At 42.2% G+C, this 144,179-nt stretch overlaps 1 protein-coding gene and 1 pseudogene across 3 annotated transcripts; one reads left to right on the top strand and one right to left on the bottom strand.

The window, feature by feature from the left end:
- Nucleotides 1-47,825: 47,825 nt before the first annotated feature.
- LOC134564504 (E3 ubiquitin-protein ligase BRE1A-like) lies at nt 47,826-58,839 on the top strand (annotated as a pseudogene).
- A 1,609-nt stretch (nt 58,840-60,448) lies between these two features.
- Nucleotides 60,449-140,214, bottom strand: GRIN3A (glutamate ionotropic receptor NMDA type subunit 3A). Of its 3 annotated transcripts, XM_063422722.1 has the most exons (10): nt 139,861-140,214; nt 139,609-139,761; nt 107,568-108,172; nt 100,720-101,767; nt 86,236-86,381; nt 84,570-84,685; nt 82,402-82,553; nt 66,696-66,860; nt 65,878-65,951; nt 60,449-63,020 (listed from the first exon to the last, which is right to left on the bottom strand). In XM_063422722.1, the coding sequence occupies exons 1-10, from the start codon at nt 140,212-140,214 to the stop codon at nt 62,687-62,689; spliced, it is 3,147 nt and encodes a 1,048-aa protein (XP_063278792.1). In that variant the 3' UTR covers nt 60,449-62,686. The 3 variants fall into 3 exon arrangements, with proteins under 3 accessions (XP_063278792.1, XP_063278791.1, XP_063278793.1); XM_063422721.1 differs by having other exon boundaries at nt 139,609-140,214; XM_063422723.1 differs by lacking the exon at nt 65,878-65,951 and having other exon boundaries at nt 62,792-63,020; nt 139,609-140,214.
- Nucleotides 140,215-144,179: the final 3,965 nt, after the last annotated feature.

Genomic DNA, 144,179 nt, shown 5'->3' with positions numbered 1-144,179 from the left:
TAGCGGATTATTCCCCTGAAGAATGAAGGTCTGCCTTGTGCCAGTTGAGTGCAGTTTGCCCTCAGGCTCCCCAGGCTGTGGGCCTCTTTGCTTTGCCTTGGTCTGAGGCCCTCAAGGAACCAGGAACAATGGCTGCAAGCTCACTCTGGAATATCTGGGGTTAAGGGGATAAAAATGCATCTTTCTGCAAAAGCAGAGGAGATTCATCTAAATAATGTGGATAAAAGGCACTTACATGGCTTTTTTGGTGATAAAACCCACATGCAATAGGAGATTAACATCTTGCTGAATTTTCAGCTGCACTCCTTGCCTTGTTTTCAAGGCACTCACCTTGAGACAAACTACTGGCACAGGAATTGTTTTATAGTTCTGCAGCATAGAAAAGTCCTTGCATACCACATATGGCTATCCCCTAGGGATAAAGTATGTTCATGTTTAGGAATATCTCTCTGGTGTCCTTGTTGAGTATTGTATTCATTTTTACAAAACTTGTTTATTACTAACTTAGTAACAAGGAAACCTTGTGTGGTAACTCTTACATCTGTGCCATAGCAGAGTTCAATGCAAAATAGGCAGCACTTATCTTTATTATTGTACTTGTATTTAACACCTTAATGTTTTTATTGTAAAAGACTTTTTGAAGCCTGTGCACATGTGCTCTATGTCTATATATTTATACATTTATTTATATATATTTTATACATACATATATACTATATATATATATACACATTTAATTCCTTAATTTCCTTTTCTAGTGGAAGAATTCAATTTTGTAGAGATGCACTGATGGCCTTCAAACTTGTACCTGAAGCAGCTTGCTGTTTACAGGAACTATATCCACTCTCAGAAATGCCACTGCACAGTAACGTAAAGAGACTGAATACACACAAAGAGCATCTCAACTGCAAAATTTTCAAATGGGGATTATATAGAATATAAAAACTGTGTCAAGAGTGAAGCCTGATGCTGACGTCCTCTGAAAATTACAGACATTCTTTGTTTTACTAACAATTCACTCTAAAAATAGCTTGAAGCATTACCTTGAAGCATTGAGAAATGTATGTTGAAGATTTATTTTAAGCACAAGGACTTCATATTTATGGAGATTAAATGTATTACAGGACAGTGCCATGACTGGCATCTGTTCCCCCTTCTAATTTCTCTTTTGTTTCTTTTATTGATTTTTTTGGTTATTTGTGGCTGCTAAGCTGAATCTATTGAAAATAGACTGGTTTTGTACATTTGTGTGTAATAGAAGCATAGGAGTACAGTAGCAGTGCAGGGAAGCTGAGAAGCCAGGTCATAAGTTCTTCATATACTTCAGGTTGCAAAAATTTTCTGCAGCATTTGTTAGTTCACAATATAAAGGGTAGGCTCAAGAAGCATTATAGTTACTATTAAATTACTTCAGAGAAAGCCTATGGTTCTGTTACAACCCTATGAGTAGACATTATAATTCCAGAGGAATGCCTATGCATCACTGTATTCTCTAGTGCTTCCTAAATATCTAAAAAAAGATATAATTTTTTCCTACCAGTAAGTAGGCAAAGAAAGGCTATTTTAACAATCTGCAGATCACCTTTGTTAGTGTGATCATACTGTATTTTCCCCATGAGTGTCGGAGTCTAGAGCATCCCTCTGGCCACCCTGGAGGGTTTGGAGACCGGACAGGGGGGTCTGGGATCTGTACAAGGGGGTCAACCAGCCTCACACAGAGCCCAGGAGGACACTGCCTCTGATCCCTGTCAATGGGAGTGAATGCCCACACTGTATGAAGAATCACAAGCTGAGAGAATTCAAAATAAGTAGTATTTCATTTATCATAGAATGTAAATGTAGAATCTAGGATTTTTAGTATATGGGGTTGAAGAGACAAGATGGAGGAATTGGGGAGTGGCCCCTGTGCTCCTTGTTCTTGCTCCCATCCCCCATCTTGTGCTGAGTTGGATTTTAGAGATTGGTTTAGAGTAGAACTGACATGTTAGTATAGGTAGTAAGTATTGGTAAAATTTTGTAAATAAAAAGTACGTTTTGGACGGTGGTTGGGTCAAGGGTACTGTACATAAGGTGTGGGGCTCTCTGATCCACCCAGTCCGCCACGTGTCCTGCTCTGCTGGGGATGCCTTGCAGAGCTGAGAAAGAACTAAGATAATGTACCCTGCCAGGGAGACCTGGCAGAGCTGAGAAAGAACTGAGATAATGAAGAATAAACAACCTTGGAAATATGCACTGGTGGGCTCAGCTTGTCTTCTCTGCCTCAGGTGTGAAACACTTAGGGCAAAGAGAAGACTGAAAACCTTATTACCTCGGGGAACAGCAACCCCGAGGAAATTCCCAAAGAACAGCAACCCTGGGGGAAACTTTATTACCTCAGGGAACAGCAACCCCGAGGAGAATCTCAGGGAATCATAACCCTGAGACATGAGGAATAAAGAGAAAGAAAACTACATATACTCATCATATCTGTATGGTGCTGATGGACAGGGAAGAAAGACAAAGGGATCAACAGTATTTCATGGGGTCTGAGCAAAAAACCCCTCACTATCAGAAGTGACTTTTTTTGGGAAAAATGTGTCTTGTAATCATAGCGCCCCACAATAGCTGGCAGCATAAATATTAGATGTACTGGTTATGGAGGAGATGATCCTCACAGAATTTCCAGTGCTTCCAGGGATATTGGCTTTTGTGGTGGGACTTTGAGCTCAAACCTCCCCAGCAGTGACTCAGTTCAAGTTTAGTTATCATAGCATGCTCATAAGCTACACCATGTGAGACAAAGCTAGCTGTGGATAATTTCTGAGATACAAGGGAATAACCCAGAAAATTACGACTAGCATGATCCTTGTAGATGCAGATGCTATTTAGCATTTTCTTACCAAAATAACTTGTCATGCTGCTGACTTGTGTGTACATGCCGAAATGAACCCAGCCTTTACCTGAGCATACGTGCTTTTCTAGAAGCAAAATCTAACCAAGGAACTAAATGTCTCATTATCATTCTTGTACTTTCAATTCTGCTTTTTCTTCTGTCTTTTTAATTTGGTACATACCTTGAGACTGTGGCATTTCTGCCATATCAAATGTACTTGGAAACTGCGCTTGTGAGAAGAAGGTAGAAAAACAAATTGCTAGAACTGAATTTTTTTTTTTTAAGGTATAATAATTGCCATATTTTTCAATACAGTTTTATAGGTAAATTGTCCTTTTCAAATTGCATTCTAGAGTCATAGAGATTTTTTTTTTTCCGGTGATACTTTGCAGAACTTCAAAGAGTGTTTCCTTCCTTATTTTTGTATACACACAAAATAAAAAATAGTTTATAACTCAGCTGGCTGCTGCAGACTCAAAATTCCAAGGTTAGTTTTATGCAAGAATAATTTATTTTTTAAAAAATCTCTACATCTGCAGATCCTAAAGATCTTTAAAAGATGAATATAGTTATCTATGCCTTGCATATAGGGACTCTAGAATATACAGCATTACATTGCTTTTTCAAGATAATTAAAGAAAACTAGTAAAAAATAGTAAGAAAGTAATATGTGTGGAACTTACCCATGAAAAAAGTAGTTTTTATTGTTATAAATTTATCAAAATTTTAAGCAAAAATTAAATTTCTGGATAGATATTAATAAAAGTATGAGTTTTTTGAAGTTTAAAATCATGGAAAATTTTTGCATACTACTAAACTTCAGCTTGTCTAGACATCTGATAGCATCCTTGGGTGCTTCTGTCAGAAGCCAGCTCAATTATCAAAAGTGGGGATTAAATGCTGACATCCTATGCAAAAGCAACACAAAAGCTTTGTGAATGTTAATCTAAGCTTCATGTAGTCTGCATTTTTAATATTTTAAAAGCTTGCCCAGTTTTTTTACTAGGAGTTAGTCTGTTGCCAGTGATTAGTGTGTACATAACAAATAAGAAATTACTGGTTTTAATTTTCTGTAAGTGTTATATAGGTATTTAAAAATAGACTTAATGGAAATATAATCATTTTATATCCAAACCAGAGAAATATCTTGTATTATGCATTTTAGTCAGTGATAGCCACAGGTTTTATACAGGGAAGTCAGGCAGTATAAAACTCTTTATTATTTATTCAGAGATTAATGCTTACTACTATTCAGACAATTAACCAAGTTTCCATTTTACTGCTTATCCCCATAACACTGCCTGTATCAGGTGCAGATGTGCTGTACTTGCAGACACAGACCATCTGATAAATTTTAATTTTTTGAAAAAATCTTACTAGAAATTTTTCTTTTTTATTCTCTTAAGATGGTTTTCTGTAGAAATGTATATATCTTAAAACTATATTTAAACCTGATATTTTTAGCATTTAGAAAAATGACTGAAAGTAGATAATGATGCTTTGTGAATTGCTATTCTTAGCCGGTTTTAGTGGAGGCTTTAGGACTGTATCCATCACAGATAGTTAGGAATTAGAGCATACTGAATTAGGTATTTATTTATAACTGCGTATGGCATAAAGTAAACTGCTGTGATATAAACCCTCCACCTCATACTACGGCATGACGTAAGAAACAGGAACAAATTGGAAAAATAAGAAGTTATTTAGGAAGTGGTTTTGAAAAAATAAAATGTTTCTGGAATGCTTCCACTGGTTCCAACATCTCCCAAACTGCCCTAGCACTGGCAGCATTGGTGTCCAAGAAGGAGGTCAGTGGTGAATTTGGATGCCCCCAGGCAGTATCTATAGCATTGGAAATTATATCTTTAGGCTTAAGTTTAAGTAGAGAAGCAAGTCCTGAGCCCTTAATTAGAATTAACTCTCAAAATGAAATTTTAGAAAATAATTTTTTTGAATAGTGGATTACACCCTTGATTTTTGCTGTCCTATGTGTGTGTGCTCTTGTCCCAAACAAGCACTAAGCTTTATAGAGACTGAAAAAAAAGATTTCTGCACTAGTAAAGTTTTCCACATGATAGTCAGAAAACCTTTGCTATTGTCCTTTGGCCATTGTGTGTTTGATTTGAAAAAAAAAAAAAAAACCTGCTAAAAGAAGAATAACTATTCTGTTAAAAAATAATAAGTATTTTATTAGGCATGTCATGAAACTCTTGTATGCTTTTCTTATGAAGAAAAAGACTGACTAAATTATGCACTTTGAGATTGAATATGTAAAATTTTGATACAGAATTTAAAAAAAAAATCTCTAATCAGTCTCATGTGATTACTTATGAATATGTATCAGCATACTTGAGTGTTATAATGGAGTGTGGGTTTTTTGTGGGTTTTTTTGTGGGGTTTTTGTTGGGTTTTTTGGTAGGGTTTTTTTTGTTGTTTGGTTTTTTTTTGTTTGTTTGTTTGGTTGGTTGGTTGGTTTTGTTTTTGTTTTTGTTTTGTAGCTTATTGAAGTCATAGAACCATACTAGGTTGGGTAGAGCTATTGGTTTGGGTTGCAGGGTACTTAAAGATCATCTTGTCCCAACACCCCTGCCATGCATAGGGACAGTTTCCACTAGACCAGGTTGGTCAGAGCCCCAGCATCACCTTGGACCCTCAACTCCTCAACCGAGTACCCACGGACCCACAACACCAGCACTGAACAGTGCTGGAAGCTGCAGGCAGTGTGCCAAAAGCCAGAGTCTGTTCAGGCAGCACTGAGAGAATTTGGGAGGAATGGATGAAAGGTTTGATTTATGAAGCACTGAAGAAAGAGGGAGGAAAGAGAAAAAGGAAGAGGAAAGCAAATAGGAGAGGATCACCAGTCTTGGGTTCAGCACTGATCCAGCCAAGGATGTCCAGGGTATTGTGAGTTCCCCACCCAGGCTCTGTGGGGGGTACCTTTTTATAGGTAAGTATATGTAGCCTCCCTGCAGTATTTTCTTACCTGTCAGACTTTTACAGTGGTTCTGAAAACAAGAGGCAACAAAGACACCACTAAGACTAATCCCTAAGATCACTACCACTAAGACTACTGTAAATGTGTGGGAAAATGCTCATCTTTTTCCTAAAAGCTTATCTGGTGAAACTTTTGCCATCTTGTGGCAAGTGCAGAACTGCAAGAAATTTATTGTGGGAAGGGGTGGATGGGTAGATAATAATCATGCAGAAGATTGGCACTAACTTTGCTGTAGATGGCATCTTGTTTCCAGGATTGTGATATGGTATTCAGCCATCAAGGGTTACCAGGGAATGTGCCCAGTTCACTGCAGTGGTATTAGGGAAAGCTCTGCTGGAGAGCAAGTAACAGAGTATTTGCTGTCCTTGTAAGTCCACAGTGTCTGACAGAAAACACGGCAAAAATGGTGTCAGTACGAAGACAGACATATCAGCCAGTCCAGGTCTGCTCCAGAAGCTTCACGTTGAAGACAGAGAAGGCAAACACCTAAGGCAGCGACGCTTCACCTAAGTACAGAGGGTGGTTTGGGGTGGAAGGCTGAATTCTGGTCAAAGCTTTATTTTAAAAAGGTTTGCAGTTACTTTTCGTCTCCAGGTCAGTACTTCTGACTTTCCAGTAAAGTGATGTCATCACAGAATGGTTTTACTGCAAATGTTTTGCATTCAATGTTATTATTATGAAAATGGCTATTTTGAAAGCATGTATCTCATTAAGTCTTGAAGCCGTTCTTAGCCTGTATATGTGGCTGTCACATTTGGAAAGGAGGAGGAGGTTCAGGTCAAGTGGTGGGGAAAACCCTCTAACCCTCCAGTACTAAGATCCATCCCTTTTCTCAGTTCTGCTCCACTTCCAGCCTCTCATTCAAGGACAGGTGAAAACAATGGCTGAGCCCAAAAAGAATACCACTCCATCTGTCTTCATCTTGTGCAGACTGCAGGCCAAGTCCTTTCTGTATCAGGGAGGCAAGACTTGGTCAGAGGAAAATCAGCCCTGATTCTGATTTTTGTGGTTGTGAGGGGGAAGACTGTGTTTTAGCATTTTTAACCCGAAAGATTTTCCACAAGATCTGGAGATTCACCGGGAACTCCAAGCTGAAGATGTTAAATTCTCATTTTTCTCTGCTCAAAATGATAAAGATTTGGAAGGTGGCTTTAGCCTGTAAATGCACAATCAACAACTACCTAGGTTCAGCCATGCTCAGTTAACAGGAGAAATCAGCTGGACAAGCCTGGGCCATGACAGGCCCATTCTTTTGAAGGCCAAGGATACTCCAGTTCATATAGAAAGACTTTCTAAAGACTGGGGCATCTTTTTATTCACTAACCTGATGAGTTTTGCTTATTCCTACAGCAAAACCTTCTTGCTTGCATCAGTAGGTGGGGACCATCCCATGCGCATGTGCACCCACATCAGCAGCACTCCAAGCTGGAATACTCAGATCTGTTTTGCACCATGGTGCGGTGGCCCCTGGGCCAGCCACAGAGGTGATCACCTACCCTTGGAGGGTTGACAGTATGTAAGCTGTTTCAAAGCTTCAAGCTCTCCCTCAGGGAGTCTTTCTAAGAGAGTTCCCTGTTGCTCACAGCGAACAAGAAATTGCAGAACCCCGTCAGCATTTGCAGGCATGACAATCCTTTGTTTGTGATTGGTCATTACCCTAGTTCCTGGGTTTTGCCTTCCTGATTGGATGATTTTGGATCCCTTCCCCGATTGGTTGTTTCCTCAATCATTGGTCCTCATTGGTCCAAGCTGCTGACCCTGCCCACTCCAAACCCTATAAAACTCAGTGTTTCTGAGCATTCAAGCTTCTGTTGCTGGTTCCTGTCCTAATAAAGAAGTGCCTGATACTGGAAGATCGTCTCCTGTTCCTTCTGTCCTGAGTCACCTGAGAAAAGCTTTGCTGCTCGGCTGCTCCTGCAGCTCCCACAACTGAGCTGTATCACTGTGGTGTGCCTGTGCATCAGACACCGTGTCCTTTTAAAGACACTTCACTGGAAGGTCGTAGCACCCAGAAGAACCTGTGGTCTGCTACACCATGGGTTATTCCAACTGTTTGTATGCATGGGACAGGGGAGTGGTGACAGGCTTCCAGTGAAGCCAGCAGGGTGCCAACCACCCATCACATTCATCTGCTAAGGACACTGTGCCCTGCCCCACTCAAGGATCTCGAGCAGCCTTCTGGTCTTCATGGATGCTTTGTTTCCCAGCTATGAACTTGCAGAGTTAGATTGAAGCTAGGCAGTCTCCTGAGCTCATCCAATCATTTTTAACAGGCAGATAAAGCAGCTTTCCAGCAGCTTTACTAGATTGGTGACTTTTTTTTTGTAAAATTCCAAAGATCTCTTTCCACTTAAGGGGTGTTGTGTTGTTTTTTCCTGTTTGGAATAGATTTTTTTTTATTTCTCATTTGGTTTTTTAAGGGATCTGGACAGAAATGACAGCCAGAAATACACAGGCCTATTAAGTATGTGAACATTACACATCCTAAAGGTAGTTTACAGGCAGAGTCAAATGTGACCCAGAAAAAGGATGTGCTTGTAAAACGTCAGTCTTGGCCCACACTCTTGACGACAGCACTCTTGCGCACTCTGTCAACCAGCTGCCACCAGGCCAAGAGGAGGCACCCTCACAGAATTCACCCCATGCTCCCCACTGCAACGTTCCTTGTGAACTGCAGAGGTGTAGGAGCACCCCCTGCCCCAGTCAAAAAATGACCCAAGTCTCATGGTTTAAGAGATGGCATTTTCTTGAACTTCACTTGAAGGAGAACAGAAGGGCAACAACAGCAACAGTTCAATCACGAAACATCCCAAGATGTCTCAGGTACGGGGGCTTAACCTTGTTGGCATGGAGACAATTAGGGAAGTTCTAAAATACTCTCCAGGGAAAAAAAGGGGCATTCACAGCCCCGTTGGACTGTTCCCAAATATCGTCCTACCTCAGTCAATTTTATATCCTCCCCCAAAAGAAGGTTATGGCATTGCTGGCCATAACTCTACCCTGTCAGCTGAAAAAAACAAATGGTAGGAAACTTAAGAAAAGGACTAGACTTCAAAACCCCAATAAGTCTGTGTAGGGATCAACATCTGTGTCACTCTGTGTCCTGGTTTAGGACAAATTAGGGAAAAAAATCTCCAAAAGGAGCCCCTTAGAAAACAAACCCCCACAACTCCTCCCCCCCCCACAGGGCTCGGGAAGAATTTCCTCGGAGGAAAAGTGGAAAAAACTGGTTTATTAAGAAACAAAACAAAAACTGCTCCCCAACACAAGTCAAAAAAACAGCCCCAGATGACAACAAACGTTTTCACCAGTCCAAGAGAGGATGAACAACTTGGGCAGTCTCTGCTGGGGAGGGCACCAATCTTCTCTCACAGATGCAGACTCCGGGGGGTGTTCAGGTCTGGAGCCGGTTGCAATGGTCTTCAGGAAAGCAGAGGAAGGAAAGAAGGGGAAAACACAAAAGCAGAAAAAATGGCAAAAAAGCAGCAGCGACAAGCAAAAAAGCAAGGGAGGAAGCCAGCAGCGAGCGAGCAAGCGGCAAAAAGCAGAAGCAAGCCAGCCAGCAGCAGCAAGCCCGAGGGGGAGGGTCACGGCTATTAGACAAAACAAAACCTCTCTGAGAGCATGGGAACAGAAACACACGATTGGGATACAAAGCACTGTCACCCCAGGACACTCTGGAAAGACTGGTTGTGACAGACTAGTTTTGAGAAAACAGCAAAACTGCCAGAGTTTTCTTAGGGACACTTGAGCCAATTTCTCTTTAAAACACATTGAAATATCTTGCCTGCAACACTTCTCTCTGTGTTTTGTAAAACACTTTCAAATGATCTGGATATTCCTTAGCTCACTGACAAGGTTACGCTATGATCTCCAAGCAGTCCTGGGGAATTGGTTCATCTGACAGCTTAGAGCAACCCATATGCACTCCTCTGTAACCCTCTGAAACAAAGGGATTTGGGGACAGGGTTGTCTAAACTACTAAGACTTTGACTACTTATGCAAAGGGTTTAAATTAATAAGAAAGGTCCAGAACTGCCCCTATACTTACAAAGTATTTCCATTTGCTACAACATTTTCTTAAAATAGTTAAGTGGGCTTCCACCCTCTACTGATGCATTTATTTCAGTGTACAAACCTAAGTCTTAAAGAAAAGTATTGACCAGAAAATAGCCACTCTAACTATGATACAAGCAACAATGAGAGAAGGAATCACCAATAGTGAGATTTCTTTATTGTTAAAGTTCAATACTATCATCTGTCAACTCTTAAACTTACTAAACTTCTTTGAACTATTCCTACATTTTAAAGAGATAATCTACTGCTTAGTGCTAATGTAACCTACTGTTCAATACCAATGTAAATAATTCTAAAAATCTAAACTTCTATTTGAAATAAAAAATCCAGATTTCATAGATTTATCAGGCTGAAGCAGATGTCTGGTGCCAGGACTCCACTTACTGCTTGTCAAATTCAGATATGCGGCTCTGAATATGTGACAGCTTTTTCTGGAGGTACTGGCACCTGCTCTTCATTTCAGCATAGCTGGGGCTAGCCTGTGAAGGAGAAATCAAAAGAAAATTAGCACATGAAAATATTTCTGCAGGGCTTAGAATCTGATGTCTTTTGCTTTAAAAAAGTCTTGAGCCAGAATCAGCAGTAAATACATACTGCAGGTCTGCTGTCAAACATACCTGTTGTATCTGCTGATAATCTGCTAGGATTTGATGAAGTAGCATCTTCAAGAAAAAAACCCACTAAGAATGTTTCACTGCCATCATAAAATGAAAACATTGTTAAAACACTGAAAGTACACTCAGTTTGACTAGCGATTTTCTTCCCTGTGACCCACCACTCTTCTAGAAGGTTTGGAAAAACAAAACCTCAACTCTATTATCACCTAAGATCTTCAATTATGCCTTTTAACAAGCAACAGAAAGAGCATATGATCTAAGACTCTGCTTGGGATACCTCTGACCTTACTGTCTGCTCATAGTCAGCACAAAGACGGCGTTTTGGGCAGTCTTGCGAAACTCAGACCAAGCCCAAGCCATGTCTGAGCATATATGTCAGTTCTGCAATTTCCCTTTGTCTCACTGAGCAGTACCAGGGAATCCAAAATAATATTTTGTTGAAGAACAGTCTTCATGGCTTTACCTGATAGGCTTCCAAATCTGCAGTCAGAGACTTCCACTGTTCATGAAACTGCCTGAAGTTCTCTTTGATCTTGTCAATATCAGAATGTAAATTCTAGTATTCCTCATACTCTGCATTGAAGTCATCCTTGCATTATTCCAAGGAGACAAAGGCTACGTATTTTCTAATGGAAAAATTGGACCATTTTTCTATGAATGTGCTGTAAGAGAACATTCTGATATGTTTCTATTCTATAAAGCACACATGTAATTTTACACTAAGTACAGTGTAATGTCAAACACAGACATTCAAGCTTCGAATCAGTCGCTCTGTAACTGACAGTTTCTATGTTCAAGCTCACGTGCTTCAAGAGAATGTAGTCACGTAACTCTAGAAATCTGCCACATTTCTATGACACTTAGTTACTAGTATTTTACATTGTAGAGGCTTTCTTCCTTCGCAAGTGTAACAGATTTAGAAAATATATGCCCTCATTTCAAATGCCAAAGAACCAACAAACACAGCAGCACAGAAAGAGGAGATACACTGCTAAATTTTATTCTTTTCCTATGTAGGAAGAATTTAATTAAGTTACATTTACTTTAGAAAATTCATCTGGAAAACATTTTTGGCAGGTATTGCATTTATGGAGTTGAGTGTACAGAGCTGGACTTTTGCGCTACCTTTTTGGTCTGTCTAATGGCAAAGCAGAGTTAATAATAACATTTTATTCTTCTACTGGACTGTAGTTACGTAACTGACCATTGAACTCAGGCATTTGTAATACTACCAGAAAAACAATCTCTATACAAGTCTGAAATTACAGCTACAAAACCCCAAAACACATCAGCTCTTAAGGGAGAGCAACACTCAGTAATGCTTAAAGCCACTGATGGGTGTAAAACCTGCTTCATTCCTTTCTCCCTCAAATCAACAGGCGTGATGTTTATCAAATTCACAATACAAATCCAAGTAGATGAATGAGAATAATAGATGGCACTTCCCAACACTGGCACATCAATACTTCTGCTCCTCTGGGCCTAAAGACCCAGTTCTTTTTGGATGACAAAAACTCCCTCCATGGGAATGTATCCCTCAGAAATCCTGAGATTAATTGTTACAAGCTCTAAATATTTCACAAGTTGAAATTCAGTACCAAGACAGACAACAGCTTGTGCCAATGATGTATCCCAGGTCAGATCCACCTGCCTGGTGTGCTGCATTGTTTTGAAAAGAATACTACAGATGCATTTCAACATTTTGGGAGCTAACAGAGAAGCAATAGTCTGGACTACTGGCTTCTGCCCAGTCACTTTTCCTAGCAAGAGCCCTAGCACAAGACTCACTGCAGGGCCAGACTTGCCCTCAGCTTTCCCACAGAGCATCCCTGGCTGTATCCAATATGACTCAAGGCCTTGCCGTGCCTGCTCCAAAGGGCGCAGCTGTCCCAGAGACCAAGGGCTGCAGGAGGCCTGACTGCCCTTGCCAACATCACTGCCCTGACAGAAGCTGGGAGCAATTTCCAGTGTTTCACCACATATACACATACTTCTCCCTCCTCTCCTGTACTGCAAATACAAAAATGGGGGGGATACAGCCCCATTGCTGCAGCTGACCGTGTGCAACTGCACTGCAGGAAGAGAGCGCCTGTCCAGGCCTAACACACCTCAGTGTTCAATTCAGCTCTGAGCTTTGGAGGCCCAGCAAAACCTTCTCAAACTCATCCTTTCAGCACAGAAAAAGCTTGATACTGCATTCCACTCAGAGTGGTGAGAGTTAATTGCTATTTTGCTCACCTCAAGTAGTCTGGTTAGTTATTGCAGAGTATGTGGAGGCAGTAGAAGTATCTTTTTCCTGCAGAAAAGCAGAATTCTGACACTATTCATCAGGAGATTATTAAAAAGCCAAAAGATACCCATTGGACTCTCTTGAAAAATACTTCAGTGCTTTGTTATCACAGTAAATTACTCAGAAAATCTACAAAATTTAATAACAAGGCACACACAACCATCTCCACAATAGCCAGTCCCAGATTTTAGAAAGAGGCCACTTTATTCTACAGGTTTTGCATTACCACTGTTAACCACAGCTCAGCTTTTCTTATTTGAAGACATGAGGTGGCATCTGCACAACCATTCAAGTCATGCAGCAACAGATGCAGCTTCACATCTTGAAGAGAGCTTCAAGCTTCACATTGGATTGCTATGACTGCTATGATGCATCTTCACAAACCTGAGAGAGCCTTATGAAGAAAGAGAGATCAACATTGTGATTCTAACAAGAAATAAAGAAGAAAGCTGAAGTCCTTCTCATGCCATGCTTTTACCTCCACTTTGCTGCCAGTTCTAGAGGCCCAAACTTTGGATGAGTTTCTGCACTCTTGTCAGCAGGAAAGCCATTTCCGTTCTATAAGAGTTACTGGCACTGAGGCTCCAATAACCTGCAGCCAAAACCTCGTGCTCCTTAGTAACATGGCAAGACTGGCATTTGTGAATTGCTGTTTGGCTCTTTTTAAAGGCATTCAGGAAGCACTGCACACATAACCTCTTTCTAAAGAAATGTTGAAGAATTATGATAATAAAAAGAGCTGACATAAAGAGAAGTCAGCTGAAAAAGGAAGAAACTCTCAGGAGCTTGATAATCTCTCTCTGCTTTCCATTTGAGGTATTGTGGCAAGCTTAAATATCCTTTATATTCCTTATTAGTTTCCACTGCCATTGTATCCACATAGCAGACCTGCTAAAACTCAGCCATTCTTGCCAATCTTTAAGCTACCTGAGCTTTAAATTTTGAGGAAAGATCGGTCATATGATGTCCCAGTTGCTTTTCTTTTTTTTATTTTAGTGTTAAAAGTATTACATAGTCTAGCAGAAGTATAAAAAGAAGGGTAAAAGTGGTAATAAAACTGGACAGAAATACCAATAGTCACAGTGTGTTCAATACAACTTGCAAGAACAACTTTACAGTGAGCATTTCATTTTTGAAAGTGCATTTGTTGTCATGGCTCAGTCCACACAAAAGCTTCAGCATAAGCCCTAACTTGAAACACAGTACAGATTTTTCCTTCACCAGCTGGTTAGAATTTTGTAACTGACTCCTGAAGAAAGCTGGTCACATGTTTGTAGATTTAAGAAAGAATCCTTCCAAAGACACCCCAAAGTTTGCAGGTACTATGTGTATGTCCAGGAGAAATGTGGAAAGATCATCTTAAAGAACCTGTCTCTACACGCACACCACGACTTGCAAGAGGCATCCGGACACTCTAAGAATGCCTCCAGGCTAAACCCAACAAGTAATTTGCAAATTCAGCCTTAAAAAGAGACAACACACAGATTTAACAAAGCAGCTGAACTCTGCCTAACTGGGTGTGTCCCTGTGATCAGAAATCAAGCGTTTGTTGTGCATTTCTGTTTAGCTATTCAATGTTGTTTTCAGTTTGAACCATTTCTACAGCTTTTGAAAAAAGAAATTCTGCAGCTAGGATGGAGAGGAGCTCACAGTCTAGTTCAAACTAAAATTCCAGGAAACCTCAGCCCAGGTTTTGTAGCTTTTGGAGTTTCCATGAGAAGGCTGAGTTCAACGAACAACAATGAAATAATTGAGATTTGATATACATGTTTCAGCAAAATAGTCTGCAGTAAATGTGTGACAGGTTTCTATCCCCAGCATGCAGACTTGAAAATCTGCTGATAGAAAAAGTGGTGTTTCAGTCAACTGGCAGTTTACTAGAAACCAAATGGAAAGAAAAAATCCATTTCCTGTGACATTCAAGTGCCTGGCTCTTTGTTATAACAAGGTTTTCCCAACAGCAATCTATTTCACATTTCTTTGTTCTTGTTTGGTTTTGCTCTGCAGAGGGAGAATTTCTAAAAATTAATGTAGTTTTAGATAAGGTTCCAGCAGCAGATTCTGTAGTTGTCTGTAGTTGCCTTTTAAACCAAGAGTTACAATGTAAGGTAATGGCAGAAAAAAATCTTGATTTTTCATGACCATACAGCAGGGATAAGTAGAGCAGTGCCTTCATGTATCCAGTCCCTGGTTTCAAAGCTCCCTTGTCACAAGGTGCAAGAACACAATTAACTCTTTCAGAACACTGGCAAAGAAGGATGTTCGCATAAGATAAGCCTCAATAGGAAATTGAGAGAAGCAAAGATGGCATGAAGAAATGCACTAAGCCTTGGCCTAACAAAGGTAAAAGTTTTGAATTAGGACACCAGAGAAAAATTCCACTGTAGAGACTGGGGGTAAGGAAACAGCTGCTAACATTGCTTATAAGCCCAAGATGTGGGAACATCTGTGACCACCCTGTGGATCCCCAAATCTTGGACAGTATAAAGGTCGTACCTCCAGAGCAACTCGGGGACCCCTACCACAGAGAAGACCAAAGGTGAAGAAGGACCGGCTGGACAACAGAGAATCCATGTGGTGGATAGGATCTTCCTATTTAATGTCTCTCCCCTTCCTCCCACCCCACCTCTTTTCTCTTATTTCATTCTATCTCCCTAGTTTGCATTTACTATTAAATAATACTTTTATTATTGTCTGTGGATAAGGGTTGCTTTTGTACCTTTATGCAGGAAGAAGCTTGTCTTAATAGCCAAATATTTACCCCACAGTTATCCACACAGGAGTTCAGAATACCAGCACAATAATACCTCCATTGAAATGCAAGGGACACAACTGCTTCAACCTCCCCAATTAATTTTTCTTCCTGCTTGAATTTGGGACCTGCTTCTGCACTGGGATGCTAGAACTCTGAAATTTGTCTTTTTGTTGCACTTCCTGGGTGCACGAGGAAATGCAGCTGACACATGGAGACATGTTCAAAGTAAAAAGGGATGTAAGATGCAGCACTGAGGAAGAAAAGTGGCCACCATCTGCTTGCTGGACATGACTTGGCTGGTGAACCTTTTCTTGCTCATCCTGAGACTGTTAAAGTCAGAAGCCAGAGGACGTTTCTGCAACAATAACAAAATAATTCCTTAAGCTATGATCAGGATCAGGTTTTGCTCCCATTCTAAAAAAGCAGCATTTCTGAACTAGTAATGGTGAAAACACATCTTCCTTAACTAAAAAGAGCATTTAAACCAGGAAATTCTGCAGGTAAATATATACTCTGTCTCATTCCTACCTTCTCATCTTAAGACTTAGCAAGTCCTTCTCCAAGTCTGTAGCTGAAATGCCTTGGGAGAGAGACATTCCCTTCAGGAGCTCTATCAAAGGCTTCCCTAAAAGGAGAGGTCAGATTGATTTTGTCTAGGTCTCAATTTCTGCATGTAAACACCAGAAAAAGACTCAGCTTTTGCTGTCACACACCCACATGATTTAATAAAGAGGCACCTGGCTGTTTTCAGGTTTTATGTGTTAAAGATCAGTGCTTCACTGTCACAACCCAGCAGTACAGGCTGTGATGGCTGGTTGTGAATTCTGATCAGGCTGTACAAAGGCTTAAGGAACAGGTCAGGAAACCCTTGTGCATTTAAGAAGAGTTACCTTCACTCCAGTGTCACCCCACTCTGTATACTCAAAAGCTGCTAACTAGAAGCCCTTAAATTTTTACAAGAGAATTTCACAAGTGTTGACTAATGAGCCTTTACTGTTGCTCAGTGCACTTCAATCATCTCTCAGCTCCTCCCAAGGACTTTCTCAAAGGTGCTGGCTCAAAAGACAAAACACATGGCCACAAGATCCCCACTCCCACAGCAAACTTCAGGACCAAGGATGGAATAGAACAAGACAGACATGCTTTGCCCAGGCAGAGTGAGAGAGGAGAGAAATAAAGGCAGGAAACAGAGAATATCACTAGTTTGTAAATGCTGCTTTGTTCTTACCACATGGATTGTGCAGTGCTGGAGTCAGCAATGAGAGTGAAAGAGAAGAGAGTGAGGGAGCCCCATCTGCCTCACCCTTGTGCAGCCTCTTACAGACAGTAGATTTTTCATGCGGTTCTGTCACACATGCAGAGCCAGCCCCTTGAGCCCTTCTCCAGGGAATTCTCGGGGTTTGATGTTCCCTGAGATTCCCCTCGGGGCGGCCGCTCCCCGAGGAGGCGAAATCTTCTCCCAGGGTTGCTGTTCCCTGGGTATTTTCCTGGGGTTGCTGTTCCCCAAGATAATAAGGTTTTCTGTCTTCTCTGTGCCCTGAGTGTTTCACACCGAAGGCAGAGACGACACTGTGAGTCCAGCAGCTCAAGTTATCAAGGTTGTTTATTTCATATTATCTAACAGTTCTTGTTCGGCTTTGCAAGGCGTCCCCAGCAAAGCAAGACACGCCGTTGGACTGGCGCTGGGCTGCCCTGGACTGGGCTGCAGCTGGACTGGGGCGGATCAGAGAGCCCCGTACCTTATGTACCGTCCCCCCGACCCAACCACAGTCCAAGACATATTTATTGTTTACAGAACATTACCAATACTAACTTGCTACGCTAACATGTCAGTTCTATTCTAAACCAATCTCTAAAGTCCAAATCAGCAAAAGATGGGGGATGAGAACAAGAACAAGGAAACTAGGGGCCACTCCCCAATTCCTCCATCTTGTCCTCTCAGCCTCGTATACTATGAATCCTAATCTCTATATGTATACTCTCTAACAAACTACTATCTACTTCAAAATTCTCAGGATCTGTGATTCTTTCTTCATGTGAGCATTCACTTCCATGGATAGAAGCCCGAATCAGAGTCCTTCTGGGCTCCGTGGGAGGCTGGCTGACCCCTTGTACAGATCCCAGACCCCCCTGTACAGCCCCCTTGTTCTCCAGGGCTGTCAGAGGGATCCTCTGGACTCCAACAGGGAATGAGTTGACGGTGAGGACTGAGCTCAAGTCTCCAGGCAGAGCAGGAAGTTGGCTCAGGACAGTGCTGCTCCATCCCTGCAGGACCCTCTCTTCCTCATCACAACATTTATGACACACCTGTCAGAAGGTCTGAGGCAAAACATGCTTGGACTCCCTCCTGCACATTCACACCACACTTTTTAACACCAGCAAGTGTGCTAAAACTCAATACACAGTATACAAAGGTAAAGGTGCACAAAATACCTGAGCAGGTCTTGCTGCAGCTTCTCTCTCAGAAAGCCCCAGAGATGTTGTTTGGCTGTTGCCAGTGGTGTTCTGAGATGGAGCTGATTTTCTGTAAGGATGGTCCAACATTTCAGGTTACAAGGCCTGAATATCAACAGCCATAGTTCTTTCTTTACAGGGATAACAGACCTTCAGTGTCAGGACTCGAGCAAACAGCATGAAGCTGAGTTGAGTGTGCTTTAGTCTGGATATCAGGAAAACGTTCTTGCGCCAGTGGGTGCTTGAGCACAGGAACAGGCTCCCCAGGCCAGTGGTCACTGCAGCAAGGCTTCAAGAAGAGTTTCAAGTTCAACACTCTTGATCACCTGGTGTGATTCTTGTGACATCCTGTTTAGGGCCAGAAGTTGGGCTCCATGATCCTGATGGGCCCTTGCTACCTCAGCGTATTCTAGGAATCTAGGCTTCATTTCCCAGCGCTTTTTTCCTGAAAAGGCTCTTTTCCCCAAAGACTGAACTTACCTAGAAAGTATTAACTCCAAATTTTGTCTGTCTACTTCAGTGTAGCCAGGCCAATAGTTCTGAAGGGTTTGAAACAGATGTTCCTTCAGACTGAAGGAATTATCTTTTGGATTCAGGTCTGCTACCTACAGGCATGTTACATTCCCCTGGGGAATGGTTTCTCCCCGCTCAAAGACCTCTAGAGCTTGTAATCATGTAGTTTAACCCTTCCTCTCCTTTCTGACCCTATTGGCTGTGTCCCAAACTGCCCCTCCCTGGCCGGAGCTAAGAAAAGACCCTCTTCCTCTGCACATGTCCTCTTTCTCCTCTGGACACCACCTGGAATAAACGTCTTTAACTGCAGCTGGGGGTCAGACCCTTTTTTGGAATCTTTTGTTCTGTCCATGAAATATTCCTCCAAAGCCCCCTAAGGTTTGGGCTAGTCTAGGAACATTGGAGGGGCTACAGGGGGATTTATTTCACAGGCAGACATCTAAGAAAACAAATATTCATTATAGTTGCTATATGCAGACTACAGAAATACAATTGGTCCTAAACAACTGTTTGTGAGCACCCAACTCAAACTAAACAATGTGTTTTGGTAGAAAGAAGAGTTATTCTTCTATCACATGAGTTTTAAGCCAAATAAAAGTTTTACCAGTTGGAAAATACCAGGTAACTCTATTCATATCTAACAAGAGCACGTTTGGAAATATTGTTTAGTGGTACAGTTTAAGGTGAGGTGGTCAAGCCCAGAGTCCCTCTTCATGCGGTTCATTCCAGCCAAAGTCCTGCCATGAGATGGCCGTCCACACACCTTACTATATTCTGTGGGAATACACAAGACAGAGAGTCAAACAGACATGATTAAAATAGTTGGTTTGATAACCAAGATGCCATGGCAGGAACAAACAGAACTTTGAAGATTACAAAAGATGGGATTAAACCTGCTTATTGTTTAAGAGAGAAGATTCAGTCAACTTCTGCGAGCAAAGAGTTGTTGTAAAATGCATCAGCTATCTCTGATTTTTAACCTGATTATTGTAGTAGAAATTATTAGCCTCTCTGAAATAATATATAAGCTTTTGAGAAACCTGAGTAAAATCGAGATCTGATCATCAAATCAGTCTTCCTGTCTCTCTATAAATCGCCAATAGTATTCCTTTGAAAAGAAATGAAGTTAATATCTTCCTTAAGACAAATACAAAGTCTACTCAAAAAGGTAGGTAGTCTACTCAAAAAGGTAAAACGAGGTAGTAAAACCTCAAGACCACTGATATCAAAAGTGTTGGTTTAGACTTCATCACCTGACACCTGCTAAGAGTTCCATAGAAAAGCCCACATGAAAAGTCTCCATCAATTTGTCCCCTACGACACACTTATCAACACATCACCACCATCTGTCACAATTTTACCCTTTTATTCCTCCTTAAAAACATGATTTATATTGCTGATTTGGCTCTGTGTTGATGTCTGTCTCTCTCCATCTTAAAAAATTAAGCTTAAAATAGTTACAAAGATACCCAAAATCAGGAATTTGTGTCTTAAAAGCAGAATTAAGGTAGTGCTGCTCACACAGCCCTTTCAGCATGCAAACCAGTACCCTGAGGCAGTTCACACCTCATACAGGAAATTGCCTCCAAGGAAATCTCCTTAAACATTGCAATGGAACAGGAGAAAATGTTTTCACCCTTTAACTTCTAAGGAGCTGAGCTCGAAATTTTTCTAATCAACATGAAGTATAAATGGGCTACTTCAGTTGGGATAGCAATGCATGGCTCTCATTAAATTCTGAATGTCTTCAGGGTGATAAAACCCAGCCGCTGCCCTGGACAAACACAGCAACAAACTTCTCAGGTTCAGCCAATGAGTTCTTAAAAGTCAGTGTGGGATCAACTGAAACTATATCCATGTTGAATTTTCCTCCCTTGACTACATTCCAAACACTTTTTTCATAGTTAAAGAAGAAATGTTCCTACTCGATATATTAAGGCGTGCATAATTTAGCAATAGCTTAGGGAAACAAGGAATATTTAAAAAGGATAGAAAGAACCATTGCATCTATTAGTGGGAGCAATTGTGCATCTTATAACTGGCTGTAACAGGGCAATACCAGTGGAACATAGAGGAGCATTGGAGATGTTACTGAATTGTTCCAAGGAAGATGATAATTTAATCCACATGACATCAGAGAAACCCTGTGCTCAAATTTGGGCTTCCACCTTTATCATGGAGGATTTGCCTGGAACATCCTTCTCTGGAAGGCAATCCCCACAGATCCCAGCAGTAGCTACTCTGTTTAAATGAAATACTGCCCTACGCAGTCTCCTCTGAAATTTATCCCAGGAAATGTTAAGTACCACAACACACCATTTCACACAGTCAAGGAACACCTGTGAAGTTACTCCATGAAGCAGTTAAACAGCACACAGAAAATAAGAGAAGTAAGAGACTCAAACAAGGCATGAGGAGCAATAACATTACCAAGTATTCATCATTGCCAGCTATTCTAGCAAAACAACAATGTTCCAAAAGTTTTTAAGTTTTATTTTCCTCATGTGGACTTGCAGCTTGAGGCATCTGGATGAACTTTATGCAAAATCTTAATAGGGAGCATTTCCTAACTTACACATTAATGTTCAATTTATACAGTGGTGGAATAAGTAAAAATTAGGAACACAAGAATACCATGATGGAAAAATTGCTGGCCTAAGCTCCACAATCTCACCTGCTGAAGGATCTTTCCATGGGTGCTTTTTTCCTTTTGCATAATTCCATCTCTCTGCAACCAAGCAAGTAACTCGGGTTTCTTTAAGTCCTCAGAGCAAGTAAATGAATCACCCTGTATCTGTAGGGTGGGTGATAAACAGCAGTGCAAAGATTCCGTTCACGGTCTGCAGGTTTCGTGAGCTTCATTTTCTTTCTCTTAGGTGTAGGTTCAGCTCTTTTGACATCTGCTTGTTTTCCCAAAGGAAAGGAAAACAGAACAATAAGTGTCAAATGTGAAGCTGGGAGAAGGCAAGAAAGTTGATTTAAAATTATGATGGAAATCTTGGAGACAGTTGATCTGGAATATCTCTGTGGATCCCTTCCAGCTCAGCCTATCCTCTGATTCTGTGCCAAAACCCAGTCCCTAACTGGAACTGCATATTTGTAAAGGCACCCTGTACCCTACCGGCAATCAGACCTGTCTCACTGAGTTTCTCAGTGCCAGCCCAAAGCAAAAGTTTCACAATTGTCTTACTACTGCCAATACTCAGGACCCCAGTTACTGAATGTTAAATATTCCCTTAGGATCTATGTAAACCATCACCAAGAATCACATAAATCATCATTCAAATGTGAAACAGAACCTCCCCAATGAGAAATTTTAAGTTTATTTTTCCCTCTCCAAAAAGCCATGATGATGCTGCCTTAAAATGCTGTCGTGGTTGCGGGGGAGGTGAATTTTTTTCCAGGGGGATGTAGGCAGTCCAATCAGTAATCAGCTTTTCTGCTGGCACCTGGATTGGTTACTCGGAGGTTTGGACACGCCTCTGAGGACACAAAGAGTTAAAAGCAAGACCCCAAGGGGGTTCGGCCTCTTTTCAGATCCCGGTTTCAGCAGAGAGACGTGTCAGGCCTCCGTCCCCTGCCCAGCCACGAGGCTGGGTGGGGGAGGGGAAACACGTGGTCGGCTCAGAGAGAGGGAAGCGGCCTGAGACTGAGATGATAAAGCATGATTGGAAGGAACCCGATGAAAGAATGAGAGGAGTAGCCTTCTGAACTGGACTTCTCTTGCATAATGTCAGCCATGGACTGAACTTAAGTCTCTTTTGAACATAAACTGCATTTTGGGTGGATGCAGCTGCCCTGCTTTTGCTACAGTGACTGGCACTTGAAGAGTGGAGGGAGCAGAGAAAAGAGGGGGAGGATGAGGTGGCGCCCTCTGCCCTCAGGGGAGACCTGCTCCTAGAACCCCGGCCCCTGGGTAAAAAGGGGAGAGCTCAGCATGCAAGTATCCTTAAAAGAGCCCTGTATGTAGTTTTGGCCTATGAGACAGCGGTGAGAGCGCTGGACATAGGAAAAAGAGAGAGTCACCCTGGCAGACTTCTCCGGGCGGTGCCACGGGTGACATAGGAACACATAAAGAGTAGACCTGTGTGTTCTAGAGAACAGTCTGTGGTGCCAGAGAGACTCCTCTCTCCCTTGCTGAATTGAAGATTAGTTTGTTTTTGAGTGGTGATTGTTTGATCTAAAACCCAAAGGTTGGTCTGTGAAGAGTGATGGGTGGGGAGGTAGAAACTGGGAGAAGAAATGTTCTAAGAAGTTTTTATTTCTGTCTCTGTGTGTGTTTAAGAGTATTTCTGTCCCTGTTCTTATGTAATTAATAAAGTTTTGGTGGGTTTTTTTTTTTGTTTTCAAGATTTAAGCCTGCTCTGCTCTGTTCCTGATCACATCCCACAGGAGCTGTTAGAGAAAAAACATATATTCATGGGTGCATTAACATCTGGCCAGTGCCAACCCATGACAAATGCTTTGCACTAAGCTAAGGCAGGGCAAAAGCTGCAGTTTCAGTGACAGGGTTGTCTCTGCAGGCAGGTGACTGCATTAACAGCCAGGTGAGAGCCCATTTTTTTCAGGGGAGCTGACTGTACCTGTCTCAACTCACTGCCTCAGGCAGCACTACTGAGTGCCTGTAAGGGGAATGTCTACCTTGAGTCTGCCTGGAGACAGACTCCTTGGGGAAACAGTACTCAGAACAGATTAATAACAAATGGCACCATCTAAGCAAGTGTTGCTTTGTGGGAAATGATGGGATCCGTGGGGAAGATAACATCATCACTTTCCTTAAAAAGAACCAAGCATGGTCTTGCAGCAACAGTCACTTATTAATGACCAAGACAAAAAATTTAAACAAGCAAATTTTTCTGTATTTACCTTATGAAATTCTATATGCAACTTCCTCAAAGTAATTTTCTTTTAATCGCCAATTAAAGTGAATATTTAGCACAGTGCCTAGGCATTCCAAAACCAAAACATTCACCACCAAAATGGTGAATTTAAGTGTGTGTGGTGGTCCAAACCGGGACCTCAATGCTCAAAATTCCAAGCAGTCAAACAGTATGACAACAAGGCCTTCCCACAGGAAAACAGACAGATGGCTGAATGTAGTGACCAGAGACTGCAAAGCTGACTTGAGGGCAAACAACCTACAGCTGAGAGATCTCTGAACACACCCCATCTCAAGAATATGCTGCAAAAATTAATTACCAAGTTTAATATCTTATAAACATTGAGCAAAATATGAAAAGCAATAATACCTCCAAATGCGTTATAAAATTTGACAACCTGCGCAATTCCACTGTGCGACGCCTCGCTGGCATTTTGCTAAAAGATAAAAGAATTCTTCTGTAAAAAATTCATCCTACACTCCATTATTGCTGATTAACTAGGCCCTTAATTTTAAAGAGGTGTATTTGAAAAGTTTTGCTGTCACATCACTAAAAAGGGCTGCTTTGTTACAGTTTTCCCTTTGAAAGCAGCTGGCTACAAAACTGCCCTGAGAGAGCAACCTTCACTTACCTCTAATGCAGCCAAATCTTCAGGCAGCAAGTCATCCTTTCCCAATTGCTAGAATTTATAGGCACATGCTCCCCTTGAAATCAAATGCCTTAGTACAATTGAACCTGCCAGCACTCAGCTAACAATCCAAGAAAAAGTTGTTCACAAAAAATCACAAAGTCAGGGCAGCACCTGAGACTGGGATTTATTTGGTACTGAAGAGCACATCCTGAAGTCAGCTGCAAAAACTTCATCTATATAAGGTGAATTTCAACTCTAACAGGCATGAAAACCCTTTCTCTTTTCCTCGTCTCTAGATGGAATTATTTGCATAGATGTGATATGGAAACAGTTTTTCCTAAGTTAGTCAGATATATCAAAGTTTGTATTGCTTGGCTGAACTCATCATTTGCTATAGAATGTTTAGCATTCAGGTGGAGCTCAAAAATCACTTAAATATTTATTGGCATAAACATATTTTTCAACAAAACAACGTACTGCCATCCAACTGTTTTGTTCTGAAGGCAAAATGGCTGACAGTAAATCTAAAAAGCTATGATAAATAGACTTTAAAATATGGACTAATTAGCATGAGAAGGGAGATATCAGTACTGAATAGAAGATAGAATACTACTTCATGGAAGGAATTAGGTAATTTGGAATGAATGAAGAGTAATTTCTTTGTTTGCTAAAAATGTATCAATAAGTGGAAAAGCTTTGAAATTGGTGTGTATGTGCCTGGAGTTCTCATACTATGCACCAGAGACATGAATAAAATAATTCCTACTCCTAATATTAAAATAATTACTATTAAAGGGTTTTGTTTATCCTAACAGGTTCAGTGACTGCAGTAGAAATGTGGGACAGTGAAAAATCCATGCATTTTGACCAAGAGCCATCCCCAAAGCATGAATTTCTTGACTGTGACAGCATGGGGAACCTTTGACTCCCACTGGGCACCTCCTCTGTGTCATCTCTATGAGTTATTTCCACCAGGGCAGCTGCCTCAAAGGGGCCCTTGCAGCACCATTGGGGCCCCAGCCCTGCCCAATGGGTCCCCTGAGGTCAGCAGCACCTGACACCAAAACCATGGCCAATCCCCTACCCGGTATCAACCCATACAGCCTGACACCCACCCCTCACCTGTTGGTCCTGGGATCTCTGGGTCACCCTGATGGGCATCGCAGTGGGGTTGGGGGTCCAGTGGGATGCAGTGTGCACAGTGGATCGTTCACAGCTCTGCTATCCCACTCTACCTTGAGTGTTCCCGCTCCCACACAGACACTGTTGGAAAATTTGAAATAAGTAAAATATTTATTGGTCAAAATGCTCCTTGTTGTTTGGCCTTCATGGTTTTCAAGGGTCATACGCTGTTCATACATGACGGCCTTCAACTTGCACAGTAGCTCCATATTTAGCTCAAAGTTTGGGAATACAGGAATGAATCCAGGAAAAGAGCATATTTTCCTCAAAAAACAACTAAACAGTGTACTTGAGAGATGGCCAGTGGACCTCAGAGCAGAAGCCACCACGGTCCTGATTGATAGAATAAGCTTGAAAATTAATGGGGAAAAAAAGTCAGTTCCTGTCCCACACATGGTTATGTCTGGTTTTGAGCAAAAAGGAGATCACTAGTTATCCCTGAGTAGAATATTAAAGTAACAGGTGGTACTCCTGGAACAAAAGCCATGGTGCTAAAAATAGCTACTCCCCTGAACCCTGTTTCTTGGTTTGAAAGACAGGCATCTGCTTAGAAAGAAGGCAGGACCTCCCTAGAGATGGAGAGTTCGCATTATCTCTCCCCTCTGAGGGAAGCTCGGAGACCCAAAACAATAGGTAGCCTTGTGCTGCCATGTCCTTCAAATACTCCCTTTCTTCTGGTTAAACACTATCGTTAAAGTTTCTTAGCAACTTATGGGAAAAAATTTTATAAGTGAAAAAAAGGCAAATCTAATCCCCAACACCCTGCTATGTATCACCATGGGGCCTGACAGTAAGAGAGGGACTCGAGAAACATTTCTGAGTTGCGAGCAGATCAGGGCTGGAAGCAGGAAGCCCTGAGGTTTATTTACAAGACCACTTATATACATTTCCTATAATGTCCATGGATTGGAGGATGGAATTCCCACCTCCCAGTCCACACTGGCCAAGCTAACTGCCAATCACCTTTCTCCTCCCAACTAGAACTATGTAAACAATGAAAGACAGTTAGCAAAATATGGCCAGTGTTTACATTAACGAACGGGACAAACTACACGTCTCTCCTTCAACACGAATGCTCAGCGAACTAGGAAAAACCTCATGGCAACATCCGTTTAAGTATATTAAAAAAGAAAACAGAAAAAGAAAAATGAACAATAATGTTACAGGAAAAAAGAGAGAAAAAAAAACCTGTATAAAGTTCACTGACCTTCATTTCGGTAACTGTGTGAGGGTTACACATTGATCTGATTCTGCCTTTGCTACGCAGGGTTTCACCCTGAACCCCTTGCAATAACCTGCTCAAAATATCTCGAGCATGGTCTAACATAATTTAACCAACAACCCTCATTTTTTAAAAATTTTTATAACATGCAAAGGAATATACGGTGCAAAGGCAGGAGCATTCCAAGAAAAATTAACCACTCAATTCAAAATTCTGAACCTCAAAAGTTCTGTCCCAAAACCACAACCCCAAACAACATGTACTTTCCCCACAGAGGTCACAATGGCTACAGTACATAAAACTGAACCATAGCAAACAATTCCTCTGAGTCCATGATTAACAGTCCACTGGCTCTCACAGCATCACACTGCTCCAGTCAGTCCTGCAACGGCAGTTCCACGGGCTCCAAACCCACTATGGAAGCCATATAGGAAAGGAGAGGATTGCCAGTCTGTGTCCATGTTAATCAGATCTCGAAGAGGCTTCTCTGATGGGTGGCACCAGGGTGGCACAGAGTGCACAAGGTTTCAGGATCAAACAGGATCAGTCCAATGCACCTGAGGCAGCTCAGCAGACTTGCAGCGGCCACCTTCATGGCAAAGATCCCAGAACCTGAGGACAGAGAACTTAGAAAACACAAATTGAGCAATTGAATTTCTCTCAAAGAATGCATGCAACATAGGACGTGGACGTAGAAACCACTGCAAAGGTCCAAAGAAAATTCGACCATCGCTATGTGGCAACATCAACACTTCCTACACTTGAGATCATGGCTGTAGATCAGCCAGAGAATTTTGCTCTTGTTCTAGAGCTTTGGAAACTGTTTCGTTCCCCTGATGTCTTTGGCTTTTTCTTCGCCTCCGACTTTTCAGGCTTGGCATGGGCTCGGCCTTAACATGACCCACTGCTTTGCATATTTCTGCAGTATGGTCTCGGCAGCCACACCGTGCGCAGAAAAACAAGGGAGTCACTTTCTGTGCCTCCTTTTCCTGTTCTTCTGAATATTTGCCTGTGTCTTATGTTCATTATTCAGCCCCTTATCAGCCAGCTGTGGAGCAGCCGTTGGGCTAGACACCATAGAATCAGAGGTGTTCAGAACTGCACAGGTCTGGACCATTTCCAGGACATTAGAAGTCTCAGGAATGGTTTCCAGGAGCCTCTGGCAAGCAGAATTAGCGTGGCTCCTTGCTAATTGCTCTAGCAATATCATTCTCAAAGTGCTATCCTTGACTCTCATCTCTAAAAAATGCATCAGACGCGCTATAAATTTACGAAAAGCTTCGCCTGGCTTCTGTGCTATGTCTGAGAAGTCTTGCTTTGGGGAGAAGGATAACATGGTTTTTATCAATGCAGATATCCCTACGTATCTGCACAGATCCAGAACAGTGCGAGGAAGGCCAGTGTGCACATCAGGATAAGCATATTTGCTCCTCCCAATAAGTAGATCGGCTCTGACCCCAAACAAGGGATAGTCTCGAGGCAAGTGGCTATTTTTGACAGCCATTTCTGCAGCTAGCAGGTCCCAAACATCCTGAAAAGTAGAAACCTGTTTAGGTTCGAACAACGCTACTGCCAAGCCTCTTATTTCATAAGGAAATATCAGATTCTTAAATTCTGCACTGATCCATTGAATTGCCTCAGTGAAGCTTGTATTATTTTTTGCCACGTCCCTTCGGAAGGGAAACGGGACTGCCCATGATGGGGCATCATGGCTGTGAGGCTGTGGAACCATGCCCACAGCCCCCTGGACTGGCTCGGGCACAGCTGCATCTTCAGGCAGCAGCTCCGTCAGCTCAGCAGCCTGATTCGGCTGCGATGCAGGACCAGAGCCTACATCGCAATCCAAGGCAGGGCGAGCGTGCATATCTGACAATGCTTCAGCCTTGTTACCATCCCCCACAGCTGGCTTGACCCTGTTGGGAGGGCGGGCGGGAGACAGTGACACACTCAGCCTCCGCTCTGAGCGGGGGGGTGTTGGGCAAGGGGGCGTGGCCGATTGGCCACAGCTCTTGGCTCCTGCTTGGTCAGGAGGCAATGGCGGCAGCAAGGGTGCCGCCTCCGCTCCCTGCTCAGCCTGCATCTGCTGGCCGGAGACACCGGAATGCGGGATGACCTGGGCGGGGGGCAGCAGGGGCGCGACAGACCCTGTGCGCAACAGCCGGAGGGGGGCAGGAACAGGGAGGGTGGGAGAGGGTCGAGCCGGCGGCCCGCCCTCCACGGGTCGCACGAGAGGGAGGGAGGGCGGAGGCGTGGTGGGAACCACCTGGGTGGCGGGCGGCGGCGGCTCTGCTGCTGGCACAGCCGCCAACAGCGCAGGCGCAGGGGGCTCCTCAGTCCCCACTTCAGTTCTGAGGGGGAGGGGTGCCTCTGCACCCAGCACACGCACGGAGGGCGGCACAGATCCAGGCCCTGAACAAATCGATGGAGGGGACTGCGGGGGGGCAGCGGGCAGCGTTGCGCCCAGCCCCCTCCCCGTGGCAGCGGCAGGGCACCGGACGCGCAGGGTGGGATGCGGCACGGAGGGATGTGCTAGGGCGGTGGGCGGCAGCGCTGCGGTGGCAGTGGCACACAGCCCGCCCCCCGCGGCGGCGGCAGTGGCGGGGCCAAGGTGGCGCAGGGGTCGCCTCTGCCGGGCTCCTCCGCTGGGGGGGGGCGGGGCGGGGCCAGGCGGAGTGGCGGCACGGAGGCCGTGGCGACAAACCACTCTGGCTTGGCACGACAGGGGCGGACGCAGCGCACATGCCCCACCGGCACCCCCCGGCGCCAGCGACCCAGCAAAAGGACGCACAAAAGCCCCAGAGCACTTCCAAAAACACTGCTGGGCGCGCCCAACCCTTAACATGGGGGCTGGGGTCTCCTGCATTGGCTCCAACGCTGCGTCAGAGCATTCATCGTTGTAGGCGACGGAGCTCGCAGGGGAACCAGTCCTGGTTTCTTCTGAAAGCCCAGAATCTGCTTCAAAGTCTTCTCCAGCCTCTTTTAGAAGCAAGAAAACTTTCGTCGATGCTTTTAAAAGAGTGTCTGCTTTTAAGTCCTCCGTCCAGGACAGATGAAAAAAGGCTTTTCCCCAGGGTTCTCCATGGGCCAATATAAAGCGCATTTCCAGCACTACAAAAAACTCCATGGGTTTCTGCCCAGGCATACAGTTCTCTTACGTGAGTCCTTGTCAGGTCAGTGTCACGGGACATCAGAAGGGACTGGAACAGTTCCAACAGAAGTTTCTTCTCTGAGAACATCGTGGGTTTCTTCTTTTTGCAGCTCATGGCAGACAGATTTTTTTTTTCCTTTCTTTTTTCCTTGTCTCACCAGCTTGCTACTTGACTACGGTGGGCGCCAGATATCACCGGAAGCAGGAAGCCCTGAGGTTTATTTACAAGACCACTTATATACATTTCCTATAATGTCCATGGATTGGAGGATGGAATTCCCACCTCCCAGTCCACACTGGCCAAGCTAACTGTCAATCACCTTTCTCCTCCCAACTAGAAATATGTAAACAATGAAAAACATTTAGCAAAACATGGCCATTGTTTACATTAACGAACAGGACAAACTGCACATCTCTCCTTCAACACGAACGCTCAGCGAACTAGAAAAAACCTCATGGCAACAGCTATGTTTCTCCATCCTCCTCCAAGGAATTAGGATCTTCAATCAAATATGGAAAGCTTTGGGAATGTCCCCTTCTAAAGTAGCAATAAGGCTCACCAGTTCAGACAAACACCAGTCAACATTAGAAACAGAGTAGCAGATAGAACTGCTAGAGAGGTGGCAGAACAAAACATTTTGTTGGCAATTCTGTCCCAAGTTGTGACTCATTCCAAATCACTCACAGAATATGATGATGAAGACAATCAATTGGCAAAAAATTTAATGCCTGATTAAATCCTAAAGGGTGGTGTGTAGGAACAAATCAACAAGCTAAAGTACCTCAAGCAATAATGAGATAAATTGTAGAAGACAAATATAAATAAACTCTTTTGTGTATTGAATGTATGGTAAACAATTTGAAAATGCGGGTACTTAGTTTTAGGCTGACGAGGATTGTGACAAGTACAGTTGGCAAATGTAAAATCCGCTTGCAGAGCAATGTAGAGTTTTACAAAAGATTTGCATTAGTGATAAAAAAAAGGGGGTGATAATAGTGCAAGAAATTAATGCCAAAGACTTTTTTTTTGAGTTACCTCAACAAGAATGATATAAGTATTTCTTAGGTTTAGTAGACATTTTCTGCATGGCCAGAGGTTTTTCCTTGTCACACCAACAAAACTAGAGAAGTACCTCAACTAATAATACTCAGGTCAGGGATTCTGTTTGGAATATAATAAGATAGAGATTTTCATTTCATAGCTGAAATGCACAAACTCTATGTGAAATACTCCCAGTTAAATGGGGCCTACAAGGCCATGGAGGTCTTACACCGCTGGCAAGGTTGAGAGAAAAAATCAGAGTCCAAAACCAGAAATGAGTAAAATTGCCCAGGAAACCACAGACAAGTGACCAGGAGTGCTTCTCTTTGCACTACAGAGAACCAGAATTCAGTTGGCCTCTAAAGAAAAAGTGAGCCCATATGAAATGCTCTATGAAAGACCTTATCAAGTTACAATCCTTTCAAGAGAAAGTCATGTGATAGAAAATGATTATTGAAGTCCATGTGTATCATCTTTAGGAAAAGTGCTCTCATCTTTGTAGAGGTTCCTGGTTTGTGTGGGAATACAAGGAGAAAGCAGGGCTCACAGTACAGCTGAACTCTTGACAGATTTGGACATTCTGAACTTGGTAGGCTAAAGGCATGGGAGATTCAGAGATTTTAAGGAGATAGGAAAAGAATATTCTGTTTTCTTTTTAGGTAGCCATGTACAACTGCACTTGCAAAGATTGTAGTTAATTACGTTGGTAAGAAACACGAACTATGTGGGTATTACTTGGCTGTAGAATATTCTATTCAAAGCTGCAAGACTCTATAAGCTGAGGCCTGTAAGTCAATAAAATCAACTTCTTGTATCTAAGCAGTAAGTTCCATCTCTTCGATCACCAGATAGGTTTGACCATCCCCGATGACTTTGGACACTCTAGTAGATCCTTATCAACATGGGGACTGTGTCTATGTCAGAATGCAGAGCAACAAGGCACTTAAAGAAAAGTAAAAAGGAGGATTTCAAGTAGTCCTAAGCACTCCTGCAGCAAAAAAAGGGGATGAGACCAGTGCTTGATATACCTCGCCTGAGGGAAGTCAGCCCAAATACACAAGGAACCAGAAGGGAAAATGAGTCAGCAGAAGATATGAAGCTTAAACTCATTAAAGCATGAAAATATTACTTCTTTTCTACCATGTAGAATTACTTAGAACAAATGCCATAACAGTAAAGATATGTCATGAAGGGTAAGCTGTGAAAAAACCTACTGAATTTTAAAGTAATCTTGTGGAAACCATGAAAGTTACAAATTGCTGGATTTGTTACAAGAATGGAAATAGATTTGATAATCAGTATTATGGAATATCATGAAGCCAGAGCAATTTAAGAATTGGAAAAGAATAGAAGTCCCCCTCTGGTGGAACTGCTTTTCCCCATGGCTACCAGATCCTTAAAAGCTTAAAAAAATATTTATACCCCATGTTGGAATTGTGGCAGTTTGCTTTTTTGTGTGTGTGTGTGTGTGTGTAATAGTTCAGTGTATTCTGGTTTTCATGAGATGTATTGCAAATATTTGTAGTAACACAGATTATTATCATAGATAAGAAAAAGAGTTTTAGAAGTGAGACTTCCAAGAAAAATCTTGAAAGTCTCTAAGTGGGGGTTGATGGAAATAGCTTCAGAGGAAGTAGTGGTCAGTGGAAAACTGAAACCACCTATGTCCCAAGTCAAACCAGAGCAATGTATTTTGTTCAAGAACATACTATGCAGCTCAGATAACCAAGATGAAAATGACGATATGGAAGACCATAATAAAAGGACAACAAAGCCCAAAAGCTCAGCGACCACCCAGGGTCTCTAAAGATCCCCAACTAGACCCTCAGAGGTTAACTGTGCAGACTAAAACAATTTATGAGTATCAAATTATTTCTGAGAAATAGAATGCATATGTACTGCATACTCCACTGTGACCTCACAGCTGGTGTCGGCTCTGTCACAATGTGCTCCACCCTGGCACCTGTATAAAAAAAGCAGGGCAGCCATCCACACAGCACTCATCCAAATTTATCACACTTAGTCATGGTTGGAGAGGACACCGGTACAGGAGCCATAGGCCCTCCTGGCACTGGGGCATGCGGAAGAGGCGCCGGGCCACGTCTCGTCACAGTGGATATGGCTGGCACCGCAGCTAAAAACACCATGGCCGCTACTGCTGAGCCAAGCCTGGGACTCGACCCTAAACAGCCAAAGCTCGGAGAGTGCCAGCCATGGCACAGACCTGGCTCTGTGCCATGTGAGTATAGCACAGCAAACTCACACCAAAGTGTGCATGTCCCCGCAGTGCCTCTGTGTCAGCAGCAGGTGTCGCTTGGTATCCGCCGGTGTCTGCGTCTCTGCTCCCCCAGGGTTTCCCTGGCTCAGATGATCCCCGTGTTCTCCACGCTACACTGCTTCACTCTTGGTCGTGCCTCTCAGAAATAAGGCCTGTATTGCATGAGTGAATGAATGCTGTGAGACCCAGGGCTCTCAAAAACTTTCTTTGTCCTTGCTGCTCATATGCCAGTATGTGGATCACCTTCCTGCAGGTTCAGTATGTGCAGAATTGTACTTATGTGCTAGTTCTGTTCAAAGTTTTCTGGAAAAAAAAAAGGGAACTGGGGCCGGTGTAGAAGGGGGAATGTCAATAAATGAGATGTAGTCCTGAAGTCCCTTTTGCTGAGGGCATATGCCATGGGGGTCTCTCACCCAGAGCAATACCCCAGGATCTGCAGGGCAGATCCTGTGTGCTGGATTCAGACAGGACAAGGGTAATTTTTAGAGTGGCCATGAGGAGCACAGCCAGGAGGTTGGGATAATTGGATACCACCTCCCATGTGGTGGTGGGGCAGTGGGGATGGAAGGGTGTCCTGGTTGCGGGGGAGGTGAATTTTTCCAGGGGGATGTGGGCAGTCCAATCAGTAATCAGCTTTTCTGCTGGCACCTGGATTGGTCACTCGGAGGTTTGGACACGCCTCTGAGGACACAAAGAGTTAAAAGCAGGACCCCAAGGGGGTTCGGCCTCTTTTCAGATCCCGGTTTCAGCAGAGAGACGTGTCAGGCCTCCGTCCCCTGCCCAGCCACGAGGCTGGGTGGGGGAGGGGAAACACGTGGTCAGGCTCAGGTAAGCCGGAGCCCCGGGGGGGAGAAGAGAGTGGACAGGACTGGAACTGAACTGCCTCGTCCAGGATGGAGGGGTGGAAAACTGTGGAAGTGCCTTCTGTGTGTACTCACCCCCCTCCCCCCCCCAACTCCGGGAGAAGGTGCCCAGCCATGTGGGGGTTGCCCAGCCTGGGAGTGCCTCAGCCCGCACCCTGCTGGGAGATAGAAACTGTTAACTCTTGCTTGGCAGAAAGAAACTTTTCTTAGACATTGATTCTCATGACTGGTGATTTTGGAAAAAAAGAGAAGGAAGCGGCCTGGGACCGAGGTGATAAAGCACGATTGGAAGGAACCTGATGGGCAAAGAATGAGAGGAGTAGCCTTCTGAGCTGGACTTTTCTTGCATAATGTCAGCCATGGACTGAACTTGAGTCTCTTTTGAACATAAACTGCATTTTTGGGTGGATACAGCTGCCCTTGCTTTTGCTACAGTGACTGGCACTTGAAGAGTGGAGCGAGCAGAAAAGAGAGGGGGAGGGTGTGGTGGTGCCCTCTGCCCTCAGGGCAGACCTGCTCCTGGAACCCTGGCCCCTGGGTAAAAAGGGGGAGAGCTCGGCATGCAAGTATCCTTAAAAGAGCCCTGTATGCAGTTTTCAGCCTGTGGACAGCGGTGAGAGCGCTGGACATAGGAAAAAGAGAGAGTCACCCTGGCAGACTTCTCCGGGCGGTGCCACGGGTGACATGGGAACACATAAGGGGTAGACCTGTGTGTTCTGGAGAACAGTCTGTGGTGCGAGAGAGACTCCTCTCTCCCTTGCTGAATTGAAGATTGGTTTGTTTGTTTTTGAGTGGTGATTGTTTGATCTAAAACCCAAAGGTTTGGTCTGTGAAGAGTAATGTGTGGGGGATGGAAACTGGGAGAAGAGAAAAAATGTCCTGGGAAGTTTTTATTTCTGTCTCTGTGTGTGTTTAAGAGTTTTTCTGTTGCTGTTCTTATGTAATGTAATAAAGTTTTGGTGTTTTTTTGTTTTCAAGATTTAAGCCTGCTCTGCTCTGTTCCTGATCACATCCCACAGTAGTTGTTAGAGAAAAAACATATATTCATGGGTGCATTAACATCTGGCCAGTGCCAACCCATGACAAAGGGATTTGTTCCTCTTTGGCCATTGTGCCCTAAGTCGTGGGATGTGCCAGGTTCTATGTGTTGAAAGACTGTGTGTGACTTATTTGCCTCTTGGACACTTTTTTTAGTGTTGTTATTAGCTTTGTGTTCTTATTTCACTGCTGTTGCTGGTAGATTATTCTTATCCCGAGCCATGATTTTTATGTATTTGGGCTCTCATCTTTGTCTTGCCAGGGGGAAAGTGGTGGGGAGGTCAGTGAGTGGCACATGGTCTTGTGTTTCAGTGTGAGCACTAAACCGTGCCTACATGACAATAACGTGGAAACCTCAATTTACTATTGTTAGTTATTTGCTAGTGTAAGTTGTTTACTATTGTTAGATAATTTTCTATTATTAAATGCCTATTATTAGTATTTATTTAAAATAGAGACTGGACAAGGTAAAGATTTTGTCAAGCTTCTAAAGGGGGGAAATGATGCCTTAAGTTTTACCTTTCATATTTTTCAGATTATTTGCTGCCTAGGTGTGTAGCTATGAGCTTCATATTAAGTGTCAGTAAGTTCTCTTCACAGGGTAGGTAGACAAAACAATCCCTTTTTATCTTGAGACCAAGGACAACTGTGTCAAGCCTCAAGACCAAAAAGGTATAAACAACAGAGAACTGAAGAGAGCAATGAGGATGGAACTTCATAACTTAAAGCTATAATTGGAGAATTAAGCCAAATATGCAAAAGGACCAAAACTTATAAATGTCTGGAAGCTTGTGACCGGTCATCTATTTTGTGACTATTTAGAGAACACCTTGGGTGAAGCCCTGACCAGGCTCTTGTTCTGCACAAGGCTTTTTAACAAATACTTTTTTCTTAGCTCTGTCTAATCTCTGTTCCAAGTCAGCCTTCTCAAAGCATCAGTTCCTTTCCTTGTCTAGTTCCACAGGAAAATTAGCCTGTTGAAAAGCAACCGCTATAATTGAACTGAAAGCCTGCTAGATAATGTTTCTTTTAATGTACAGACTTAATAAAGTTACACAGAAAGCAAAAATAAAATATTGTCCAATAGTCTCTATGTAATATTTTAAAATATTTTAAAATCTATGCTGGGAGAAATTTTTGTAGTCTTTTTCTAGTCCCACAGGGACAAAGAATTCTATAAAGCCTATTACAACTGAACATTTTCAGCTCATCAAAAAAAGTTAAGCAAAATAGCAGAAACAGTTACACTTGAGCTGCATTTTCAAATTAGATGGTTGACTTTAATGCTTAAGGCTAAAGAAGGGGAAAAGAGAGGATCTGGGTGTTGAAAAAAACCCCCACAATGGAACTGCGCAAATGCATTCTGTTCCTCCCACAAATGGACATTGTCACATTCAAAATACCATTGAAAGTTGAGACAAAAATTTCAAATGATTTTATGTCAATCAGCTAGGTTAAATCATTAAAGAGAACATTATTGGTCTGGCTTTACAGATGTCTGCATGAATGATGAACAGAAAATCTGCATATTCCAAATAATACCATCTTGAATAAGTGAGATTTTCCAGAGGATTCAGAAAACAGGTTTGGGTTTGGGTTTGGTTTTTCTCTCCCTCTAAAAAAAAGCCAAAAGGGTTCATGCCTTCACGTAGTCAGTTCAAAGTTCTGAAGGGTTGCTCAGCTAGTATCAAGGTCACAGAAAATCGATTCTGAGAACTTCCAAAATGATGTCCTTAATTTTCAGACTTTTCACAGACATGAAAAAAAATTGAAATCAGGTGTGTCACTGTTGGTAGAGACAGTAACATGACATAAACATGCCAAAGCTTATGCAGCAACACCTAGATTTTATTGTAGGACTCTTTTACGGGACTTTGAATTTCCCATAGTTACAGAGATACTACAGGTCAAAGGTCTTACATTCCCCTGGTTGAATGGCCAATGATACGGGTACACTCCCAGTTCAAAAAGGTTGACTGGGGTCCTTTTGCTTGTACTTAAATTCAGCCTATCCTTTTTAAACCAGGGGATTTGTTTACTTCTTGTTCTCCAATGAACTAGACTGGTCGAGTTGGTGTCTTTTATAGCCTTTTTTTTTTGCAGCTATAGAGCAGCTATAGCTGTCACAAATTTAACTCAGACATCTTTTTTCTCTCTCCATTAAAACACAAATCTAAACTCTATCCTTCTCATTAACCAAAACACAGAAACACTGATAGCCTTGGTTGGCAGGAAAAGGAAAACTCACTTCCAGACAACTCATCAAGAGCAGTCAATGTTAAACCCCCTGCCTTGGGTTTCACATCCACTGCCCAACTGTGCCCATTCCTGCAGGGCAGGATGAGCACCAGGAGGACCTGTGACAAGAGGTGGTGACAGTTCCTTATGCCCAGGGAAGAAGACACAGAACCTGTGCTCCTGGCTGAAACAGGGACCACTTGCCTGGGTGGAACTGGTGTTGCAACAGGAGGAGGGACTGTAGCCCCAAGGCTCTCCCTAGCCCTGCAAGAGGCCAAACCACAAACAGATCTGGCTAGGCTCTTGGAACTCTTTATTCAAAGAAAAGGAAATAAATTATTTCCCTCACACAGACTCTGAAGAGTGCTTTCTCTCCGTTCTAATGCTCTTCCTTTTGTGGCCAATCATGGGTGTCACCCCTGTGCTGGGGGGCACAGCCATGGGCCCGTGGAGTCCGAGGGCCATCTCAGCAATGGTACATTTTCCCACAGGAAGCTGGTCTTATAGCTGCTGCAGCTGCAGCATAGAAGATACCAAAGGCAGAGCAGGCAGCAGAAGCAGCTGGTCTGTCACAGGACCATGCCCTCAACCTTTCTGTCCAACTCTCTGCATACGCAGTAACTCCACAACCCAAGGTAATTGAATCAGGGGCACTCCTCTCTGGATGTTTCTGCCCAGAAAGTAGAACTAATTTCAGTCACTTGAGCTTTGGAATTGAATAGAGGAAAATGAGTTAATATTTGAACTGATTCAAAATACTGCAGAGGTATATGCACACAGGGCTTCTGGAAAGAAACAGACCTTTTGACACATCAAGGCACATCGATCAAAAGTGGAAAATAAATCTTGGGTTTACTTGAAAGTATCCAGAAATCAGTGGAAGTTGCCATCAGGCACTGCAGAGCACACCAAGTGGATAAGACCAAAATGGAATTGGGGAAACATTTAGCCAACAAGGATGCAGAAAAACACATGTTAGAAAAGAAAAGTTTTATCTTTAATACCTTTGCTACCGATTCCTCTCCTAAAAGAAAAACTAGAGTATAGTGCTAAGGACTGTCAATTAATGGAAACTGTAGAAGCAAGATTTCATCCTCAAGGTTGGGCAGTTATTCCACTGGGAAAAAAAGTAGTCCCAGAATCACTCTTGTGTGAAACAGTGGATTACAAACATAAAGCCACTCATTGGAGTACTGAAAAACTTTTGAAACATTCACAAAAATCTAAAATGGGGCCTGAAATGGCTCAAATCATATAATAAAGACTCCAAAAATATATAGTTTATAAAAGAAACAACCCTAACACTGCTCACAAAGAGCCATCAAATCTGGAGTGTTCCAAGTGAATAGTAGCAGATGGATTTTACTGGATTTCCCAGAAAAGGAGGGTATAATTGCCTCCTAATTCTGGTGGACACCTTTTCTGGATCGCCAAAGAATTCCCCTGTTGCACGAATCAGTCTAAAGAAGTGTCTAAAATACTGTTCACTCATGTAATACCTAGATTTGGGGTACTTTTGGGAACATCATCAAATAGAAATGCCTACTTTATTGCAGAAAGGGTACAAGAGGTTAAGAAAGGCTTGGGAATAGTTTGAGATCTTTATACACCTTATAGACTCCAAGCTAGGGGCAAAGTAGACAGAATGAATTATACAATCAAAATGCAACTGGGTAAAATATGTGTCATGGGTTAGCACTGGCCAGATGTTAATGCACCCATGAATATATGTTTTTTCCCTAACAACTGTTGTGGGATGTGATCAGCAACAGAGCAGAGCAGGCCCAAAACTTGAAAACAGAAAACAAAACTTTATTACATTACATAAGAACAGAAATAGAAAAGAAAAAAAAACCCTCTAAACACACACACACACACACACACACACACAACCCAAAAAAACCCCAAACAAACAAACAAACAAACAAAACCCAAAACAAACAAACAAACAAACAAACCCCCACAGAAATGAAAACGTCCCAGAACATTTCTTCTCCCCCCACCCAATTTCCACCCCTTACACGTTACCCTCCATGGACTAAAACCTTGGGTTTTAAATCAAACAATCACCACTCAAAAAACCTAATCTTCAATTCAGCAAGGGAGAGAGGAGTCTCTCTTGCACCACAGACTGCTCCTCAGGAAACACAGGTCCACCCTTTATGTGTTTCCATGTCACCCATGGCACCACCCAGAGAAGTCTGCCATGGTGACACTCTCTTTTCCATGTCCAGTGCTCTCACCACTGTCTATGGGCTAAAGCTGTTATAGGGCTCTTTTTAAGGATGCTTGCATGCCGGGCTCTCCCTGTCTTTCCCCTGGGGCCAAGGGTTTTAAGAACAGATCTTCCCTGAGGTCAGAGGATGCCACCACACCCTCCCCCTCTCTTCTCTGTTCACTCCACTCTTAATGTGCCAGTCATTGTAGCAAAGTCGAGCCAGCTGCATCCACCCAAATGCAGTTTATGTTCAAAAGAGACTCAAGTTCAGTCTATGGCTAACATTATACAAGAAAAGTCCAGCCTAAAAGCCACTCCTCTTCATCTCTGCCCATCTGGGGTTCTTTTCATCTTCCTTTATCATCTTGGTCCCAGCTTGTCTCTCTTCTGAAACCACTAGCCATGAGAATCAATGTCTGGGAAAAAGTTTCCTTCTGCCTTAGAAAGAGTTAACAGTTCTTGGCTCCCGGCAGGGCTGCAGGCTCAGGCACTCCCAGGCTCGGCAACTCCCACACGCAGCTGGGCACCTTCTCGAAGAGGGTTGGGGGGGGCAGGCACGGGATGGAAGGCACCTCCACAGTTTTCCACCCCTCCATCCTGGATGGGGCCAGCTCAGCTCTAGTCTTGGTCACTCTCTTCTCCCCCCCAGGGCTCCAGTTTAGGTCAGCCCAGCCACATTGTTCCCCTCAGCCCCGCCGCATGGTTCCCCTCCCCCACTCAGCCTTGTAACCTGAGCAGGGGAGGAGGCGAAGATGTTTCTCTGCTGAAACCTGAACCCAAAAGAGGTAGACCCTCTGGGAGTCCTTGCTTTTAACTCCTTGTGTTCTCAGAGGAGTATCCAAGCAAGGGAAATACTGCAAGCCTGGTGACACTCAGAGAAAAGGATGTACCTTGGCCAGTTTAGTGGCATATGCTCTGGTGATCCAGCCTCCTTCCTGTCTTGCTCCAATGTTCTGACTCTTGCAGAGGACAGAGTATTTCTAAGAAAGGGACAAACATTTAATTTAGACAGTCTAAAGGCTGTTCAAAATCTCTGTTAAAATACATTGGCTCTCAGTTACTTGCTCTGTCTTGCAACATAGAAGAATGCCCTAGAACAGTGCACTTTTTGCTAAAAAAAAAATGCTGATGCTAAAAAAGGAGAATGAAGTGAAAAGGCAAACCAGAAGATTTCTAAACTGAGAGTCAGGAGGAATTACCCCAGGGACTGCTGGAAAACTATTATCTCTTGGAAAATAGAGTAAAGTTATTCTGTATAGTCATTGGACAATTTTCACTTACAAATTCTACATTTGTTTGAGAAGCTAGTTAATTCTCTGCTGCCTCTTACTATAAATTTTTGATGTGCATTTCTGGAACTAAAGGTCAGATGCTGACATGAGAGAAATGGCCTGTCTAGCTGGCAAGTCCGAGTACCACTCATACAGGGTTTTAACTACAAAAGACTTTCAGGGAAATTGTATCAAATGATGATAATTCTAAAACTGCATAAAATCTCCAAGGGGGAGTACTATTTGAAATTATAAATGTTTTTATTCAGTTTACTGAATGGTGTTTTTTTAACCTTTTTTTCATTCCACGTAATACTGAATGTAACACAGAGACTAAAATACTTCCCTCTTAGTCTGGATTTTTAATTCATTCAGGTTAATTTTTTATTTAGTATATAAGTTTACACAAGTCCTGGGAGGCCAAGCAGGGGCACCTCTCTTACTTGAATGAAGACAAAAGTCTGTTACTGGTGAATGATCTAAAAGGAAAACCTGCTATAATGACATGAGCTATGTTGGCTTAGTGTAAAGATGGAAGTGATTTCTCTAGCATTTATTCTGTAAATGTTGTAATTTTCAATACTAATAAGAAATTAATATTTTCAGACAAAAATTTGGGGTTTTTTCCTGGTCTCTTAATGGGCCAGTAAAGAGCTTACCAGGATACAAATTAATTTCTGAAGAATATATCTTTAAAATTCAAATGTATCTACTTCAATTAAGTAACTACGGATAGTAAAGATAAGCTAATTTTCAGGAAACTCTTCATAGCACAGGACCACTTGCACACAGGAGTCCTCTGTGAAAAGACAACAAATTAAGGTGGTGTGGTGCCAGGAGAAAAAAAAAAGAGAGAGAGAGAGAAAGGGAAGAAAACAGTTGAGACTGTGCTCTTTTTTCTTGGCTTTTCTTTTCTCCTGGTAACTGTGGCAGCTGGGGAGTGAAGCATCAAGCAATGGCCAATAATCCCTGCAGAGACTTCCCAGCCCGAGTTTCTCACTGACTGGAATATTTCATTCCATCTCTTTTAGATTACCTGCCAGGATGTTCAGGGTGCCAGTGGGGTGAGAGAGCGCCTTCAATTGACACATACATTTTCCATTTATCATCAAGTGTTTCCCTGCAAGAGGAAGACAGCTAGGGAAGGAACATGACAAAACAAAAGTAAGGGAGTATTTTTGTGCAGCATATATGAGCAGCTGAAATGTTTCTATCAAAGTATGGTCTGGTCAGGTGATAATGGAATTTCTTCCTACACCTGATCCCTTATGATCTTTTTCTCTCTTCCGGGATGTGTGTCATAAGTATCCTACTATTCTACTTAGATAAGAGCAACTACCTATTTTTAATAATAATAATATTAATAATACTAATATTAGTATTAATAATAATGATAATCGAAATGTAGTGTAATTACTTTCAATGGAAGAACTCAGTTCAAGTGCATTGGCTACAGCTGTATATTTGTTCATTTTCTTTAGTTAGCTTGTCTGTCAAGAGAATTATAACATCCTAAATACTGTAAACAGCAATTGATGACTAGATTGAGGATGCTGTGGAGTGATAAGATTCCTGTGTGATCTAATGTACACTGCACTGGGTGGATCTCATTAGGTAAAGTAAAGAAAGGGAAGTCTTTCAAAAAACTGGTGTTTCTGTTTTTGGTTCAAACCACCAATGATCATAATAGCAAAACAAGATAGAATCACCTTGTCTGTAGCTGGTATATGAGAAAATTAAGGGGGTTAAAAAGATCAGTAAAAGTCCTTAATCTTATTTATTTTTCTCTTTTAATTGTTTTAATGAAGAGAGCTATATTTGGTTTGAAGTCAAAGACCTTTACAGATGTATGACATATCAGGTACTTGTATTTGGAAGTATATTCCATAATACACTTTTTTTTCCTTTGTTTTTTTCTTTCTGGAACTTTTTCTTCTTTTACTTTATTTGGTGATTGATTGAGAGACAGAAAAACTGATTCAGTGATCAGAATTCCATTTTACTCAGGTTTCTCAAAAGCTTATATACTATTTCAGACTGGTTAATAATTTCTACTACAATAATCAGGTTAAAAATCACACAGAAAACTCATACATTTTACAACAATTCTTTGCTTACAGAAGTTGATTGAATCTTCTCTCTTCCTGTAAGCAAGTTTAATCCCATCTCCTGTAATTTTCACAGTCCTGTTTGTTCCTGCCATGGCATCTTGGTTAGCAAACCAGCTATACTAATCAAGTCTGTTTGACTCCCTGTCTTGTGTATTCCCATATGACTTCACCGCTATGATCCGGTCTAGTAGGCACTGAACAGATGTGCCATCTGCCACAGGACACACTGAGAGCTGTGCTTCATATATTCTCTCCTATGGTACCTGGCACTGCGTTATGGCAAAGTGACTGCTGTGGTTACAGTTAACAACCTAGGAAATGAAAGGCTGATTTGCATGCTGACACAAAAGCACACCTTTACCACAGAAATATTAATGGACAAGGCTTTGCTCCATTGAATTTGGAATCTGGTTATCTCTTTTGGGACAGTTAGTCTGCTGTGAGTGCTTTGCTTTCCACAGTCACTGACTGTCTGAAGATGTCACCTTTCCACCTTATTATCTTAGGCTAGCTGCTTCTTGTGTCCTTGGGTCCATTTGTCCAACCTCTTTCCTTGAGTATGCAAACTGCAATCCCTCTCTTCATCTGCCACCGACAGCACCTGGAGCTGATTGGCCAAAGCTCTTCTGTTCCCACCTTTGGGATGAATCTTTTCTTGGGTTATGTAACAAAAAAAAAAAAGTGTGTATTCTATTTTCATCTGTTGAAACCAGTTGGGGAAATGTTTTTTTTTCTTTATCTCTTGTAATTTCAGGGGGGACAGGGGCAAATGCTTTCTGATAACGGACCATCTGTTAAAACCAGGAGGGGCAGTGTTTCTTATCTCTTTCACCACTGTCAACCCTCTGGGAGGCATGTTCTCTTAATGGGCCATTAAGGCCCACCAATGACACGACACATTACATCATCCCATTGTGAGATGCTCCACCCAGTGAGGGGGGAGCCAAATATGTATCTATAACACAGTCAAAGAGATTTCAGGAGACAGAGCATCTTGGCCACCTACTGGTTTAAATATACATCTCCACCTCCTTGTCACATCGAAAATTAACAATCCCAAATAATTCAAAGGGGAATAACTGAATATTCCCTTGGGTTTGGCTCTTATTCTTCGCAAAGCTAATGGCAAAAGCTGTACTCATAGCATCTTAGTTTCTCTCACCAGCTTCAAATAGTGTTTCTTTTCTCCTTCATTCATCCTTTCTACTTGAACTGAATTCTCAGGACACTGGGGGTATGGAGGGCCTACTGAATTCTCCAAGCAGCCATAATCCTGTGAAAAACAAGGTTTGCCTTTTTCGTAAAATTTAAAAGATATCATAAAAAGACAATATGAGACACAAAAGCAAAGGGTTAAAATAAAATTGAGCTCCCATAAGGGAACTTCCCTAGAAGTTAACAAACCTCTCTACTCCTAGCTTTCCAAACATACGTATCACCCTACATGCATACTTGCCACCTATAAATATTGTACCACCAAACTAACATTTGTTTGGAATTCTAGCTGTGAAAAACAAAGTTCACTCTTTAAATTTTTTAAAAATTTAGTAAGGAGATGAAAAGGGACAATGCCTGTTGATGTTGAAGAGGCTATGATAAACAGAAGGAGGCAAAGAAAGTTAGTCATTGGTTACAATAAATCAACACAGTGTTCATTGGTTCAAAACAGTTTCTACCACTGTTTCCAGCTAACATGCACAAAAACTTTTCTAAAAATACTTTTCCAGCTGCAGGTATCTTCTGCTTATCTTTTCCTTCTTTTTGGTCTCCATGTCAACGAACTTGGTGGAAATTGTTTTCAGGGGTACACATGGATCTTATCAGCTTGATTTTCATCTAACTTACACCTCAGGCTCACAGGCCATGTCCACTGCTGGGATGTTTCTGGCTATCGGCCAAACCCTGCACAGTTACTTTTAAAACACTAGTCTCTATATACTGTTACATTATGGGGGCACATATGTAATTATGAGTTTATACTTTTTTTTTTTTTCAATATTGCAGGAACTCTTTTTTTTGGTTACTGGAACTCTCTTGTTTGATTTTAAACTCTGACTTGCCTGCATTGCATCCTGTAGATTAGGTAAATATATTGTATTTCTTCTTGTTTTATCCTGTGTTTTCACACTCCCTGATAACAAGGAGTAAATAAATTCTTCTCTAATTTTACCTGGTGCTCTGGCTCCTGTCACTTATCACTTGGAGAGGTCAGTCGCAGATGTGAGAAACAACTGGATGAAACTGATTGATTTGGCACCTTTCTCTGAGTTAAAGGCATTTTAAACATTCTAAATTTTGCTAGGGCTTACGATATATTCGTCATAACACTATTTATATAAGCATACATAAATGAATAGATTATTTTACTCTAATGACCAGTTAAAAGATTTATAATTTGTCAAAATAACCATATAATTGTGATTATATGGTTAATAACAACATAATTGTGATTATTAATGTTATAAATACATATTTTAAAATTATTTGCTTTTTGCAAATACTAAAATAAATGCTAAAAGTATAATGATAAAAAAACTACTTTTGTTTCTGCTATTAAATATACTTAAACACTGTAGTAGTAACTAATGTTACACGTGAACTGTGTGCTTAGTCAAAATAACATCAAGTAAACATACAATAAAGACCCTTCCATTGATATACCAACTATCAGCATCTGTTCTCTGAAGAGAGTACAGACCAAGACCCAAACAAGAAATTATAAAAAAACCTAAAACCACAACCAAGAAACACTCATACTCTAAAATACCCGAAGAGTAACCATATTAAACAGTTCTTAAAATATGTAAACTAGTTTGTAGAAAAGATGAATATGCATAATAATCTATAACTATGCAACAGATTGATGTAATTAAAGAATGTCTCCAAAGATAATGTGTGCTCTTGGCTGAGTGCCAAGTAGCCAGACATTAGCCCTGTATTATGTCTACATCTTATTATCTTTTTTATTAAACTTTTAAAATTTTACCAAAAAAGTAAATCTCAGTTTTCACGTTAACAACATGCAAAGATTAATACATAAATGCAAAAGCCAATATTATATGGTCATTTATAACACAGCTAAAGTCAGTGCTGCTGCTAAGAGAAGGTAAATTGTTCAGTGGCAGTTGTCTTTCTTTTTTAATTTGAGATGTAATTTAATGTTTTTGTTAACAGATACCCCACAGGATCCCCATATGTTCTATTTCAGTTACTCACTTAAAAAATCTTTATACTATTTTGAATAAGATGAAGGACAATGCCGAGCTGAGATGCTTGTGAAATTCTGGGATTTGGCAAAACAATGTACCAGCTTCATCTTCAAAATGCAATGGGCTTGTTCCTTTCAGTAGAACAGCTCAGTTAAACTGGATAAAAACTGGAAGGCTCAGTTCATAACCCCTAGTTTTTCTGTAAACACCATTATAGGCTGAAATGGAACAAATCAGATTTTACTGGTATGATCTGCACTTCTTTCACTTCTGGTCTCATTCAGTCCAGAGGCTGGCACAGCATGAGTGACTTTGGCAGAAGAACGCAGCTCATGTCTAGTGAAGATCTAATTGGTTCCATTTTTCATCTCCAGAATTTGTGTTGGAATTTGTGTTGGAAATCCTTTGAGGATACACTTGTAATTTTGCTCAATAGTACTTTAGGGAACTACAGGAAATACTGTTCAGACATGAGAAAAACCTATTTTAGTGTTGAGGGTGATCAAGTACTGGAGAGGCTGCCCAGAGCCATGGCTGAGTTTCTGTGCCTGGTGATGCTCAGGCTGCTTGGACAGGGCCCCTTGCTTTGGCTGAGCCTGCTTCATGCAGGAGCACAGGGCAGGTGACCTCCAGTCCTCCCTTGCAGCCTCAGCTGTTCTGTGATTCTCTGTTAATCCAGAGGTTTTCAGACTGCATTGAGTTAGGAGTGAGTTCTCTTCAAACATGTCTGCCTCTCTTCTGGTACACAGGAAAACTTTTGGAATGGCTCTTTAGAAACCTTGGCTCGCAGTTGCTTTTCAGTTCCGTAGGATTTGTGAGCTCTCTAAGTACAGGGCTCATTTATTTCCAGGATGTTGCTGCCTTCAGCTTTGATTGGCTTTGCATGTAGATTCAGTTGGAAGAGTTTGGTTGTTTTGCAGTGAACTGATGCCACATACACGTCATCTCAGTTGTTTGCTAGAGTCTAACTGTGGATGCTGACAGCCTGGTCAGACAGAAATTTTCCAGACAGCGGCAAGGCCTGTCTGGCAAAGCTGAATGAGCTTTCCCATACACTGATCTGGGGAGCTATGAGAAAATTCAGTGAAAGGATCAAAAAATCTTTGTACATGTGTTTTCACTTGTTGTTGACTTGCAAGATGTTTACAAAAGGGTGTTGTTTCTAAGTAGCCAGTGATGGTGAGGGGTGTTGATTAAAGGACCAATCATGTCCAGTTGTCTTGGAAGACTCTATAAAAATATGTGATTTCTAATAAACTCTACTATATACCCTCTAACAAGATTGGAGTCTGTGTTGCTCATTGAGCTGACCCAAATGCAACAGTGACATCTTACCTGGTTCATTTTTGTTAATGCAGAAAAACAGTGACTGAACCTAAATGAAGATTTTTTTGCAAAGAGAGTGACAGTGTACAGTGCTTCTATTTTAACATTACACAACAATGGATATTCTGCTGATCAACTTTCTGCTTGCAGTGCAGATCCTGTGTGAGTCAGCACAGGCTGGCATAAATTCCCAGTTTGAACACAAGGGGTAGATTTTTTTGCATTACCTTGCTACTTGTGGGATTCCCAAAGCAACACTTGGGCAGAGGTGCAGTATTAGAGATGTGGGCACCCTTAAACTTAGTCCATGCCAGAGGATCACTGGCTTATCAAGGGTTATTCCCAGCTGCAAGGTCACTTGAGTGATTCACAGTCCTTCTTACCAGTCTTCCACTTTTAATCCGTTCTTCCCAACAAATATTTTTCAAAATCTTTTGAGTTCCGTGACTTGCTCTGTTTTGGGCATCTTGTTACCATGATGGGTCAGTGTGTTAAAAACCCCAAATCAAATTGACTGCGTAGATGTGTAATTGGCACTATTTTTTCAATAGTGTTTTTTAATGTTCAGGAGGAACTTGGAGAAGGTGGGAATCTCTATACTTCAGCCACCATGTCCACAATTGGCAATAAATGGACTGCTGGAGAGCCTGGCACTTCTGTACCTCTGGAGAAGAAGGCAGAGGTTGAAGATTCAGGCACCACTGTGGAGACCATAAAACTTGGTGGTGTTTCTTCAACGGTATGTCGTCCTTGCATATCCCCCACTCCACCTTTTTGTTTTTTTCATCTGGAGGCAAAAATGTCTCTGGGGTCAGTATGAGCCCTTCTGTGACCTGGTCTGTGTCCCACGTGCCTGTGCCCAGGAGGAGCTGGATATCCGGACCTTGCAGACCAAGAATCGGAAGCTTGCGGAGATGCTCGACCAGCGCCAGGCCATCGAAGATGAGCTGTGGGAGCACATTGAGAAGCTGGAGTGTCGGCAGGCTACCGACGATGCCTCCCTGCTGATCATCAATCGATACTGGAATCAGGTTGGTAACAGCTTTTGTTAATTCATATACACTGTTTTCTTGTCTCTCTTGTATGACTGCACTCTTTCTATTCACATCCATTCTTTATCTTGTCTTGCTTTGCTTGTCCTATCATTCAGTTTGATGAAAATATCCACATCATCCTTAAACGCTTTGACCTGGACCAAGGTCTTGGAGACCTTTTGTCTGAAAGAAAAGCACTCGTGGTGCCAGAACCTGAACCAGACTCTGACAGTAATCAGGAGTGCAAAGATGAGAGGGAACGAGGTAAGGCATCTATCTGGAGACAGTGGGAAAGCTGGATTTCAGCTGTGGACAATGCTGATGTCCATTTCTAAATGCTGACAGAGACTAATTTTTGTGATTGTAAAAATGAGTGATATGCTACCTTCTAGAACACATTTACTTTTACACCTCTTTATGTTCCCAGAGACAGGACTCCCAGGACTGGAGCTGACTTGCTCCTTCCTGGCCACTCTCGCCAGCAGTACCAGTGAGGAGATAGAATCTCAGCTGCAGGAGCGTGTGGAGTCCTCCCGCCGTGCTGTTGCCCAGATTGTGACAATGTATGACAAGCTGCAGGAGAAGGTGGATGTTCTGTCTCACAAGCTGAATAGTGGAGGTATGACCAAGGTGGCAGGTATTCAAGAGCGCTTACCTGCCCCCACCTTAGGCCTGATCATGCATTGTAGACAATAAAGTCTAGTCCTTCTCATGTGCAATTATTTTCCAGAATGAATTTGTTTGGCTTTCCAAAGTCTTGTTATCGAAACCTCTACTAAAGGACCAGGTGCCTGAAGTGCAATGTAGCTACCTCTGTATTGAAATGCTGAAGGCTCTGCTGAGCATGTTGGGCTAAAAAGCAGCTTGTTTCTGCCAGTACTGTGTTCACGTGCCTGAGAAGTCAGAGAACACAGATGAGCCTTATCAGCCAGCTGTCCTCAGCCACCACATAAAAGGCTTCATGCTTACAAGTAAAGAAGTGAAATCAGCATTTCAAAGTGATGGTAGACCCCCTTTTCCTCTGCAGTTTAATAGAAGGTGTTAGGAATATCAGCTGCTCAGTTTTCACTGAGTTTTGAGCAAATAGGTGCCCATCTAATAGTGTGCTGTGCTTAGCATAGCTGCCAGCTTTGAACAGAGCAGAGTTCTTCAGAGAAAGTTAAATGACCAGTTTCTAAAAATTAATCTAGCAGATTCACTTTACAATCCAATGATTGCTGAAAAAACTTCATTAGCTTAAGGTTAGAATTTTAATCTTTGGAACAAATACTTAGGTGGAAGATCAGCTCATGCTCGGTGTGCCTTCTGTGTGTTATGCCCAAGTCTGGCTTTGGTGAAGGGAAGTGTTGCTGTCCGTAGCTGGCAGTCATAAACTGTAGTAGCTTTGACACTGGTGCCATGTGAACCTCTCCTCAGGTGCTCTGGTTTCCCCAGTCACCCAGGTGCTGTTGTTGTCACCTAGTTTCACAGTGTGTTGGCCAGGTGTGTCATCCTTGGCTGTTGCTGTGGTGTTGGAGACGGGGTTGTTACATTATTACACTGAGTTTGTGCAGCAACAACCCCACTTTATTGTCTGGCAGCTCCTTTTATAGGGCTTTCAAATTCCCTGTGCTTACAGACACCGGCCAATGATAAGGGTGCATTCATGCTTCAAAGGGGTTGGCTGAGGTCCTCTGTCTGGGTTTGAATCTGACCTATCGTAATTGTGTGCAGGGTCTTTTTCACTTCGATTTAAGCATGTCGAACTGATACCTGTTAAGCCAAATCATCTGTGTAGCTATAGACCACCTATATCTGTCACACAGTGCTACCTGTTTTTGCAGATTTATACATGAATTTGGGTAGCAGATAGGATATCCCTGGGTCCTAAGGGCATGCTCTGGGTTGCTGGTAAAGACACAGCCGAAGCGATCTCTGGTGTGAAGGGATAGCCCCTGGATCAGGAACGTGCAACCCTGTTAAACTGCAGAGCCTTTTGCCTAAGGAGTGCTAGTCAAAGCTCTCTGTGAATGGAGATCAGGACCTCAAGAAGCACCAGTGGGAGAGGTAGAATACACTCAAGTTACACCCAGAAATCACCTTTTCTTGTTTCTTATTTCTCTCTTTGCTGTTCTTGAATTAAAGCCAATGTTCCTTGACTTCCATTATTTTCTTTTTCTTGTACACATTTCAGATATTTCACTGATGGAAGAAGCACTAGTGGAGCTGCACTCCTAACTGTCACATGAGACTGGAAAACTGCAGCAACTGCCTGATATTCCTAAGGAGAAGAACAAGGTTATGTCTCAGGAGGTATAAAAAGAATAGGAAAAGAAATTTGCTTTAGGTTCCTGCTTAGCATAATTTATGCTTCTTATAAATTGGACAGCAGCTTATGTTCTTGGAGAGGCACAGGAGCAACATGGTTTGAAAGTTATGAAAAGAGTTGTTATGGAGAGTAGCACATAGATTTTCTGTATAATTCAGATTGATTTGCTTGTTACATCACTAAAGAAAAGACTTTTTTTTTGTTGTTTTCTTGGGATTTGGCCAGTGTAAAATTCAGGACAGTTCATGGAATAGTTTGTCAACACAACAAAAGATGAAAGACACATGATGAATAAGAGAAAATGACTCCTGAGTAGCCTCAGGAAAAGGGGATTCTATGCCATGTGTTGGCTGAAACACTCCTTTGATTGCAGTTCTCCAAGCTACAAGAGAGGGTGGAGACAGCAGAATCACGGGTATCTGTCCTGGAGACCATGATTGATGACCTTCAGTGGGACATTGACAAGATCCGCAAGAGGGAGCAGAGGCTGAACCACCGCCTGGTTGATCTCCTGGAACGAGTAAGCGCTGCTCTGCTGGCCAGGAAACCTGGGAGTGGTGGGTGGTGTTGGATGGGTGTATGACATCCTCTCTGGGACTTTGCTGGGAGAACTGAGAACCTGCAGTGTACTTTCTTTGGCCTTGGATCTACTCCATCACTCTTGTCGGTATTTGCTCCATATGCTTGTCACTCTTTCAGTGAATCTGGAGGAAATCTCTTGCCTTTTTTTTTTTTTTTTTTTGCAGGTAAATTCCAAAGGCTACAAGGTGTACGGAGCTGGGAGCAGCCTCTACGGGGAAAAATCACCACTCATGCTCTCAAGGTAAGAGCAGGAACTTGGTTGTGGGCAAGGGGAAGAATAAAGTCAATGAGAGCAAGGGCCAAAATTTGAACAAAAATTGACTACTTATTATAGATATTTTTAGATCCTGTGTTACAAAGGTGGGTGACTCTGGGCAAGCCGTTTTGTCTGTGTACAAGTTTCCAACTTAAGGAACACCTGGTGGAATTAGTATGTCTCACTTGGTCACATTACCTGACTGCTTAGTCTGTAATTGCTGTTACTGCATCAGCAGATCATTAGCACTCTCAGGAGACACAAGAACAGTAGAATTTACAAGCAGTTTATCCCAACAGTTTGAGGAGATGAATGCAGAGCTGGAAGAGAATAAAGAGCTTGCTGGGAATCGCCTTAATGAGTTGGAGGAACTACGTCAGGATCTTGGGGAAGTAAGAACACACAATGAAAAGCTTAAGGTGAGACATCTGTAGCTATGTGAGGATGAAGGTGTTCTGTGGAATGGGCTGCCCTCAGCTTTGCAGTGCTGTCTCCAGAAAACCTCATTAGCAGTGTCTGTTCTGAGCCTGCTCTTTAGCTGTGTTCCACTTGGCTCCAGGTACGGTTCATCGAGTCTGTGGCTCCACTTGCAGTTCAGCGCGTTGGTGACACCGTGTGGGCACCGTTGGAAATTGTAATGGTTTCCTGCCCGTGTCCCGTTCTGATCTTTGAGTCCATTTTAACCATGTCTGGTTAAACCTGTTTTCACCTCTTTACAAGCAGTGATCCCTCTTCCTTCTTCCCCACTGCCTGTGCAAGTGAAACCAGAGAACAGAAACAATCAGGGAACCTGTATGGGGAGAGAGGCTCTTGAAAGAGTTAATGAATTTATGTTTTTCCCAGTGTGGGGGATGGATAGATAGGAAACAGCCTATACATTTTTGATTTATTTAAGGGCAACAGTAGAAGAAGCTGTGGCTCTGTGGTAGATAAGTATATGATGGAGAGAAAATTCAAATGTCATCTTAGTGGTCAGTGCCAGTTACCAGAAATGTCTGCCTCAATAACCTAAATTTTAGAGATCTGATGCTGGAGATCTCACTGTCCTTAAACACTTCTGAATTTTGTTTATCCACAAGAGTTTGTTTAGAGAGAAATGGTCTGAAGCTTACAATTCCCCCCCCAAAATTACTTTTAAGCTGAATGCATGCATACATGTGCCTGTTTAACTGCTGCTAGTTAAAATCATTTGCTAAGTTTTTTTTTCCTAAGAATTCAGTTCTGTTCCTCCAGGGTTTGTTTTTTTTTTTGATTTCCCTTTCTGTCAGTCATTATGTCTTGTAAAAGGCAAGCGTAATGACTACTTGCATGTGCGTTTTCTCTGTTCTCTCATACTTTTCTGTGTGTCCATCTTTATTGATTCTTGGTGATTATGATTTATTATGTTTTCCAAGTTCATATCTATGAGAGAAACTATTTCAGTACCCAAGAGTCAAAAACTTCCATGATGTGGTTGTGCAAGAGAAGCAGCTTAGCTCATGCAAAGACCACAGAGCCTTTTTAAAATTGGTACTGAAGCACATCACTTGGACCTACTTCATAGTACTGCTACTGAAGTTCTACTTTTGTTTTTGCCTGTGGCAACTTGATTGACTGTTCTCCTGTCTTGAGAGAGAGAAATCAAAGGCAAGGGGATAATACTCCTTTATGTGGCATTTTCTTGTGTCCCAACTAGGTTGAGTTGCAACGAGCAGTGGAAGAGGCTGTGAAGGAGACCCCAGAATATCGCTGCATGCAGTCCCAGTTTTCTGTTTTGTATAATGAGAGTCTCCAGCTGAAGGCACACCTTGACGAGGCCCGCACGCTGCTCCACAGCACCCGTGCCACACACCAGCGCCAGGTGGAACTGATCGAGGTAACATCTCTGCTCCGTCAGCCTGGGAACTCTGTTGTGCCACCAGCCATCACTGCTGCGTGCCTCCGCGAATGCTCAGGAAATTTACATTTCTGGCAATAATTCAGGCTGCTGTGGTAGCTTGTATTATGTTGGTGAGGTGAGAGATACTCCAGGTTCAGGGCACCGAGATCTGTTTTCCTTTTGTTCCTCAGAGAGATGAGGTCAGCCTTCACAAGAAGCTACGCACGGAGGTGATTCAGCTAGAGGACACCCTGGCACAAGTCCGCAAAGAATATGAGATGTTGCGGATAGAGTTTGAACAGACACTTGCTGCCAATGAGCAAGCAGGTATGACGTTGTTCTGCTGTACCTGAAAACAAACACCACCTACCCACCAATGCCCCCTGGGGACTACAATGCACTTGAACACTTGGCTTGATTATTTGTTACTTGTTAAATACATGTTCTGGCAGGTCTCTTCCTCTCAAAAAAGAGTTCTTCACCTGTTTCATTAGGAGGCCAGTTTCATGTTCATCTGACCTCTTCTAGATGCTGCATAATAGACACATTTTGTTAACAATTTGGTTTATGACAGGATATTTGCATTATTAAAAATTACTTTTGGGGGGAAGATTAATTTCCAAGTCTCTAAGGACAATCTAGATAGCAAAGCAGTAATTCTTAAATTGCATCAGAGGAAATAAATTACTTCTGAAGTAGCATTTAAATCAGATTTCCATTGTAACATAAAACGTTTCCCTTAGATTCATGGGTATAAAAATAATGTTAAATGGTGTTGCTGATTTTGGAGATAAGAATGCAACAAGAACACACCGAGCTGATGCTGCAACAGCCAAAGTTTATTGTTTGGCTTCCCTTTTTATAGGGCTTCAAATTTCCCATACTTACTAACGTGATTGGTTAAGGGTCTTAACTCTTCCCAGATAGCTGGCCAATCATATGGATGCATGATCCTGTGTTTGAACTTGAACCTGATCAATTATTTTTGTATCTGGGGACTTGTTTACTTCTACTCATTAATGAGGTAGGCTGGTCTAAATGGTGTTATGGCTAACTTAATCTGTGCAGCTACAGACTTGCTGTAGCCATCTCAGTTCCTTCGTTCTATTTTAAGAAATGCAAAGTATTCTTTGTCATCTTGTCTAAAAGGCAGAAGGATTAAAACATAGTATGAATACAAAGATGATGCCACGCAACTCCACAAGATTAGCATGTCCCAGCCAGTGATGTATCCCATATATCACTGAAGAGCTAACATTCATACGCAGAAGCTGTCAGGCGAGATAATAACAATATAAATTTTCAAACCGGTATGCTGTGGGCTCACTACTTGGAAGTTACAATCTTAAAAGTTAACTCTATAAACAGGAAACATTTCAATGAACTATGGGAAAACTAATCAAGAGTGGAAATAACTTGTCTAGTTCGGGTTTTTGATTTATGTCCTTAAATAGATAAATCCTTAGTCCTTCTGTTTTTAAATATATAAAATGTTCATGTCCTTAAAAAGATAATTTTTTTAAAAAAAACTTGTCACATTAAAAGGTCCCGGATCTCTGTTTAGTAGGTGCTCAAATTCTTTAAATCACTGCTCCATGACATTTATTGTACTGTCATCATGAAGGTGTTTTTTTTGGTCCCAAGCAGGATGCAGGGCAGGACAGACACACCTGGCAGGTATCCATCATGTTCTGGTGTCCATAGAAACACAAAATACTTATGTCCCCATGTAACAAGACCCCATGGACTTTCCCACTTATTAGTGATAATATCTTTTACCATTATTTTAGGTGAGTGAGCATCACCAGATGGCTTCAGTGATAAGAAATGAATTAAGATCACTGGATTCTGGGATTGTTCTGGTACTTTTAAGTGAGCCAGGGTATAAACAGCTTTTGCTACTCTGCTCTCTGGAGTTTCAACACACATTTCCCCATTTCTGTTTACCTAAGATGCATTTTAGTGTGTCATGTGCACATCCCACGATGGCCTGTCCTATTGCCAAGTGGGGGATACCAGTGTTGTGTGTCACACACAGAACTGTAGGAATTATGTCAATTTTTGTGATGTATATGCAGGTCGAATTATCTGCTTTGATGTTATGAGGGATACCCAAAGCAACAAAGGCTAATTGCCAATGTGCTGTGGCATCCTGACCTCTTTCCCCTGAGTGAACTGATGCTTGTAGAGCTGAGGGGAAAATATCAATTGACATGCACATATATTAGATGTCTGAATTCAGGGATATGAGTGACATCGGTCTGCAAAATTTGCAAAGCTTTTAAGCCATGGGGATTACCTCCAATCTGTAGTGGTGCAGTCTGGCCTTGGCAGTCAGCACAAGTATTGATATATTATGAGCCTCTGTGTTCAACAGGAGAAATTGCTTCTGTGGAGATCAAACACCATGATGGAAGAAGGCATGTGGTGCTTTAGCTTGTGCCAGCATGTCTGCCTGTGCAGCTGTCCAGGCAGGGCTAGCTAGGTGATCTGCTAGCACTCTGAAATGCAACCTTGTAGGTTTGTATGGCTTCTAATGTGAAGGATGTAGTATGCAAGTTCTGGCTTGGATGGTATGTTACAAAGTTTTTAGTAGGCCAAATAATTGTGCATTATCAATTTCCTTTAGCAGAGCTCGGTCTAATCTCTGTGTGATATCAATGATATAGGCAGAGTGAATGAAAATATTTAAAGGAATGTGGGCAAAATTCTGAAAAGGCATAGCTAGAGCATGTAGCTTCAGTAAATGAAGTGATTTACTCTATAACTTTCCAATGTTTGCCATTCACTTTCTTCCTTCCATGTCACAATGTCTTCTCCCGTGTTCCCAGAACCGTTGGTAAATACAGTAATGTCTTAGTAATGTTTGACTATTCAGAGGTTTTAAGAGTAGTGCAGTGGTTTTACTCACATACAGTAATATATGACTTGGTATATGGTAACTAATTTACCCTCAGAAATTTGCAAGACCCTTTGGAGAGCTGTGCTATTGGCATAGTACCATTACAATTCTTGTGTCACAGGTATAATAATTTTGGAAGTATCTTTTGCAGTAATTTGTAAACATCTTTGACAGTGTCTTAGTTTGAAAGACAGGTATCTGGTAGGGAGAGGCAGGACCTTCCTAGAGATGGACAAATCAAATCCCCTCCCTTCAAATTATTCTAATTTAAAAAAGTAAAAGGATTTTCAGGCAGAGCTATGGGGATAGGAGTAACAATTCTTTCCTAGTATGTAGGACAAAACAAACAAACAACTGCAGCGTTAATAATAAAGAGAACCAGGAAACTCAAGGGCCTTCTTTCACAAAAACCCGGGGGCAGTTTGATCTCGATACTCGTGATGGACTCCGAGAAACCAAGCTGGAACAGTGAAAAGTCCCGGGCTGGTGGATGAGACCAGATGCTCTATGCTGTTTGCTGGAGCAGCAGGGATGTCCCATCAAGGCAGGGCAAAGCAGGGCTACAAAAGTAGAACAAAAGCCTCAAAGCTCCGAAGAAGAAAGAGCAATGGAGGCAGGGCCGGCCCCACAGGACAGGAGAAAGTGAGCTCAGGATTCTTGAGTACATTAGAAGAAGATGGTAGATTTCCCAGGACGAGACACAGGGATGACCATGAACTCTTCCTGCAGCAAACAGCAGCCTTACCGTCCTCCATGATGCCAAGAGCAAGACAGCAAAGCTGCCTCCAACCCTGTCTTCTAGTCCTTCCAAAACTCTTGTTATCTCCCCTCTCTAAAAGAAAATCTCAGAGACCCAAAAACAATAGTTGTGGTGTGGTGCTGCCATCTCCTTTGGGCACTTCGTTGTTTTAGTGAAGCACTCTGTCGTTAAGTTTTTTAACAACTTATGGGAAAAAATTCTTTAAGTGAAAAACAAACAAATCAAACCCCCAACAGATAGCATTTGATGATTAACTGGGCAATTAACTCAAAGATGGTAGGTGCCATCATTATTAGTTGATGGGGTAGGAACAGCCATTCTAAAACATGCAAAAGGTCAGACCACTGAGTATCCCATTGTCAAATAGCAATAGGGTAGAAATCAACAGCGAAAATAAACACAGTGATACATACTTCTGGGTATATCTGGTGAACCTGTCTATGGTAGCCTGCTCTACTATTTCAAGAGAGGCTATTGCATCTGGTTAATTTTCTGAGAGAATTTAGATCATGGCTGAAGAGAGAAGACAAATGACTCTGCATGATTCGATATGAATCTAGCACTAGCCATTTATTGTTTCTAAACTTTGTTTATATTTGCTTATCTTGGTTTACACAGTCGTGCATTATTTGATTCGTAACAGAGTAACTAGAAAGAGAACTATTCAACTTCAAATAGGCTGAGGTATACATCCTATGCACAATCCTTCAAGATCTATCTGCTTTAAGTGTCCTTCTCCTTGTACATTGAGTTTGCAGAGGGTTTCATCTAAACTGCTCTTGGTGTCCAGTTTCACTTTGATTTTGGCTTCATCAGGTTTTGGCTCTTTCAGAATTTATGTGCTGATAACTGACAATACTTGTGGCATCAGATGATCATGTTGTCTCTTGGATTATAAGGGATGAAACTGTGGGTGGCATGACTTAGCCAGGTGCATGTTCTCTTTGATCCCTGAAGAGCTGTGACAGAGAATGTACTGCACTTTCACTTGGTGTCCTATTTTTATGCAGGTAGGTTGCACAGGAAGCTGGAGACCACAAAGAACCCTGATATGTTTCCTGACCGTGATGAGATCCTGATGGAGGAAATCAAGTATTTGATTTCAGTATCTGACATCTCTCATCTGTACTCTGGCACTGAAGAAACCACATTGTCCTTCTGAGGAATGGAAGGACCTTCATCTTGAGACATCTCTGAGCACAGCAGCTGGGCTGCTGGGCCTCTCACAGCTCTTTGTGTGCATGCGTGCGTGCGTGTTTTCCAGGCCCGCCTGACATGCCCGTGCTGCAACATGCGCAAGAAGGACGCAGTGCTCACCAAGTGCTTCCACGTCTTCTGCTTCGAGTGCGTCAAGACGCGCTACGACACCCGGCAGCGCAAGTGCCCCAAGTGCAACGCGGCCTTCGGGGCCAACGACTTCCACAGGATCTACATTGGCTGAGGCCCTCACAGAGCCTCTGCTTGTGCTGAGCCAGCCTCCCTCCCTCTCTGTCAGCTTCTGCCACCTGAGCTGCAGTGTTTTCTGGGAGGTGCATTCAGGGTCTTGAAAGAAACACACTTTGGATCTTGCTTCCTTTCTTGGCCCTGTCCCTTTGGTCTTGCCCTCAGTTTTTGTGTGCTCTTTGTGCCTGAGAGGAAATTTCCGATCCCTCGCTTTCACACTGCCAAGATGGGAACACACAACTGAAGTGCTGCAAGTGTGGGATGGAAGCTGAACTGCAGCAGCGATTAGTGAGAGCTTTATTTGAGGGCTCTGCTTTGGATGCTAATTAAATCCCATCAAGGGATGGCACTGCTCCTGGGAGGGAAGTGTTTCACCATTAGCAGGCCCAATAGAGGCCAAGGAACTGAATCTGTAGGCTCAGTGGAGTAACTCCTTAGGTACCTGTGTATCTTCCTGAGTCAGAGCAAGAACCCCTGAGGCTTGGTGCACTAGGAAACATCCTCCCAAGCCCCAAACAAACACTAAACATCTTACTATCCAGAGGAGAAGAAAGGAAAGATCTTGGAGACCCTTAGAAAACAGCATGCTGCTGAGGAGCCCTGGTTGATGTGCTCACCTTCCCTAGGCTGAGGCATTGCTGTCATTGTCCTTCTTAGAAAAGGACTTCTAGTGGTTCCTTTGCTGCAGCTTAACCATGAGGATTAATCCTGTTATGCACAAATTCTTATTAAAGCAGTTGTTTATTTTTATTTTTCTGGTTCTCTTGCCTCTGGTGCTATCTGTCTGTGCTCCCATCCTTTGTCCAGTTCTTGGAAGCATTTATCACAATCTTGAGACTTCTACAGTAGAGGCACCTAATTCCTTCTTTCCTCTACATTCAAAATATGCTCAGCTAGAACAACTGTTGGCTGTATTCTCAGGCTCTTAATCATGACACAACAGGAGGGTCAGGATTCTGCTTTATTTCTGCAGTCATTTTGTCACAGCTGCTGGGAATTTTGACTGGGATGTGGTGTGGCTTCCTGTCATGTCTCAGTGATTCCTGTGTTTGGAGGCTGCATTTGAAGTCTGCTCCTAAAATCAAAATGGGAAGCTGTTGATTCGAAACATTTGTTACTAGAGTGTAGTGTTTTCCCTGTAAACTTAATTTGCATGGAAGGTGCACCTGTCAGAGGTTTTTCTCATGGGTGTCCCTTTCCCTGAATCATGGAGTCTTTACTGCTCTCTTGTATACCTTCTCTGCATGAAATAACAAGTACAAAGTGAAAGGAGTTCATTACAGGCTCTTACCCTATCATCTTGGTGAAAACATTCAGAACATATGGATAAAGCCTTGTAAATTATGTGAAATCCTGAAAACTGAAAAGGAACCTGGGCAGCTGAGAATTTCTGCTGTGGTGTAGGAGCTGTTTGAAAGAATGAGAGTAGAAGCCTCTTCGCTTTCACCGGAAGTTGCTCCCAGGATTACAGGTTCAGGCAGGAACTTTGCTGAAGAATGCTGTGGTAATGCTGCTGCTAGATTTTACAGTACAAATTCTTGTTCATCAGAACTGGCACCAGGTTCATGAACAATCTGTCTGCAACCTCAAACAGCTTTGCTACAGCAGCAAGAGCTCCTTTTACAACTATGAACAGCAATCTGGACTGAATAGCCCCGGCAGAGCTGCCACGCCCTCCTGTCCTTCCACAGTCACTCTTGTATCACCTTTTTACTGAAACTGAGCTTTGTGTGCATGGTGCCCAGGTTGGTTTCCCTCAGTTCATGGCACAAAATCGATACTTCAAACAATCTGTGTGATGTTCACAGAGGAGTTTTGGAAACTTCTGTTCCCCTTTAGCAAGGATAATGTCTTAGTTTTGTTTCAAAGTAATAGCTTCTTTCAAGCTCATTTTGGAAAGAAATGAGTTTCTCTCTGCTTTTAATAAAAAAACACTAAGAAACAGAATGTATGAAAATAATTTAAATTTATCAGGACTAGTAAGTATTGGGGTAAAAAAAAAAGTAAATTTGTGACAGGTATTCTTTAAGAGAAGTTTCTCTAAATTCAGCATCTTAGAAAAGAAAGAAAAAGCCTCATCTCCAGTCTCCCATACATCTTCTGTCATAGCAGACCCTCCCCTCTGCCACCGTCTGCAGGCACTGATATGCCTGTGGTACTCCCCTTCCCACAGAAAGCCACAACAGTCTCCAGTCTCCAAGGGATCAGGAGCAGTAGATGAAAATAATAATAACACGTCAAAATATGTCTCTGTTGGGCAGCAGCAACTTGGGTCTTTTCTGAAAAGGCACAGTTGGTGCTGCAGTAATTCAGAGCAATCCCTATTCTGCATTTGACATGGGAGAAGCTCCTCCGACAACCACTAGAAATAACGCTTAACCATTGTTAATTTTCCATTTTTATTTTTGCTTTTAAATAAAGTCTGGTAAATTGAAGGATTTGGTGTTTGGAGTATTGAAGCAAAACATTTTTATTTAAGGTATGACTAACATTTTCAATTACTTTTTTTTCAAGTCTGTTTCTGGGCTTATGTGTATAGTGATAAGGACATAAAAGCTTGATAAAAGTACTTACAAAATCGGACTGGAATACTCCTTTACCAGTGTTTTAATTGAAAAGAGCAACATTCATGCGTTCCAGTCCAGTGATTTTGGAGGTTGTGAGGTATCAGGTGCTACATAAAAAGAAGCCCTTTCTAAAAAGCTGATTATCCAGAGGGAGGAGGGGGGAAAGGGAGGGCAACAAAAGTAATCTCAGCATCCTGTATATCAAGTTTGTCAGGAATATAGGGACATCCCAGACCTATTACACTTACCAAGGAGAAGGCCTGTGGATCTCACTGTACTGTTTTGCTTCTTTATTTCTCTTCCCCATGTTACTACATTGGAAGGAAGAGACACACAAAAGCAGAGAACAACCACTAAGCAGCAAACAGATGATCAGCTCTTGATTAGGCTAATTATCCTGGGTCTCACTCTGATCAGCTTTTAGTGCAGATGCAGAGCTTTTCATGTGCATGAGTTTTTCAGAGGTTAGAGTAGCAATAACCCTTCATCCTGCAGCCTTAGAACTACATCTAACAAGAACACCCTGGACAATATTCCTGCAAGTGGCTGGAGATGCAGAGAAGGTAAGAATTACTTTGGTGACTTTTCTGGGAGACCAAAATTACGAGACACGGTTAAAAATTTTCTTTATCTCTTTTCTCACATACAGGATGTATTGGGAGGTGTTTTTTAAAATTGGAAGAAACCCTATTTAAAAAACACAGTCAGTTGGATTGATGCAGTGTTTATGAAGATGCCGAACAGCTTACACTTCCTTCCCCATATCAACCAGGAGGGAGAGAGCTCCATTCAGTACTTTGCCTCTGAAAGCACAATTTTTATTGTTCATCCACAGGGCAGATTTGATAACTCCTTTTGGTTTTGATAGGACCTTGAAATCTGAAAAATTATGGTCCAGAGCCCCTTTAGTCACCTCATCTCGAAGAAAAGACCTTATTGTCATCTTAAGACAGAGAGTATTATGGGAATTGTTTCACACTGGCAAATATTTCACATTTTGAAGTAAATACTGATTTACAGTAGTGCCCCCTCTCCCTTCTCATCCTTGCCTTATGAGTCCTGTGGTGTTTGCACAGCTTGTCTCTGAGAGGGAGTGGAAGCCCAGCCTAAGCTCACAGAATGAATGGGTGGTTTCGTGTTTGTCAAGTTATTTTTAGCTGAGTGAGTTCCTTCACCACAGTCTCAGAGAAGCAGCTCTCTGAGAGAATGGTGTTTGGTGGGTTTACCATCAGGAATTTGTCTTGTGGGCCTGTGCCAGGAGGGAAGGGACTGCTAACACAGAATAGCATTTGCCATAAAAACGCATCTATGAGGAGCCATCACATGAACAGAGATTAGACTCATATAGAACATCACAAAAATATACCAACAAAGCGATATACTGCCAATGAACATTTTAAACCTTTTTTTGGTATCTTTTTTTTAAATTAATGCGCAGAAAGAGCTAAAAAAGTAGAAGCTCACTGTACTGTCGAGTGGAAAAATGACGAACTCTCATTGGTATGCTCCTTGTCTCTCCTTTAGGAAAGTCCTTTGGGTATGGCTGCTGTGTTCCAAGACAGTAAGAAACTTGTTGTGAAAAGAGGGGGATCCAGGAGGGTAGCAGGTGTTTTGAGCTGCTGCAATTCTGCTCTCTTATTGCCTGCTTTGTTTTGGCACCTCTTTCTGACATTACAAAAGTGTGTTACAGATTTTATAGAGGAAGGGGAGAAAGGAAGAAAAGGGGAAGGGCCCAGGTATACTGGCTTAGGGCTCTGCAGTTCTGTTTGTCCTTGCGTACTCTTCCAGCTCTGATTTCCTGACAATGGCAAGTTGCAGCTCCTGCTTGATGATTTCGATCTTCTTCTCCAGCTCTGTCAGCTCTTGCAGCACTGAGGTTCTTGCAGTGTTGAGGGACTCTGCTTTCCCATTGGTGGTTAAAGAAGGCGGAGACTCTTTCTTCCGCTGTGGCAGAGGCATGCCCTGGTGATGGATGGTCACCTGATTTTGCCCCTCATCAGTGTTGACGTATTTTTTTCGGTGGCAGTTGTCCAGGTTGGCTGTGTTCCACACTGCATGTTGGCTGTTTCCCATGTGGGCCCTGAACAGATAGAGGAGAGTTAATACTACATTAGGGCCTGCTCTTGTGTATGTGCAGACCTCCCCTGAGAGCCATCCTACTGGAAAAATAAGGCTGCTATTACATATTGCATAGAAATATAATTCCTTTATCCCAGGAATTACGTTTTCTTGTAAAGCACAAATCATGAATGTAAATGACCACATTTTCTGGTTTAAACATAGCAGAGGATAGAACCAAACCCTGAATGTCATCTTCCCAAAAACTCTTCTTTTTTAATTATGAAATTAGTCAGCTGCAACTCAGGAATATCTGAGTCCTTCAAAGCCTTCTGTAAGCTTCTGTGGTTGCAATGTACAAGTTTATAACAGCGTTAATACTTTGGGTGTTACTACTCTCTAATGGCTCAAGCATTTACATGGAGAACGAAAGAGGCTCCCTAGAGCGGGTGTAGAGAGGTGGAAGGGAAAGATTTGTCTTTCGGTCTTGAAGTCTTATTATTGTGGAGCTGGCTTTGCTTTGGGGGATGGACACAAATTATGTTTATCCAAGCCTTACAAGTTGATTCCTGAGCTCCCTGACACACCACAGAGAATTTGGGGTTGTCATACTGGGGCACAAATTCCCATCTGGGTATTTTTTCAAATGTTTCAGTTTTTTTCCTTGCAGAAATATTTCCATACTATTTTGATTCCAGAGAGCATTTTCTTTCTCTCTGGGGAAGTTTTCTGTGCTACCCCCCAAATCAGGCCATTTCCCAGGTCTCCTTCCCAAACTGAAGAGTAACCCATGGCCTCCATCCTTAACTGGAACTTTTGCTGTTGTGGGGGAAGAGCTTCTCTTTCTAGCCTGCCTTTCCTTTGGCACAGGTTGGTGTGTGCTCATTTGACAAAGAGAGGTCTACACCCTGGAGGAGTCATATTTCAATCTGCTCTGTCCTCAAGCTCTTCTGTGGGTATCCTTGAACAAAAGGTCTCTGTGTGTGAGTTTCTAGTGTGTAGGTTAAGGAAGAAGGTTGATATTTTATGGCTGACACTGATGAAAACTGTTGGTTTCTGGGGTTGGTTTCTTTCCTCACTGGCCTGCAGTAAAGGAAATTGGAAAGAAGAAATTTTGTTCAAGGAGGTGGTGATCAGGGATTTTCTCCAAAGGATGTGCTGGAAGAGCGGCAGGGAAGGGAGTTTTCAGGCAGGAGTAGCACCCCTTCCCAGGATTGTGCTCCAGAGAGCTCAAAGAATCCCAGCAGGGATATGTATGTACAATTGTTTATTTTTGTGCATATCAATAATTTTCCCATATTTCAGAATAAAAAAATGGAAGACTCTCAAATCTGGGCAGTTGATTTCAGTAAATGCCAGAATCCACAGTTAGTACTCCAGTTTCACCAAGTCAGTAAACTCATTTACTAGTCAGCTACCAATGCCAAGCAGGTCTCCTAGATTTTTGGAAGTTATGACCTTAAAAATGCCAACTAATTTTTCCTTCATTAGGATACTAGCAATAGCATGATGCCAATTCTTTGCACCTCTTTTCTGTATCTTTGGAGTTCCTCAGTCCCCAGCAGAAATGAAAACACATATAATAAATTAGGTGATTAGAGAGCTCTGTGTTGTGCTTTGCCACATCAGCGTTCGTGTCAGGCTGGAAACGCCACTGTTTTTTCTGTTGAGTTAAATTCATCCTAATTCTGTGCAAACAGCAGCTAACATACCAAGAAGAACAAAGAGAGCGTGTATATGTGCGTACACACACCTGGGAGGTGAATGCTGTATGGACAGAATGTTTTGGACAGCACTACATCTTCTCTTTCTCAATTTGGAAAATTATTTGCATGGATCTTTTTCTAAGCCATTGCCTGGGGGGGCAATCTCCTCCTGTTTTGCCTAGCAACGAGGGAGCAGAGGAGGAAAACATTTTGCAGGACTCATCGCCTCTGCTGCTGCTCACAGATCAAAAGCCAGCAGTGGCTGTGTGCAAAGAGTTGCCATACATGGTGTTCTTTGGTAAGATCTAGGAATGAACAGAGGACATCAATTGCAGGCATTTTTAGACACTTCTGTCTATAAAAGCAGTTTAGGAGCTTAGGAGATGCTTAGTTGTTTATATATACGGCCTTTAGTAGAGGAATATCAAAGAAACACAACATACATTGACATCTGTAGGTTTTAGTCAGGCCAAATACCCAGTAACATTTTGGAAGACTTTTTCTATTCTAAAGTTTGTGTCCGAACTTCTCTATAGAAAAAAGCAGTATTGCTGTCTATGTTGTTACAAAGTGCATCGGTAGAGTTGAGTTGCTGGGTCTGTGCACAGTTCCCATACAATGCCTTTTGTTCCTGCAAGCTGTACATCCCACTGTCTCCTCTGCAGAAGATACAGGCTATGAAAACAAGGCAATGTTTGCTCCAACAACACTTGTTGAACACAATGGTTTCTAGAAGAACTGCGTGTTCCTTTCTTCAGCTTTCTTATTTCTCATTCTACATAAAAAGAGAGATGAAGGACTTTCAGGTATGTAAATGCCTGATCTCGCCTTCCCTCTAAAGGTTCTGCCTCCGAAAGCCCTGGTTACCTGCCACTGCCTTGGCATGGGAGTCATTCAGGCCCTAAACACAAGGGCAGTACAATTCAACTGCAAATCCTATCTTTGGAATGGGAGGTTTTTTATTAGTGATATGCAAAATAATGAAATAATAAGATTTCTAAGTTTAATACTGGAAAAAATAATTTCTGCCTCCTTCATAGGTCTATTCTCTCTTGTTTAATATTCTATTACCCTTGGGGTGTGTTAGATCCATAACTACATATCATCCAGAAAAAAGTATTTAAGTTCGAAGTGATTCTTACAGTTTGTGTTTTAAGGCATAGACCTTCCTACCTCTTTTCTACTCGTTTTTTCTTAGACTGATGTTTTTCCTCTATAAATGAATTGTTCAGAGCACGATGTAATCTCTAGAGGGAAAAGAGGAACATAAATTATAAAAAGCAAGATGAAAAATTGCTCCACAAATAGGTGAAAAATTTAGGCTTTTTCTGATGGACTTGAACATAAATTATTTTGCACATTGACAGACACAAACAATTGTCTGTGCTTTGTCATTACAACATATTTATTTTTCCTTATTTTCCCAAAGAAGAGCAAGCCAAAATATTGATGAATATTTTGGGAAAAGTCCTTAGTGTCAAAATAGTTTGAAAAAATTTCTTCTACTGTGCTATTTGAACCAATGGAAACTTTTCCCTTTTGTGCCATTTACTGTAAAATAATTTGTTCCTTTAGAGCAAATACTCAGACCAAATCTGTCCTATTATTTTCTCTTGAATAATGAAGGAGGTTTCCCAGCATTTCGTGCATGCCTCACAAGTTTGGAAACCTTGAGACTGAGATAAAATATTGAGATAAAATATTCTGGTTTCCCAGTTCAGCATAACACTGTTACTTCTGTCATCTAAAAGAGTTGAGCTGTGAGGCTACAAGTGCAAATGGACAGGTCCCTCTGTAAGCTTTGCGAATGAATATTTAAGTTTTTTCCTCTGTGTTTCCCATTCCATCCTTAGGTCAGCCTATTCAAACTCCAGAAGCCACTGTCACCCTTCAAATGTCAACTGCCAGTGCTGGTACATTTTATACTTTGTTCTTGTCCAGGCTTTCTTAGTCAGCCACACAACTTTCATAGAGTCCCTCAGAACATGTACCTGACTGGTATGGAGCCAGTACTTCATCTTGGATTTCTTCTTGATTCGTGGCAGGACCAATCTGTACATGATATGTTCCCCAATGGTGGTGAGAATGGACAAACCAAAGCCAACACACAACATCACGAAGAGCCCTGAGAAATGCTTTATCCCCATCTGCAGTGTCTGAATAAAATGAAAAGAAAAAGTTAATTCAGGAGGTTGTTATTGTGCTGAAGCAGATGCTTTGTTTTCTCATGTGGCCATGTAGTCTGACTGAATACACAGTTGTGAAACAATGCAGAAGACTCGATACAGTTCACAGCAAAGCCTTTCTGTTCTGCTTGTGGTGTTCAAGTCAGAGCAAAAGATCTGTCATGGGAAGAGACAAACACTAGAGAATTTGGTGCCATTCCCCTAATGACCTGGAGTATTAAACATGTAAAAAAATCTGGTGTTTGCAGTGTCTTTGCATTTTTATAAGAAAGCACTGCTTGATAGAATGTAGCCAATGAACAGTAAAGCAATCAACTCCTTTATCAGCAGGGAGCTAATGTTCATATTTTCTGGGAATTGATCATTAACTTTCCCTTTTTATGCTTTACCCCTGATGGTGAGTCATGGAGAAAATGTGAAATAAGTAGCATAAACACGGCACCTCTTCACTCCCTACATTAACAGGACTGAAATTGTGTTTGTTAGGAAATTTGACTGCAAGTATGGAAAACAGGAATACTCCCACCTTTTTTCTGCCAACCTACCCTTTTCATTTAGCATAGGAAGCCTTTAATTATTTTGCTTTTTTGGCATTAATCATGTTTGAACACTAAGAAACTGTGTAGAGCAGAAATCTGTACCATATACACCTGTATTGCAATGTGTGGGTTAGGTATGAAAGAAGTACTTTAATTTTAAGAGCTCCACAAAAACCAAAAATCTCTTGTGAAAAATTATTGCCTACAGATTACTATGGAAATATTACCAGGAATACAAATCCCAGTTATGTCTTTCTATTAAACAATGTTTTTCTCCAAGTAAATAAAAAAAGAGGCAGAGTTTGGGTAGGTTGTTGTGTCACCTGTGATGCTTCTAGCCTGTACCAGTTGTGTTCCTTGTGTTCATTTGCTATAAGGGATTGTGCTTTATTATGACTATTTACATAAGATGGAAAAAGAAACTGGAATTAATCAAATGACAAGACGGAATATTTGTGAAGTCTTCTTCTAAGGTCGTTTTAAGGCACAGAGTTGGTAACTGATGAGTCCACTGAAGCTGAGGTCTTGGAAGCTCTGTTGTGTACTTTTATTGGGCAACTGTGAGCTGTATTTCTGCCTATTGGTTTGCATATTTGATTTCAGGTTGGCATACTTGATTTCTGTTCTTTAGAACACAATGGAATGAGATAGCATATTACATGTTTTTTACAAGAAGAGAGCTTCAGCAATCTAGTGGAGTGTGAACTTTCCGATGCTGACATTGGCAATAAACACTTGTTTTGTGGATCCTCTGCCAAGATTAATCTCCTTGTCCAGAAGCACACTGAGCAGAATTTTCAGGACGTGAAGTTTTGTACCAGTGAATAAACACTTCAAGGGTGTTGAAGGGTATAATGGAGGTGTAAAAGCAGTTTCTAAAGAGACTTACTGCAGTCTGGAAATTATAAAAAATTCATAGCAAAGTGGCTCTGGAGTAGAAGTGTGTCAGAGTTTTGGCACAAGGGTTTTTTATATGGAGACTGTATCAGTTCAACATCAAGGCAAAACTTGCCTCTCCACGTCACAATTTCTTATTGAAAAGAACTTGCTGTCCCATAGTTTGTCCTTCCAGTTAGGGGCACAGGAGGGTAACACAAAGATTGCAGGTGGTAATGCTTTACATTGCTCAAGAACCAAAGTGTGTGACGGTAGGTCAGTGTGACCTGTTACTTTTAATTGGCAGCGAACCCCAACTTTTAGCCCAAACAGAATAAAATCAGAATGAGTTCTCATATATAATCTTTCTCTCAGATATCACAGACCTAAGACCTCAGTATTGTCCATCTTTGAATTTGGCACATCTGTAAGTATCTGTAAGAAACAAAAAATTTGCTATCCCAAATGGCTGAACATACTGGTTAAAGGTGCTTTTGCCAGTTTTCCAGGAAATTCTGATGCAAATCACTCCCTTTTCAGAAAGGATATTCAAAATCAAGTACGTAACAACTTACTTAGAGATGAAGAGCTAAAAATTATAAGAACAAACAGAAAAATAATTAAAAGGGACTGCATTTTTTGTGCCATCTGATGAAAACACTTATCTACTGGTGCTCCCAGGCTCCAATGTTTAGATGTCAGAGAGAATAACACCTTATGGGTGGTTCTTGAAATGGGAACCAAATTTAATATAGTATCGTAAAACTCTAGACATTCAAAATAATAATAGAAGGCCTATTGCAGTGCAAGTTTTTGCATGCTAAGATGTCTCCTCTAGCATGGGGTCAGTTTTTGATGCCACTCCAGCACTCCCTCATCTTCAGAAAAGCTTCTCTGACTTATGCTTTTGAGGGTCTGCCTCCCTGTCCTGTTGGCTCTGTAAAATTGTTTTCTGCCTTCCTTGGAAGGAGGTGAAAGAAATTCCAGCACTGTCATCCCAGGTGAGTTTTTCACCTGTAACCTATTGATTTTTAAATTGTCCCAAACAAGACATCTTTTCTTAGGAAAGGGAAGTGCCAAAACAAAAAGTCAATAATATTTCATCTAGCAATAATCATGGTAATACCTTGGAAGAGTTCCCTGGTAAAGGCTGCACAGAAGACGGAAATTTTAAGACTAAATTGAAGGGGAAAACAAGATAGGGGAGAAATAATTGACACATTGTGGAGTTTATGGAGTGATTGTACATGTCAGTATCAGCACATTCACAAGCCACTGTAAAATGGCTATTTATTGGCTGTCCATAATTACTGTAGAGACACTTGTAAATAATAAAGTAAACTATCTAATAGAGGCACTTCTCATTTTCATTGCTTCATGCTGATTAGAGGAGCAAGGCCTAATACTTACTTTGTTGCTTCTTTATGTATTTTTAGGTGCATAAAGAGAATATAGGTGGAAAGAGCAGAAAAAAGATTTCTCTTCATTACTGCTTTCCTCTCTGCTCAAGGTGTAGAGGCTAGGGGATTGGGATTGGCCAGGGGAGTATGCTGGCAACAGAAGTCAAACTGATGGATTTCTCTACTGCAACTTTTTTTTTTTTAATTTAATTTAATTATTATTTTTTTTTTTAAGGATTAAAAGTCCAGTATGTGCTGTACTTTGTATAAAGCCAGGACAAAAATACAATCCTTGCTCCAAGTTTATAATCACAAATGCAGGAGGTAGCTGCCTGCATTTTAGGAGTATTAACTCAGTTATGGCTGTGTAATAGTTTTGGAGCAATAAGCAGTGTAGTTAATCTCGTGATAATTACTGCTAAATGGGTGCTAAGCATAACAATTGCAACAGCTTGCAAGCTGTTTCCCACTGGCAAATTGGGAAATTGTCATTTTCAGGAAACCAAAAAATACAAGAGAAAGTATGTGCTTTTTATTATGCATATATCATTGGAGAAAGTTTTCCAACTTTTCAATCCATATATACAATTGCTATCTAAATACTTCCTATTGTGTCCACTCTAGTTATATATATATATATATTTAAACCTGAACAGAAGCAAAGGGATACAGAGAAGATAGTCTAACATTTGTGTTCATTTTGGAGCAGAAAGTAGAGACAAAAACAGCACTTAGTCATTTCAGCATTTGTTTTCATGGGAAGAACTACTGGTTTTCTCCCTACTAAAAGAGACTGTAAATTGCTTTACTCTCCCTCACTGCACTGAGTAAGTCATCAAATACTCCAGTGGTCCAATATTGACTGATTAGAAACTTGTAAATATTCTTGTGGATAATCTGCATGTTGGCAGCACATCATAGATATTGGTGCTGCACACTGCTGAACCCAAAAACTAAATATTGCTGCCTTGTGTGTGTAAACTATAATAGTAAGCTGTATTTTCTTGATTGACTTTTCCATGATTTAAAAAAAGTGTGTTGATATTTGGATGTTAAATTTTGCAGCACCTCTGTTGAGAAGGAATTAGTAGGGATAAATGAAGTTGAAAGGTAGAACCTTAAACTCATTTTCATATCTCAGTAAGCTTGCAAAATCCTGTTGATGCTGATGTTTTCATTTAGTCAGGTAAGTGGTATTAAAATGTGTCCCACTCTCCATACAATGACATTTCTTGTAGCTGCAGAGAGTCTTTTTTTTACACTCCATTTTGATTCTTAGAGCTTTCTGTGCTCTCAAAGAAGTGTCAACTTCAAAATAATAAATATTTAACCTCTTCAGAGGGATTATCCTTAGCAAAGACTGGTGACCATAGCTTTAGGGTTTCAAGTGACAAATTGTTTCAAGTGACAAATTTCAAGATACGGTAAACATTGTCTCACATTAGCAAGATAAGTTCCTTTCCCTGCTTCTTGTGAGGACTTTTGTACAGAAGTTGAATACAATTTTGTAATAAATATTTTATTTTTTACTTATCAATTTTCCAAGCCCTGTCATTACTTCTTCAGAGAGTCATCTTTTTTCTTTTGTTTGTTTTCCGTTTCAATGGATGAATCTAAATCTTTCAGTCATTTGCAAGAGACATTTTTTCCTTACTGTTGACAGAGTCAATACACATTCACTTCTTTCTGCAGGACTCTTGTGCAAAATTTTTTTTCCACAGTGCGAGTCCAGAACCCACTCTCTCTTCCCAAACTGAAATGACCCCTTTGCAATGCAACAACTGACACTTTGTAAGACCCTTTTTGGTAACATTCCCAATTCCTCCTGTGGGCAGGTGCCACCTGTCCTCTCCAGACAGCATATGTGCAGATTGAAAAAATCATCTTGGTACAGCAGAACCTTTTTTCCCTGTTCTTTGTACTTGGTTTTCATGCACTAGGTGCTTTGAAAAGTGACCGGTGGGAAGCTGCTATTTATGAGCACAGGGCAGTTTGTTTCCTTTTTGGAAGTGTCTGTATGGCCTTCCCTTGACACCTCCATTGCACAAGGGACAAACATAAACCAAAGCTTCAAGGCTGGAAAAATTCACTACTGAGTTGTCAAGTGATGGGTGTACCAAAAAAAAGGGTGTACCTGCCTTCAACCTTGGCAGTTGAAGGAGGCACTGTCTGATTGTGCCTTTTGAGTGATGCTGAGGCCAAAGACCATCAATTGAGGCAGAAGACATGGCGAGTTGGAGCAAGTTCCTTCAGAGACTTGAGAGAAAAGCCATTCATGGACCTCACCACTGATGGGAGATGAAATGAGGCTTAGTCACCATCCCTGTAGGGGTTTAAAAGACCTACACGTGGATTTTATTTGCTGCTTTAGTGGTTGAATTCACTAATCTTAGAAGTCTTTACCAACATAAATCATTGCACAATTACAAGATGAAAAGGTTTTATTTTTTCTGTGTGGCTGGTCTGGATAAGATGGAAAGCCACGGTCAAGGACCAATCCCCACTGTTAGCATGGACCTGTCACTCAGGCACTGCAAGAAGGTTCATGGCACTGTGCCTTCCCCATCACCACTGCCATGGAAAGTAGTGGAACTGCAGTGACAACGTCAGTTTGGGCTGTCAGGGTCTATGTGCTTTCATATATTGTTATTTTAAATGTCAGGTAAGATACCATTTTTGTGAGGCATCAGCAAGTTCTTGATATTAATAGCTGGGATAATCATATGTGGCAATATATAATTTTTTACTCTATGTGTTGGTTGTTATCTGACTGAACTGTTAGTCAGCATGGAAATCAGTATAAGTTCTAGAGTTCCAGCTGTCCTGTGACCATTGAGAATATCAAAGGGAGAACATATAAGCATTTCAAGTAAAATAGATGATACATTTTCAGCAGTAACATTTTTTTAAAGGTAGCTAAAAAGATATGAGAGAGTGTGTACATTCAGTGAGCTTTTCCCAAAGCATGGTCCAGGAAATGTTTTTCTTTTTTGCACTGTCTTGATAAACCCTGCCGTGGTGATCACTGCCTCGTCTGAGCAGCAAAACCTATTGACTGCAGGCATTTTGCCTTTCAGTGATATTCCCGCCTGCTGCCTTGCTGGCTGTGTTCCAGAGCTTTTTTCTTGCTGGGAATAGAAAACTGTAAGGCTTTTGATTCCCAAAAATCACAAAATCGTAGACTGGTTTGAGTTGAAAAGAATATTTCTAGGCCTCCTGGTCCATCTGCCCCACAATGAGCAGAGGTATTCAGTTAAAAGAAGGCTTGCTCTGAGCCTTGGATGCTTTCAGGGATGGTTGAACACTTTCAAGGATGGAGCATCTACCACCCTTCTGTGAAATATCTGCAAGTGATTTTCCACCCTCTTTGTAAAAACCTTCTCTCTGCAGTCTCCTCTGAGTTTGGATGGAACTAATGTGATATTTGAAGGGCAAATCTTAAGAGCCTGGCTCCTCCTGAAGAGGCATCAGTGAGAGTAACATTAGGGTAGAGGAAGTGCTGAGTGTACTGTATGCAAAATAAAAACAAATTACATACATTATGTCCAGATATGATGTGCAAATATAGCTGTCAACCCCTCATCCCACCTGCACCATTTTTCACCCTAAATAGGGTACTCATCAATTTTGCCAGAAAGGCATTCCTTTGAAACTAGAATATGATAATTTTAAACCAAGACTACTCAAGAAATATTGCTAGAAGTTATCACTCACAAGAACAACCACTAACCACCCACAATTGCCAGCAGTGGAGAGGGTAAAGTACAATTCACTGCAGTGTTCTTTCCAAGCCTGAGTTAGCTATCCCCGATAAATGATCCAGTGGGCGCTGGCCAGGGTAAGAAGCCTTAGGTAAATGGTTTTGCTGGAGAGGTTGATACAAAACAGAAGCCAAGCACTTATGACCTCTGCACTTTCAAAAAGTGAAGCTCCTTTATTGGTTTCATACCTTGAAGAATCACTGCAAACCTTCCAACCCCTGACTGAATCCAGGGGCTTAGTCCATTTCTTTCCAGGGGAACTTTGTTTTGAAATGCAATTAGAATGAATAAAGTGCTTGTCCACTGCCAAACACAGAGAGATGCAAAGAGCTAGCAGTGAGTTCTGCCACAGGAAATATAATTTCCCAGTGTTTGATGAGTTAAAAAATGATGAGTAGGAAGATGGGTCTCCAAAAAAAAAAAAAAAAACAACCAAAAAACAAAAAAAACAAACACCACCAAAAAAACCCCACAAAAACCCACAAAAAAAAAACCAAAACAACAAAAAACTGTAGTAAAATTAACTTCAATGGGCAGGAGTGGCAGGTGGATAAGAATCAGGTACAGCTAAAGAGGTAATAACACAAATGTATGATGGACAGCCCACTAATTTAAAGGTTATACTGATCAGAATTTCACCTACATTGTGTGGGTGATAGCTAGGGACAGGCGCTCGGAAGATCACGTGATGTCACGGGAAGATAAGGACCCTCCCCCCGTCCCTTCGGTGGTGGCCCCTCCTAGCCCCATTAGCTTCCCACCAACCACTGACCTTTAGATCCTTTGCCCTCCCACTGACATAGTAGAAGACCCTTTAGACTATTTAACCCCATGTGTAATACAATAAACCGCCATTTGCCGTCCACCAAATTGGTGTAAGCGTGTTAATGGACCGAGTGACTCGAGGAGTCGAGTTGCCGTGCTGACTCTTTGAAACCAGGTCGCCATTGCCTCATATCGAAGGCAACATTCTGGTGCCGAAAGCCCGGGAACAAGAAAAACGCTCGGGAGTCGGGATTTTTCGCCTGGACAGGAGCAGCGGCCGGGGCAGGCCAAAGGAACTGACCCTCGGCGGGGGAGACGTCCCCGGACCAGCGAGACTCATGGAGGCAATCGCGAAGGTCGTAAGTGTAATTCACAGACAGTGGGGGATTGAGTGCAAGCCCAGAGATTTACAACTTGCTTTGGCAAGATTACTGGAGCTTGGGGTGATAGAGCACCCAGTAGAAATCCTCCATTCGGAGGTATGGGGGAGGTGTACACTCGCGCTGGCCGAAGATACGGAATCCACAGGGAGCGGGAAACACCTTAAAGCATGGGGGAGGGTCAAGCAAAGTTTACGGAAAGCGCTGGAAGAACAAGAGACCTGGAGTGCCGCCCGTGTGTGTTTGCTGGCCACTCCTAAGCTGGGAGTGGGGGCCACCACGCAAACGGCGTCTGAAAATGATTTATCCGAGTGCGAGAAGCCGCGGGAGCCAAGTACGCTTCCCCCCTCCCGGAGCCCTAGCCCAAAGCCCCCGGTGCCCTCAGGGAACCCCCCGACCCCCACCCCGAGCCCGTCGGCTTCCCCCCCGCCCGCGGAGCCTTCCCGGGCATCCGGAGGTCCCTCCTCAGTCCCCTTGCCGTCGATCGGTGGTTCGGTACCCGAGGCACGGCAGCGCGTACGATTTTTCTGGCAAGGACTGGCCGAGGAGGCCAGAGACGCCGAGCACGTGGCTCAGGAGAGCATGCGGCCGGCACTGCCACCGTACGGGTTTGAAAATGGCGCCGGCGGCAGCGGGGAGGGGCGGGGTCTGAACGTTTGTGGTGGGGAGAGCCCGGAGCCGTGGGTGTGCGCCAGTGCGCATGCGCAGGGGAAAGCCGGGGAAGAGGGAGAGGAATGCGTGCTCAGACAAGAGCCGCGGGCTTCTGCTGGCGCGTGCGCGCAGCAGGAGGGGAGGGGGTGCATGTTCGGAGCGGCGCCGCGAGTCCCCGCGGGCGCGTGCACACGGGAGAGCGGCGGGGAAAGCGCGCCCGGCCCGGCGCCGTGGGCTTCCGCGGGCGCGTGCGCGCCGGGAGGCGGTGGGAAGGGCGCGTTCGGGGAGGCGCCACCGTTCCCCGCGGACGTGCACACGCGGGAAAGCCGCGGAGAGCGCCCGCGTGGTTCGGAGCCGTGGTTTTCCGCGGACCCGCATGCATGGGACAGCGGCGAGGAGCGCGTGCGCGCCTCGGGGCCGCGGTTTCCCACAGGCACGCACGTGCGGGAGGGGCGCGAGGAGCACGTGTCCCGTTGGGAGCTGCGTTCAGCACTGCCAGCATTTAGGGGAGAGACCTCACCCCGCAGGAGGCAGGGCAAGCCCAGGGGGCGGGAGCGGAGCCACCCCCGAGAGGGGGGGCGGGAGTGGAGCCACCCCCGAGAGGAGGGGCGGGGCCGGAGCCGCACTGAACGGCACTCAAACCCAGAAGTGAGCTGGCAGTGTGCCTCTGACTCCTTGTCAGACAGTACCGGCGGCAGCAGCTCCGGAGAGCAGACAGACAGTGATTGGGATTCAGAAACAAAGAGAGCAGAACCAACATGATTTAAAATGAAACCTAATAAAGCTTTCAGCCACTCCAAAAAGAGTTTACAACATGAGCCAGCCCAGGTCACTGACTGGGGAAAAATAAAAATAGCCTGTGCTGAGTGGACACCGGCTTCCACAGTGTAAGCCTTCCCAGTAAGGGTTACTGGAATAGGGGACAACCAACAAAAAATACACACGCCAGTAAATCCCAAAGACATACAAACAATTGTAAAAGCGATTTCAGAGAAAGGGATGCACTCTGCCATGGTCTCCACTCTGCTGGATGGCCTTTTTGGTAATTATGATTTACTGCCTTTCGATATCAAGCAGATAGGACGCATGATATTTGATGGGGCGGGATTGATAGTTTTCAAACAAGAATGGAAGGACAATTGTGCAAACTTCCTAGCTCAGTCCTCTGGAGAAGGGCAGCCACTGCACAATTCCAGTTTATCGAGGTTATTAGGTAAACATGATGACCTGATAACCCCTCAGCAGCAAGCCACAGGCATGCGGGCTGAGGAGGTCAGAGCCACCACTCAGGCAGCCAGAGAGGCCATTCGTGCTGCCTCTCGAGTAGTGTCCAAGCCCCCCCCATGGGCCACCATAAAACAGGGCAAGAGTGAGAGCTTCACACAGTTTGTGGACCGCCTCCAAGCAGCCATAGAGCAATCTGCCCTGCCCTCAGAGGCGAAGGGTTCGGTAGTAGCCGATTGCCTGCGGCAACAATGTAACTCTGTTACTAAAGACATTCTGCGCTCCTTGCCGGCCGGAGCCAGCCTGGCCGACATGATTAAACATGTAGTAAAGGAGGAGCAATTGACACCTATCCAAGCAGCCGTCCGCACCCTAACCAGTGCCATGGCATGTTTCAAGTGTGGCCAAGCAGGCCACATTGCAATGAGCTGTCCCCAGCCAGCACAGCCATCCCCAGCGATGCCCCCGCACCAAGCCCGTGCGAGAGGGCCCTGCTGGGGCTGTGGGAAGAGAGGGCACCTTGCCAAAGACTGCAGGTCCCGGCCTCAGGGAAACGGGAGAGGGAGGGGGCGTGCGGGCCGCACCCAGCCTCCTCCCGCTGTGAATGCAAGGCGGCCCATCTATGCCAACCCCCAGTGGGGTGGGGAACCCTCATACCCCATGCCCCCACAGGGGACAGCCGGTTTTGCACCCCCCACAGCAACACAATGGCAAAGCTTCACAACACCGCCAGCGGTGCCCTCGTGCCCACCACCACAGCAAGCCACGCCTGTGCAACAGGGCCAGCAGGGGACACCCCAGAGCGGAACCCCTGGGTGGCCCTGGCCATGAAAATAAGGAAGGAGCCTCTAATGATTTGGGGGACATGCCGCCTCTATGGCAGTCGGGACCCCCACGTCATAGGGCTTCAGTTTTGGGGAGACACAGGGTCAGACTGTCCTATACTTCCTCAAGTAACGGGTCAGGGAAAATGCTTTGGCGGTGCAACTTTAGCCAAGCAGAAGGGAAATGTTTGCACCGAAGTTGTCAAACCTGACAAGAAGATCAATAAGTGGGTGATCCCAGCTGCATCCGGAATGTGGGTTTGTCAACGGTCTGGGGTGAGTCCTTGTGTGTCCCTGGCCAAATTCAATGACTCTGATGATTTTTGTATCCAAGTTCTGATTGTTCCTAGGGTCTTGTACCGCTCAGACGAGGAGGTGTGTCAACTTTCCGAGGAACCGGGCCGGCTCCACAAGCGAGAGATAATAACAGGGGTAACCATCGCGATGCTGCTCGGCCTGGGAGCGGCCGGTACAGCCACAGGTGTCTCAGCCCTCGTGACCCAACACCAAGGACTTTCTCAATTACAAGTGACTATCGACGAGGACTTGCAGAGGATCGAGAAATCCATCTCCTTCCTGGAGAAATCGGTTTCCTCACTTTCAGAAGTCGTCCTGCAGAACAGGCGGGGACTGGACCTCCTGTTCATGCAACAAGGAGGCCTGTGTGCCGCCTTGAAAGAAGAGTGTTGCTTTTATGCTGATCATACAGGAGTCGTTAGAGACTCCATGGCAGAACTCCGAGATAGACTGGCTCAGAGAAAGAAAGACAGGGAAGCCCAACAGGGCTGGTTCGAGTCCTGGTTCAATCAATCGCCATGGCTCACCACCCTAATTTCCACATTGATAGGTCCACTGGCAATGTTACTCTTAGCTCTTGCCATTGGACCATGCCTGTTAAACAAGCTGGTCACATTTATTCAAACACGCCTAGAACGGGCCAACATTCTATTTGTAGGACAGCAACAATTGTTGTAAACCAAACTGTGAACACTGCCAGTTGCAAAGTTCTGCCTAGTCAGCTTCGCAGAATTTACTCAAGTTTTCCAAACCCCTTCTTTTTTTTTATCAAGTTACTACCTTGTACCCCTTTTCTCCAATGCCTCTAACTACCTCATTTTTTTTTGTGAAAAGGGGGGGGGGAGATGTGTGGGTGATAGCTAGGGACAGGCGCTCGGAAGATCACGTGATGTCACGGGAAGATAAGGACCCTCCCCCCGTCCCTTCGGTGGTGGCCCCTCCTAGCCCCATTAGCTTCCCACCAACCACTGACCTTTAGATCCTTTTCCCTCCCACTGACATAGTAGAAGACCCTTTAGACTATTTAACCCCATGTGTAATACAATAAACCGCCATTTGCCGTCCACCAAATTGGTGTAAGCGTGTTAATGGACCGAGTGACTCGAGGAGTCGAGTTGCCGTGCTGACTCTTTGAAACCAGGTCGCCATTGCCTCATATCGAAGGCAACACTACGTATTAGTTATTAATGACAATTTTAGGGTCATTACTCTCAGTCAACAAGTGCAGCAAGATACAGACCAAATTTATCAAAAAGATATAGAAGAAGATATAGTCTCACTTTGGTATATAATCCATGTGAATGACTACCCATTGAGAAGCCGAGACTTTCAAAAAATGAATCATTTTCTGTGTTGAACATTGTCCACACTTACAGTGAATCTGTAAAATACTATTGTGTCTGTGTGCAGGGTGTTAAGTTACAGAGATTTATGGGTTATACAGGAGTAAATTATACAAACCAACATAAAGGCAAATCTAAGATTAATTCCCATGATTCTTGGTGTCACAGTGGGTAACCTGTGCTTTGGAGAGTGTTTGGTGCTTGGCTATTAAATTTAGTAAATTTCTCCCAACTAAGAAATCACACATTCTAAAATCTGCAAGTTCTTGGCCAAGAGGAACAGATGAAGAAGAGGGGATGCACATGGGAGATGCATTAACAGTGAGGCAACTCTGGAGAATGGAGCTCTGTATTTAGCAGAGCTTACCCCACAAATGGCAGAGACTTGCAAGTGATCTGCTTCTGCTCATTTTCTGATTGCATAAGAACCTTTGAGTGATGTTTTAAATATACAGAATCCTGGAATAATATGGTTTTGAAGAGACTTTACAAACCATCTAGTTTCAACCCCCTGCCACAGGCAGAGATGCCAAACACCTTACCAGATTTCTCCAAGCCCAAGGTCCCTACCGACCTTGGACAATTCCAGGGGTGGGGCAGCCACAGCTTCTCCAGCTTCTCTTATGTCAAGGCCTCATCACCTAAGTGTTTAAATTCTTCCTTATATCTCATCTAAATCTACTTTTTTCAGCTTAAAGCCATTCTCCCTCTCTTGTCACTCTATCGCTTGTCCAAGTCCCTCTCCAGCTCCCTTGGATCACAGTTAGGAGCTGGGCCCAGGGCGGGGCTCTAAGGTTTCCCTAGAGTCTTCTCCAGGTGAACACACCCAGCTCTTCCAGCTGGCCCCAGAGCATCGAGGCCCTCTTATCACATTTATGGTCTCCTCTGGATTTCATCCATCAGTGCCCCATCCTTCTTATGTTGAGGATCCCGGAGCTGGGTGCAGCTCTGTGGCAGTTGCGGGGGGTGGGTCTCAGCAGAACGAACAGAGGTGCTCAATCACCTCCCTCGACCTGCTACCTACACTTTTACAGATGTAGCCAAGGAAACCTTTAGATTTCTGGGCTACCAGAGCACATTGCTAGGTTATCTTGAGTTTCTAATCCACCAAAGCCCAAAGACCTTCTCCCCAGGGTTGCTCTCAGGCCATTCTCTTTGTGCCCTGCCTGTATCTGTGCCTAGCATTCACCCAACCCAGGTGCAAGATCTTGCACTTGGCCTTGCTGGACTTCATGAACTGAGTCCTTCACTTCAGATACCTGAACCAGCTTGTTGGACTCTAGTTTCTGAACAAAAAAGTTGTGAATGTTGAGTTACTGTAACTGGAAACTGAATAAGGACTGTGGTAAGATAACCAGCGCAGGAGCAGCTACCCCTGCCCCTCTTTCCTGACTTCAGATGGAGGTTATATGCAAAAGACTTAATTATGTTAAAACACAACATGTCCTCCAGCTGTGACACCATGCTTAAAGTCTCCCATAAAATCCAATGGTTAAAACCTGTTCAAGAGTGGAGAAAAAAAACCAAAACAAAAGAAAAAACCCCACAACAACACAAAAACAAACAACAACAACAAAACCCCTCCATGGAACCATTCACAGGGCAAAATCTGAATTTTCTTTTCAGACTGGAGCAGATGTCCCGCCTCCCCTCCATTTGTTGGTAGGCCTTGAGGAATCTTGTAGATTTTGCACCACTCTTGGTAACATTTTGAGCAAGGACACCCATAGATGAACATCTATTTACCATTTTTATAGGCAGATATTACTCAGATTCTAATACTTTGCTCCTGCAGCCCCGTGGATCATCTCATGCCCCTTCCAGGGGATCTAAGTACCTCACTCTACAGACTTAAGGAAGCTACCATATGTTCTGGGAGAAAACCAGTACTAATTGAAATTGTACGTATAACTGGAATTTATTCTATGACTAAGAATAGAGAGCATACAGCCCCAGATAAATGCTGTGGGGTAAGACATGATCAGAGGAAGCTCCTTTTGTCACGTCACTAGGGAGCTATTACGAAGGTAAGTTTTCTCTGCTACAAGAGTTTTGAGTTTTAAGCAATCTTGAGGTAATTTATACCATTACCATTTTGTAATTTTCCTGAGATTTAATTGTAAAGACTTGTTAAAATATAGAGTAACAAGAAGTTATCGAAGGAAGTGCCATTTTATAAAGATGATTCCTTTTTTAGATGATAATATAATCTTCAGATAAGCGAAATCAGGAAGAGCAGTGAATACACACCTCTGGTTAAGTTTTCTTTCTTGTGTTGAATTAAGCACATTAAAAAAAAAGAAAAAATTAGTGGGTTAAATAAAAATAAATTGAAATTTCCATTCATTTCCATGAATGTCTGATGTTAAAATATAATTATATTTACTATTGATACAACCATAATGAAAAAGTAAAAAATTTAGTATGATATGCAGAAATACACCAAAAAAAGTATATTAAAAATGCCAAATAAAGATTTGCTTTGTTTTAACTCTAAAAAATGTTAACATTCTAGTTACGTAGTCAGCAGCTAGAAGTTTCCAGGGGACCATTGAAAACTGGGAGTCAGAGCACAGGAAACTGAGCTTCTCTTTGATAGGAGAATGCTGCCACTTTCTTGGGGAACACTGAGTGTGTCTTTAGCATTTGGCTGAACATTCTGAGAAGGAAACAGCAGAGTTCTAACTGGTTTGTATCTGTGAGTATACATAACCTATCCCTCTTGGAAGACCTTAAACTAAAAGAGTATTCTTTAACCTCAGACATTGCTGGTGCTTTTGATTCCTCAATTTACCTTAATTTTTCACTTGACAATCTGCAGAACTTGAAGAAAAACTCTTTTTCTCATAAGAGTAATCTTTTTCCCGTAAATAACGGCCTGCCTCTTCAGCTGCCACGATCTGGCGTAACTCGTCTGATTTGGTATTTGGATGTACATCCACGAAGATTTATTTCCTTTTCTCATAGATCTGCATAAAAGTGACTCCTACTTCTCTCTTCTTGTCATGGTATCTTAGCAGACCATTTCCAGACTGAAATGGTCTATCTGTAGTAACTGCTGCCCATCTTGGGAAATGGTCAGGGTGTATTAAAAATTCAGGATGTCCTGAGCTCCCCCTCTCTCTGTGGATGGTGATACATACACAATTGGGTGGAATCAGAGAAGTTTGCTATGCACTGTGACACATTAGGACTTTTACTGCCCTTTTCATGTCCTGCTTGTCTCCAGAGGAGTTCTCTGATGTCTCACTCAGCAGCGCAGTCCCACTGATGCGCTCCTCCTGCTCTGATCTGACTGTTGCCTGGTTCACCAGCTCTTGCCTTTGAAGCTTTCTCCTTCCCTTCAGCTGCCACCCATCCCTACCATGTGGACATGTCATTTAGGAATGAGGTGAAATAATTGTCATGTTGCACAAAGCCTCACTTATCTGACTCGAGTTCATTGCTTTACCTCCGTGACAGCGAAGCTTCGTTTCCCACAAGGAACAACCTTGTACCATTTGTCATGCAGAACATCCATGAAGCCATGGGATTTGTACTGGCTGATCAGGTCAGAGATGTTTGAGGTTAGTGGAGAGTTGGGGGGAAGACCAATACCATATCCTAGAAGGGAGAAGAGTACAATCATCTCTTTCTTGTTTGATTTGTGCTGAAGTATATGCATTTTAGGATGGAAGAGCAAGCTGGTACTCTTTTTCAGCCAAACAGCTCAATACTGGCTTACCGTGGTTAAAGAATGCTGAGACAAGGCCTTTTTTTGTGCAAAATAAGGTCAACCAATATAAACAAAATAAGCAAATTCAAAATTATTACAGCCACACAAGAAATAGGTAAAACTAGACGTTCAAAAAGTTAAAATGGAGGCAATGAATGAATAAACTTTTTCTCTGAAAACACAGATCTTTTCATGCCGCTGCCATGGATTCTTTCAGCAATGCAAAATGGCCTCAGTGTCACATAAACCATTCTATGGTCCCCATGTATTGTTAGAGCAGTGGATGTGACTCTGGTGTCAGATGTGACACTTCTTACATATTTTCTGATGAAGAGCTGTATGTATTTAAATATATGGAGCAATCTTCATTGTTACCACACAGCAATTTAAAGCCCTGGGGCTATGGTTCAATTCATGCACTTCTGCTTTCACAGGGATTTTCAGATACTAGTAAACGCAGGTTTCAGCCACTGCTTTGTCTTGTTAAAGTGCTGGTAAAGGACTTAGTGTAAGTGAAAATGAATTCAGTAACTGAATATGGTATATCGATTTGCAGAATCTGGAGTTTGACTTCGTAAATTATAAAAAAATACAATTGATCGCTTGAAGACAGGCCGTTGCATGTCAATTTCCTGCAGAGATTCGTTTCTAGTCCACAGTGGATTTTTGTTTTTCAGTTCAGAATTCTGAATTTCAGACTGTTTCCTTAAAAAAACTCACAACACAGGAAGAAAAAAAAAAACAACCCTCACAAATAAACAAATGGTGAATTTGCCAGGACAGTGGCTCACTTTTCAATGACTGATGCTATGGTAAGTGTTCCTACAATATAATAGTCTCCCTTGCTGCTGAGTTTTTTACATTGTGCCTGTAATTCCACCAGAATGAATTTGCTCACATCAAAAGATTTGTTTCAGATTTTGCACAGCTAGGACTCATAAATATCACATTTTCAGCATACTTTTTTTGCAGTTGCGTGATATGAAGTCCAGTTATCATATAGTTCAGGGTCTATTTGTTTGTTTCCTTTTCTATATTGAAATTTAATCTACTTGATTTGAAGTTGTGGAAGCTTTTGGTTTAATCTGAAAGGGATTTTTCAGGTTTCTGAAGGAGGTAATTTTACTCTATGATGGGAGCAGATAGAGTGATTGCCCTTGGAAGGGAGAAAAGTGGAAACACCAGTCCTTTCCACTGGCCATCTATCACAAAAGTGGTTTATAAAATCCGCTGCCCATAGGCTCATCGATGCTGGAAGCAGCTTCACACCAGCCTAGCTTCCAGGCTGCCTTCTGAGCTGTCCTTGCTAATTTCTCGAGGATGCAGGAGGCAAGCACCAGGGCTGGGTGCCTTCTCAATTAACTACAGGTTCAATAGGAATCTTGAGCTGACTTTTAAAAAGGGAAAAGTATGTATCTTCTTCACATGTGAGTGAAACTGCAGAACCGCATTCAACAAAGTGAACTGGCAGAAGAGGCCTCATTTCAGGGACCTCTTTATTTCATGGTTAGCAGGGAAATGGACTCTGCTTCCTCCTTGTCAGCAAACACGTTGAGCATTTGGAATAATTTCTTATATAGAGCATAACAACAGATCATAAAATCACAGCATGGTTTGGGTTGGAAGAGGCTTTAAAGATCATTTAGTTCTTATGCCTGCCATGGAGGGTCTTCCACTACACCAAATTGCTCAAAGGTCCACCCAATCTGGCATAAAACACGTGATAAAAGGGATATGAGATCTCCATAAAAACCACAGAAAAAAGCTGGAGCTTTTTTTCTGCTCAGTCACATTATTTTGTCATAATCCTCAAGAGGTCCTCAGTTTCGTCTCTGTGTTTTCACGAGAATAATACAGCACAACAAAGTAAATTCAGCAAAGGAAGAACACAGCAGGGTTATTACCTTCAATGGCAAAGGGTTTTCCCACAGTTAGGAGCTTGCAGTCGGCATCTATTGACACTTCATAATCTAAGAGTGCCTTATCCATGATGAAGGCATCAAGTTTCTCTGGATCATGCCTGTATTCAACATCAAAGTCAAAAACACAATGTAAGACTCAGTGACACTCACTGAACATTTGTCTATGCAGTTCTCTGGAAGATTACTGTATGAAAACAGGGACCAGAAATTGCTATTTGCACATCTGCAATTAAAATAAAAACTGATTTCTATTTTGAACGGGGGGAATTGTGCAAGAAATGCAAACTTTGTGCATGAAAAGCAGTCAGTGTGTTTAGGACGTGTTTTGCTTCCACAAAATACCATTATTCTGAAAGACAAAAATCACTGTGAAATGCTGGACATTGACTCAATTGAAAGTGAGCACAAGGCTTTAGTGGGGAAGATCAGAAATTGCTAAAATGCTATTGTTGTTTTGGTTTCTTTGTGATGTTAAACTGCGGAATATTAGAATAAAGCCACAGAAGGGTAACTTATTCAGAGGTATTTCTCTTCCTTTTTCCTTGAATATGAGGTAAATTATTTCCTTCACCCAATTTATCTTTTCCTTGTGTTGTCTTCATGAAAATAATGACTGAATTTTACTAAAATAATAATTTCTGAACAACATGTTTGGATAAAATAATGATAAAAAAGAACAGCTACAGTGCCTGTTCTCATCTTGATCCCAGGATTGCACCCTCCATTCCTGTCCCCTTAAAAGTCTGGGTGTTCTCCTGATGTGATTACTTCATTGATTTCAATTCATTGACACCAGTTTAACCCAAAAACCTGCCACTTGCCGTAGTTATCAACAGGATGCATCTGGGGAAAAAAATATATAAACAGGAAACTACAGGAAAAACATCTGGTGAAAAGTTCTCTGGCCATCTGCCACGCAACTTCTAAGATAAAAGAATGGATGGTTTCAAGCTTATTACCATCTCCGCTGTTTCATGGAAGAGTTGTATCACTTCCAGATTTAGACACAAATGTCTCTGAGGCCCACTGACATCATGATTCTCTAAAGCAACAAGATTTTTATTACTTTTTACCTGTCTAGTGCTTCTTTTATTGATTCTACTGACAAATTAAGCTTCCCCTCCGAGAACTATTTTTCCTCCTACCACACCGAGATACCTCATTGGGAGCTTTTGCTTGGATTGAATTTTTTTTCTGAATGTTTCTCACTACATGACGAAGGCTTCCCAAGCTCAGAAATTTGCCATAAGTTTATACATTGCCGTGGCAATGTATGGCACCCTCACACCCAGGTGGGCACTTCCACTTGGCTTTTATGTGTATCAATCCATTGAACTCCTTTGTTTTGTGGGACCCTCAGCACTGGCAAGGGGAGGATCAGTGGGACATGGCATCCATGGACTGGTGATATTTTCTACTACATCTGTCTCTCTGTCACTGTCTTTCTCTCTCCCTACCACAGTCATAATTACCACTACCCCTCTCTCTTTCTCTTTCTCTCTCTCTCTTGCATTTACTGTTAAGTAAAAGCCGTACTATTGATTTTGGCCTTGTTTTCACTATAATCTGGGCATCTCTCTTAAAAATTGTAAACAGATGACAACAACTGGACAGAGGGGCAGGTGTGGTGCTACATGCCGCGGCTCACTTCAGGAAGGCCACTCCGTCGGTGGTGGCAGGGACGTTGTAGTGCCGCATGTACTCGTGCATCTCGGGAAAGCTCTGCTTCACGTAGTCCTCCGCGCTACTCTCCCGCACTGTGCCGAAGCGGAACCCTTGGGATGGGTGGTGGAGCTGAGGGGAGTACAGGAGAGGATTAGCAGAACCATTTGCCCCCCATCACATCTGTTATTTCAGCCGTAGTGTGCCAGAAGTACCTCAGAAATCTTTGGCATTTGTGGACCTCCCTCTTCAGATGTTTTCCTGGAGGCAGCTTCCCACCCCCAAGAAAAGCCTGGAAAGTCTTACCAGGTGACTCAACAGCCTGTCTGTTTACTCTCAGGATTTTCTTCAGATGTTAAAAATAATCCCCATGAAACACTCTGAACACCAAAACGTAGGTGTTTATGGGGATTATTAATCTCTAGAACAGACAGTAGTTCAGGGACTATTACGAGAATAGCCACTCTTTGGGCTGGTTACAATCCACTTTCTGGGATTCTGGGTACCCAGCAAAGGACACACAGCCTAGATTTATTTCAGCAGAATGTATTATTTTGTCCTTAGGTATGCTATTTAGGCTTCTGCAGAAGAGTAACACCCCTAGTTAATTTCTAAAAGACTAGACACCGTATCACAGACTTCGCTCGCATTCCTCACAGATAAACTGAGGAATGAAAGGTGACCAAAAAAGTCTCCTCTGGCAGTGAGGAGGGAGAATTCCCTTCTGCACAGCCCAGGTTGCAACCACAGACACACAAACACAGTTGTGTCTGCTGTTCTCTTCTCTGTCCTTCTTTGAACTGACTCCACAGTCTTCAGCCCCAAGGTGCTCAGTTTAGGTTTCACAGACTGCACTTTCTGAAATTTCTGTCTGCCTTTTGAGCGTTTAGTAACTCCTAAGGCAAGTCTTAAGCTGCCATGGAGTTGTCAGGCAGCATTTTCTACTATGCTAAGCACTTCCTTGAGCTGGCAATGTGCTGCCAAGCCACACTAATTAAAAAGCTTTCAGGAACTCATCAGCTTCTAACATGCCAAGCTTTCAGAACTCAGGAAGCCAAACAGAGCTAAGGCTGGAGCAGTCATGCTGTATTTGCTTCCCAGGAAGCTCACAGATATCACAGCAGCTTGCAAAGATGATCTCAACACAGCCGTGCTCTGCTTGGCAAAGACCAAGAGAAGAAGCATTCTGACAGTCTATGGGGCCTCTGCATTACCAACTCAACAGAACAGAGTGCAAGGTAGCACAAAGCCATAAAAGGACCTTTCCCATTCTTGTCTTCAATGGTCCCAAAAATAAAAGTGTCTTTAGTTTTTTTAAAAATGGCAGAGATAGGATGTAAACTCATTGTTACACTGTTTAGTCTGAAAAGGAACAGGAAAAGGTCTTTTGACTGGTGTTTCTGATGTTATGGAAACTATGAACATTCTGTATTTCTGGTCATTTTTACCTGAAACTAAAAATGAAAGTGGGCAGGTTGTTACCACCTTGTTGTCTACTGATCTGGCCCTTGTGTTGCAACCCAGGAGTGAGACCTGCAAGTCTGTAGGTATGGAAGGAGTTCTGACATTTTTGGTTTTTTAATGTGTTCTGGTGTACATGGGTGTGGGACACGCAGTGTATAGTGTGCCTGCATTTGGAGCTGGCCATAGTGATGCGCTAGAAAGACTGTGGGCACAGAGGGAAATGTTCTTGCCTGGGAATGTGGGAGCAGCATTCAAGTGCCAGAAGACATAAATAACAGCTGGGCTGTGACAGTACGTCATAGAGACTTCTAGCACAATGCTGCCAGACCAAATATTGAGACACTGACGATGACCTGCTTAAAGAAGGAACTTGGGAGTACAGTTGATGCACTCTCTGCCCCAAGATCATCACCACAATCAGGGTGACTTTTTTAGTTTTTCATTCCTGGCAGTTTCAGTGAAGCAACCCCATTAAGACCAAACACTGATGCACACTGGTACCTAAGCCAACTTGGGTGTTTCTTGTGAAGTTTGTGGGTCACCTAGTGATGCCAACTGCAGTGCAACCTCTGATCTGCAGATAAAGTGTGACTTCACCAGAAAGCATCTCTCACTCAGACTGCATTTGGCCAAACTTTTAAGCTTGAATGAGAAAGGCTGGTATAAATCCAGTTAACTGCACCTCCATGCACTTTTCTATCCTAAATCCTTTACTGAAGATTGTCCACTGTTTTGGACATGCTGTCAAATTTCACCCAAATGATGACAACACCGGAATGTTTATTCGATCAGAAGTCCATCTGGCTTAATATCTTGTTTGTAGCAAGACCAAATGCCTGATGGGAAGTCTTGGGAAGTCTGTATTATAAGGGAGTTGTTCAGCCATCCCTTGTATTCAGTGCTCTACTTACTTCTGGTAATCTTTGTTTTTTCTTATGCATCAAGTGTGTACAACTTTATATTTGATCAACTCCTTTTATCAAGGATAAATGTTAACAGTTGTTTTAATCTTCTACATTTTTCAAGGACTTCTGTTTTCTCCTTATTGCTGCTTATCCACAGGAGGGAAATTTTGCTTGCAGCTCTGTGGATTGACAGTACAAAATGCTGCCAAAAATACTTCACTGATGATTTGCTAGGACTGCTAAGGGTTACTTGCTTCAACAGAAGATAAAAAAATCAGAACGGAAACAAGACTCATCACTTGTCATTGCTGCTTTTTTACCTTCTGCAGTCTTCTCCTGGGAAGCTTATGTGACAAAATGGAAACCATAAATATCTCTGTCCTTACAGATATGGTAAATGCCATAGTTTTGCTGTGAATCTTGCCTTATTAGTTGTCTCTTTTTATTAATATTTTTTGTTTCTTATGCTCCCTGTCTTTTGTGTTTTTGAAGTCTTATTCTGAAAGAGATTTTCTGTTTTCTATAAACCAATAATGGAATGTAAATGCCTAGGGTTTCAGAGAAATCATGAAATCTGAAAAACCAGCATTTGAAAAATCAAGAATGGAATCTATGTATTTATTTTTTCTAAACTTATAATTCAAGGGAGGCAGTTACTTACTTTTATACCAGTAATTGCAAATATAAAGACCAGCTTAATAGACGAAGTAGCTGCTGGAATTAGAGTAATTTATACTAAGTTGATTCTCTGCTTCTTTGTATATACTGTTCATTCAACACTCAGTGTTAGAGGTGAATAACCACCACAAAGCAGGTAAAGGGCACTAGAGAATGTTGACAATTTTTGTATCCAGAACACCCGGAGGTTTGCTGGTGACTCACGAGATGAGTGGGACACAGAGCCAGAGGGGCCTGACCACTTGTCTTGGACACTGAGTGCTTGGATTTCATAGGTTCAGAGCTGTGGAATGCCAAGACCAGAGGATCTTGCTGCACAGGACAGGGATAGATGGCTCAAGAAGATGTTCTCTTTTCTGTGAAGAGAGCAACTTTGGGAGGAAGGACTAGGACACGCTTTGTTGGGAAGTAGAGGATGAAGGCACAGGAGAAAGGCTAAAGAGGCTTGATTTCTGGAACTGGTGTTCTTGTGAACAGTCCTGTTCTTGTGACCTCTTAGGATAGTATCTACTGTAGTACACATACACTGTGCCCAGCATTTCCAAGAACGAGTCTCACTGTTTTAGAAAATGTAACATGGGTAGGGAAACAAACAAGAGACAATTGCAATGTGTAAGAAAACAAAGGGAAATGTGAATGCTGCCAAGCACTGAAGAGGTGAAATGGTTATTGGGTCACTTGAGTCCTGAGACATGGAGGTCATGAAGTGTAGAAGAAAACACAAGAGCTTTACAGGACATCCAAATTCTCTGGCAGTGCCAGAACAAACTTCGTGACTTCTCAGAGTCTTCTGTGCCTTGCATAACATGGTGCTCCCAGACAAATGATGTTTGTGCTTCTTGCTTCTGAAAGCTAACACTGCGCTACCAGTTCCCTTGGCTTGGCCTCTTACTTCCAGGTCTCCTTGGTTTCTGTCTGCTGTTGTTAAAACATCTGCTGAGTGGGAAGGGGACAACGTGTTTCATTTAGGAAGATGTTGAGATGTATTTGGCATTGCATACATCTATAGCTTGGGGTGCCAATTATGCATGAAAATTCCAAACATGATGAACACCAATGAGATGATAGCAGCAGAAACAGGAAAACACAGTCCTGAATGACAGGGGGTTTACATAACTTGACACATTCTATTTTATGTAATGCATTGCCATTGCACGCAATGCTGTCAATTGGCAAGAACACCTGGACACCAGCTTGAAAGGAAACAGGCTCAGAAATCTCCAGTGTCAGCAGTGACTTAAATCTGGAAATGCAGCAGTCAACCTTGGCACAATCAAGGCCATTGGACTGTGGGATTTTGAGGTCTTTCTAGCAGGTTCTGGCTTTTGGATGAATTTCCAGTCCTGCAAAACCAAATGATTTACCTCAAGGATTTTTGTCCCCTTGATGCCCTGCTTTTGTTTAGTATCATTTTGAAGTTTGCATCCCATTCAGTTGCCATTTATTTTTGCAGTAAGAATACCAGGTACAGAAAAATTATGGTCTCAGGTCTGTAGCAATGTATTTGCACAACTTAGGTCATCCTGTGTACCAACTAAAATCATTGTAGATAACAAGACACCTGCTGTCTTGTTTTCTAGAGCTCTCAGGAATTCATCAAGGTTAATGGGAAAACAACAGGATGAAAATAAGAACGAAGAGCCTGAGAAATGTAAATCCTAGATACAGGAGGTTCAGCATGAGAATGGACACTTGAACAATTAGGTGACCTCAAGGAGATGAACTTGCCTCTTGACAAACCAGGAGTGTGTGCCCACATAGGCTGTAGATTTTAGAATCTATAACTGGGATTGTAACGTAAACAATAAACAGCTTCTGTTGAAATCATATTGGTTCTATTCTTCAGTTGTCCAAATCCCCCTGCACAGGTCCACAAAAACAGACAGTTGCCTTCTGATTTCCTGGAGTTTGACCTGTGATGAGACAATGAACATCGAAACAGAGCAGCTATTGGGAAGGGAAACTGTGTCTATTTTCTATAAGCAATGATGTAACTGAAATCTAAGAAATGCCTTCTCAGCTCCTGACTGATGGGGTGCAGCAGCTGCCTCCGTCTGTTCTGTGGAACAGAACTGGAGGAAAAATATTTTGGGAACTGTCGTTCTAATTATGATCTCAACTGTCTCTCTTTGAAAGGCAGGTATCGGCTAAGGAGGGGCAGGACCTTCCTAAAGATGGGGAATTCAAATTCTCTCCCTCCAAATTATAATAATTTAGAAAATTAAAGGGTTTTTAGGCTGAGGTATGGGGATAGGAATAACAGTTCTTTACTAGTATGTATGACAAATAAACAACAAGTACAATGTCAATAGTAAACAGAACCAGGAGCTTTGAGGGGTTTCTTTTACAAAGTCCAGGGCAGTCTGACCTTGGTGCCCCTGCTGGACTCCGAGAGCACCAAGCTGGAACAGTAGAAAGTCTCAGGCTGGTGGGTGAGAGCAGAAGTTCTGTCAGTGCTAGCTGGAACAGCAGGGATGTCCTGGGAGAGCAGTGGCAGTGTGGGGTCACACAGTAGCAGAAATCCTCAAAGCAGTGTCAAAGAAGCAGTGGCAGCAGGACCAAGCAAGCCCAGCAGGGCAGGAGTAGGCGAGCTCAGAATTCTGGGCACCCGAGCAGATGATGGTAGATTTCCCAGGATGGGACAGAGTGATGACAGAGTGAAATGCTGAATTTCCACAGTGAGCGGCAGCCCGGCCATCCTCTCCGGTACCGAGAACAACAGAGACAAGCTGCCCCCAGCTATGTCCTTTACCTTTCCCAAAACTTGTGATATCTCCTCCTTTTGAGAGAAACTGCCAGAGACCCAAAACAGTAAGTGTAGCCCAGTACTGCCATCTCCTTTGGCCGCTTCTTTGTTTTGGTCAAGCACCTACAAGCACCCAGTAGTTAGTCTCCTAGTGATTTATGGGGGAAAAAAATTCTGTAAGTAAAAAAACAGGAAGAAATCTAACCTCCAACAACAACTCACAAGAAGTATTTCATAATTCATTCAGTTTGCCTCTTCAGTGCCTAAATTCTTCTCCATGAACTATTTTTTTGAGGGAAATGAAACCAACTACGTAGCTCAGAGCAGTGCCAATGACCACTCATTTCAGTGACAGAGCTAACAGGGATTTAGCTTTTACCTCCACCTTGTAATTTAAATAGGATTAAAAGGAAGAACATGGCTGAAACACTTTCCTAATTTTTAAAACAACTTCTGAGGAAGAACTATAGTGCAAAATGTTTTAGTAACTCACTTCCACAACAGTGCTGGTTATCTGGCATAACACCAAGTACAGTGTTTACTTGACACTTTGTGTATCAGCAGAATTGCAAGCATGATCTCTGCCAGGCAACTGCTGCAGAATCTTGAAAATCTGCTGTTTCAGTTGCTAGTCACTGTAGAAGGGTAGAATTAGATGAATCGTGGTTTTAGTAACATGCTGTTTTACAATGACACTTCTGTCTCTCACACATAAAGCAATAGTATTTTACTTTGCCTTATGTAACTAACTCATTTAGGTAGTTTCCCAGCAACCAATAGATTTCCCATAGCCCAGAGAGAAAATATAAGCCATTGGAAGTGCTAAGCAAAGTTTCAGATGAAGATGAATAAAACAAATAAAATACTAGTAATAAAAAACTTTCCCAACTACAAACCGATATAAAACTCTTCATGGACCTTCTCTTCTTATTTGCAGGAGTTTTTGAAAACTAACTAGTGAAACTAACTAGGGAATATTTATGGGGTGCAGAAGGAGATGAAAGAAGATTATTCACAGTGAAGCACATGAATTTTAGATTTTAGCAGATGAAAATTCACAGCTCAGCTTCTTAAAGTGGGGAGTTTGATCAGGAACTGCCTTATGTGTTCAGTGTTTAGGCCTAAGAAGCCGACAGGTTCCCAAGGACTCCAGGAGAAGGTGTTTGCAGAATACATTTGAATCCACGCTTTTGCTTTTCTGTTGTGAAAAACATACGTGGAGTTGATTCTTTCCTTGCTAGGCTAATAACAGATTTTCTTAAATCTTGAATTTTAAAAAAATTTGAATCCAGGTCAGAGAGGTCATTAGTAGGCATAAAATCTGACAGCTGCACGAATTCAATGAAGAGCTTCAATCTGAACACAAGTGCCCAGTCCATTGCTGCGAGTTTATTCTCTTCACTGCAAGAAAGGAATATGTGAAAGGAAACTATGACTTAGGTCTCTGCTAAAAAATATAAAACATAATCCTTATGTTCATGGTCCCTGTGTGGGTGCTGATAATTAAAGACCTGTAAGACCGGCTCTATTCCTTTGTGTGTTGGAAGAGCCGTTCAGTTCAGGGTTGAAACTGAGGACTCAGGTCTGTGGATAATTTCTGAGGGTTGCCTGGTGCTGGGCAGTGCAAAAAGCTCTCTGGAGAATATGAAATTGCAGGTGTGTTTATCACAGTTTCTTAATAACATTCTAAGAGTTTTCTGGACAGAGCTTTGAGCTGTGATTTGTTCTGGGAGAGATGAAGACTATAAAGTAGAAAGTGTAAAATATTGGAAGAAAAATGGGTAGACTTTGATGAGGCAAAAGCATGGATGAGGGAAAAAATGAGTGAAAAAAATGATGTAATTCCCAAAAGGTAGTAGAGCACTTCTTCCAATTCCACTTCAGCACCCGTAAAGATGTTCCAGATGAAGTAACTTCATCCAGCAAATTCTTCTCCTTGCTCCCTGTAAAACATGGCTAATACACTGTCAGGCAGGTAAAATCAAATTACAGCCAAGCAAAGGAGAGCTGGGTGGCTGAGAACATTTTCAAGCGACAAGAGAGATACCAAAGAAGATTTCTGGTTAGAGAATTCCTCTTGTCCTTCCATTCTGTGTTTGCAGTCTCTGGATGAAAAGCTATCAGAGATTTCTACAAGAATCTGAGAGATGAAGGAGGAAACCTAATGTGGCAGCAACTTGAAGTGTATGTAGTTTACCACTGTCATCTTTAAATCCTATTTCTTACAAATTTCTTCTGCTCCAGCTGTTCCTGGTTGAAGATCTGTCCTCCTACCCCATGGCTATATGGCAACTGTCCCATGGTTGCCAGGGTTCAAAACACTCCCCTGCCTAAACCTGTAAAGCAAGAACAGTGGTGTGTACTTTCCAGGAGAAGAACAAACAATGGATTTGCATTGTAAACCGGTCATGAGATACCAGGATGAAGAGTTTTCCAATTGTAGGTGGAACTGTCTACCTGGACAGTCCTCATTTCTTCAACATGTTATTTGTTATTCACTTTGGGTTCAAGGTAAATGATGGTAATGAAGGTAAATCCTGTGTGATAGATCCAACATGGGAACAGAGAAGGATTTTTTCCTTCTTGGAATCAGTGGGGAATATATTAAGCATGAAGTGTAAATAAAAATTACAGCCATATTTAGGAACTCTGGCCTCTTACGCAGTGAAATATAGACATTAATATTTGACTTTACCTAATGTTCAGTCAAATCTTAATGCACTCAGTGAAAGCCACTATTTCTTCCAGAGGACTTGGACCCTTGTCATCCCTGAAGTCCAGTGGATCAGTGCAGGACTTCTGTCTCCAGGAAGTTGAGCACTGGCTGCTCTTCACCTCCCCTCATTGTTTCAGTGAATTTAGAGATAAATGTGTAAGTGAGAAAGTCGTACTCTCTTCATTCCATTTGGTGATGGTCTTGAAGGTTGTTCTTCAAGCATCAGGAGGAATTAATGTGTTTTAGCATTTACCCATCAATGTGGGTAGCAGTTTCTTAATCTCAAGCTAAATACCTAAATACATAAATGTGATAAGATCTTTTGAAAAAAGGAAAGTGAGGCCTCCACCAGAAATAGCAACTCCATTATGGGGGGGCTCAGACCCTTGCAAGAAATAATACAAGTGGAGAATTACAAGAAGTTACTGGCATAACTGGCAACAAGTACAGAGAACAGTGAAGATGCATAAGCTGATCCTACCACCTGATAGGTGGAAGTCCATTGTGTAGCTGACTTAGAAGAAAGGAGAATATTTTTTAAGGTTCACAAAAGTCATAGCCATTGTGGCTCTACAGAGGCCTGAGTGCTAGTTTTTCACTTCACTCTCTGTAACACTGAAAGTCCTTTGAGTTCACATCGTTCACTGACTCATTAATGCTCAGAAAAAAACATGTATTAATTAGCAGGCTGTGATATTGTGACTCATGACCTTCCGGTGCCCAGTAACTTCCTTCATAAAAACACATGCCCGGTAGTTTCTTCTTTTAATTGTAAAAAGAACTCTGTGGTCCTGTACTAAACCCCATGACAGCAGTAAGATTTCTTTAAATTCCACTGAGTTTGTAACTTAATTTTTTGCTACACAATTTAATGCGTTTAATGCATATAAAGTAAATGTTACTTCATTTTCTATTTAACACATAGCAATTCTAGTGATGTCCCTTATAATGATCCATCTCAGGCTGCTGTAGTGAAAGACCATAGCAGTAACTTCTGCTGGTGTCATTCCTATAAAAAATCCTTTTTTAAGAAGAAAATTTACCAATAAACACAATGCATTAATGGCCTAACTCTAAGAATTTCTAAATTCAATGGAAAATATCATTAAAAGAAGGACTATTTGAATCATGCTTTTAGTGATGAACAAATTCTGTAGAGTGGTTTGACATTTCTTCTTCTATGATTTAGTGTTGCTAAAGCTCATCTGCAGTTACTTGTCAGTTTTATTTCCAGACAGTTTCAATACAAGTAACTAAAGTATTCAACTGATATAATAAGGGCCTTAATTAAATGGAGATGTTGATAAATCAGAAATGAGAGCTTACACGCTCACGTTTTATATGTCTAGATACAAATATCTGGGTGGTTGTACATACTGAATTCCTGAAATAAGCCTCATAAATACCTTGCCTGGATCACTCAAAGTGCTTAGTTTTGTAATAAAGAGATAGGCATCTCATAAGAAAAAGTCTTCAGGTACCGAACTAGGAGAAAATCAGAGATTTGTGGGGACTAATCCCAGTGCACAACAAGGTTGTTTACAGAACTTGCTGGGTGGAACTTGTCAGAGTAACTGTAGTTGTCTGCAGTGTATTGTTTGGGGCACTTTTTTTCCTTTTTGTGAGTTTTGAAAACACCATCATCCATGGTAGAGAGAAGGAAGTACTTCCAAAGAATGGTTTAGACGATCTTTTTTTGAAGCCAGTGCCTTAAGAGCAGCCTACCTGTACAAACTATAACTGTAGAAGTACAGTAGACTGAGTAAATAATACGTCTTCATTGCAGGCATGTAAAGTTAGCAGAGATGATGCAGTCAAATTGCTAGTGATGAGACCCATAAGAGTAGCCTTTGTTTTTGTCAAATGAAGCGAAATAGGTTCAATATTTTTGTCAAAATATAATACAGAAAGGAACTTTACCACTGTCAAGGGATATTTTTGAAGGTAAAATGATTCAGAGAAGTAAAAACATAACAAGAGTAAATGAACAGGCATGGCTACTCAAGTGTGTACTAAAGATGGGAAAGAAAAGCAGACAGCTGTCACAAAAGTCACAATGGGCAGAGAGTACCCAAAAAGCTCATTGAGTTGTTGAAAGAACAACACTTTTTTTCAGAAAGGAAGGTCAGGTTTGGGATTACCTTATGGAAAATCTGTCCAGCTCTTCTCCTTTTGCTGTTGTTTGCTTCCATCTTAACATATTTGAAATATTTCTTCTGTCCTATGGGCTTCCAGAAGTTTTTGCCTCAAATAACCTGAACTACCCAAAACATTCAGGACTTCATGATGCATCTCCAATATGTGTTCTTGCATGAAAAACCAGAAAGCCAAAGTCTCCTTTGCCACAAAGAACCCTCCACTGTCTCGGGAGATACTACAGAATCACTTGCCATGAGTTGTTTTGCAGAGTAAAATGTTTTCTTTCCAAGACTTACACGTGTTTGTACCAAAGAGTAAATTATATATAACTGAGCAACCTGGTGGAGGGTATCCCTGCCCATGGCAGCGGGGTGGAACCAAGTGTTCTTTAAGGTCTCTTCCAACCCAAACTGTTCTGTGATTCTGTGATCAACGATCCCGAGGGCAGGCTCCTGGTCTGCATGTCTAGAGAAGGAATATCTAAACCTAGGAAAGAACTCAACTCTCGTTGAGTACCTGGGTTGCCAGGTACTCTGACAAAGAATAATATTATAATATTTTTGTGCAACATAGGAGGTGACATTAAATGAAAAAGTGAAATGAACCTCTATGACTTAAATGAAATAAGGGATAAAATTAGATGAAATGATACGAATACGATGGCTTTTCCCTAGCTCTTCTGTCTGTACACAAGCTTTTAAATTTCTTTGCCATGTACTGTGGAGAACTTCTTAAAGAGGGATTCAGTATATGGATGCATGTTCCATGTGGGCAGCCAGAAAATTCATCCTGTAGCTATCCTCTGATTCTCAAACAAGAGGCTGATGTTAAAGTGGACACAAAAGCTCTATTTGCTAGTTTCCACTGGCAAGAGATGATGTCTAAAACTGATATAATTAAAAAATGAGTGGCGAGGGGGCAGCTGTGGCCCAAACCTGCCCATTTTCTTAGAAGAATTAGATCTTAAGCTGACAGGACATTGCTTCAAGATCTCTACAATCTACTGGCTCCTATTGTACTTCCTAGGAAAGGAGGTAACCACCTTTGATGAACATTAGAGAAGTGTGGCTTTAGTGACCTGCCCTGGTTAAGATTCTTACACAGAAAATACATAAGTTTCCAAAATTCAAGACATATTCCAGTAAATTAATTCTCCTTCATCTCACTGCTTTCCTGTCTTGCTGACTGCTCCTTCTTTCAGCAGCTTGACGATTTTTCTGTATTCTCTTCTATACCATTAGTGCTTTTGAAGTTCCAACTGAGATAGCTCTAATTCTGTCCTTCTGAACTCTTCACAGCTTCAGATGGGATTTGGTGTTTATGAATACCAGCCTGAAGAAATTATGTATCTTACATCATCTCGAGAAGGCTGCTCCTCTATTTTGGGCTTTGTTTTTTCAATAAATTTCAAAAGCACAGTAGAAAGGTCAGATGCATACTGAAAGCAGAAGAAGGATGTTTAGAAGTATATTTTAATTAAAAAGGTTACTCCTCCCTCTTGCTGCCTTCTTTTTGAAAGGAGTCTCCACCAGTAAAAAGAAAGAGGTAAATATATCTGGCAAGAAAAACCAAAGCACAAAATCTTGTAGTCACATAAAAAATGCTTTAAGTAACTAACTAAAATGTGATGCCTGTAACTGTGTGACTATTGTGGCCCAAACATTACCTATACCTAAGCTTTAACTCTTTGAGAAGTTTGAGAAGTTTGAACAGGCACAGCTCAGACTCTGTGTGAGCAAAGGTTAAGCCAGTGCATTTTCTATCACAACTCCTCTTTCAGACTAAGACTTTGGAGACAAATGCATGAATGACATACACAAAACTATTCTACACCTCATGCAATGGCAGACGATCTTCTTTCTTAAAATTGTGTTGCTTTATTCCCACAAAGGGAACTGTTACTATATAATGAACTTATTCTCAACTAGGAACTCAGAGGACTATGTTTATTCCATAAAGCAGGGAAGTGGTTTTGTAGGAAAAGCTAGTATTGGAATGTAATGGAATCACTGAAATTACCAACCAGGAGTCATCGGTGTTTCTGTTCTGGACCAAAATCTGTATCTGCAGCACCTGACGTACTTCAATGTTCTGTATTGAACGTCAACAGCGCAGCTTTAGAATAATTTAGTTTTCTTTGGAGCTGCAGGAATTTCCCAATACCTGTTTTAAAAACTCCACATGTAGGCACAATAATTATGCTGAAAAATGGGATGTAATCTGATGCAATTTGATTTAATGGGTGAGAAGATGCCGACGCAAAGAGTAGAGGACTAATCTAATTTTCAAACCAACATTGTGGCTTCACAAAAAAGGGTAACAGAGATACACCAGGAGCTGGGAAAATTCAGCTGAAAGCTCCTAACAGCTTCTTCTGAACGCATTGAAGAAACTACATATAATGGACTTCTGTGACTTATATTGATAAAGATGTAATATTAAACATTTTTTTGCTGGGAGGAGAATGACACTTAATTGGAGTCAATTTGCTTTAAGCCATAAATCAAATTTAAAGCGCCTTGGATCAGCCAAAAAACTGCTGTTCTTTGTTTATTACAGTTTTGGTAAAAACCATCTAGTTAACATCACAGAGAATGAGTCAGGCACAGCACTCACAAAGTCCAAACTGTCTGGTCATTAGTCTGACTGCAAGGTTTCACTAATGTAAGACATGGATCCTGGCCTTCGTTGTCTGGAAGGAAATATGTACCATTTATTCACACAATTTCAAAAAACAAGACAGGTGCCCTGTTCTCATGTTATTAAAGTTACTTTTTTACAGTGGCACAATAATCTATCAGTTCAGTGCCTTCAGACAAACACATAGTGGATGGTTTTTTTAACAGCAGTTAGGTCATGAATTAAAAACCGTGGGTAATACAATCACACCTTCACTGCAGGAAGTGCCACATGAGCAAGACAAATCTTCTGTTGCCATCATGTCCCCTGGAGTGACTGTCAGGTGCAGAGGATGCTGTGGTGCCACCTGCAGCTGTCTATTCTCTCTACAAGCCATTCTGCCTCTTATTTCTGGATCACTGCTTAGTGGCAAATAAATTAATAGTCTTATAAAATGACTGAACCAAAATTCCAAATGAAGACCCCTTGGGAAGGGGGACAGAGCAGGTGAAAGAAGTTCTGGGAAGTCCAAGCTCTTTGCAGTTGAGTTGTCTACAACACTGCTCATCTCCTCCCATGATAGCTCCCTAGTAGAAGCAATACTGCAAGTCAAATGCCTGACTACTTGTAAGGTGAATTCCACTGTTTTGATGCATAAGGCAGGATTTTTCAAAATATTTAAGTTCTGCTACATTTCACACAGCATTCATGGGGAATTTTGTCAGCAATGCCTTTGCCAGAAGCATTATGACAAATAAAATGCTTGAAAAATCCTACCTAGAGAATCAATGGTTTCCTCTTGTTCTGCAGTTGTTTTGTTTGAGTAGCTCTCAGGATGACCTGAACCTCCAACTGACTTAAGCAGCTCCTGTCAAAGGGAACTTGGAACTGAACTTAAACCCTTAATCTGCATTGAACCCACTAATCTCTGTAGTGGACAACACCAGACTGCTTCACTTTTCTCCTCACGTTCAATCTTTTAAATCCTTCCCCCTACACCATTAAACACCTCCTTTATGGATGTTTAAAGGCCCTATCTCACGGAACATTCCTCCTGAAATGCCACAAGGTTTTAGGTAACTGAAAACACAGTTTTCCACAAAGATCACTTTCTGATTTTTTAAAAAACCTACTAATTATGCAGCAGTGAATTTTGAGTGGAGAGAAGAAAAGGTTGAGTTAATAATATCAGACATGCTTTACCTTTGGGTCATGTATTCCAGAAAGTTCTTCATAGATCTTTTCTCCCACCATGACAGCAGCTAAGTTGGCTGTGTACGTTGACAGACAAAACAAGCAGAAAATAGCCCAGAGATTCATTAAAAACCTTCCAGTCCAGCACTTTGGGGGTTTGATGGCAGCTGTTCTTCCAAACAGAATTGCATAGCAGACATTGAGGGCAGAGGAGAAAGAGAAGACTTTGTTCCTGTTCCTTCCCTTAGGGGTCATTCCAAAAGGACTTTTCCATTCATACAAGGTGAGGAATATAGCTGTGATGTGAAGAGCAACAAATATACCCAGCCACATAGTCCAGTGAAGTGGCCACATAAAAGCTCCAATAGGAGCTGCAGTGTCTTTGGTCCTCACTAGGATCCCTAAGCTGGTTGAAAAGAAAGGGCTGGTGAAATCAATCACTTGGCTTCGGGCAGTGTTGATGCTGAATGATGTCACTGCCATGTGAGCTGTACCAGCAAGAAGGTCTCCCACCAGCCCTGTCCAGTGGCCATTCTTCCAGGCACCATATTTTCCATCCCCAACAATGTACAAGTCAAAATCAAAGTTCATATCTTCAGCCAGCTTCTCCAGCAGATCAATGCAGTAGCCATAGCAACACTTCTTCAGCTCAATGGCAACAGTGTCATTACCCCCTTGTAGAGTTTCAAACAGGTTGTCCAGCACACCTGAATCATTGGTCAGTGGATCCAGGCACAGCTGTCCTGCTGGACAAAGACCTTCATCATCTACATCTCTTGTGAAGACAAAGGGATGCTCAATCAGAGTCACCACCCTCAGATGCAGGCGGGTGGGGTGTTGCATGTGACTTTTATGTCTCTGTGTCTGTTCTGGCCATATCCCATAGTCCATGATGATCTTCCCTTCTTGCCAGCTCCCCAGGCGTGTCCACATCGGGTTCCCGACAGGGTCATGCTGTAGATTCCAGATGAAGAAGTTATTTTCTGAGCTGACAATGGATGAGCCCTTCACCTTAATGTGGCCACTGAGACCATCAAAAGTTGTGTTGGCTAAAAACCTGTTGGAGGGAGAAAGCAGGGTGATCAGAAGCAGACAGCTGAACCATGAATTGATGCTGAAGAGAGTAGGGTGGGGATGTTGTTGAACACCTGGACCATTAATAGCACATAGGTCCTATGGCACAGTAATCCAGCCACATAATTTATGACTAAATTATATGGCGATGCCCCCTTTCAATATCTAATGCAAATGAAAACTCCTTGGGAAAGCTGTATTTTTTTACTTACTAGGAAAAATGAGTACAAGAACAGTAATATTTTTAGTTACCTTTGCCTCACAAATTGATGAAACACAAGTTAGTTCTAAGCTGAACTCACCAGATCCACTGTCACTTTCCTTGATAAAAATATATATGAAAATGTAATTATGTATGAAATGTCCTTCCAAGAAAAATGCTATAATCTCAGTAAGATCTAACATATGATGGGCTACTGAAGCTCTGTCAACAGCTTTCAAACACTCTCAAGTGAACCAATCTGGATTCAAAAATGCAAATTTGGCATTGGTAAATCACTCTTAGACACTTCAGAATAAAGTAAGGGAAGAAAGTGAAAGATGGTTGCTCTAGGACAGTGAGTTTTAATTCTTACAAAAATGAACACTGGAAAAAGCATTTTTTAAAAAAATGTGCAAAAGTGATGTTTTTAAAAGTGCAATGTTGCCATTGAATCAGATCTCATGAAGTGTGCCAGTTTTGCACTGCACTTTTTGCAAGGAGAATTCTGGGCTTTTACTATTCCAGACACTGACAATAAAGTTGTGTATTTCCCTTGTATTGGAAGGCAGTGTTTGCTAGTAATTGTCCTGCTTGCCTGTTGTATTCAGCTTCTAGCAAGCTATCATCAAAGAGTTTAAAATCAAAATGGATAAAGGAGCTGGGAATAGAGCAGGAATTTACTGTTAGAAAGAGAAAATCCCTTTTAGTCTGAGCACCATGACCAGCTGAACAGCTCGCTGCTAACAGCGAAGCTGCTATGTATTTGGCAGGGGTTCCACAAGTCTTACAACAGTGGTTCCATTAAAAACAACCTTGTTAAATTGCTGGTAATATGGTGCAAGGCCGTTTGTGTATTTTTTTTTAATAAGAGGCATTCAGAAGATAGACGACTCAGCTGCTGTAGCAGAATATAGCACTTCAATTTAGTCCTCAGAACTGGATGAAAGTAAATGTTGTAAGCAGTATAAAGGCTGTCACTCCAGCTCAATAAGGAAGACATAACTTTTAAGTAAACTATTTATCAGTAGTTACAGAGCATAAAAAATAAATTGAAATTGATTTGAAAAGGAGACATCAATTGCAAGTGTGTGTATATGCATACTTCCATCTGGTCTCTACACTTTGTTGTGATGACTTGATGATTTTGATGGGGTTTCAGCAGTTAAACTTGTGCACTGTTTAAGTCACAAGGTCATACAAATTTTAGCCTTTTTGCAAAGGCAAATTTATGGAAGTAAATGTTTTAGTTTTGAGTGTGTGATAGCCTTTAGTTTTGTGTGTGATAGCCTTCTCTGAGGCAGCTTCACAGTCCTTGCTCAGTCTCTTTTGAGTACGTTGAGTCCGGAGAAAGATGATACACACATCTTGAAAGCAGATGATCTGTACGTGTGTTAACCCGTGTCTGGAAATCATGCTTAAAAAAGCAGATTTTAAAAAGCGTTTATATTTATAAATATAAACGTATATGAACTATAAATGCAGTCTTCATTTTTAAAACCCTTTATCATTTAGTTCAGTGCTAAAGGACACCATAGCTCCACTAATCAGTGGTATCTGCCATTGTTTGCCAGCTCCTTCTATCCTAATCTTTGCTTCCTATCTGATGGTGTAAATTCCCAGTTTGTGTGTGTAAACACTATCAAGACAAAGTTTCTGGCAGCAGGCAATCTTTAACACTAAAAGAATGTTTACGTGCCCATAAACTTGTTTTGGTGTTCTCTCTCTCATATCTCTCTCAGTCTCTGTAAAAAATTGTGCAACTCCTTTACAAGCTTTGCTGGGTATGCAGGCTGAAGCCATCACTATGACAGTAATAATAAAACCACTCCATGTGTTTAGATAGGCCTACGTGAGAATTTTTTTAGGAGTTGTGCACAAAACACTGTTAGCAGTTCACAAAAATGGCAAAAACTGAGGGAAATAAGTCCTCAGGTGGAATAAGTTTGCAAAGTTCTCATGAATTTGGCCCCATATTTCTAATACAGCACGACCTGGGCATGAGAATGCTGCAAAGCAAGTGCTTTGGGAGTAACTGAAGCTATGGAATAATACATTACATTCATTTTCTGAAGGTGGAATGAGAATTAATTTGGAATTAATGCACAGTGTTCCCTGACTTGCATAGTAGAAGTAACCACACCTATAGAACAAGCCCTCTGAACCTGTCCTGCAGTTGCGTTAGGAGTGAATGCCTGAGAGAGATTAGCAGCATATAAATGTACAGCTTTACCACCTCACTGAGTTGTGGCTTGCCTTTGCAACTGATTTGCATGTTCTTTATTTCTTGTAGTGACAAAACATAAATCAAAATAAATGATGAGAACCATGCTGGAGAAACATTTTGACACTTTGTTTTATATGCAAGCAGCTGCAGCTGCTGTGCATTTGCATGCACTCTGAGCAGCACTAGTGAAACTCATGACAGTGACTTCAAGTGAAAGCTCCTTTACTCAATAACTTTAGGAAACAGATATGAGGCCCTGACTACGCTTCTTAAGTTAGAAATCTCCAGTGTGAATCTTTGGGAATTACAAGTGCTGGGTACTGCACAGACACGCTGACAGTATCTGAGCAGCGCTGTTTTAGAAGGGCTAATGACAGAGCTATATGGAAAGACAGCCTGCACAAATTTCAGAGTGTGAAGGGCCAGATCCTCAAGTCTGACAGCTGAATGAATTTTCTTGATGCTGTGTCAATATATGGTAGCTAATGTTCACAATGATAATCTGCATCAGAGCTTTATCAGTCACTTCAGTTTGAATGAGTGCAAAGTGTGTAATTTGCTCATTTCAGCTTTGTTTCTCATGTGCTTTGTCACAAGAACTGTTCCTCAGATCTCTAACAGTACTATCACTCTCCAGTAGCAGTATCTTTGTAGTATATTTAAGAATGGCTTGATGAAACTATTTTCTCACAAGCTTGATAGCTGGGATATTCCACCTCTCTTTCTGGGAAGCGTACTGGAGGCAAGAACTAGAATTGGCAGGGAAAAAGAGAAGGTTCTGGGGAGAAATTTTAGCAGACTTCCAGTACCTAAAGGGACTCTAACAGAGCTGGAGAGAGTTCTTATTAGACTCCAGTAGATATAAGGGGGAATGGCTTTGAACTGCCAGAGGGCAGGGTTAGATGGGATAGTGGGAATAAGTTCTTCTCTGTGAGGGTGGAGAGGTCCTGGCACAGGGTGCCCAGAGAAGCTGTGGCTACCCCATCCCTGGAAGTGTTCAAGACCAGGTTGGGTAGGGCTGGGAGCAACCTGGGATAGTGGAAGTTGACCCTACCCATAAGAGGGTGGAACGAGGTGGTGTTAAATGTCCGTTGTAACACAAACCATTCTCTGATATTATGGACTTATGAAATAGCAGGCCAATAAAATACTCAAGAAGGTGAGTTAAAGCTGTAAAACTAATTGAAGTTATAAGACAAGATAAGGCTTTGAAATTTTAATGCCTTGTTCCATCACCAAGGATGTTCCCATGAGCAGGCAAGAATAGATAAGGTAATCAATCTCATTATAAGAGGAATAATGGACAGTGAAGATTTTACATCTTCAGGGGGTTGTACATCTATACCCATATCCACACAAATATAAGTATGCTTTGCCATGCACTAGCTCATTATTTTGCTCCTGGGTGCACTTAAATGTCTGCACAGCCAAGGTTTGAGATCAAGGTTGGCAGAAGAAGCTCCGGCTGTGCCAGAGAGTGGGGCTGCTGTTCATACGTACTTTGCAGAGAGGGACAGTGGAGGTCTGTTCACTGATTCTTCTCTATCATCCCCTTCTCCATTCCCTTCTCCATCATCCCCTTCTCCATCCCTTTCTCCATCCCTGCCCACTGCAGCTCCAAGGCTTCACACCAAGACAGATGAGTTCATTAAGAACTATCATTCATTCAGAAAAATACACTCATTAGTAAACGAGCAGTTAAGCAGCAGAAAAAAGTTTCATCTTTGGAGGCTAAAACGCCTAAAAGCCCTGGGGAGATGGGCGAGGTTGGTCACAGTGAAGCCACTCATCAGCTTGTCACACTTGAGAAATAAATGGCACTAGTCAGAATTAATAGATATGCTGCTGATGCAAATATAACAGTTCTGGCCATCAGGTCTTGCTCATACACTACAACAGCTGCACCAATTTAGGATTTCTGTAACCTGTTATTTTTTCTTTAATAGGGTTCACAAGCAAATATGTAAGAAAAAACAAGGTGAAGCACACAATCCTTTCACTGCCACAATACCTCTACCAATATGAAGGGAAAAGAAATTTCAGCGATGTGAGATTGCGTATTGTCTCCCAAAATACAACAAAAGCTAATGGTTCTCTACAGAGAACAACGATGATGAATTATTTTTCATTAATATATTTAAGTGTTTTACTTTTGTTTTCCTTTTTCTTTATCCTTTCTTCAAACTTCAAAAAGCCTATTCATAAAACTGCTGTCCTCTTGTTACTCTAAGAAGCCTCCTGCTTTTACTTTTCAGTTATGATCTAGTTAAAATATCCAGAATAATGAAGCAAAATAAACATCACAAGTCACCGGTGTATTGTGAGTTGGTCCAGTGTTTATTTCCCAAGTCCTGTTTCACCCTTTGGAAATACAGTTTTTGACTCCGAATGGATGAGTGGACTAAGGAAATGTTGGGGTCTCAAATGGTTATGTTTTGAGCAAGGCTGTTAATACATTATTTTGTAGATATATCTACAAAATATATCTTATATAGATATATCTTATATAGATATATCTACATTATATGTAGATTTAAGAAAAAGTTACATTTTTCAAAAAGAGTTAAACACAAAAAGCCTCAAGAGCTTTTATCCTTACTTCATCCAACAAAATCTTTAAGTTGAAAACCAGATGTAATGGGGGGAAAACATGTAACAGTTACTGGATGTAGATTAAGTTATGAATTTATGTATTTAGCTAAGACATTTTTGCCTGTTTTCAAAAAGGACTGTGCAAGTTTTCCACTCCTATGTTAAAAATTATAATATTTCTAGACAGCAACACCCAAGTAGTTTTGGGAATGATTTCTATATAGTAACATGTAGTAGAGATAAGACTTTGTTCTTCTGGTGTGTTGACTGTTCTCACCAGAAGAAGCCCTCTGAGGAGATGCATCTTTTTCCTCTCTTTTTCATAGAAGCATACCATCAAGGGCCACTACACATCTTTATATTGTCCAAGGACTTAGATAGTGCAAATATTCTGTGGTTTGTACAACCAAAATCTCAGAAAATTTGACAGTAGCCCACCTTACATGAATAAATATAAACTCAGGTTTCAGAGTACAGTTTAAAATCTATCTTATGTTTACTGTGTGATCTCTGTTTCTGTGGAACAGTGTATTCTATCAGAATTTTGGAGTTCTTGCTTCTCTCCCACTGTGGCAAAGTTAAAATTTCATTATCTCCCCAGAAGTAAAGAAGCCGGAGGAAATACTGAAACAAATGTGTTTGTGAGAGACGGTTATCAGCATGATAGATAACCCAAAGAGAATGGTGGGAGGGGGAAGAAAATTATTTTTATTGCAATACAGCAAATATTACCTAAGAGGAAAAAATTTAAAAAGTACAACTTACATTGACAAATACTGGCCTGAAGTGATATTCCTTTCATCTGTGTCCATGCAGTTCATTGTACTTGGAATGAGAGCCAGTTCAGGCTGGATGATGGTGGCTGCTGCCACAGCCCTGGCTACCAGCTCCATGGCATCTTGCACATAATGCTCGAAGACTGACTGAGTCGTCTTGCCGTGAGCAATGAGACCAAGGGGCAAACCTTCTGTCCTTAGCTCTTCCACATTCTGTGAATCCCCAATAATCCAGTGCAGTTCTGGAGGCATCACACCAAACTGCGTAGTTATCTCAAAAATTCTCCGCGTTTTCTCCATATCACATCCAAACATCACCATGGTCGACGCTGTGTCTTTGATGCTCTCCAAGTAAAACTGCAAGTAGTTCAGAAGGTCACTGGTTGAAGTGAGATTTGCTGTGATGTTTATAATGGATCCCAGGTGGAACTTGGAGCTCTGTTGTGTGAGGAAGAGAAAATCTGTGATGTTCCATTCCTCCTGGCATAGCATGAGGCTGAAATTGTACCAGTTGTTCATTGCAAGGATCGAGAAAGTGACATCAGCATCAGAACTCAGTGAGTTTTCTAAACTCATCTGCAGGTGAAGGGGGTTCTGTGGTTAAAAAAGTGAAAAACGATCAGAAATATGCTGGACACAAGCAAATGAGTCTGATTAAATTTTATACACTCCTTTTGTTCAAAGTAACAACCTGCCAATCAATAGAACTGTGTGAGCAGCAGGAAAATTTATACCTATCCAGCTTAAATAGACTGTGATTCATGGGCTTTCTCTACTAATTTGACTCAACTGCAGCAGTCATTAATAAGCCTGTTTCTGACAATGTTTTTCTTTCTACCCATTTCAAAGCATTCTTAAGCAAAGATTGTGGCTGAGTTCCTCAGGTATCGTGGGCATGATATGCTCACAGATACCATTTGAGCTATTCCAAACTAGGCCGAACTAGGCCTCAGGCCTGGGTCTAGTAGGCCGCAGAACGTTCAGCATACGTAGTAGCAGATAAACTTATCTGCTACTAGGAATGTGTTAAGGTATGGACACTCGCAGCATAGAGGTAATGGCACTAAGTCTCCCTAGCTACCTTAACCCTGGATTGTTTACATGCTTCTGTATGTCCACTGCCTATCACAGTGCACCTGCTAACTGTAAACTATTCACTCTGTATATAATCCGCCATCTCGCGGAAATAAATCAGAGTGCATGCTGGAAACCATACTGGTTGGTCTCACATTACTCTAGTCCCCGGTTTTACCAGAGCTCAGCTATAAAAGATCTCCCTGCACCCCTAACAGGGATATGAGAAGGTATTTTCATACTGCTCGACTTCAGCCCAGACCTATTTACAAATGGATACTGAAAAATTCTTTGATAAATAAATAAAAAAATAAAGAAAACCCTTCAGTTCTTTTTATTATAGCTCTTTTTTTGCATGTGTAGTTGGGCAATTTTTTAGACATATGAGTATCCTAATAAAATGGATCATAGTCTACCGTCAAGGCACATCATGTACTGTCAACAAAACAGGACAAGTTACTGAATACACAAGAGGAAATATGCAGACTGCAATTTCTGAGCTGGAAAATATTTGATAAATAAGCATTCCATACTTATTTTTTCCATGTCATTGATGCTTTTGTAGACTTAACCAATTATGTTTCCCAGCACCATTGCCCTTGGCTTTATTTTTTCCAGAAAAGGAAGGGAGGATTTGAGGCTAACTCTTCTGTTCTCTTAAGGTAAGCAGTTCTAATTATGTGATCATTTTTTTCACTTAGTCTCAATCCTCTCCTTTCCCTGGTTTTAAAAATATTTTTTTTTTTTATTTACAGTTCTCATAAGAAAAGAAAGAAGTTAAAGAATCCAAGCAATTTCTGAAAATTATGTTATCTTCTACCCTACAAAATGTTTCTACCAGGCTTTCAACTAGCATATTATAGATATATTACTCCAACTTTTGCTTTTAGTTGAGAACTTGACAGTCTTCCCTGTAGCTTTCCTAAAGAAGTTGTATCATTTTACACCGGCATTTGATTTCAGCCATGAGAATGTCCAAAAATTGTCATGCCTATTCCAGTGCATCTTTTAGTCTGTGAGATCTTCATTGTGACTTTATGCCAGCATTTGTCTGTATTCATGTCCACTCAAATTGTATATTACCCTACATAGGCACCTGGATTTTATCTTTTTATTGTTATATTACTAACCACTGTTGGTCTGTTCATCCCTCTCATACATTCTCAGTAGTTAATCTGTATTATGTGAGGAATCAAACCTTTTCAAAATCAATAAAAAATGGCATTTTGGTTTTAAAAGTACTTTACTGATAATAACAGACTCCAGTTTATATGGATTTTAAAAATGTCATTCTGAATTCAGAATAATATGATAATGAGTTAATTTACACTGGTTTTACTAAATAAAACCCTGGGCTCTCCAACACAGATGTAAGGGGTGAAATGACAAACAGCCCACACCCCCCTCCCCCAAACACTGAAAAAGCTATGTACTGGTTACAAGCAGCAAGCCCTCATAGTGTTAATCTGCAGTTACATGAACTCATAATCTGTTTTCTAGATAGTTTAATTCAGAGCTTGATAAAAAGACTGCTGTAATTGAAGATGTTCTCAGTTCTTTTTGTTATCTCTTGAGTTTGGTACTTGCAGCTTTTTTTTTTTTTTTTTTTTTTTTTTTTTTTTTTTTTTTTTGTGTGTGTGTGTGTGTGTGTGGTGTGTGTGTGTGTGTTTTTGGTTTTTTTTTTGGTTTTTTTTTGGTTTTTGTTTTGTTTTGTTTTGTTTTTAACTAAGACACAAGAACAAGCTAATAAAATGGATCACTGTCCACAATCAATGCACATCATGTACTGCCAGCAAAACACAGAAGGATGACTCTTTGATAAAGGACAAGTTACTCAGTGCACAAGGAGTAACCTGTGCAGAATTTCTGAGTTCTGAGCTTGAAAACATTGTTACTAATTAAAACATATGATTAGCTCAGGAGAGAAATAAATCACTGTGTGTAGGGTTTAGGAAGCTGGGCTGAATAAACTAGACCCTGAAAACAGAATCACAACAAATTTTTTTTCTGTGTGTGATGGTTTCAGTGTTTGCTTTTTTGTGAGATATGACTATAAGAAAATATAAAGCAAAACAGGCCTAAAACTTAAAAGTAAACAGTTTTATTAACAGACACTAAGAAGAAAATAAGGAAAAAAACCCCAACCCAACCAAAATCACAAATAAAATTTCCAAAACAACTCCGTCTCTTACCACAAAATGTTAGCTTTCTTGCAAACAATGTAAAGAGGCAAAACTCAACTCCAGGTCAGCACCACTTATAAAATAGTCTTTCATTAGTCTTTGAGAGACAGAAGTCTCTCTCGGTTCATTGTGGTAACTTTCCACAAGAGAAAAACAGTCTGCTTGTGGCTTCCAACTCTCACAAAAGCAGCCTGCCCAGGAACTTCTGCAGTTGTAGACCTCCCATATCACATAACCTCTCTCATGGCTACATGTGGCTGTAGACTCACGCTTATTGAGGTGTTATTTTAAAGATAAACAACTCCACAGGTAAAGGATTCTTCTCAGGAAACAGAAGTGTCTTCTCACTTTGTCACTGGTGCAGAAGGCTTCTTCTCTCTCTCTCTGTTCAAACATTTCATGGGATCACAAGATCACAGTCTCTAATTCAATATTAATTTTAATTTCCAATAAATAAAATAATTTTTATTAATTAAAGAATTACAGAACAAAAATTTTGGGCAAACCAGCAATCGAAAATGCAGTGTCGATAACCTGGGATTGGCACTGGGTGCACCTTAGTCACGGCCTCTATCACACCGTGACTCCCCCTGTTCACGAATTTGGCCCATTTTGGAGTCCCCTTAAATATAGTTTATTTTGCCCAGTGGCCTCCATAGTTCTTTGTTCTATTCAGCCATCCCTTCTTTTGAATAGACTTTTTTTTGGAGTGTCTGAATAGGGAGTTGAAATGATGAATAGAGGTGTGTCTTCTCCGATATTGCTGCTGAGATTGGTTTATTTCTCGATGGTTGGGCATTTCACAGCCTCATTGCCCACAAAGAGTCGATCTATCCTCCTTTCTGTTGTTAATAGTGGTGCTTCTCGCTTTTCCAGCTTCACCTTAGATTTCTGGCTGCCGCTTTTGTTCATCCTGAAATGCATTTACTGTAAGCCCGAACTTGTTAGTTTCCATCACTACAAGGCTGGGCTTACTTGTTACATTTATTTTTATATACATATAGTCTTATAACATGAATTATCCCATGTTATTTATTACAGAGTCAATCACAGATACCTTTGCTTAAATCCAAATAATCATCTTCCCAATTCATATTGTAGGAAATACAGGCCAGGAGAACCCATAAAGCCTTACCTTGTTGTCGATGCTTACCTTGTTGCTGTTTACCTTGATGTTTCTCTTGTGGTTAATTGTTCATGAATGTTAACTGTATTATCTAGTTATTGTATTCCCCTTAGTTCCCCTGTGTGCACCTTGCCCTTTCTATGTACCCCTTCTTTTCCCTTCCTGGTTTCCGTCGGAGAACCGCCCCTGCTGCTCCCGCCTTCGCCTACACTCCACCTACAAACCAGCCTATGTCATCACTTGGCACTAGATCTAAGAGTGGCACCTTCGACCACCCGTACATCACAAAATGGCGGTCACGCATATGAAATATGCAAATTAGACTGTATGTAAACTACTGAGAGTCATAACCCCTTCAATTAGCAAGCCAAGAACCAAGTTAAGCAAATAAACCATTCCACTTGATGAGGGAAAGAGATAGCTTTTGACTGAAGCAGACCGCTTGTGTCACCCTATGGTATATAGTGCTTGACTAGAATGAGGACCCTAGACCAAGTGCCAGTCGGGGGCGTCTCCTGACGTCCTCCCGCAAGGACGAGACTTGCGGACCTGCTGTCGTTGGCAACAGGACCTCCTCAACGTTGACCTGGGAGCAGGCACCCAAAGAGCTGAATTCAATAAAGGCATTTTAAAGGAGAAGAAGCTCTCCTGGCCCTAATTTATAACAGTATTGTCCACGATTTAAAGAGAATACTCTAGCATTTATATTACAGTCTTTTACCACAACTCATACGAGATTTTTAGATTAGGACCAAGGAAATTTGTCATCTCTTCACATCTCTTCCCATCTCTTCCCATCTCTTCCCATCTACCTAGGGGGTCACCTTTTACTGACTCTGGTATCTTCATACTCTCTCTAAATATCTCAAATTTAGCCTTTTCTTTCTCTCTGACACGGATTAAAGTTTTAAAAAGTCTCAGTCTGTGCCAGAAGAGTTAACACTGTTGCCCGGGCCTGAAGTGGTCATGTGATCTCTGCCGGGCTGCTGCTCTGGCTGCACGGCTGTGTCGGGCTGATGGGGAAGGCTGGTAAACGTCTTCCCCTCCACCCCTCGATCTTACAGCATGAGCCCGCTCAAAGCTGCTCCCTGGGGCCCAGGCTGGAGAGGAGGAAGAAGATCTCATCCCTCCCCGGCAGCCAGGGCACAGCCCGGCAGGGACACAGATCAGCCAGAACCGGCCCCTCCCTGTCTGCTGGCACACACCTAGCACTGCCGAGCTGCAGCACCCCCTCTCCCCTGCTGGCAGCTGGGGAAGGAAGGGGCCTGGAGGCGCGATGGGTCCCGGGACAGCCCTCCTCCAGTATGGGGGAAGCGAGACCTGCCTGGGTCGCCAGGCCGTGCAGGACCACATGGCAGACCGGGACCAGCCCCGTTACCTGTTTCAATGCAGGAAGAGAGCAAACTTCCCAAGATCCTCCTGATTTAAGGCTGTTTGACCCAGAGGTGTACACCTACATTTAATTAGCTAATCTGGCTGTCAGTTTCAAGAGTCAATCACTAATTGTTTTTTTACCATTTGTGCTAAACCACCACACTGAGGTTGTGAGGCAATCAGGTAAATCAACTCCAGTTTGTAAGAATTAGCTTTGTCCTCTTTCTCCAGGATTAAGGAGAAGTACAAATATTTTTTTACACAATGATCCACCTTCCATCAGCAAATTCTGCAAGGTTTAGTTGAGTGTTAATGTGAGTGAGAAGAAATTAATTTTTCAGTATACACAGATGTGAAATACAAAGTTATGTTTCGTGTCAGGGAAATGAAGAAAATCTGTGTAATTGTAGTTGTGACAACTACAATTGTAAGCCATGGGACAGTTATAAAGATGAGTTCTAATAAACAACTGAGGAAAGCATGGAAAGAAGTTTTGGAATAAATCTTTTGCTTGCAATTACCTGTTATAAGTCTCAAACTCTTCTGTAATAAGTGTCTTTTAATTATAACTGTAGAAGCTTGCTTTGTATTAGAGAATTTTAAACTGTAGTTTTAGAATGTAAAAAGGCTTTTTTTAAAGACAAAAGAAGGAAGCCCGAGGAGGGGGCTCGGGCCTTCACAGAAGGTGGAGAAACATCCTGGGCATGAAGATAAGACTTCAGCTCACTGATTCATGGCTCCTGGAGAAGGAAACTGGACATCACTACCCGAGATTGATGGATCTGGGAATAGAGATGGGACCCCCATATCTGGAAGCAAGATCCCACCATCTGGGAAAACATATCCTGGATGTGCATCCTGGAGTATTGAAACATCAAAATAGATCACAATGGTCTATAGAATTATACAGGACAATCTATAGATTTATAGCTGTTAGGTATTGAATTGTGACGTTAAAACTAGAAATAGAAACTGCTGAGAAAGCCTATGAATATGTATGAATGTAGCAAATAAAATCCCAGCAAGTCCAGCAATGGGTGTGCAGTTGGAAGGGAAACCCCCTACCACTGTACCCAGCGCTGCCTTTGCTCACACTTTATCACATTAATTAATTAATTATTAAATTGCTGCTTGATATATTGGCCGTGTCAAGCGTCTCATTTCTAACACAGAACATACTCTATGCACATACAAAGGACAGCACACAAGCTGCGCATACCTGTGCAAGGAGGAGCAAACATCTTCAATATTTCAGAAGGATAACATCCCAAGCACAGTACTATGGGTGTTGTGGGGTAGGCTCAGGGATCAACTAAAGAGATCTACCAGGTGCAGAAAAACAACTAGAGAGTGACAGATCTTTGTAATAACAGCTGTGTTCATACTGCTACATCAAACAGCCCAGGAAACAAAAAACAAATTAGTGCTTTTGTACAGTTTACCCTATCCTAGGTCTGGTTTTGGCACCTGATAATAAACGCTCTCATACCCTACCCTGGGCTGTTAGGGCCCCAGCATATTTGGGATACTATTTGGGGAGTAGGAGTATCCAGGAATATCCAGTATGGATAAGATTGTGTGAGCACTGGCTCTCCACCTAACCCAGCAGGTTTTAGCTCTTTGAAGATCTCTTTGTCCTTGTGCCAAACCCACAGCACATGTGCAGTTTCACAAATGAAAGACTGCTTCTGCTACTCTACAGCTCTACAGAACCATTCTTCCTGTATTAGAACACTCTGAACTGATGAATGTCCACACCCAAGGATCACTGGGCATTTTCTGGGGCGCCCCAGGCAACACATAGTCCAGAGAACGTGAAATTCTGCCTCAGGGCTAGAAAAATGGATGCAATTTTACTCAGGAAGGCAGGTGATGGCAGTTTCTGCCTGACTGGGAGTTCTCAGGTGCAGGGCTGGATTCTCCTACAAAACAACACCCACAGGATTAGTCCTCAGGAGCTCCAGCATTGTGATCCCTGTCCTGTATGCAGAAGACCTGGATGTGTCAGTGTGGTCCAACAGCCTACTCCTATGCTGAGACATTCCTCCTTCCTAAACAGAGATGTTATTTGGGATAACCTGGCTTGGACTTAGCCTGCGTGTAGAGGTGATCCTCGCAGTAAGGACCATCTGTGTTTCAGCCATCACCTTCAAGAGCCCACAGATGCACTGACACAAGTGCTTATCATCATAGTGATTTATTAGCTGCTAAATTCCCTGCTAAGGTGCTTGAAAGATAAACATTCAGCCCTGAAAAAGCAGCAAATGGAGTCTCTTTTCTCTATGAGGAGTATTGGACTCCTGTCTTGGGTTATGTAACCAAAAAAAAAAAGTGTATTCTATTTTCATCTGTTGAAACCAGTTGGGGAGATGTTTGGTTTTTTCTTTATCCCTTATAACTGCAGGGGGGAGGGGGGTAGATACCTTCTGATAATAGGCCAGTTGTTAAAACCAGGTGGGGCAGTGTTTCTTATCTCTTTCATCAGCTGTCCACCTTCTGGGGGTTATCTTCTGTTAATGGGCATTTAAGGTTCATCAAAGACACGACACATTACATCATCCCATTGTGAGATGCTCTACCCAGTGTGGGGGGAGCCAGCCGTTTCTACCAAGATAAAAACTGAGATGTAGGAACACCAAGCAGCCTGTTTTCTACTGGATTCTCAGAAGAAGACTGGACTTATCTCACTGCCACCACAGGATCATTTCTACTCCAACAGAGCCACATCTGTCACTCCAGGAAGACTTATTTGGACTGCTTCCAACACCCTGGCCGACAGGGTGTCAGGTCGTATTTCTGACTCCATCAGAGTTTTCTAGGACTTTTGTGTGTTTGCTTGCTTGTTTGTTTTTTTTTTTTTGTATTACTGCATTTGCATTTTTAATATTCCTAGTAAAGAACTGTTACTTCTATTCCCACATTTTTGTCTGAAAGCTCCTAATTGCAAAATGGTAATTATTTGGAGAGAGGAGGCTTTACATTCTCCATTCCAAGGGAAACCCCAGTATTCCCTGACAGATACCTGTCTTTCCTAACCAAGACAACTGCGAGCCTGTATTCAGAATTTTTCTGACACAATAGCACACATCAAATTTAGTCATCAGGCATTACTTCTGCTTAGGTTTCAGCTAATTGTCTCTGCACACCCTGAAAACACCCCTGTAGGTGTTCAGGAGGAAGAGTAATTAATGTTTCCTTTGTACTGAGACTGAGAGAAGGGAATGCTTCTTTGGAGATACTGGGATTTAATGCCTTTCTAATTATATTTTGAACTATTTATATGCCATTTGTGTGTAGGATGCACTTGAAAAAAATACACAGATGTCACATTTCAGTAGAGAGTTTGATATCACAATGTTCTTAATGCTTTTACATATTTTTGTTGATTTCTCTCTTTAAAGTCAACAATTACTCCTTTTTAATGAAGAAGTACAAATTATTTGTTAAATCATTCAGTAGTAATTGCTGAGAGTGTAATTTCATAGTGAAAGTTTCTAACAACTGAAATGGTAATTTAGATGCGTATAACTTTGTAGTAATCAAGGAACAGAGACTTACGAGATTTCAGCTGTTTATTGAACTCTAGTCCACCCTTATTAAAGTTCTCAGGCAAACTCCTTCTTTACCTCCCTTTGGAATTAGTGGAGTTTGGTTCTTTCAGTTAAAATGACAATTAAAGCTCACATGGAAATTCCGTTAAAATGTCTTTGACTTTAAGCTGCCATTGAAGTCTAGTGATCTGCACCAGTTTTTCTTCAAACTACACAGACAATTAAACCTTATTTGAATAATGCTAATTGAATGTGTTTACATAGTGCCACTAGCATAAACACCTTCTATGTCCATGAAGAATGCTTTATGTTTTATTGCATGTCACCAGCTTTTCTTTTATAAACCACCTGACTTTGCTGTTTACTCGGTAAAGAACAGGCCTTGAATCCTTAATTTCTGACTAATTGTCTTTGGATCAGATGCTGACAGTCCACTGACTTTCAGTGGACCAAACTATTCACGTAATATTAAGCTTTACATGGTCTGATGTGTCTCTTCTGTGCATCAGCAGAGACTGTAACTGACTAGCTTTTTGTATCCGAACCAGAGCAGTTTTTACAGGTTTTTCCCATTGCCTGAGACACCTGAGAGAGCAGGTTCATTTAACAGGTGAACCATGGTTTGCATTTCATTAATGCAGCATTTTCCAGGCCTCCATTTCATCCGTCTGCAGGCCCATCCTTGTAAATCTTGGGAGTACACATGCCTGTAGCTGGGCTGACTTGCACCCTGAAGGATCTGGTCATTTATCTCTTCAACCGAATTGGTAATGCTAATTAGGCATAGTCATGCTGACATTTTATTTGACATAATAATAGCTTCATTAGCAGAGTTAAAAGCATAGATGTGAACATTGTTTTGTTAACTGTGCAAAAGTAAACAACATACAGAAAATATTACGCCTCTCTGACTCTTGGGGGCAAAGGCAGTTCTTACATACACACACACATATATATATACACACATATATATATACACACATATATATACATATATGCACACACATACACACATATATATATATAAATATACACATTTTTTATAAGAAATACAAAAGAGAAAACAGTCTATGTAATTACATCACAGAAAGTTCCACTGAAGGAAAAAAGCCCTCCTGGCTTGTAGTGCCATTGTGGGGACTCACAGCTCCAAAAACAGCTCAACTGCAGCTGTGAGCAAGCTGATGCCACAGATTCAAAAACTGGGAGGACTGTTTTTTCCATGATTGAAATTAAAGCCCAGTCCCTAAAGTCTATGAAACCTCTTCATCTCATGCTATGAGAAAAGATGCTACAAAATGCTATTTTATTTTGTTAATGTCTGCTGCCTCTGCTGAAATGGCAATAGTTCAAGAAGGAGTTTGTACTGGCAGCTGACAGAATGTGGGAAGTCCTGCCCCCCCTTCCTGACCAGCTGCTGAGATGCCTCCTCTGCACCATATCCCAGTCCCTGCCCAACCCACCAGCTGCTCCAGACGGGAGGTATGGCTCCAGTTGCAGAAAAAAACCTGCTCTGCTCTCAGCACTATGCTGCTTCTGCTATGCAGATTTCTGGTTCTCTGGGGAAGAAAATCCCACAGCTGCTTTGGACCAAAAACCAGTAAGATGATGTCAAAAATCCGTTTTTTTCCTTGTCTTGTCCATCTGTCTCCTTATACACCCTTATTTGACCAAGACCATGATTTCAAATTGGGTTGGTCACCAGACTAAAGAGTATATTTTTTTTGTAGAAGGTTTCAAAGCTCAGAAAGAAAAACTTACACTAGCCATAGCTATCCTGATTCCTACAGCAAAAGAAGTCTGGCATACATCCAGGCAATGCTTACATGCAAATCCTAAAAATGCACTGACTGCTGATTTTAAAAATCACTATGCCACAGGAGTTAGCTTAATTTAAATCTTGACTTAGTTTGTCATGAAAATTATTTCTTTTATTAGACCAGACAGACATGACTTGAGGTTGCTTTCTCTAATGCTACACAGAAATACTCTAATTTGAATATGTACAGCTCTCTACAAGGTCAGGCAATGTAAAATATGAACTTGCAGCTGCACTTTGAAAGTAGGGTCCATTATTTATTAGAATAGCCACTTATAAATTATTCTAAGTAATATTACTTCAAAAACTTCAAGGAGTTCTTTGCTTCAGTAAGAAAAAAAAACCAACAAAACCAACATTCAAAGTTCAATAAATAACATTTCGTACAGATTCAAGAGAGAGAATAGTTTTTCCTTCTCTAAAATTTGCTTTCCTAGTTTAAAAAAAAGGGCACATGGTCACTTGCCAAAATAGACCAGGGGGAGCTGTGCTAATTCTCCATGACATTTCTTTAAAATGGCAATACAATTCCAATGGGAGGAAGTGGTGGCCAGGTTCATATCTGTGGCAGTCACTCCCAGGTGCCATAGGATTGTCACCAGTGTCCAAAAAGCCTTTGAAAACATTTGAGCAGAAGCTGCTAGGAGCTGCTGTGTGTGGACGTCTGAATGGACAGCTGAAGAGGGCAAGGACTTGCCAGAAGGAGCTGGCTGCCCCAATACAAGTCTTCCCATACCTGTCAAGAATACAAAACACAGTGGCTGTTCCATTAAGAGCATCTTTTGGGGTTTCTTCTGATTGACACTATGGGCCTGGATTGCTGGAAAATGATGTTAAGCAGAATTTAATCCTCCCCTCAAGAAGAAACAGTATTCTACTGAATCAAAGGCCTTCAGCAGAATCTCTTGAGTGCTTTTCTGTAGAGAAGCACCTCACAAGCACTGGTGCTTTGCACATCCTGACTATCATTTAAGAAGAGTTCTGAAGCAGGCAGTCTTGAGTTTTCCCATGTGTTATTCAAATAATGCACAGCCCCCCCCCGCCCCCCCCCCCCCCCCCCCCCCAATTTTGGTTCAAGCAATTCAACTTTTGACAGCAGCAGAGCCCAAACAGCAGAACATTGAAGCATATACTGCAAGTACCCTGGACTTGCTGGAATTTGTCTCCTTCCTCCTCACATTTGAGGTGTGATAGAGGGAGACTCTGTTGTCGTAAAAAATTTTGGTAACACACTAGTGCTGCTGGTTTATCTTGAAGAAAACTATTTAGGCAGATACAAGGGCACTTTCTGTGTGTGTCTGCTAGTGGAAGAACTCTCATTAACCTTTTTAGAGTGATTACCAACAACCCCAGATCAAAGATACAGGTGTGGCCCAACTGCAGAAATAATGTGAGCTGGATTATGGAGAAATAAGAGTTTGAAGGCTGGTGAACAAAAAACCCACGAAACAGGTTTATATAAGGTTATACTGAAGATCCCCAGAAGTGGCATCACCAGATAACAGCAAAAAACAACACTGCCAGCACAGAACAGCACCAGGAGGTGTCAGGGCTAAAAATTACTACTAACCATTGGTCAGCTACTGGTCACCAGAAGATTCATGAGTAAAACAGGATTTACGCAGAACAAAGGACAACTACTGAGTGTGTGAACTGTACCACATACCACAAATGTGGACATAAGGTACAAGTGCAAACAAATGAGGAATGGGTAAGTAAATACAGTAGGCATGCAGGCAGCATTAATGAATAAACAGAAGACACCAAAAGTGGGAGAAGCTCCCAAAATCAGCATAATGCTCCTGCCTTGAGAAGTCCTGGAACACAGATTACTTGCCAGTCACAACCCCCAGCCCCTAAAAACACAGACACACATGGTCCATCTCACTAAAGATCAGGGAACCTGAGGAGGATCCCAGGAACTCTGACTACATTTTGAACTGTGTCGTTACTGAGAATGACCTGTGGCACTTGAATAATTCCCCTGCATCATTGGGACTAACAAAATCACTTTGCTAACAGTGCTAAGATTTTGATTATGCTAACAATGAATTCCTGGCTTTGCACATAGAAAAGGTTTCTAAAGCTCATGTTAACTGAGTGCAATATTTGCTCTGATGCCTTGCTCTTTGAGTATGAGAATACACAAGACAGAGAGTCAAACAGGCTTGATTAGCATAGCTGGTTTGATAACCAAGATGCCTTGGCAGGAACAAACAGAACTGTGAAAATTACAGGAGATGGGATTAAACCTGCTTACGGGAAGAGAGAAGATTCAATCAACTTCTGCAAGCAAAGAATTGTTGTAAATGCATGAGTTTTCTGTGTGATTTTTAACCTGATTATTGTAGTAGAAATTATTAACCAGTCTGAAATAGTATATAAGCTTTTGGGAAACCTGAGTAAAATTGAATTCTGATCACCCAATCAGCCTTCCCATCTCTCAATCAATCGCCAGTACTTGAGGACCACTGCTAACATAGCACAAGAGCTAACAGGGAATTTGTCAACCAAGGCTGTAATTATGATGCACATTGCCAAGTGTTGCTCTACACTGGGCTCCTTGGCACATCACTTCTGCCAGGCTCCTCAGCATAAAGGGCTCTTGAAACAGCACTCCCATCTTTGCCCTGTTTCAGCACCTTCCATCTTCTTACCAGTAAGGTGGAACTGCTGCAGCATATTGCTAGAAAATCCTGCTTTTTCAGAGGCATGACAGGCTTTGAGTACTCCTTCTGTATGACTTAACCTTTTTGGCACAAGCGAAACAGTGACTGAACAAGAAGAAATTAATTCTGGAAGGAAATGTAGAATAAAAGGAGAGAGGGTATGGAGAAGACTGATTCATGCTGTGTTGGTAAAAGGAGTCTGATCCCATTTTACAAAAGCAGCTATTGTCCTTTCTGAGATGTACGTGGTGTATGCATACAGCATTTAATCCTATTAGATTATATTCCCCATTAACATCAGCAGCAAGGAATAGAATCTGATGGACCACTGTTTTCACTCACCGGTGCAATTACAGCATGGCTTGAAAGTGTTTTCAGCTCTTCTTGAGCATTTGCATTCCCCATACCTTCACCAGCTCTGTTCCCAATGTTATAAATGCCAATCCATTTTGCTAATTAAATATAATTTTTATTAAAAAAATAAAATTACAGAATTTCGGTAAAGCCAACAAGTGGAGCTATGATGACAATTCCCAGGATTGTCAAAGGGTGAACAGAAAGCAGTCTCTATCGCACTGTAATCCCCCAGAGTTCACAAATTGGCCCCTTCTGGGGTCGGGGTTTTATACAGTTTATTTTGCCCCTGGCATAGGATTTCCCCACAGTTCTTTGTTTTCTTAGGGTGTATTTGAATGTATTGCTGTCGTTGGTCTGCTAAATGGGGTCTCCTCTGGGAGCGAGAAGTGTCAATTTCTTTCCTCTGGTGGGTGAATGGAATAGGCATTCCCCTCTGATGATAAGTGTGATGGCCTGGTGTGCACAGATCCTGCACAGATCCTGCACAGATCCACAGTTTTGGGAGGAGGACTGATTTCTTATCTTGATGTGTCCTCCTTTCTGATGCCAATGGCAAAGTCTCCAATTCCTGGCATTGCACTGTCCTCCTCTGAATGGCAGTTTCTGGGTGTTGCCTGCCTTGCAATTAGTGAGTTCCATGCCTGTCTTTATCCAGTGTTCCATTTTACAGAACATATTTACCGTTTGCATGCACCAAAACACGAATTAACATACTATATTTACTAGACCAAGATGAAGTTTCCTCCTTCTTCTGCCTGTCAAAGAAATACCCATGCAGTGATCCACAGGGCACCCCTGAAATGGTAGATTTCTACGGCAATATACAGCAGGGAAAATTAATCCTGACCCATGTCCCATTCCTCAGAAAGCCAGCACCAGCTGATCATCACATCCTCTTCTGCTGGGCCTTGCTCCAGGCATGTTTCACAGGATTAATTTTAGCTACAAGGGCATTTTGCTCTATATTGATTTTGCTGAATGAAAGAAAGCCGAGAACTAAGCTTGCAAATCCTGATCTCTTAACTCTATTAAATGAGGCCAGGGTAAAATAAGTTAGGAGTTAGTAGTTCATCTTTCTGAGGCTAGGCATTAAAATCATGGCTCTAAGGTGAATTCTTTGGTGTATGTGGCTTGGCTTAAAACCAAGAAGCATCAAGGATCCAAGGAAAAACCAAGGATCAGAATTTAAACAACTTCACTTGAGGTTTCTTATTTAATACTCCAAGGATTTAACTAGAAAGATGGGAAATTAGGAAAAAAGAGTTAAAATTGGCTCTCAGGGCAAAGGATGAGTGGAGGAAAAAAAAAATCAAACCTCTCTTTTAAAAACAAATACAGTCTGCGTGTGATGTCATGCAGGCAGATGACAAAGGGGATGGGCCACTGTAATGTGCTGTCCTGAGTGGACTTGAAATACCTCTTGCTGCTCACCTGGAGCTTACAGTGCTGGCCAGGGTCAGAGGGTCTCATCCTGTATGGGCATCCTCATCTCATTGGGTACCTTTCACTAATCAGACAGTGATGCTCCCTTCCTCAGCAGGGGGCAAACCCAAATAAACTGAGAACTGTGCTGTTTGTAAGGTCCTCAGCTGCAGACTTAGTACCTTTCAACACAAAACAGGAATCTAAACTTTTGAAAATGCACCAAAGCCTAATGGCTTCTACCCACTGCAAATGTTTTCACCACTGCTCCTACTTTTAATTCTCCATACTGTCTTAAAACGATGTCATTAACAAACAAACAAAAACCTGAAAGATGAGCCAGCAAGTAGAAGTTTCATGGCTATGTTTTGAAACTGCTTTTTCTGAGCATGCAAATCACAAAATCAGGCAAGATCCTATAATCAGGAGGTGCCCACCCCCCGCCCTCAAATGCAGAAGCATTTGAATTTCCAATAAAGTGTTACAGCAACAACTCAAAAAAGTGTGTGACTGCACAGAGCCCGTTACCAGGCACACAGGAGAGGAGGAGGAGAAGGAGAAGGAGGAAGAGGAGGTGGAGAAAGAAGGGGCACCGGCTGGCTGCTGAATATAGAAACGGAGCAATCCAGTTTGAGATTCCTGCCTCATCTCAGTGTGCAAACCTTGCTGTAAAATGGGGATAACCCCCTCCACAGTGCCCCAGGGGGACACATCACCACCAGGATTCTCACTCATTGTAAGGCTTACAGCAGGATAAATACTTCACAGCCTTTTACACAGGCATGGATCAGAAGCAGAAAGGAAAAATAAAAGGATTACGTAATACATCAATACCTTTGCCAGAAACAGAATCTAAGGCCCAAACCTCCACTTCTTTGCTGTGCTAGACACAACTGCCTCAATAAATAAAAATCTGGGGAAGTGACAGCCATTTATGTTTTATTGTTGGTTGGTTTTGGTTTTTTTTGTTTTTTTTTTTTTTTTTTTTTTTTTTTTTTTTTTTTTTTGTTGTTAAATAATTTGGGTATTTGCACCATTACACTGCTTTGGTGTACTGGTGTGTCCTTCTAACCTCCCACTGAAAATCTCCTCATCAAGACCCCATGTCTACAGGCATTTTGGTACTGTGACTTCCTCATTAGTTTTAAGGGAATAAGCAAGTTAATAATGGTCCACTGTATTCCAAAAGTGTCCTGGATACAGCCATGAAGCTGTATGAAGACCTTGGTGTAGTAGGTATCTCAGAGGGCAGAAAGCAGTTTACAGCCAGTATTATGCGAAGGTTTGGGAGAATGTGTCAAAAATCATCACCCATCCTTGTCTCAACTCTTGGATTTATAATGTGCAAGACTATCAAGTGAGCATTTACAGCTCCGACTTGTGACTCAGTCTTCTGGGCTCATATAACTGTTGGACAGAAAATACACAACACCTTCACCTCCCTACTACACACAAATACTTGCACGACTACTGCTACCAGTTTGGTTTAACTCTGCAAGTATTGTAGTAATTTGGACTGAGAATGAGTGATTGTACAACATTTGTAAGTCACAGTGAAACAGATTGTACAACATTTGTAAGTCACAGTGAAATATGAATCATACATATTAATCCCTCCTTTGAATCATGTTTAGATTCGGTGGAGCAGTGGTAACTGAGGCTTTAAACAAAGTATGCATCCATAACTAACTCAGGATACTACTCTTACCAGGCAAGACCTTTCATGGTAGGGAAGTTCAATACACTCATAGGAAAAAGAGTCAGAAGGAGACGGACAAATTGTTGAGACATAATTAAATACCAGTTAAACTTCTTTGTAAACGAAGTTTTTCATCCTACTTATTTGTATAAAATCTTACATGTACTAATACCTTACATTGCTTAGGGGAAAGCAAAAAAAATTGTTATGGCAAGTTGATAGGGGTTGGCCTTGTTTATGAGAGAATAATGAAAGTAATAGCAATAATTTAATAGCCTGGATGTTAGTGATGGGAAGAATGTTTTGCAGCATGGAAATTATGAAAAAGGCCTACAAAATCTAGTTTTGATATTGGTTGTATCTTCTCTGTTGCAATTCCTTTAAACTTCCACTGCCTCCGTATCATCCTATTATGAAATATCTTATAATCTCCATTAAAAATTTATCTACTTCCTCCTTAGAATTATGTAGGGTTTGAAAAACCCTGTGACAGCTGAAAAGCCACTACACTCATTGCAGAGCACCAATTACCCAACAACATTGGGCATTTAGTTAATTTATTAAGAGCTTTAGCATCCGCTTGAGCTGCACATTTCTGTTGGTCAGAAGGCTGCCGAACATTCTTAACCAAATGAATCAACACACTCTTGTCTGTGCTTGAGCTTCCTATAGAAGCACAAGATCTTTCTTCCTCATGGCTCACCTCTCCCCAACCCTGATCCATGGGATGATGCCTATGAATGCCATGCTCTCTACAGGTCAGCCTTCTGACCCTGAACACAGCTGATGAGCTGTTCCAGCTGACAAAGAGGCTCTCAGCTCTCAGAAATTAACTCTAAGAGTGTTTTGATGCACTTGGGCAGCCAGTGGTTGAGTCTGTGGGTCTTTTGGGTGCAGCTGGAGCAGTGTCTTTATTTGCATTGCTGAGAATCTGAGAGCATCAGATGTATTAATGGATCTGCCTGTGTAGCCTGCCCTCTTCTGCACTTAAAAACTCCTAAGTTAACTTGGAAGTGACTTTGAAACTCTAAAAACACAGCAGCTGTGACTCCTCTTAAATAGCTCCTCAGTCATCAGACCCACCATCCCTCCGACAGCTTCGCCGGTCCAGTGTTACCAAGGCTAATTAACACAGTCAAGTCTAACTTGTTTTACAGGCTAGAAGAAATAATGATATTCATGAATTTGGCAAACGATACAGTTATGAATTTAATGATCTGGGAGTCAGTCTTGAGTTATATAAAACACACTGAGTTAGGTATTCACAAATTTACTCCAGCGTAATTGTCGGCACGTGGATTGTTTGCAAACAGTTTGCATGAACTACTTAGTATTAATCATTTCTTCCGTGACATAGTTAGTCATGCACTATTTCTGCTCCTTGAGTGGGTGATTGTATCCTCTTGAAGGAGAGGGTAAGAACCAGTGAAAATGAGGCGTGCCCTGGGAGTTTAACATAGATCAGCACCTTCAATAAAATACAGGAGCTTCATGTCTCACTAATCTCTGCAAGATGTTTGTGTCTCTCCATCCCTGTGCAAATAATCCACAATGACTCTGCAGAGTCTGGTGAACCGAAGCCTGGGGACGAGGAATAAACATTGACTATTTCTGGCACCGTGATTCTTTTTCACACTTCGAACAAGGGGGATTGTTGCAGAGGAGTATCTAATTCCCCAAGACAACCTGAGAGGAAGGGATGACAGATCACTGTTTCTAAGAGTTTGCCTAGAGCATGCAAACTGCTGTCTCTCTGCAGGAAATAGTACTGCTTCAGGGAGAGAGAACCTCCAGCAAAAACAGTCACAACAAGAAAGTATATTCCCTGAAAACACAGGAATATTGGGATTTTATTTCTTTCCACCTTTCAGTTTTCTTGTGTACATGATGTTAGCACTTGGTCAGTCTAAGATACAGAATACTAAAATGGTTTCGGTTGGAAGGGACCTTAGTGCAGTGCCAAGGGCAGGGATACTGTCCACTACACCAGCTTGCTACAAGCCCCATCCAGCCTGTCCTTGAACACTTCCAAAGATGGGGAATGTATTACAGTTATTACAGCAATGTGCAGAATTATAGTTCCACATACTTCAGTGACCAGGGATGGAACTAAAGAAGGTGAAAAACTATAAGCTGCATTGAATTTTGTTGCAATAAAGCTTTGATACCGCAGAAGTGCTCCTTGAGGTGCCTGGTACACTAGAATGAAACAGTCAGCAGCAGTGAGAATAAAAGCAACAAAGGGAGATTCACAAAAACCAGGATCTTCTGTTTAAGGATGCCACAGCACCATTTTCACACACACACAATGTGTCAGCCACATTGGGCAGTCACTGTTTACAGACAGGCAACATGTCATGGGTAATTCTGACATCCCCTGGCAACTTTGCATCTTCCAGAAGAGACTTCTGACAAAGCACAGAAATATATCTGGACTTCTTCATGCCTGGACTGGTAGACCAGCAGCTATTCCAGTACTCAGCCCAGTGTATTTTCCTGTGGTTTTAACTGTATTGAAGAGGACTGAATTTCCCATTTGAGACCCCTGTTCAGTGGTCAGACTGAAGACTGACCCTTCTTCTGCTCTTACTAAGAAGCTATTTTACTGCTTATTATTCTCCAATGAAATTGTAATAATTTTGTATGATTCTCAGAAGACATGCATTTTCTCTCATACTGCTGGCATAATATGGATCCACAAAAATATGAATTGCTTAAATTATTCTCAGTCATAGTTAGCGAATTGCTTTCCACAGGTTTTTAGGCAAAGTGGGAACTCTCTGGTGAAAATACGTCAAATTCAGGTAAAATTAAAGGTTAGAGTTGACAGAAGTCTGAAGTTTGCTTATGAATATATTTTTAGTATCACAGCAACAAACCACAGATCCTATTGGACTAATTCCTCACTCAAAGCAAAACAATACCACACTTTAATGATGTCTGAATACTTCGGTGGTTTTTCTGGGTTTTTGTTTGTTTGTTTGTTTGTTTTTTAATTTATGTCAATTACATCAGAAACAGCATGCAGGCACTCATACAACTGAAAAGATTTGCTTTAGCTGTTCTTGTTCTACTCACATGAACATTCTCCCCTTTTCATGAACACTTAAGTAATCAAATTACACAAGGACAAATGCTCACAGAAGATGGACAGCAAAACCAAACACTTGGAGTATTTGCGAGTTCCAGTTTCCAGGTATATCTTCAAGTTATTTGACTGAGCAAAAAACAGAATCATGGGCATAGTTAAAGAACCAAAACTATATCTCAGACTAGTCCTTCCTCAAAGCCAGTGAAGTAAAAGGAAGTATGTCCATAGATGTTTCTGAAGGCTATGGGATGCTGCGATTCCTTTGTTCTGGCTTGTTCCACAAATTTCAGGTGGTTTTCAGACAGAGAAAAAAAAAGTCTCTGATTATCAGATGTATTATTCACTGTGAATTCTCATTTCATTTTCCTCCTAAAGTACAGTTCTGGGAAGGAATACAAGGGCAGTATGAGCTGGTCAACAAGCTCCCTGTCAAACAGAGCATCTTTCTTCTGCTAATCATGTGGGAGTGATGCATCCCACCATGAGTCTAAATTTGCCACTTATAAACCTATAAGGGTTATGAACACCCCAGGAGGACATCGTGGCACAGCTCACTTCCACATAATTGCATGTTACATATTTATATGCACTGTCAAAATGGTGGGAAGATAGAAAACTGTGTTATACTGGAATTCAGCAGGCTGAGCTATTTATAAATAAGTGCCTTATTTTTGGTGCTCTTCAGTGCAGATGAACAGTGAGTGATGAGCAATTTATATTGCTGATCATTTGTATCACAATAGAACCTTGCAGTCCTTTTCTGCAGTGTAAGTTCAGGATCTGTAGTATCCTACAGTGGAAGACAGGACTAGCAAGATGAAAAAAGGATGAAATGAGCCTGCCACACAGAACATGGAAAAGTAGATAGATAACAGAGCATCTGAAAAAATATTTGAGCATTCCTGGTGATTCTGGGCATCAATATCCAAAACAGACCTACCACCCATCTATCTCTCTAAAACTCTCAGTGTGAAGGAATCCTTTCCAAAGAGTATTCCACCCTAAGGCATTTTCAGTTTAGACAACAGAACAAAATATGGCTTAATGAACATGAAATAAAAGTCAGCAGAAGGATGACAAGCTCTGAAGAAATCTTAGGGGTATAACTGAAGTGAAAAAGGAGGTTTTAATTAACAAGCTTCTAAACACTCTGTACTATGTAAATAATTCATGTATATAAAAGATGATTATAAGGATGACTGAATAATCATCATTTTGGCTTTCCTGTGTTGACTGCTGATGCAAGATACCTAATCAGATTCCACAGGGGTATTCTTAACCGTATTAGCTTACCCAGGATATTTCTATACTGATATATTGTGATAGGAACTTTTATAGAGGTGACTAATGGGTGTTTTTTCTCTCCCCATTTTCTCTGAGGAAGAAACACTTACACCATGTTTTACTGTTTCCCTGGTCATGAGCTCTACAGCAGACACTTTCACAGATCATAGAATCACAGAATGACCTTGGTGTGAAGTGACCTTGAAGACCATTGCATTCCAACCTTCTGCCATGGGTAGGGACACCCTTCCACCAGACGAGGCTGCTCAGAGCTCCATCTGACCTGGCCTTCAACACTTCCAGGGACAGAATATGAGACATCTGAAATTTTTATGCTTTGATGTTAAAACAAATAATATCAGTGCTGTAACTACCTGTGTTTGCCTCAAGGCTGTCAGTGGATATCTACTGTCACCTCAGAGCTCTGTAGTTTATCACCTTTCACACACAGAATTTAAGCAGAGGAAACCCAGGCACATAAACTCTTCATCTTGTTGCCCTTCCAAGGTAGGGGTAGAATCAGCTTTATGGTATTAGCACACTAAACCAATGTAAAATACAGCTAAAACATTTTCAGTGCATTATCAAAGGAGGGCAGCTTCAAGTAGAGGTCAGATCTGTTTTTCCCACTTTTGAAACTGACACTGAGTACAAAAAATTCTTAAAAACAACTGCTGTCTTACAGAAAGCAGTTACATATGAGTGAGTCTTACACAGAAAGTAATAATTAATTACGCTTTCACCTAAAATAGCACCGGAAAATTATCTAACTGTGAACTCAATGATACTGACTTTTCATCTGATTTGCAAAATAAAAAGATATTTTTAAGCCAGTTTGAGTGAGTATGCTATTAAAATGAGTGTAATGCAACTGCTTTATCAGTAGCATCACTGAGAGAGATTGGTGCATTATTCAGCTGCTCTTTCTGGTTATTATTTGCTATGTCTAGTAGCTCTTTCTTTGCAACAAATGAAAAACTAAACTTAATTTTTAAAATCTCAGTTGATGCTTGAAGATGTCTTCTAACTCTGTTTCAAGTTAGAAAGTCTTGTAAAATGTCATGCGAACACCATGGGCAATTGTCTCCTTCACAGTCATAAAGAAGCTGAAAGTGGGATAGCATGCCTTCAGGGAAATACTAAGAGTTTAAAATATGCCTGTGCAGCACATTCATAGATTTTTATAATCCACTCAAATACTTTCCACATTGTAAAACAGGCTTTGGAAACTATCACTACAGATAAAAGTGGGTGAAGGAAGAGTAATAAAAATACTGTAGCAAAAAGAGTTAAAAATGGTGGCTGCTTCTTATGAACTCCCCAACATTTGAATTTTCCTGTATAATAATAAGAATCTGATGATCACAGTCATTTCTTCATTTACTGTGGTTCAGTAATTACTGTACTGTAATTCACAGCTGATGGTGCACCTGTGCCCACCTCCACTCCTCCACCTCCCCACCTACAGCCTGCAGCCACCCAGGCCAAAACTTTTCAGATAAAAGTTAATTATCCAGCACTAAAGCTGTACACCAGACCTTTCCAAACTGCTGCCAAATGGAAACCTTCCCATTAGCTTCTGAGGTCTCTCCCAGCTCACCATTCCTGCAGCAGGGAGCATCCGAGAGGTTCAGCATCATCTCCCCACTCACTGACAAGGCACTCAGAGCTCACAGAGGCACAGGGGTGGCTGCCTAGCATGGGTGTGGCACCTGCTTTCTGCTTCAGGGATGCAAGATGCTCATCAGTTGCTGCATGGACCTACACTGCAGGGAAATGACAGAGCTCAGGTCTGAGGGGTGAACATCAAGCCTGAACAGAGAGATGCTCTGGAACCCTGTCTGCAGCCAAATCCAAGTCTCAACACCAGCTGCACACAAACTTTTGGTTGCAATGCCCCACAAGAGCAGCATATAATGTTATAATGGCCGTGGTATGCCTGTCTCAGTTCTTCATGGTTACCAAAAGCAATGCATCAGCTTGCTCTGACAGCTGCAAAGCACTTGGGGCCAGGCTGTGAACTTCTGAGTCACACTGATGAGGAGCCCCTTGAACAAGCAGCTTTGCTTGAGTGTGACTCCCTTAATAAATGAATCATCTATCAGTGCTGCCTACTCAAGCTTAAATCCTTCTCCCAGTTCTCCTGCTACTTCCACCATCTGCACATCCTTCCTTGTGGTGGTGAGAACCAACTTGGCTGACTGACAGGGTTTTGGGGGAAATGTGGAGTCTTTCAGGGCCAGACCAAAAGTAAAAAATAGCTGCTAATGTCCAAAGCTCCAATCCTAAAGTCCCTGTGCCTGAAGAACCTGCTCCCATTTATTAGGAAATCTGTTCTGGGTACCTACTGGTATGATGCTGCATGCACCCCAGTAAACTGGTGCTCTCAAATCCAACCAGATGGCTGATCCTGGGTCCTAAAGTGTCACGAGGGACTCTCAGCATGAAGTTCAAAAAAGGCTTCCATTAATCACACCCCACCACACCAAGGCCTCACACCCTTTGCAAGACATCCCTCTGGCAACAGCAATAAATCATTATCTACCTCTGACATAATCCCTGTTCCCATCACTGCTTCCTAGATGCTGGACTTATCAGTTTCCTGAGAAGTCTGCAGGGAAGACAATGCATTTTGGGGGTGGCAAAATGTTTTTTGGGCAAGCATTATTCACTGTAAGAAACTATTCTTAGCCAGGGATCAAGACAGCCCCGTGAATTCAACCTGATTTGGGCAAACCATTCTTCTATGTGCTTGGTGATCCCAGCTCTTTGTCCAGTCCTTCCCTACAAAATTCAGTTCACTTGTTTTATGATGCTAGAACTACAAAAAGTAAAGACATAGGGAAGAGCACTTCTTTTTCTTCTCAATTCAGCTTACTTTCTCCTTCTCTTCCCCTGCATCACTGACACGTTATGTTTGCAGTTTCTTGTTTTTGTTTCTTGTTTTCTTCCTCCTCTTTTCTCTGGACGCTTTTGACTCTTCTGAACAAACTCTGCAATGTACAGCTGTTTGTATTGCAGTGAGATCTGATGCACTCTCATTCCATCAAATTGAGAAGACAACCCTTCCACTCTTTAAAAGCCCTTCAGTATGACATACAGAAACACGAGTTTATAGTCCGAGTCTTTGTTGGAAGGCAAATTTACATTTTTAAAAGAAACTGCCTTTTCCAATTTTCTGCTGATTACAATAAATACAGAAAGTCTACCCATGTTATGCTTGGTTTTCTTTCACATGTAAAAATTAACTGGAAATCCAGAGAGGGAAATAATAGAACATGCTATAAACATTTTATTTGAGGGCTTAAAACTGTAACTGGATCCAGCACAGCCTAAAGTTCTAACACTATGTATTTTCAATATTTCATGGGTTTAAACAGTAAACAATTTATTAAATATACCCTAAATGAGAACTTTTGTAAGTAGTCTTTGAATTTAATCACAATAAATAAATTGAATAACACATCACAAGATCCTTTGATGATTTCTAGTTTCTATAGCTCTACTTCCACTGTCTTTCATGGACAAATTATTGGGGGAATTATGTTGAATACTTCAACTTACTTTTCTTTGTTAACGTGTTCAGTACAGTAACTTATGTACTCTTATAGAATCTGAAAGCAGGGTGTCTTTAAATTTGTCTATTCTAGGCAAAATTACAATTTCTACTTAGTGGATTAAGCCAAGTATTTTTTTGATGTTTCTTCTGATAATGCCTGTTCTTCAGCAAAGTAATAATCAATTATTTAAAGCTGTCATATTTTAATCACTCATCATTGACAGGAGTTTGTGCAGTGCATTATGAAAGACTTAGCAGCGAGGAAGACATTATTTTGTGAACACCCAAAATAGAAAAGAAGATCCAAACTCAAAATAAACATCATGTATGGTACCGAATTTCATGTTAATTCAGGTTTTCTGCATTGAAGAATCAGCATGAGATGAGGAATGAGAAAATCTTGTTACTGGCCAGCTCTGAATGGGTGCTATCCCAGCACCCATTTACAGCTGGCTCTTTCTGTCTCCAAGGAACTTTAAAATTAAGGAACCAGAGAAGAGAACTGAAGTAAAAACATTCTCACCACTTTTCTGCATTCTGAAGAGGGATTTTCTGCAGCTGTGATTAACTAAATCTTCCTTAAACTCTCTAATTCAAATAATGAGACTAGTTTGGGCTTTCCCCCCCCCCTTTCTTTGTTTCATGCAAAAATTTTTTATAGAGGACATATCACTGAGGTTTCTGGCTGAAAGAGAAGCAACTGGGCATTTGATTGCACATCCTCTCAACTTCTGTCCTTGATTCCTCTCAAGGCTCCTCTCATAAACCCTCCCGAAGTACACAAAAGGCAAGTGCCACCACACTGTTTACTCGATATGAGGTGAGGAGGGTTGCTGGCCAAAGGCAAAGACTGAACACATGTTCCTCATCTACACAGAAACTAGTACAAGCTTCCAGTATCTGGACTAAGACAGATTAGCAGTGACAGTTCAAATGACCAGAGCCTGCAACCAAACGTGTGTGTTGCACTTCTCCCTGGAAAATGGAATTATTAAAACATTTTCCCCCAACCAATCAAAACTTTTCTGCAAAAATAAAATTCTGGCTCCAAGGAGGCATGAAAAAAGTGTCTCTGGGCATTTAGCTGGACAGCAGCTTTCCCATGTCTCCATCCCTTTGCTGTAACTCTTGCCTGCCCTCACTGGTGCAATGCATAGTCTGTGTCTTGCAGGTCATGACTTCTGAGGACATTGTATTCACAGTGGTATTCCTACTTCCAAAAAGACTTGTAATTCCTCACCCAAGGTGATCTGATATATATTTCTATAAATTAGAATGCTGTTAAAAAAGTGGCTTAATTCCTTTAAAAACAAATGAAAAATTAAATGTTTAAAGGCAATTTCTTTTTACAGCATCTGTTCTGAGACTAAGCTTGGTATTTCACTGGAAAATTCAGTTTAACCTAGAATGCTGATCTAGTTTATTTATTCTTTTGACCCCTTCTGCAGTCATAGCAGTAATCAGTAGCACTGCAGTTTCAGTTCCTCAGGAAACCAGGTAAAGCACTGACTGGCAGGGATTGATTATTTGTAATTACTTTATTCTGTTTAGCTGCTCTGAGAAGATTCCTTTTATGTTAACAGACATCAGAGGTCCTGATTTATCTGAAACCCACGAAAAATACTCCTTTAAATTCAGAGAACACTGCTGCAAACATGACCTCCCCTGTGTTTCTGATACTATCACCAACAAAATTGATATTATGGCTACTTTTCCCAGACTCTCAGCTCTGAGCTGTACTACTAGAAGCAGTATCACTGTATTTATCTATGGTTCATGTTACCTGGGTCTTTTCCCAGTTCCATCCATAGGAAAATTATTAATGATGTTGGCAATCTTGGATCCAAAAAAAAAAGTGCTTCTCTTGATACAAACACACATAAGGTGACAAGCCTCGCCTCAGTGGCATCAGTGCTTGTCAGTTGCTGTCTCCAAAATAATAAGCTGTCAAAGCTTCACTGCAATTTGCATCTCTGATAGTAGTGAAGAAAGACAGTGGTTTTTTTTCCTTGCTGAATGACAATGTTAAATTTTTATTGTTGCATACTGAGTGTGAAAATTTACTGAAATGAAAATAAAGTGGGAAAAGTATACAGCATTTTTTCAGATCACAACAGCACTGGGATTTACTGTTAGTGTACATTAACAATTAAATCACAGATACAAAATTTAAAAAGTGTGTCACAGTTTACTCTGTGTAGCCTCCACTGAAACCAACACACTTCTGAACATCCAGAATAAGCTGTTGCTTGTGGGACAACAAGTATAGTACCACACCTTGTGTGCTGGCTGTTGTCTTGTGATCATGTCATGGGGAAAAACTGTTTGCTTTTTTATTTTTACCCTAAGGGTGGTAGAATTTAATGAGAAGTGGATTTTGAAATCTGTTTGGACAACCACAAAACTTTCGAAAACACAGTCCAGGTATCTTACATGACTGCAGCTGCCCATCTGATGCTGTGGATTTCGTCTCATGTTACATGTCTTAAGTATTACTATCACCAAATACAACAGAGACAACAGGCAATATTTTTGAAATGTAATTCAGTTCTGGATCTTAACCTTCCTTCTCATTCTAAGCATTGCTTTTTGCAATGCTAGAGAAGATTTGCTCCAAGATCAATGTGTTTTTCAATTACAGTGAATACTTACCTGTTGTAAACTTCTGCATGAAGTAATGACATTAACATTTAGCAGCAGTACAAGCCATTGCATGTGGATGTTCCTATCCTGGTGTAGTGTGGAAAATGAGACTTTGCTAGACATCACTACTTCAAGAACATCCTAAGAGAAGATTTGAATGCTGAAGATAAGCAGTATGAGACAGCATCTAGTGAATACTGGGTTTTTATGTTTGCCATCGTCTTCACATGCACACAGGGAAAAATGCCCTCCAAGGGCAAACAAGTTTTGGGTCTGCATGGAAGAAAGATATCTGCAGGCACTCCCAAGGGCATCCTGCAGTGTTTTGGTGGGACAGAAGATGCTCTGTCAAAGCATCAGTAGGAGGAGTGACCCCAGGGGTGCCAATTCAGAAGGAGAGTTAGAGATCAGTCTTCTTTTCTTCTCTGGAAATCTGCATGCTGGGCCTATCAGCAAAAATCTGCCTTGTCTACAATAATGTCATTTACATTTGTCTCCTTCAATATGGCCAGTCTGTAGAAGAGGCCAATCTGCAGCTCCAGGTCCATACAGACAGGAAGGTGACAAGTCTGTGGCATGTTCACTTCATGTCAGTGCTGGTTTGAGACTGAGCAACACAAAATCCCTGCCTGCAACAGAGACTGCTGAGGCAAACCACTCCAGGGACTCTTGGGTTCAATATGATCTTGGAAATCCTGTAAATCTAGGAGGTATGCAAGGCAAGGCAGCTATTGCACTGCCTCCAGTTTTAACCTTTAAAATGGTACGTAATAAGTGAAACTATGAAAAAAATAGTGTTCAGAAAGATGTCAGCCCCTCCAAGACAATCTTGAGAAATTAACCCACTTGTATTACCTGTAAAACTGAGTTGCTTTCTAAATCCACAGATCCTTGAAAAGTGGGTTGTTTGTTTGTTTGTTTGTGTTTTGTTTTGTTTTCTTTAGCTCAGCCTGAAATAAAAATGGAGTCTGTTCAGCACAGGCATTGGTTCCACTGTCACTGAATGTTGTAGTTTAGGTTTGGGGTGGGTCCCCGGCGAAGGTTCCCTGGGGAGCCCCCCTGGCTTTAGGTTCATTGGTATTTGCAGGCAGGCAGGCAAGGAGACTCTACATGGCTGGTGAGGTGCTGATGAGATGAGGATTTATTTGGAGTTCCACCCCAGGAAGGCAGCATGGTCACTGAGGGAGACGGGGAAGGGGAGAGGGGAAGGGGAGAGGGGAAGGGGAGAGGGGAAGGGGAGAGGGGAAGGGGAGAGGGGAAGGGGAGAGGGGAAGGGGAGAGGGGAAGGGGAGAGGGGAAGGGGAGAGGGGAAGGGGAGAGGGGAAGGGGAGAGGGGAAGGGGAGAGGGGAAGGGGAGAGGGGAAGGGGAGAGGGGAAGGGGAGAGGGGAAGGGGAGAGGGGAAGGGGAGAAGGGAAGGGGAGAGGGGAAGGGGAGAGGGGAAGGGGAGAAGGGGAGAGGGGAAGGGGAGAAGGGGAAGTGGAGAAGGGGAGAGGGGAAGGGGAGAGGGGAAGGGGAGAGGGGAAGGGGAGAGGGGAAGGGGAGAGGGGAAGGGGAGAGGGGAAGGGGAGAGGGGAAGGGGAGAGGGGAAGGGGAGAGGGGAAGGGGAGAGGGGAAGGGGAGAGGGGAAGGGGAGAGGAGCAGAGCCTCTGGAGGCCTCCAGGGCAAAGAGAGCGAGCCTTCTCTGTTTGCACCTTTAATAGGGAGCTTCAAAATGTGCGTGGTAAGATTCTTCAGCCAATAGAGTTACAAATACAGGATACTGCAGGGAAGTTACAGACTTGTGATAAACCATACACTTTCCAGTGGTGAGCCAGAGCATACCATTTCAATAAAATGTAATTCCACAACTGAAGACAATACCAGTTAAAGTTTGCTGAAGAACAAAGTTCTGATTGGACAGACTGATCTATTGGGCCCCCCACTCAGAACAATTTGAAAATTAAGCAGAAGCTTTGAAGTCCGTAGAAAGCAGCAATGAAATCTAACCCTATGCTGCATGTGTTAAACACATCTTGTGAACTCAGGCAGCTTTGGGTGAACTTAGACCCTTCTCTGAGATGGAAGATAAAATAATGCTAACAGCCAGAGCAAGGAAATACTGGGTTGGGGATTTGGGGAGCTCCCTCAGGGAGCTTTGGCTGTTGACTCCAGCACCACTGACTGCAGCTGCAAGGCTGGTAGATGTAATAGAAAAATTGGATGCTGCTGGCACCATCAATAATAGAATTCAGCAGCACTGATTACCCCAGATTTTCTGTTTAAATCTAGAGAGACCTGAGTTACATGGGTTTTGCTGAGGTAGAGAAGCCTAGCTGAATTAAAGGGGCCACAAAAGAGCTGCAGTGGGGAATTTGACAAGGACATAGAGTAACAGGAGAAGAGGCAGCAGCTTCAAAATACCAGAGGGCAGGGTGGATGGGTTATTGGGAAGAAATCCTTGACTCTGAGGGTGATGAAGTCCTGGCACAGGTTGCCCAGAGATGCTATGACTGCCCCATCCCTGTAGTTGCTCAAGGCCATGGTGGATAAGACTTGGAGCAGCCTGGTCTGGTGGAAGGTATTACTGTCAGGCCCCTGCCTATCACCGTGGGGCCTGACAGTAATAGAGGGACTCGAGAGACATTTCTGGGTTGCGAGCAGATCAGAGCCAGAAGAAGGAATCCCCGAGGTTTATTTCCAAAGGCACTTTTACACATTTCCTATAATGTCCATCGATTGGGGGATGGAATCCCCACCTCTAAATCCACACTGGTCAAGCTAACTGTCAATCACCTTTCTCCTCCCAACTAGAAATACATAAACAATGAAAGACAGTTAGCAAAACATGGCCAGTGTTTACATTCACGAGCAGGACAAACTGCACGTCTCTCCCTCAACACGAACGCTCAACGAACTAGGAAAAACCTCATGGCAACATCTGCCCATGGCAGGAATTGGAACAAGATCTTCTTTAAGGTCCCCCTTCTGACCCAAACCACTCTGTGATTCAGACCAGTATACACCAGTCATATCCTCAGTTACAGATCAGGAACTATCTAACATAGACTTTTTCTACCTTTTCTGTCACAATTCAAATACATTAAAAAATGAAAAAAACCACCCGAAAAACAAAAAACAACAATCCACAGAAATGTGATCCAGCCTGTGGTTCATATTTGCTTTTGAAAAGTAAATTTACTTGGCAATCTTTTATTCTGATTACATTTTGAGACCAAAGTTGAGCTACCTCTTTTTATACAAAACAGCCATTTATCCTGTACTTAAAAGGTAGCTTGTACCATTTTACTTATGACTACCCTTGCCCAGGCTTTACAGAATAGAGCATTTTCTTCCATCGCTTTTACTTGAAGATGATTCCTGGCGTCAAACACACAGCTGCAAAATGCTGTACCTATCACCTTTCTCCAGAGCATGTAACACTAAGATGCCACCTTTGTATGACAGAAAGCCTAGCTCCTGATGCCTGAGACAAACACTAACTTTGTCAAACACAAAGAATTCACCTTCTATTTTAGCTAGACAGTCAAACAAACAGTCAGGTTGGGCTGCAGTTTCCACTACTTTAGATAGGCAACTCGAATTAGCAAAAATTGGATCTAGTACCAATGTATGAACTACAAACTACAATGTATGAACTACAAGTACAGAAAATCCTGGCACTTTAGCTCAGCTTGATGCAAAGTCAAGTTACACTGAACAACTTCCGTCAGAGGCGTCACTGGGTGCCCAGCCTGCAGTGCCCATACACAGACCAGCATTAAGACCAACAACAAACGCTCTGAAAGCCTTTTGGTTTTTTTTCGGTTTGTCTTTTTTTTTTTTCCCTTGACAACCTTCTCTTGATAATGCAAAGCGTCTCCTGAACCCCCCTCTTCTGCTCCCGGCTCTACGGCTTATAGCAGTGAATGACTTCGAGTTAACAACTTCGCTTGTGCCACCGAGCTCTCATCTCTTTCCACAGAGAGGATGCTTGTCCCCGGCCACCCCGGAGCTAAAGCGGAACGGGGTGCCAAAGCAGGGAGGGACTGAAGAACGATGCCGGCTGCCCCGGCGTCCAAGTGCTTCTCCCTCGGTCAGAGTCCTCACGCCGCGACCCCTGCCCGGCTCCCACGCCCGTACCCAGCGTCCCCGGGGCGCTGCCGTGCGCGCCGCTTTTTCCCGTGCTCCCACCACCTTACCAGGCTCCGCCGGGGGATCTCGCCCAGCACAATGCTGACCACCGGGATGCGCAGCGCGGCCGATATGAAATCGAGCTCCAGCATCTCCCCACGGCTCTGCGGGAAGGCGAGGATGGCGGAGACCCCCTGCACCACCACGGTGTGGCACACACTCTGTAGGAAAGAGACGGGGTCGTTGCTCCAGGAGGCGCTGGCTGAAGAGAAGGGGAAGAGGGGCAGGTCGCCTAGCCCCGCCTCGATCGCCATCACCACCTCCAGGGACAGATTGTAGGGCAGCAGCCCGGGCACGCCGTTCAGGTTGGCCACGGCCAGCAGCAGGGCGTCCCGCGGCGAGGGTTGCGGCCGCCGCTGTCCTGCGCCGCCCCCCGCCCGCCGGCCCCACGGCCCCTCGGGTCGCTCGTCTGACGCTTCCCCGGGCCAGGCGGCGGCGGCCCGGGGCTGCAGGTGAGTGGCCCCGACTCGCACCGTATGCCCGATGCGCCGCAGGATCTGGCAGGGCTGCGGGTGGGACGCGGAGCCGGGCACCGCCGCTAGCACCAGAGCGCAGGGCGGCAGCAGCAGCAGGCACGCCCGGCCCAGGACCCCGCACACCCCCGGCCGATACATGGCCGGGAGACCCCGCCGCTTCCTCCCCCGGCCCCGCCACCCGCATCAACCGCCCCGCGGGCGGGCTACAGTGGTATCAGCCGTGGCAGGCGAGCCCTGCGCAGAGCCGCCCCCGCCGTCGCCCATGGGGCAGCCGCCGCCTCGCCCCCGCCCCGGGGCTGCGGGGAAGCTCAGTCCCTGGACCGCCTCCCTCGGTTCCGCGGGGTCGGGGCGGCACTCGCCCCTGTGACCCCCTCTGCTCGCCCCGCCCTGTGGTCGCTCCGCCCGGCTACTCCGCCGGGAGAGGGATGCTGTCCTGCCCAGCCGCTCCTCCGCAGCCCGGGCCCCGGCGGGGTTCTACACGGCTGCGTTTCCCGCTCCCCGCTGCGAGCCCGCCGAACGCCCCCCTGCCCGGCTCCCCGCCTCGCAGCGTCTTCGTGCTGCAATCCCGGCCCGGCTCGCTGCGCCAGCTCCCGCCCTTGTCCCTCCGCAGCCCTCGGAATGCTCCCCGCCAGCTCCGGAGCCGGGCAAAGTTGCCGGTGCAACTGCGGGCGGTCGCTGGGTTGCGCTGCTCTTGCAACAGGAAGGGACGACGAACACTGGCCTCGCTCGGCTCCTCCCCGGGCCGCCGGGATTCGTCCCCGCGGGCCGCCCGGGGGAGGAAGGGGCTTGAGGGACCGCCCCTTTGCGCCCCCGAGGGAGTGTCGCGGGGCAACGCCGACGGAGCCCTCTGTCCGGTGCTGCCGTGGGCAACCCTCCTCATCGCTGCCGAGCGGTGGAGGAAAGAACAGTTTTCCGTGTCCTGAGGGCTGCGAACGGAAGGTGGGGCTTCTGTCCCCCATCGGATGGCGGGAGAGCCGTGTCTACCGCTGCCGCTTGTGGAAGGCAGTCTGGTGCCTCCCATGCGCTGCTGTTTCAAACGGAACCCTTTTCCGATATGTGAGACCCGAGATCCTGATTCCGCAAACCTGGGGCACTGCCGAACATGGCTTTTCGGACAGGACACTCTTGTCCTAAGGGAAAACAGGGCAGAGCTGAGACGGGCGTTTGTGTTCGCGTTTGAAACGATCAGGGGAAATCGCTGACCTTCTCTTAGTTCTGGTGGTTGGGTTTAATCTTGGGCTGTCGAAGCTGACCGCAGGTCTAAGACGGTAGTGCTGTGACTGGGGCATTGACACGCTCACATCCTGTGGTGGATCGGCAGGATCTCAGAGGAATCCCTCTCCGCAGCCACGCTGGCCATCGGGAGGAAATCATCCCACGGGTCTCCCTGGCAGCGAGGCGGAGGCTGCCTGCTTGAGTACATCTGGATGTATTTTCTGCACGTGGGACTCCTGTCATCTTTCCTTGTTTGACTGAGTTCTGAGTGCAGTGCAGCGTCCTGCTGTCCTGCATGGAAGGTTGGTTTGAGACATTCACTCCTGGAGTGTTTAGAAGACTTTTGTCAGTTCCAGCAGTTAACCCTGACCTAGTGCTTTAACCTAAGCTTTTCTCTGAATGTTAACCTTCGTCTCCCTTTCTTTGAAGTTTATCTTGATAGAATTTTATGAAGAAAAAGAAAATAATAGAATCACAGAATGGTTGGGGTTGTAAAGGACCTTTACAACCTTTAAAGGGGCTTTAAAGGCCATCTACTACTAACTCTCCTGGCATAAGTGGAACATCTTCAGGTATATCAGGTTGCTCAAAGCCCCATTCAGCCTCACCTTTACTGTTCTCAGGGATGGGGCAGTCACCACATCTCTGAACGACTTCTGACAATATTTTACTATCCTGACTGCAAAAAACCTTTGTTTTCCTCCCTTGGTTTTCCTTCCATTGGTATGCACAAAATCTGTATAGAAATAAACTCTTCCAATCACACTGCATAAAAGAGGAGGCTACTGTCTCCCGATAGGTCTGAGCTGTGTGTTTTCATTTAAATTCATCTTTTTTGAGCAGGGGTCACCAGAGGTGTACAAGTCTTCAAAGCAAGGTATTACCAAGGTCTGGGGCAGCCGTGCTGCTGTTTCTCTGTCTCATATGTCCTTTTCCCAACATGTGCTTATCCCCAGCATGCTGACATCACACCTGCCTGCTGTTACCTTCCAGTGTCCTTCAAGGTTAGTGTTAGTATCACACTGCTCTCTCTAAATTGGTACAAGGTTGCAAAATTGGTTCCCAACATGGAAAACTACAGATGGCAGAATGGTGGTCTGTAGACTAAGACTGCACCATGTAATACCTGTAGAGGTGAGCTGATAGTATGTCTAAGAGTTAGCAAAAATTTCCTATTTCCCCTTCTTCCTTTTTTTCTTCTAGTCTTGTAATCACATTTTGTTTCTTGTCTGATTACCCCAGCTTCTTCCTGTTACTTTTCCTCATTTTCTTTGAAGGAATGGATTGTGTTAGCACAGGTGTTCCAAGTCTCCTCTATTAGCAATAAGGAATTATTGGCTGAGAGAACTGGCTTTGGATATAGTAAATCTCACACAGTGAAGAGAAAAATTTTCTTTTTTCCCTAACCCACAGGAGTTACCTTTCAGGCAGTGAGAAAGAGATCACTTGAGATCACTTGAACTCCAGAGGTGTTGTCTTTGTTGTCTGCATCGTGTTTGTCAGGTTTGAAAAAAAAAACTGGTAAGCACATAAATTTTCTGCTATGTAGTTAGATAATTACTAGTTTGCATGTGGGAATTATTTTCATAAGAAGTGGAATACTCTTTTGTATCTTAACAGACAATCCTAAATTTTCATTCATTTAATGCTTCATTATAGGAGCAAATCTTTCTCTGGCTTTTGGGCACAGGCGACACTAATTTAAAAAAGCACGTGCTTCAAGAAAGGTAATCAACCTTGTTATTGAAAGAGCATTAGAAATTAATTAATAAAGTGAAATAATTCAATATATACTTTTCTTTCTTGTTTGCTTGTGATTTTTCTGGTGAGTTTTTTGTTTGTTTAGGTTTGTGGTTTTTTATTGGTGGTTTTGTTTGTTTGTTTTTCATTTGTGGATAATTCAAGACCAGATTGCAATATGATTTTTTGGTCATCAGTGCTACTCTAGGGATTATGGCTGTGAAGAATTCCTGCTCTGGACTCAGTTTTGAGCAAGTCATAGCAAGCTGTCACTGTTAGAAACCTGAACTGTACAGAGTGGTCAAACTTTTGTTTGTAATACTTTTGACTCAAATGGCTTTACATCTTGAAAGTACCTTTACAGCTTGATTATTTATAGCAATAAATAAATTAGGAATTTGTCTTCTCTGACATTTGTGCTTATTTTTACTCTTTGGTCAAATATTTCTGTCAATAAATTTCTCTGCAATGTCCCTGATATAATAAAGTGCTTGAACACAGGCTTTGTTTTTAAGAAGAAATTAAGTACTCCTTAAGTACTACTCTGTGAGAGACTGGAATATTTCCAGAAAGTGTCCTGTGAAAGGATATAAATGCCACCAAAGTTTATATATTTGGAAAGTTATATCATTAATTTTTCTAGGTTTTTTTTTTCATAAATATTCATGTGCAAAAGAGCACAATTGTTTTAGCCTAATAAAGTACTTAGAGACTGCTATCAGTTGCACCTTGCTTTTTAGAAGTATTGCAGTCCCTCTTCCAGGGCTGAATAAATACAGAATATAATTTTAGACAGAGTTGTTGACTTTTTTCAACTTCACATTAAGGACTGGCTACCTTTAACTCTTCTCCCTTCTTTTCACTTTCTAACGATGGTTGCTGCCATAGGAATGTCCATTCTGGTCTTTTTTTGTGTTAGTTATTCAACTGAAACAAGACCAGGCCGACCAGGCAAGTGGCTGCAGCTCCTCTGAGCTGGTTGTCACCCTATGTAACCATAAGCAGAGCAATGCTGGTGGCATTGATTGCTGGAGAACTGTGGCCACAAAATTTATCCATCCTTGATCAAAGTCTGAGTGTCACAGTAGAGGTGGTGAAAGCCCTTCAGCAATAAAAAACCAGCAGGGAAATGTGATTAAAATCACCAC

Source organism: Prinia subflava, chromosome Z (assembly GCF_021018805.1).
Source record: "Prinia subflava isolate CZ2003 ecotype Zambia chromosome Z, Cam_Psub_1.2, whole genome shotgun sequence".
Taxonomy (NCBI): Eukaryota; Metazoa; Chordata; class Aves; order Passeriformes; family Cisticolidae; genus Prinia; species Prinia subflava.
Note: the sequence above shows the minus strand (reverse complement) of the source record. Positions and strands in the feature narration are given on the sequence as shown.

Coding starts and splice junctions, on each gene's coding strand:
- GRIN3A (XM_063422721.1), bottom strand. CDS start 140,214: ATGTATCGGCCGGGGGTGTGCGGGGTCCTGGGCCGGGCGTGCCTGCTG. Junction 86,382..100,719: donor CTGGAATACATGACCCAAAG/GTAAAGCATGTC, acceptor TACTCCCCTCAG/CTCCACCACCCATCCCAAGG. Junction 82,554..84,569: donor AAAACCCTTTGCCATTGAAG/GTAATAACCCTG, acceptor TCTCCCTTCTAG/GATATGGTATTGGTCTTCCC.